This window comes from Perognathus longimembris, chromosome 23 (genome assembly GCF_023159225.1).
Source record: "Perognathus longimembris pacificus isolate PPM17 chromosome 23, ASM2315922v1, whole genome shotgun sequence".
Lineage (NCBI taxonomy): Eukaryota > Metazoa > Chordata > Mammalia > Rodentia > Heteromyidae > Perognathus > Perognathus longimembris.
The window spans coordinates 28364096-28477189 of record NC_063183.1 but is presented as its reverse complement, the minus strand read 5'-3'; the positions used below and the strand labels follow the sequence as shown (position 1 = coordinate 28477189).

The 113094-nt window shown below is 38.1% G+C and overlaps 2 protein-coding genes and 2 long non-coding RNA genes across 7 annotated transcripts; 3 read left to right on the top strand and 1 right to left on the bottom strand.

Moving 5' to 3' along the window:
- The first annotated feature begins 11171 nt into the window (after positions 1-11171).
- Positions 11172-19469, top strand: Ctxn2 (cortexin 2). The gene is made up of 2 exons (XM_048332991.1): positions 11172-11279; positions 19052-19469. Exon 2 carries the CDS (start codon positions 19109-19111, stop codon positions 19352-19354), a length of 246 nt encoding a protein of 81 aa, XP_048188948.1. The 5' UTR covers positions 11172-11279; positions 19052-19108; the 3' UTR covers positions 19355-19469.
- A 4502-nt stretch (positions 19470-23971) lies between these two features.
- Slc12a1 (solute carrier family 12 member 1) lies at positions 23972-106170 on the top strand. 4 transcript variants are annotated; one of them, XM_048332982.1, is made up of 27 exons: positions 23972-24107; positions 25271-25894; positions 38317-38448; positions 38591-38666; positions 45502-45552; positions 46781-46920; positions 47977-48087; positions 49940-50051; positions 52024-52151; positions 55789-55873; positions 58660-58811; positions 59958-60065; positions 60386-60509; positions 62630-62731; positions 65440-65595; positions 69437-69536; positions 70284-70395; positions 75355-75495; positions 77835-77941; positions 81276-81358; positions 89709-89852; positions 92857-92988; positions 93168-93279; positions 96348-96434; positions 101950-102085; positions 103653-103720; positions 104842-106170. In XM_048332982.1, the coding sequence occupies exons 2-27, from the start codon at positions 25475-25477 to the stop codon at positions 104975-104977; spliced, it is 3255 nt and encodes a 1084-aa protein (XP_048188939.1). In that variant the 5' UTR covers positions 23972-24107; positions 25271-25474; the 3' UTR covers positions 104978-106170. The 4 variants fall into 4 exon arrangements, with proteins under 4 accessions (XP_048188939.1, XP_048188936.1, XP_048188937.1 ...); XM_048332979.1 differs by having other exon boundaries at positions 45502-45597; XM_048332980.1 differs by lacking the exon at positions 45502-45552 and adding an exon at positions 44887-44982.
- LOC125341012 lies at positions 47852-48728 on the bottom strand. Its single transcript, XR_007208859.1, has 2 exons — positions 48226-48728; positions 47852-48153 (listed from the first exon to the last, which is right to left on the bottom strand). It is a non-coding gene; the product is annotated as an uncharacterized LOC125341012 (long non-coding RNA).
- On the top strand, positions 81365-86180 carry LOC125341014. Its single transcript, XR_007208860.1, has 3 exons — positions 81365-82027; positions 85608-85613; positions 86169-86180. It is a non-coding gene; the product is annotated as an uncharacterized LOC125341014 (long non-coding RNA).
- Positions 106171-113094: the final 6924 nt, after the last annotated feature.

Here is a 113094-nt window from a genome sequence, read left to right as displayed (position 1 = left end):
TGGGGGGGTGGAGGGGGGGATCCCCGCAGGCCGACGACGACGACGACCGCCCAGCCGCGTGCAGGGGAGCCCGCCGAGGTGAGGATGCTAACTAAGCCCAGTCAGCCCCGCGCTGGGCAAACGAGTGGTTCGTTCTTCCCACCCAACATGTCTTTGAAGAAGTCGTTCTTGAGAGAGGATCCAACTCAGCTTACATCAGTGATGGGCAGGACAAGAGGGAAGGGTTTTGTCGTTGTTGTTTGTTGTTGTTGTTTAATTCTCCTGGCAGCCGTGAATAGGGATAATCCACTTATTTACTTATTTCAGAAGAACTGCTTGTACCAGAGAGGCCAGTCATACACGTGTTGGCTTTGACTGTGGCTGCTTGAAAGTATATGTTCGGATTCAACTGTTATAACAAGACTTTGAAATATAGTAATAGACTCCCTTCCCTAAGTAAAATAATAATAATAATAATAATAATAATAATAAATTAAATAAATTAAACTCCATACATTCCTGGATCGAGTACTATAATTAGGTTTCACACGAAGACACGCTTTCATCTGAAAAAAAAAAATCCAGTGATCATCCCACGTGTTTCTTTTCATAAAGAGGCATATGTATGAGTTACTGTTTTGCAAAAAGTATTACACACTACAATAAGGTTGTAATTAGGAACAAATGATACATAACTTTCTCTGTTCCTGCCCTCTCCCATAAACTACTATAATATCTCTGTGTATCTCTGTCTCTCTGTCTCTCTGTCTCTCTCTCAGAGTATTTTAATAGTAATGATAGTAATGAGAATTCCTGGGAGAATACTGTTTGGGGTGCTGCCTACATAGTTCCATAAACACAACAGATGTTATTGTACTTGCAGAAAGTCCTTCTCAATCTTGAGACTTAAGTATTTGGAAGGACGCAGCATTTCAGCAGAGAAAAATAGAGGAGCTCTGCCACTTTCTGCCTGAAATTCATTGAGCAAATGACTTCTCAACTTCTCTCCACAACAAAGGAGGCTGACAATTCTTGTCTTGCTGGGTTAAGGTGAGAATTAAAATAAAGCACTTTAGCAAGGGCAAAGTGCTATATAGACTCTTACAAATTCCCTATCTCCTCAGGTTCCCACATGGTTTTAGTCAATGAGAACCCAGCACCAATTGAACATTTTCAAGATCTTTTGCATCAAATAGATAATGAATGCAAAAATGACTAGAACCTGTGTCTGAAGACAAGCCCTGCCAGGAGAAAACTCATAAGTATCTATCTGAATGCTATAATAAAGAGAATAGCAAAGCATAATTTAAAAATTATTCACACACATGGGAGACTAGCCCACATCCCACAGTGTGGCAATTAAAACACTTCACTAAAAGATTTAGCTTGATTACTGAGCTTTTGAGTATCTCCTTTAAATTTATGCCTAGGAAAAACACCTCATTTAGTAAACTTTAATCCTGTTCTTCATAAATACATAGGAGCAGACGTTAATTCCTATGCATGGGAGGGATTCATAGAAGAGCTAGATATGGAAAGATAGGAACAATTGGAACAAGGAAAATTGAAGAATTGGAGAAGCTGCTTTATACAGTGATTGTTCCTCTCTTGCTATTAATATTATATGTACCTTAGCTATAGAAGAAAAAAAAGAAAGGAGGGAAGGAGGGAGGGAAGAAAAATACCTATACAAATTCAGTTTCCATAGTTTCATTTTCTTCAACTGATTCTCTGGGTTGTATGTGTATGTGTACACACATGAACATTAAAATATTCTCAAGTAATGTTCCAGTGTTTCATTTTCCCACAGTTCCCACTGCATAATTGCTGTTCTTTGTAAGTGCACAAATATTAATTGTGGAACAACATCACATGACCACCAAGTTTTCTTTCTTACAAATTGAATGTGTATAAGTGTATAAGGGACAGAGCAAGAGAGAGGGAAGCACTGCCTGTATCTAGAAACTTCAAATCCGAATCCAAAATCTTTCCAGAGCAATACTATATGACTGATTTAGAATTTACGTTCACCTGCTGTTAACAGTGATTGGAAATAATAGTTGCTGTTACTAGTCACTGAGTCATGCCTAAACAAGATAGGCTTTACTCTCTTTAGTAAAAAGGAGTTGGGAGTCTACATCCCAGGGAAAATACCTCAGCCTCCCAGTCACAGACTCAGGATGCTGCTTCCTTAACTTTCACTATCCTAGCATGGCACTTGCCTACTTAAGGTTGCCCTGTGGTCCAAGATGGCTTCTCAAGACCCAATCATCTTATCTGCTTGGAAGGTCAGAACCTGGGCAAGAAAATCACAAGGTCTGTCCATGAGAGAAAGCACAAGCTTTCTATCCATAAATCTAGTTTAAATGCTTCCAGTGATGGAGCACACTGAGCTGTAGGGGAGGTTGGCAAGTAGTTTTGTAGCTGGTCTCCTCACTGCTAAAGGGGGTTCTGTTAGCAAAGGAGTAGAATGGATTGACAAATATGATGTGGTCATTGTTTCTCTCTGTCTTTAAGAATTACATGGCAAAGTCCAGCAAGATGAAGTAAAACAAAACTTGTAGTACACAATGTTTAAGTAGATTTCCTTGATTAACTGAATGAAATGGCTAGATTTGGAGGCCATTAAGTTTCTCGTCTTTAGAAAGGAAAATGTTCTTTTTTTTTAATCCCTAAATTATAGAACTGGGATATGGCTCAGTTGTAGAGGGCCTACCTATTAAATGTGAGGCCTTGGATTTCATCCTTAGTTCAACAGCAACAACAAAAGTATTAAACATGTATTTATAATCTTAACATATACCACAAAGATATACTTAAAATCCTAGTATAATTTCTTTTTCTCTAAGAATTTCATTCTATAATGGATCCCTCTCTTTTTCTCTCTCTTTTTGGCTATGTTCCATGCTATGGTGATACAAACACTACCTTTAAATGTTTTCCTGAAGACATCACTTACATTTGTTGTTTGTTCCTCAGCTTTGTGCTGTAGAAAACAGCACAACTTTCCTAGGTGACATGCATTCTTCCTGTTTCCCTGATTGACAATAAACACAACTTTGTTTAGATAGTAATGTGCCCAACTAAAATACTAGAGGTGACCACAGAACACAAGTCTATATACTGACTTGTAAAGTGTTTACTTTGGGGTGAGGTGGGGTGGGGCTTACTAGAGATTGCCCTCAGAAACACACTTGACAGGCCCAGGGATCTACCACTTCAGCAATACCCCAGTTCTGGAAGGTTATAATAGCTTCTTTGCCCCCTTTCATCCCTGTGAGGCTAAGGAATAGAGTGTGTGTCCTGAAACTGTGTCAACAAATATGAACAAGCATACAAGCTAAGGATGACAGAGCAGGAAGATAGGAAACGGAGACACTGCTGACCTGAACGAGCCAGTGTCAATCTCATCAACAAGCTTCATGTCCAGGGAGAAAAGAAACTCCCTATGTGCATTACTGTTGGATTCTTGCTACCTGGGGTGCATGGCAAGGATCCATTTTGCTCCATCACAGCTCTTTTTGAAATGAGACACACTACTTATCTGTCTAATTAGTGAGAGTCTGGTTTTACAGTAATATGGCTTTAAACAAATATGGTTTATTTTGTCATAATATATTGCAGAGGCATAGACTACAGTGGTTTCATGTCAATGTATTTCAAATCAGAACTGTTTAAATATATTTTTAAAATACAGGTATAGCTAATATATAAAAATACAGGTATAGGTAAGATATTAGCAAGCTTGATAATATTCATTGTCAAAATTATCTTTTCTTTTTTAGGGAGAAAGGGGACAGTGGGGCTTTACCACTTGAGCCATGGCCCTAGACTTTTGCTTTCGTTTTTTTTTCCAAATAGGGTCTCAAGATTTTTGCCAGCCTCAGACCACACTTCTCCCATTTCTTCTTCCTGCAAAAGTGGGATTACACGCACGAACATCCACGGCACGTCTTACTCATTAAGACAGGGTCTTAATGAGCTAACCTCGGCCCTGAGCTAACCTCGAACTGCAATCCTGTCTTCACCTGTCGGGTAGCTGGGATTATGGGAATAAGCCACCCACAGCCCGCCAGCCATAACTGTCCATCTCTCTCCCTCCTTCCCTTCCTCCTTCCTCCCCTTCCTTCCTTCCTTCCTTCCTTCCTTCCTTCCTTCCTTCCTTCCTCCTTTCCTTCCTTCTTCCTTCCTTCCTCCCTCTCTCTCTCTATCTCTTTTTCTTTCTCTCTCTCTTTCTTTCTTTCTTTTTGCCAGTCCTGGGGTTTGGACTCAGGGCCTGAGCACTGTTCCTGGCTTCTTTTTGCTCAAGGTCAGCACTCTACCACTTGAGCCACAGCATCACTTCGGGCTTTTTCTATATATGTGGTGCTGAGGAATCGAACCCAGGGCTTCATGTATGTGAGGCAAGCACTCTACCGCTAAGCCACATTCCCAGCCCCAGCCATGATTTTCATTTGTAACAATTTGAGCAGCTGGGGGGGGAAAATGGCTGAATTTTTATTCAGTCATTTAGATATTTCAAGGATTCATAAGATCTTCGAGATTTTATAATTCATAGGGTCAGAACAAAAGGCCTGCAATTATACATAGAGCTCAAAAGAATTGGGAAGGGCAAGAATCACAAGGAACCACTGGCAATGATCCCTGTGGCCTGCAGCAGCAAAGTAAGTTATGGGATTCCTGATGTCCAGAACTGCTACTAGAATATTCCATCTGCCATTTGTTGATACCCACAAAATTAACTGGTTAACAAATAACTTATTGTTCCTGTATTTCATCTTCCTATTACCGAATTTTTAATGACATATTTTATTGTTACTATAAAGGTAGTGTTCAGAGGGGTTACCATTTTGTAAGTCAAGTAATGGGTACACTTCATTCCTTTGTTCTTCTCCCAGTTTTTCCCTCCCCCTCTTACCAAGTTTTGCAACAATGTCCCACAGAGATACAATGGAAGTTTTAAAAAGTATCCTGGTCCCAATGGCTTGTTCCTCTAATCCTAGCTGCTCGAGAGGCTAAGATCTGAAAACTGTGGTGCAAAATCAGGCTGAGCAGCCAAGTTCACGAGGCAATGACCCTGAATTAACCATCAAAAAGCTAAAAGTGGAGCTGTGGCTCAACTAGTAGAGCACCAGATTTGAGCCAAACAGAAGCTAAGGAAAGGCATGCAGGCTCTGAACTCAAGCCCAAAACCAGCACAAAACAAAACAAAGCAAAAACTGGAAACAGAGTCTGAGAAGTGTCTCATAGGAGTATGAGATTCTAAGAATAGGGTTGAAGCATAGTGTCAATAGGTAAGTTAGCACTGTTTCTAAGCCATCTTGCAGTTTCTGAAATATCTGAGCCATTACAAAAAAAATTATAAACCTAATTAAAGTTCTAGCACAGTTTTTTTTTAAGTTCAATATATCTAGGGCTTCAAAAATGTGTTTCAGTTAAGGACAAACCATGGGGAAAATATAAAGACAAAATGCATTATGAAAACAAGGGCAGATGCCTAACACCAGTAAGAGTTGTGCAATATAAAATTTCAAGGCAGAACATATGGTCAAAATAACCCAGTATGAAAAAGGGGCAGTGAAAGGTCACTAAACAGAAGACTGCTTTCCTCCACAGCTTATTGCATTCAGCTGTATTTGTGAACTTAAAAGTTCAACTGCTTTTACTTAGTAGTCAAAACATTATTGTAAAGTTGGATGTGGGGCTGGGAAGGTGGCTTAGTGGTAGAGTGCTTGCCTACCATGCATGAAGCCCTGAGTTCAATTCCTCTGTATCACATAAACAGAAAAAGTGGTGCTGTGGCTCAAGTAGTAGTGTGCTAGCCTTGAGCAAAAGAAGCTCAGGGACAGTGCCCAGGCCCTGAGTTCAAACCCCAGGACTGGCAACAAGAAAAAAGTTGGGTGTGATAGTGCACACTTATAAATCTCAGCTACTCATGGGGTCTGGAAGTTGTTGGTATACCAGTACGTGCTGTGCAAAGTTAAAGAGACCGTATCTTTTCAACAAACCAAAGCAAAAAAGGATAGGGTTGTGGCTCAAGTGGTAGAGCTGTTGCCTACCAAGCACAAAGTCCTGAATTCAATCACCAGTACTGGACAGAAAGAAAGAAAAATCCAAACCAAAAACAAAAACAAAAGGCCATTAAAGTGCTAAGGAAAACCAAATATAAGGCAATTGATTGCCACATTCTATTGACATCCCCATTTGTCAATTATGTATTAGCTGTTTTATATTACAAAAGCATATGTTGAAGCAGGAACAAAAACACAAACAGACTTTCCCCCTGCTTCTTTAGCCAAGGAAAATAATTTAAGACCAATTTCTATGCATTATACTGTGGTTACAGCTCACAAATTTGTGGAAATTGTATTATCATACTCATTATATTCAACAGTAAATATAGTAGAGGGCTTAAAGTATACTTTAAATGAACCAATTTAAGCCTTATGGGCAGTCAACTTAAAACCAATTAAATTAGCCTTATTTAAATAGATCACTTCGAACATTTAGTGTATTTTCCTTTGCAGAAAACTTTACCAGCAAAACATAACCTCTTGTTTTCAATGGGACTCATCAAATAGGCCAGCATTAGATCATTATCCACACTGAAGTGTCATCTTGCTCAATTCACTTATGAGTCCACTCACTTAGATAATTTCTTCACTGTTGACAAAATCCAACACAGTCATTTTCTAATCAAATCTAATCATCCTATTACTGCACTCTCTAATCCTATTTGAGCACATTCAGCATTGGCTACTCTCTAGATATCTGGTGATGAAATGACCTAGAGGAAGAACTTTAAGGAAAGAAAAACCAAAAACAGGCTGATTTAAAACATACAGCACTTTAAACCACTCAATACTTGGTGGCAAAGCTAACAGATCCATTCATTTATGGCAGAAGCTTTTAAGTAAGTTTCTTGAATTACATTGGAATTTTCAAATCAACCTCTAGGAGGCATCTACGAATGCCTAAATTGTAAGCAAAATATTTACATGTATGTATCTTTGGAGTTGGTAACATGTATTTTTTCCTGCTGAAATTTCAAAATTATTGAACATAATTTACTCTTTCCAAATGAGATTAAAGTCACTTGCATTAAAACACACAAGAAACTAAACATTACACTACAATAGATAGGAATACATTTTATAACAAAAAGTTGATGTATCATCGGTAAAGCATCTACTTTCACCTAACACCAAAAAACAAGCATTAATTTTTTAAAATAGTTGTGACAAAAGTAATTTGTGTTTGCATTTAGCATATTATTTTGTTTTGCATTTGGAATGCATGTTATCTAATTGTGAGTCAATTGCAACATTCATATAAAAAGGCACAACTACATTGAGACATTTTAGCTCAGGAAGAACAATCACACTTTAGTCAGACAAGACACAGATTTCTCTGAAGATTACATAGGGACATCCTATTTATAACTTCAGATGATCCCAGTATACAAAACTTGAGAGCAAGAAGTCAACTGGAGCCAATGTCATACAAGCAAATTTTTCCTCCATAAACAATCCTAGACTAAAAGAAATACTTTCTTTCAGTTTGAGACACCCTCTCTCTTGAGTATATTCATTCAACTAGGGCTGACATACTTTCTTCTTCTGACAGTTAGCATGTCTTCCAACCAGGTAGATTAATCACCACTTTCCGTCTCTAACATAACAAAGAGTTCTTGTCCTACGAGAGATACTATTTAGGGTGCAGAAGGAGGAAAATTAGAAAAAGTGTTTGGAGAACAAGCTGATCCATAATCATTTAAATTTCTTTTGCCACTTCCACATTTTAACATACAGACATTAAAGTTTAGATCTCTAGTCTTCATTCTTGGCTAGGATATGTAAATTTCTATATGTGAAAATAAAATTTAACAATACCATATGAACGCACATAATAGCACTTTTATTATAAAATAAATTTTGTTTATTCTACTTCTGATGAGGACACTTACCTGGATAATTAATGCATTCTCATCTAAGGAAACCAAAATTTTAGCACCTAAAGCAATTGAAATGAACAAAAATATAAAAGACTTAAAATCCCACAAAAGTTTTTGGCTCTGACATCTCTGGTAACTAAAAGAAGTGAAAATGTAATCAAGTATTCAATTTTTCACTGCACATAAGAACAAAACCCAGGAACTTTCCTGGGTTGCTTTAGTAATGAAGAGGGGTGTGAGAGTTACATTCACAAGTGGGTATTGAAAGAAATAGTTTTGAGAGACTGTTTAATGACTCAGGTTTCCTTAGAAATCTTAATCAAAGAGATAGTAAGTGATTTGTTGAACAAAACTTTAATAACAAGTGCATAGTACACACTATAGATCTAGAAAGAATCACATAAGCTAGAAGTTGCTACTATAGAATATTTTTATGTAAACAAATGTCAAACATCACATAGGTAATTCTGCCTGGAGCGGTCTAAACACGTGTGCCCGCATATTTACCTTCCTAGTAACTTTTATTGCTCTAAAATAGATCATAAACTGTCTAGAACCATAGGCGAAAATATACCGCTTTAGAATCATATGTACATACTTCATGTCTTTTTTGAGAGCTAAGCAAGGACAAGCACAAGTGTTCTTGTGTTTTACCTTTTTTGCAACTCTTCATCAATTATTTGGCAACTGGAAAACCAAACGTACATATCATGTTAATGTCTTGATTTCTGTATCCTTATGACTTTGTAAAATTGGCCATGTTGTTTTACAATGTATTTCTTCAAGGGCAAAAAAACAAGCCTCAGTTATGCATCCAAGCATCTATCAGAGGAAGTGGAACATAATGGATTTCTTAATCCATTATGTTTTCCTTATTGAGCCACTTTGCTGACTTTTGAGAACATGACCACCTTTCATATAGACAAAGGGTCAAGGTCATGTCATGTCAGTTAGACACCAATGAACCTAATTTATAGTTAGAGCTTTCTTTGGCATCAGCTCAAAAGCATTAACTAGAAGCACTTCATCAAACAATATACATATGGATTTTTTTTAAAAGAAATATAGAAGTGATACAGAGAAGCCTTCAAAACCTACCTTTGCCTGTATGATGTCAGCCAGATGTGGTATGACAGATCAATGTCCATAGAAATTACCTATGAAACAAGAACCCTATCTCATTTTCTAAACTGGGTGAGAATTGGATCTGTAACATCTAGATTTAAAATTTTAATTTCTTGAGCACTTACCACGTGCCGTATTTAATGTCATAAAAAGTCAAATCAAACTACCCAACCATAATAAAAACTCAAGGAACAGGGTCCATATGTAAATAATACTCTGGTTCTGTTCCCTTGAGCTGAGCTACAAAGAAAATGGGTAGCTGCAGACCATAGTGGAAATCGAGTGGAGTCAACTGTATCATGGATCCAGACAATGTCAAAATCAAATAAATTGAATTTTCACAAATGGTTTGTTAATGTGATGCAAGCAACATGTTTACAAGAATAACTTCTGGACTGATTTGAGTAACTTTTTCTTGCAACAGTCTAGAAATATATGTGGATGGATGTCAACTTCTCTCTCTCACAGTAACTACCCTGCTAGAACACAGTCTCTTCTGCACTTTGATTGAGGAAATGTGGTCCTAAGATTAGCAACTTCAATACAATACAATACAGTACAATAAATTTCAAGAAGTGCTGCTTTGCCCAGAGTACTAAGAAAAGATATGGCCCTTAATTTCACTGAAGAGTCAACAAAGCTTATCACTAGAAGAAGATACATCTTCCCTTCTCTTCAGAAATGGGCAGTTAGGTCACCTAACTTTCAGTATATTTTAATAGTTTAAAATTTTTCCAGAACATTATAACATGATCAAATGTGAATTCCCATTATACCTCTTCCAGCATTTTGGTAAAACAATTATTGAAACCAATAAATACTCTAAAGAACCATGAGATTTGTCTCCACTCTATCATTAAACTTGGTCACACATTATGTGTTCTTTTTTCTTTTTTAACGTGAAAAATGTCCCCATTTTTTAATCTACATTTGTCTCAAACACAAATGATTCAACAGTTCACAGGGGAATCATTAAGCTTCTATACAGAGAATCTACAGGTGCTTGTAAATGGTGAGTTCTGGTTATGGATGGAAACATGATTCTGGATATCATAGAACTGAGTTTGAATAAACGACCCAGACCTGGGATATAGGGATGAGGAGACAGATTTCTGCTACTGATTGTGATGGTGGTTCGTTGGGGGAATTTTTATTTCTTCTTGCCTTGTTTCCACGTGGCTCGTCTGCGATCTCTCTATTCGACACTTTACAGAACCTACCCCTCCGCTGAGGAATTTTTTTTTTTTTTAACCAAGCATTCCTTGCTGTTATCTTGATGTCTTCTAAGGTATTGGGGAGCAAGGTCGCACCGCGCACCATTTCAGCACTGCGGACAGCGCCCGGGCGCTGACCGCGTTGGGGATGCGGTTGGGATGGTGTGGAAAAATCCCAAGGCTGTGCAAGGGAAAGGAAGAACTCCAAAGGAGGCCTTGGGTCTCCGGGGAGGGCATGGCTCCTCTCCCTCCCGCTCGCCCTCCATCTCACGAGGGGAGACTTAAGAAGGTCGCCTCCCCCTGCACAGTCCCCCTCCCCCAAAAAAAAATGCCCACCGCGGAGGAAAGCGGTGGTTCTCGCAGCCAATTCATTTACATCCTCGCTGCCCTAGGAAGAGAAGTGGGGGGGAGAAAACAAACAAACCAATGCCGCTGAACCCCGATCATGAACCTTCAGGGTGGGGTGGGAGTGGGAAAGGAGCCATCTGCTTCTCTTCTGGTTAGGAGAGAACTGAAGAAAAGATGGAGCCTGTTGCTGCTGCTGTCGGCAGTTCCCTCCCCACCCACCCCCCCTCCTCCTCGCCCACCTCCTCTCCCTTACACGCACGCAGTCGTCCTCACACCTACACCTGTGCACCAGTATTTACACCGTCATTGGGGAAGAAATCCGGGCACGCGCGCGTGCACACATACACAGACACACATTCACCCAGGTATTGGGCAGGAGTCTCTCTCCTCTCTCTGCCTGTCTCTCTGTGTCTCTGTCTGTCTCTGTCTCTGTCTGTCTGTCTGTCTCTCTCTCCTTTACACACGCAGGCTAGGGCAGAGCTTAACCCCGGGTCCTGCCTGCGGCTCCCCGCGGCGGGTGTGGCGGCGGGGGGGGGGGGGTGGTCCTGAAAACACGCCCTCTTACCCCGTAAACAGATCCGATCCGCGAGCACAGACACACCTGCCAACACGCGAGTCTCCGGGGCTGGATTTCATCTCCATGGCAACAAGCATGGAAGGTGAGACGGGCTGCCCGGGGAGTAACTTCCCCCCCCCACCCCACCACTACCCCCCGCCCCCCTTCCTTAGGCATTCGCTGACAAGGGCTGGCCGGCGGGTGCAGGGGAGAGAAGGTCCCGGTTCTCTAGGAGAGCCCGAGGGGGGGGGCGGTGAGGCTGGGCTGGGGTGGGGAGAGGCCTCCCGGGACTCAGACTCCAAACAGGGAGGGATTTCCCGAGGCTGGTGGCGGCTGTTGTCAAAACAACAACCAGCACAACAACCACACCGTGTTGTGTGTGTGTGGATGCAAATCGCCCAGTGCTTCTCCTCTTTCAGACCCAGTGGGACGTTTCCATCCTTCCTCCAGTTTCCTAAGTGGAAAAGGGAACGGGGAGACGAGCGAGGTCGAATCCTGACGATGGTCTAGGTTTCTTGGAGTGAGACATTTTGAGATTTTTTTTTTTTTTCAGGTCAGGTTTGGTTTTATTTCCCCCACCCCCACCCCACCCCACTCCGGTGCTTTTGGAAGGAATTGAGTGTCAGAGGAGCCATTCAAAGATTCTCTTTGAAAGAGACCGGTCTCAGGGGGAACTCGGAAGGGGTTCCAGGGTGGATTCTTGAAGATCCCAAGGCTTTTTGGTGTGTTTTTATTGGATCTCTAGGAAATTCTGATGAAGAAGACATCTGGGTTTGTAATGTAAGGTTTTCATTTGATCGCAACACGTTCCGTTCCTAACGATCAAGCTCTGTGCAGATGTGGTCTCAATCGTCCTCTTTACTTTTCATGAGATTGGTAGCCTTTCTGTCTGGGATGTGGATGTATAAGAGGGCTTATTATTATTATTATCATCATCATCATTATTTTAATTTGGGTTTTCTTGTATGTGTTATTTCATGAAGTTATGTATGTCATATCATTACTACTGAGATTCTTGTATCCAATAACCAGTACTAAAGTGCTTTGGCCTAGGACATTCTATTCTAATTGTCCTTCATTTGGATTTGCTGTTTGGAAAAGCATTACTCGATAAATAAACAAAAGGGGAAAACCTGTTGATTAAAATGAAGACAGGAAGTCTTTTCTTGATTTTAATGGGTACATTCTTTTTCCCCATTGCCTTCTGCAATTATGTATGGTTGAGTGAAAATTGAATAATTATGTTTCTACAAAGTGAAATTTTTAACCTCCTAATCAATAAATTTATTTCCCAGAAGAAATAAAACATCACCTGAAACATTGCTGTATATGAAAGGCTGTCAGTATAAAAATGCTTTGCTTGACTATTTACAATGGTAGGATTTGTATAACTGATCATAGATAGCGTTCCTTTGGTTTTTTGTTTGTTTGTTTGTTTTCAGTTACTGCTTGCTAACAACAAAGCAATTCCATGAAATGTGGGCTTTTTGCTATCTACAGGTATACTCTTGGCCCGATGCGATCACTCATCAGGCCTTACAAATCTCTGTGTTTGATGTTTGCCACGAAAGAAATGATGTACTTTCAACGCAGTTCTTCACTTCCAAAGAAGCTAGTTACTGCTCATGTCAGTATTTTATCACTTGCAATAATATTATAAAAATGCACTTACCGATTTCAATAAAAATGTGTGGAGACCCAGATATTAACTCAGTGTACTTTTGATAAGCTTTCTCATTTTTTTGTAGTGTACCATATTTAAAACAAATTTTCCTATTACTCAATTTTATATTCTATTCTATCTTTTTGCAAAGTTCATTTTCTCAACTACTTTCCTCAGTTAATCGTTTAGCTATTTTGTAATCTGCATTTCTCTTAAGTTTATTTCATCTTGTATTGCCCAGTCAACAGGATATTAAGATAATGTTTCCTTCCAGAGGTAAGCATCACAATATCTGTTACGCAGAACCTGATGATTGTGTGCTTTCTGAGATCTTCCAGCAACTAAAGAAAGTTGTCAAGTATTTTAGGTTTCCTACAAATTGTGAGGAAATCAGTGTTGTAAATGATGACTAGGGTTTTTTTGGCCAGTCCTGGGCCTTGGACTCAGGGCCTGAGCACTGTCCCTGGCTTCTTCCCGCTCAAGGCTAGCACTCTGCCACCTGAGCCACAGCGCCCCTTCTGGCCGTTTTCCATATATGTGGTGCTGGGGAATTGAACCAAGAGCTTCATGTGTAGGAGGCAAGCACTCTTGCCACTAGGCCATATTCCCAGCCCCTATGACTAGTTTTTGATAATACTACTATCGACAATATTCTATATCACATTGTAGTCCACAGTAGTAGAAAAACACAAAGCTGAAAATACAAGGAAATATAAGAACCTTTAGTTTGGAGACTTGAGAATAAATGAGTGAGACACATTGTTTATTTCACATCTTAAATAAAACAGAAAATGTAGGCAATTGTTTGAAAAGTCCAGGACCAGGAAATCAACTGTTACATATATGGCTTAACTACAAAGACTACTGGCTGAACATACTATTAGACAATTGCTGAAGATTTTGTTGGTTTGTTTTAATTATACAGGACCAGCCTGTGGCAATGGTCAGACTTTTTGAACTTATGAATGTTGCCTTAATTATTCTCCTTGAGAACAATTTTTATCTTTAGTGTTAAACAGAATTTGAAAGTGAATATAAAAATCTAAGGTGTTTTTTTTTCTCTTAAGCTATTAATAAAATTGCTTTTCCTTGACCATTTGTTTTGGTTAAAAACTAATTTTGAACTTCTTTAAGCCCCAGGTACATTTGCTTGGTTCCCCTATGGAAAACTGAATATAGGATCATGTCCTTCTTTTGAAAATGATTAAAAGTCTAGTGATCGAACCTATACCTTCAAACTCTGTAAATAAAATTTGTTTTTTTTTTATCAAATCCTCTTTACCATCTGACTTCATTTTCTCATTTTCCATTGTTCTTAAATCTTTCAGACACTCAACTAAAATTTTTTCATAATAGTGAAATAACGTTGAATGTCAAAATAAGGCCTACTTTTGCAGTGCTTAGATTTCATCATCACTGCTAGATTTGAGTCTGCCTTTGCCTCCTTCTAGAAACCCTAGCCTTCTTTGCTCCAGATGAATTTTCTACTACAGAATTATTAATAATTCTGGGCACTGTTTATATGAGTCCACTAGAAGATTGTATTTTCTCTTTCCAGGAGGAGCATGCATTAAGTGTTATTGCAAATTTCTTCCATCTTTAATCCTATCTGGTAAGAGCAAGCAGAGCCTTAACGGAATTAAGAATCATTCTAGAATAAGTCCAGCTTCCTAGAATACAACACTTTAAATATTTTTATGTATCTTTTGCCTTCTTTGGTGTTCCTTTTCCTAGGCAAACTCAATCATTTGTCCTCATAAATTTTGATCTGAAAATACTTCCGTGTATTGGGCTATCTCTAACCGGAATAGCTTCTTCTATATAAAGTTGGTTTCACAATGATAATATAAAGTATTTTCCCCACCTGGAATTTTATGCTAGACAAAATGGTCTTAATTAGTTTGTTTTAAATAGTCTACTAGACACCAACCCTGTATGAGACATGCTAGTCCTCGGCCTTGGACTCAGGGCCTGAGCACGGTCCCTGGCTTCTTTGTGCTCAATGCTAGCACTCTACCACTTGAGCTACAGTGCCACTTCTGGCTTTTTCTGTATATGTGGTGCTGGGGAATCCAAGCCCAGACTTATGCATGCTAGGCAAGCACTGTATTGCTAAGCCACATTCCTAGCCCCTGAGAACTACAAATGCTTAACATTCAAAACTAAACTTTTCATTGACTCTCTAAATCTATACTTTTCTCTTATTTGTTTGGTTAGTAAAAATATCTTTTTATTTTCTCCGGCTTAATGCAGTGTAGTCATCTTTAATATTTCTCTTTCCATGGCTTACTACATTACATCAGCTGCCAAATCTTATACCTTATATCATTATAAATACCTTTCAAACCCATAATGTCTCCCACATACTTACTGTTAGTCCCTTCTCAGATGACTCATTTTTTCCATGATGCTCTCTCTCTTTCCCTCAAATTTATGTCAACGGTAATCTCATCATCAATCAACCTTTGGGCAAACAAAGGTCAAACTCTTAACCTGATAGTACAGGTGTTTCATAATTTGGCTCACATGATTTTTAGAGTTCAAAGGTAGAGAAAATGGGTCTTCCCTAACAACGTTGTGAATTTGTTTTTCTTACTAGAAAATATGTAGACACAATATTATTTTGGCATTAGTCTATACAGAATACAGAGTCAAATTTTGTATGTAATTGCAGTGACTTTGCTTAGCTTAAGATTTCTCCTTTACCCTTATATCTTGAAATACATGGTTGTTACCCTTAGCAAAAAAGGAATATTGTGGGGCTGGAGCATGGCTCAAATTGTAGAGTACCTTCCTAGCAAATGTAAATCACTAAGGCCCACAACAAAGAAAGAAAAGGAAGGAAAGAGGGAGGGAGGGAGGAAGGGATGAAGGGAAGGAAAGAAGAAAGGAAGGGAAGAAGGAGACTATTTTACAATAATATACAACTATAGGAATAATAGTTTTATGTTTTATAAGAAAGAGTTTTAAAAGTGGCTTTATTCATTTGCTTAGTAAAAAAAAAAAAAAAGTTAAAATTCCCAGAATAATATGACTTACAGGGGCTGGGAATATGGCCTAGTGGCAAGAGTGCTTGCCTCTAATACAGGAAGCCCTGGGTTCGATTCCCCAGCACCACATATATAGAAAATGGCCAGAAGTGGTGCTATGGCTCAAGTGGTAGAGTGCTAGCCTTGAGCAAAAAGAAGCCCGGGACAGTGCTCAGACCCTGAGTCCAAGGCCGAGGACTGGCAAAAAAAAAAAAAAAGAAGACTTACAACTTTCTGCTATGTTTTAAAGACCTTTCAGAGATTACTATGAGAGAGCTGTCAGAGGTATGGGTTCAGACAAACACTTCAACTTTCAAAAGGAGAATTGTGAAAATAACATTAATCATGTGCAGTTACTCTATATTTAAAAGGTAATATATCCACATTTAACGAGGTTCTAAATCCTAGCTGTGTGACTTAAGCCTGTAATTCTAGCTGCTTAGGAGGTAGAGATCTGGGGATTGCAAATTCTTTTGTTGTTGTTGTTGGTTTATGTGATTTGTTGTTTGATAGGTCTTACTAAGAATCACAGAGTCTAGTGAATTCATGAGTGGCCAAGAGTTAACTTCATGAACCCCCCCAGAAGACCCTATGCTTCTGTCTAAATTATTATATTTTAAGAATATCTAAAAAATTTAGGTAATATAATAACTATATCCAGTTAAGGCTATTTATACATGGTGGCAAATTGACCTAGTGGAAAAATAAACTGTGGAATGAACTAGTGAAAATTACTAAAATTACCCTAGTGTTTTAATTTTTGTGACATAAATTATTACAATCTGGAATCCTCAGGAATCAGGTCTGAGACAGAGTTTAGTATGTCTGATGTTTACTAAAGAATGTCCTCAGATTGAATGCCTATAGAAGAGTGGAAAATTAAACAGGATTGAGCAAAAAGAAAATAAACTGTGATGTATACTCAATGACAGAATCAACTAATCCTCTGTGGAACTCTGCAGCTAGCATATTCCTTCAGTTAGATAACCATAGCTTCATATCATGTCAATCAGTTATTGAGTATTATCTTCCCTCGAAAGGGCCATGACTGAATGAGGTACTCCTCTGCAGTTGGGACAAACCATGAAAGGAGATGGCAGCTAAAAACTTTGCTAGCAACTCTCCAGATTCTGGGTAACCAGTCTGTCACTGAAGGGAATTTATGGATGTATACCATATATCCATCAATAAACAGTTAATGCTTCCTGGTACCCACATATTCCTTAAAATACCAAACGTTATAGCTAGCCTAGCAAGGTTTTATGTAGCAGAAATCAGTTCAAATTTGTCTAAATCAGTATCAGTCACATGAAAAATGTTTGGTCCTACATCTCCATATAGAAATCTTCTGTTTTTCAGTTTCGCCATCCAGCAAACAACAGTCCTGGGGCTTGAACTCTGGGCCTAGACACTGTCCATGGGCTCCTTTTGCTCAACGTTAGCGCTCTACCACTTGAGCCACAGTGCTGCTTCCAGCTTTTTTTGTGCTTAATTGGAGATAAGAATCTCATGGAATTTCCTGCCTGAGCTGGATTCGAACCTCGATCCTCAGATCTCAGCCACCTGAGTAGCTAGGATTATAGGTGTGAGCCATCAGTACTCGACCACAATAAGCTTTTACTGACAAAAACAAGTAGAGTTAGAAAAAGGGTTGTTTCAGTCACAAGATCATTAGATATTCAGCCATCTTTCCCATGGCTTGCAGGATAGAAAATTCAAGAACTTAATCTTTAGAAAGAACAACACATAAGTGATCCTAAAATTTTTTAGCATGTGCTAGCGTTCTGACACTAAATAAATACATAAAGTATGATATTTTTATTTATGCAAAGAAATTATTTAATAGAAAGAAATTCAACAGCATACTCTAGATGTGTTAGAGGGTGTCTGCCACTTTGGATTTGAAGGCAGAGTTTCTTTGTAATCCAAACTATTATAAAATACAACACTTTTTGGAATAATTGTTACTCTGCTGAATAATGTTTAAAGCTACAAAGCTACAGCCTTGTTCTGATTATGCCTTTACTCACTACCACTCATGTCTTCTGTCTTGTTTCCTGAAATTTCAATTAAAAAAAAATTCTCAATGGTTAGTCATTTAAAATAAACATTTTTAAAATTATCACAAGAGACAACAAAAATGAAAAAAATACCCAGTCCACCATTCTCAGTGATTGGATGAACAAACTATTTGGTGGCAATGTTCTCCAGAAGGGTGACTATACATTAATAATCTGATTTACTAAACTAGTTTTTTAATCTTTAATTAATGAGCTTATTAAGACTTCAAGGTTTTTATAAACTAAATTTTAAACATATTATTTTGTTGCAATTCAATGTAAACTTCCTAAACATGTTAGCTGTAGTTTTAGAATCTCAATATAGTAGGAATTTAGGGGTGGAAATCTGCATCTGAGGTGTAAAATGCATCTGAAGATGCATTCTCAGAGAAGCCAGAATGTTTAACTTGTATTTTATATTTTATATATATTATACTTAGAGAATTCTGAAAAGTAATGTAGAAGATAGGGAGGTAGCTAATGGCCCACAACTACTGCTTCTTGTCTGTTGTAAAACTGCTATGTATTAATGCAATTTTACAAATACAGTTTTTTTTTCTCTTTAGGAAAGTGGCAGTTAGTATGCAGAATGGCAGTAGAGAAGAAAATGCAAGTATAGAAGTATGAAAGCTTAAAAGGATGAAAAAATGAATAGATATTATACCTGGGTAAAAGAAATCAAAAAGTGTATCAGACAAAATGGCACTGGAGAGAGGACATGACGTAGACTTTAAACAGCCCAAATAGCTTATATGCGCTTATGGATGATATTATTTACATGTGCAGAAAAATTAAATTAAGAAACATGACAGTTCAGATCAAAGCAGCAGTGACAACTATCTAACAATGAACCAAAAGCTTTTATTTTATCTCCATGCCCACTTCCATACTTAATTTTACATCTAGAGCCATAGATTTATGTGCTGATAAAGGTAATTCTGTAATGACTGTGGTAGAAGTGGCATTTCCCCCGTTAATGGGATTCTGCTCCATCTCTGATGATGTTTTCAAATACTTTTCACGAGTCAAAGGGATTTGAAAAAATGCCAGGATTTCTTAAAAAAAAAATTCTACGCAATATCATGCAAGAGAAAGACTAAACTGAATCTACTTTTGTACCTAGGCCAAGAGTTGGTTCCAGCAGGAATTCTGAAGAGCCACAATGAAGTGCCAGTGAATAATGAGTAGCACCTACTGTGGGAATTCTTCAGCTAAGATGAGTGTCAATGAAGTCTCAGCGTTCTCGTTGACTCTGGAGCAAAAAACTGGGTTTGCCTTCGTTGGGATTTTGTGTATCTTCTTGGGACTTCTTATTATCAGATGCTTCAAAATTCTGCTAGACCCCTATAGTAGCATGCCTTCTTCGACATGGGAAGACGAAGTGGAAGAGTTTGATAAGGGGACATTTGAATATGCACTTGCGTGAGATTTCCAGGTTCATACTTTTTATGATGATGCCATTGAGACACATGGCAGATGCACTTGTAATTACCCTGACTGTGCAAGAGAGAGGTTCGTTTCATTTACTGCATTCAATAAACATCTGTGATTGATTTGTCCACCAGGCGGTGTAAATGATAAGATGTGGTTGGGATTTTTCATTTTCTTCGGTCCTACCCCTTCCCCCCTCCCCTCCCCCCTGCCTTGCCCCAAATCGAGGTCTCTACTGAATAGAGCATAAACCTAGCTGCAGCCACGTAAAGCCCCTCTATTCTTACCTGGAGCATCTGCCTCGGAGAACTGCACTCCTTCGTATGCTAATGAGCTAGATAAAGGCATCTTTCTTCCTCTCCTCTGCAGTGCCCATGTAGCCGCTCCATATTCCAGACTGAGGCTCCTAATGTAGCTGTAATGAACCAAGTCACAAACATGAGGGACCTTTAGTTCAAATAAAAACAGAATATGATTTCTTAAATAACAGCCATAGGTTAAAAGGTTCATAATTAAAAAAAAAAAAAACACCAAAAAGCACCACAACCCTATAATTGGGCATAGGTCCTAGAGGTTCTCAAAACTCACAAAGCTTTTCTAGTTCTTGTAGAATCTCTTGCAATAAAATCCTACCTTGCTTGGAGTCCAAACCAGATCTTCCTCCTATCCAACATTCCCTTCACCACCTCTTATAAGTAACATTTTAAACAGAGTAGCCAGCATGACCCTGCAGAAGGAACTCTCTAACAGAACAAGAAGTTCCGTCCACCACCGCTGGAGCTGAGCAATCTTCACCCAGTTGTCTAATCTCTGTGTTAACCAGAGGATTTTAAGCAACCCTTTCAAGTATGCTACCCTAGAAATGCTACAAATGTACTTTGAAACCTAAGGATGCGGATTTGAGATACCACCAGAAGCTTTTCAGGTCAGGACCCTACACTCAGAGATTTCAGTTTTAATGTAGACTTATCCAAGAACTAAAATTTAACTAAGGGCAAGCTATTTTTCATATCTGCAAATAAAGATAAGAACTCTTAACCTGGCTATCCTGCAAGAATATGGAAAAGACTAATATAATGTACACGAAAGCACTTTGAAAACTAAACTAAAATGTGCTATTTAAACATATCTAACTATCCTTACTTAGGATTTTCATTAGTAGTAACAATAAAAGATCTCTGTTCCTAAGAAACAGTGGCTAAGTATAAGCTATTTCACTTCTCCAGTCTCCAACCAAGTCCAACTAAGATGAACTAAATGGAAGAATATAGGAGATAAATAAATATAAAAGCATTTATGTCACTTGAGACTACAGATGGCAAAGCATGAGAAGAAGAAATCAAGTAACATCTACTGAAGCTGCACTAAATCAGGTGCCTTCTGTTTATTTGGTGTTTGTATCATCCTTTATTTTTGAGATTGTTTTCATTTTGTTTTTACCTAAATTTCCCCTTTTTTTGTGCCAGTACAGGGGCTTGAACTTGGGGTCTAGGTGCTGTCCCTAAGCTTTTCTACTCAAGTGTAGGGCTCTACTACTTCAGACACAGCTCCACTTCTGGCTTTTTTTTTTTTTTCCAGCACTAAGGACGGAACTCTGGGCCTTGTGCTTGCTAGGCAGGTGCTCTTCCACTGAGCTAAGTCCCCAGCCCCCACTTCTGGCTTTTTGTGGTTAACTGGAGATAAGAGTCTCACAAATTTTTCCTGTCTGGGCTGCCCTCCACCCTGAGATTCTCAGCTCTCAGCTTCCTGAGTAGCTAGGATTACAGGTAGGAGCCACCAATGTGGGGCATTTTTTTAATCTAAATTTTCCAAAGAAAAAAAACATAAGAAAGGAACTAAAACCTAGAGTTGTATATAATGGTATATGACTTGGGTCCTGGCAATCGTAGAGGTAGGAAGATTACTGTAGTATGAGGTCAGCCTGAGCAAAAGCAAGATATCCTCTCTGAAAGAAAAAAAAATGCTGAAAGCAAAAGGACTGAGGCTCAAATAGAACATGTGCCCAGCAAGCATGAGGCTCTGAGTTCAAATCCTAGTATACATAAATAAAAGCAAAGTCAGATTAAGGTCACAAAGCTAGGGAGTAATGTGTTTGGAACTGAACTTGGGCAGTCACATCTGCTGCAGTATCTAACGCCAACTTGGATACTTCTACATCTTATTAACATGGTTACGGCTCTAGTCTGGCACTGCAAAACCCTGATGTTTCATATCTCCTAGTAGATTTAGAATACAGATGTGTTTTAAATCTGTCTATGCCAGACTATTAGGCTTCTTCCTTGTGATCTGTGTTCCTGAAGTGGTCTCAAAGACATATGTCTAAGTTCTCTGTGTCCTATTTGTCGCCCAGGGTAAACCGTGCACCAAGACTTTCCACTTCAGTGACTAGAATTCAACACAGACATATCTTTATTTCAAAAAGAAGAAAGCCACCAAATAACAAGACAACTTGAGGAAATATAAGTAGTGTCTGAACATTCAACTCCCACAAACCTTTCAAATAACAACTTCACAGCGATGTCCTTCATGGTCCTGCTGAAGACAAAGCCTATTTAAGCAAGAGTCTTCATCTATCATCTATGATCTTTATTCAAATCCTGGCCCACTGTGTGCCTTTTATTTTTTGAATGTTTGTTATGTATTTTCAGAGCTAGACATTGTATAAATCCAAAAGCCTGGTTGTAATATGGATAGAACATGGAAATGTCACAAAATGCTAGCTGGAATAAACAGCAGTGTTATATATCCAGATCAACTCCAACTGCTCCTCTGTAAGAGCCTTGTCTAAGAGAGCAGGAGGAAAGATGAAGGGCCATACCTCTACCCAGTGGCTTCTGCTAGCTTTCTCACATCTCTGGAAAGCCTAAATCAGGCTCACCTTTCAAGGTTAGTATTATGGATGGTGTAATTTCATTCATATCCCCCAAACTATCTCCCATCTGCTCTGGAAGGTCTAAATCCCCTTAATAAAGAACAAAGACTTTCATTTCACAGTTAAGAGATAAAAGCCCCAGAATGAAAATGTCTGCTTGATGTAAGACCAAGACGGAAACTAATTCACACTACACCGTAGTCAGGCAGGCAGACAGCAAGGAAAAAGAAATTGACTGGTATTGAATGCACTCTGCACTCACAGCCTTTGGGAAAGGAAAGTGGTTAAAGAATAAACTCGCTCTAGAGAGAAAGCGGGGTTGTATGGTGTTCTTGAATAGCTTTAATCCTGGTCCAATGAATACAACTGTTTTAGGTCCCAGTTCCATTTTGGTTATCCCCCAGTCTTGATCTAAGTAACTCTAGCTCTTTTTAGCTGAATCTAAAATTCCTTTGCTTAAAGGACTTTTACATTGGAGTAAGAATTCTTTGTGGAACAGGCAAGTACCTTTGATTAGTGGCCTTTAAGGAAAGATAAGGATACAGGTATATCTTTGTAATTTTGCCTTTATTTCTGATAGAACCTCATGACACTAGTCTGACTGTGTATTGTAACATTTACCAAGAGTGTCTGAGTGATTTTATCTAATATCTCCAGGCCTCCTTCTATCATCCTTTCACTACTCACTAATTTACTTTTCCCCCCTATGTTAATATGCAGGGAACTACTAGATCTCTAGTGATTGATCTCAAAATCCCAGTCCTGATGCATTAAAATTCTGATTATCAATACTGCTAAAATAGCAAAAGCAGAGACTATGTACCAACTGGCATTGCTCTGAATCCTAACACAAATGAGCTCACAATAACTCTGCAAGGTCAGTACCATTATTACCCATATCTGCATTTGCAGAAAGAAAATTAAGGCATAGAGAGGTTAAGTAACTTACACAGAAGTCAAGCCTTCTAGAGTTTATATTCAACCACTGTAATGCACCACACCAAGCTATGCAGGCAACTGGAATCCCTCAGATAGTTTCTTATTTAGACGTAAGGAGGATATATTCAGTCATTATGATTGAAAAGCAATGATAGAAACTGCAGGGAGGAATTGTCTGTGCAGTCTCCATAATCATAACCTTACAGAATTGAGCAAAAACATCTCCACTAAGCTCAAAAACTAGGTTTGATTTTTTTTTTTTAATTTCCAGGTGGCGACAAACAGGCCATTAAGTATTGCCATTACGAAATGTACCCACAGTTTGATTTTTCTGCTTGAACCAGTTTTCCTAGGTAGAAATATTTTCAGCAAATCATTAGTTCTCCTTTCAGTTTGCTTACTTTCCATATAGAAAGGAGTCAAGGCAATATTTAAGATAAAATTGCCTCAGGCACCACTTTTCTAATTTTACAGTATTGAGACTATAGTTTATATTTTATAGTATTTTATAGTATTGAGACTTTTGGAGACTATACTTTGGTGCCTATACTCAACAGAGGGAGGTCACTAGAACTCATAAATAAGATGAGCATGAGACTCCATTTATCTAGTCCCAAACAACTGAAGCAATATTTTTGAATGATTGCTGTTGGGCAACCTAGTTCTCCTAATGAACTAAAGACACTTTATTTCCTGGCTAAAAAGATTAATGATTTACTACTAGTTACTAGTTGATGTGGTACTTAAGGTTCCCCGAAGGCTAATAACTGGGTGGGGCTTCCTGTACTATTTCAAGCCAATCACTGGAGTCATCTCTCTTAGGAAAGGTTCTAACCAATAAGAAGAAGCCTAAGGTTCTGGATTGAAAGCTGTGTCCCATATATGCCTGTGTAAAGCTGAAATAAGTTCCACTCTCTCAGAAGAAGGTCCCTGGGAGGTAAGTGAAGCACTTCTGGGGTGGGTAAAAAAAAAAAAAATCACCCTTAATATTATGTTATATAGCTAATTCTGAGGACAACACTATGAAGAGAAGTGAAATGCTCCAAAAAAGTAAAAAGCTAAGGGTATCATTTATAATTTTACCAGGAGAGGTAATTTGAGAATTAAAGTTGGGATTGCTTTTATTTGAAGAAATAGCTTTAATAATTGTATAAAAGTTTTTCATTGTACTTATCTCCTCTTAAATGAACTTTCTTTGAAAAAAATCAGATTTTATGATATCAACAAAGATATTACTCTATAGAAAATGTTTTGAGATGAGGTCATATTGTGGGACAGTGAAAATTATCATGAAGTCTTACTTACCTTGCAGTCTAATATAAACCTCTCAATTTTTAAAGAATATTTTTTAAAGGGAGTCAGTAGAGAATGATTTTATCTCAATATAGAATATGACTTTACTGAGGGTGGTAACTTATCCCCTTGTTCCAAATGCTCATATTTTTAAAAGTTTCCATACTAGTATTAATGAAAAACACAAATGTATAAGCAAAAGAAATATTTTGAATGTTAATGAAGTTTTAAGAAATTATAGAACTATCACTTTGATATATGTTTTAAATTCACATTCCAAATTCTATATATTTTTTTACTTGTCACATAGTTAAAAGTATTTCTGGAATAAATCACTTGAATATGTGCAGATTTTTATAACCTAGGAAAAAGTGCATTTTTAGTTTTCAATGTTCTTTTATCATATATATTCCTATCAATCATAAAATACTCTTTCAGCATTTAAGGCTGTCAATGAACTGTGTTTCAGGCTGGAAACTATCTCATCCAGTCCTATTGCTCTTGATTAGTTGAATTATATCTTTTCTAAAAGTCATACTGACTCCAACTACAAGAAATCCAAGCAAATATTACAAACACAGTAACATTTTAACAACACCATTGGAAATTCTGTTTGCTGAAGCAAATCCCTAGTTAGTTATTTTAGGATTTAATAGCTCAGGTGACTAGGTAATTTTTAGCAAAATGAATGTAAAATTATATGTCTTGTAAAAAAAATTTTAAAAAATCCAATTCCCTTGTATGCGAACCTTATTCAAATATAGTGTGCGGCCTCCAAAAAGTTTCATTTTTCTCTTTCAATCACAGCTTTGAAGATCATTCTGAAGATTATCTAGGAGACAATATATCAGGAATCTACTTATTGAGCTCAGCTAGAAAAGTCATGAGCACACTCATGTAACCACATTATTTGATTTGAAGTAGAAACATACAGATTTCTTGCTTTTTTTTTTTTTTTTTTTGCAACGACCATAAAGTAGATACTATAGCTCAAGAAATCCATTTTGGAAGATGTCACTGAACACCTCTTCCAATATATTTCTGGATTCAGTGCCCAGTAATACTAATCGCTTTCAAGTTAACATCATCAACGAGAGCCACGAGGGCAGCTCAGCTGTGAATGACAGCACCGACCCCCCACATTATGAAGAGACCTCTTTTGGGGATGAAACACAGAACAGATTGAGAATCAGCTTTAGACCCGGGAATCAGGAGTGCTATGATAATTTCCTCCAAAATGGAGAAACTGCCAAGACAGATGCCAGTTTTCATGCCTATGATTCACACACAAACACATACTACCTACAAACCTTTGGCCACAACACCATGGATGCTGTTCCTAAGATCGAGTACTACCGCAACACTGGCAGCGTCAGCGGGCCCAAGGTCAGCCGGCCCAGCCTGCTAGAGATCCATGAGCAACTTGCAAAGGTAAGCACGAAGGTCATGGGAAAATATCTGCTTTTGTTCAGCCCTCCAGGTCAATTCCTCCTCCTTAATAATACTCTGGAATGTGAAACAGTCAAATGAAGAGGTCTGTTCCAAACCATCCATCTTACTTATACAACTGTCCCTAGTCTTTAGGAAACAGAAAATGCTTCACAAATGTTTACTGACTTGAAACAGAGAAGTATAGAATTACCTCTGAAAGTTAGACAGTATGTTGTATATTATTTATAATTATAGTCATTCAATTCCCACCTGATTAAACATGTCAAACTGCTAGGCACTGGTGGCTCAGGCCTATAAGCCTAGCTGTGCAAGAGGCTGAGATCTGAGGATCAAGGTTCCAAGCCTGCCTGGGCAGAAAAGTATGTGAGACTCTTATTTGCAATTAACCACCAAAACCCCAAAAGTGCAGGCATGAATCAAATGGTAGCACACCAAACTTGAGTGAAAAAACTAAAGGACAGTGCCCAGGCCCTGAGTTCAAGCCCTACTACCAGCACAGAAAAACAAACCAAAAACAAAAATAAAAACACGTTAAACTGAATACTAAGATGGTTCTACCCTAGTTTTGATTTTTTTTTTTGGGTTTCTGTTGTTGTTGTTGGTCATGGGGCTTGAACTCAGGACCTAGACACTGTTCCCAAGTTCTTCTGCTCAAGGCTAGTGCTCTACCACTTGAGCCACAGCTGCACTTCTGGTTTTCTGGAGGTTAATTGGAGATGAGTCCCATAGATTTTCCTGCCCAGGCTGGCTTTGAACCTCAGTCCTCAGAACTCAACTTCCTGAATAGCTAGGTTTATAGGCATGAACCACCAGCGCCCTCCATATCAACTGTTAAAATAAAAGATCACCCTGCCTTTTGCAGTTAGTATTGTAGGTGCTAGCCGTTGTTGTGTATGGTAACTTCCATTATTTAAAGAAAGAACAAACATTTATAAGGTTTGGCATTTATTCATCTTGATAACTGCCTGACGTTCACAAACTCACCTACAGATATAACAATAACTAAATGTAAGAACAGAAACGGCAGAAATGGCTAAACTTTCCATTATTAAAGGAGCGTAGCCAAGGTTCTTAAATCTAGAAATATGAAGCAGAACTTGTTTCTAATCTTACAGCAGATCATCAGTAGATTTCTTCTCTATCTTGCTCTGAGATATGTTGATAGACTTGATCACTCCGCTTGCCTGTCAGATAGTTTACAATGAGCATAATTCTTTATGGAACACAGTTACTTTCTAAGAAGAACAGTTAGATGTCATATATTCAAATGTAGCATCCTTTTGCTCAAGCTTTGAGGAGGGGAGAAAAGAATCAAACAACTCATTTCATTCATTCAATATGTTATATTAAAAGATTACCCACTCCAGAGATCTAGGAATGTCACTCTCAAGAAAAGAGTAGAGTAGGGGCTGGGGATATGGCCTAGTGGCAAGAGTGCTTGCCTCATATACATGAAGCCCTGGGTTCAATTCCCCAGCACCACATATACAGAAAACAGCCAGAAGTGGCGCTGTGGCTCAAGTGGCGGAGTGCTAGCCTTGAGCAAAAAGAAGCCAGGGATGGTCCTCAGGCCCTGAGTCCAAGCCACAGGACTGGCCAAAAAAAAAAAAAAAAAAAAAAAAGGTAGAGCGTATCTCCTTTTGGTATCTGCTCATCATCTTGTTAGAGCAAACACATCTCCCTGGACTGCTCTGATCCTCTTCTTTGGGCTCTAGGACTTCCCAGAGAGGACCCCATACTCTTGAATCTGTTCTACAGAGTCCTGTCCTACAAAATCTTATTGGTCCTGTGTACCATGTCAGTAGCACTCTACTGGTTTCTTCATAGATATAATATTTAGATTTTATCTGGGAGATTTGATGATTTAGTCAAAATGAATTAACAATGTGGCTATTTCAGATAAAATAATAACCCCACTGGATTTTTCCCCCCATCCTAGGGCTTCAACTCAGGGCCTGCATGCTGTCCCTCTTTGTGTTCAAGGCTAGCACTCTACCACTTGAGCCAAAGCATCTCTTCCAACATTTTCTGAGTAGTTTATTGGAGATAAGTCTCATGGACTTTCCTGCCCTGGCTGGCTGGCTTCAAACTTCTAATAAATAAGACTGAGGCATCATTTTTTTTTTTTACCTTAATCAGAGGAAAGGGAAGGAGAATGACAGAAGAGAGAAAAAGAGTAACACAAAAGGAAAAGTGGGTTGAGCACAAAGTTTCCAAGGTGTGGAAGGGTCAGAAAGAGAACTTAGGGCATTATAAAAAAAAATTGAATTTATCATAAGAAGTAAAATGAACCAAAGTCCTCAAAAAAAAAAAAGAAAAAAGACTTGAAATTGTATTCTACCATACTCTACCACATTACATATATCTTAAAGCTACAACTTTCATTGAAATTGGTATCAAAACTTAAATGTTCTCCTTCACTTTGACAATAAAGAAGAAAAAAAAACCTTAAATATTCTCAATTTTTCCCTTTCCCAATTTCTAACAAAAGAAAATAAGGTTTTAACCCTCACTAAAAAGGAAATGGAGTAAACTTGAATTGTTATTAGGACACATATTCCAAAGAGAGAATGTGGCTTATTTATGTTTTCTAAAACCATGACTTATGTAAATCGTTAAATACAGAGGGGAAAATTTTGAAGGTCTATTTCTTTAGCAATCCATCTTGGTGGCCACATAGTAGGGATGTTATAGCTGCATTTGACAGATTTGATAAGTGGGATATCATATCATTTTTGAAGAGATAAAGTGAAGGTAAGGACATAACTTTGACTTAAGGCACTTTCCCCCCTCCTTAGATGGAAATGAAAGGCAAATTAAATACATTAAAAATAGCCTTACTTTACAGACCCTGGAATAATCATTTAGAAGAAAGTGTGGTATAAAGTAATTCTTTTTCTGAACTTGACCTCACTCACCTAAGATACTTCATCTTAATTAAACCACGTGGAAACAGCCATATAGTTAAAGTGGGCACATTCCTGTTGTCAAGATGGATTCCACTGTTGCTGAAGTTACATGGACCAGTCTGCCTTCATGTGTTTTCGACTTTGGGGTTGCTCTACCATGGCAGGCATGAATGGTCTGGAAGGCCTTACTCAATGCACTTCTTCTCTACATGTGATTTTGATTCAGCTACTTATCCTGTATTTCCCTTCAAATAAGACATGACAAGTGTCAGGGTGCTATACTGCCAGTCACCTCCTTGTCATTTTTTATGGTAGTTCCTCAGGTCACAACGAGTAATAACCACCATGTTATAATGCTTAGATACCTCACAGATCTTGTTTGCAAAACTATAAATAATAGTGTTCACTTAATTCATTTAAAAGCAGAAAGAAGCGTGTGCTGGTGGCTCATCTGAGGATCAAGGTTTGCAGCCAGCCTAGACAGGAAAGTACATGGGATTCTTTTCTCCAATTAACCACAAAAAGTTGGAAATGGAGCTGTGACTTAAGTGGTAGAGTACTAGCCTGGAGAAAAACGGCTTAGGGATAACTATCCCAGGACCACATAAACAAACAAACAAATAAATGCAGAAAGCAAGTGGCATAGTATAAGTTAGCCAGTATTTTCCATGCCAGTGACTATGATGTTTTTCAAAACCATATAGCAAAAGTACATTCATACTGACTGGCATAGTATATTTAGAAAGGAAGCCAGTGGGATTTTGTGAAAATCCTGGTTAAAATTTCCAAGTCAGAAAAAAAAATTATGTGACAACTGTTGTCCTAGTAGGTAAAATGAAAAATAGATTTGGAAGACATTATTTTAACTCTCTGCCTTAAGTGAAACCCTAGTGGTGATAGATATTGACAGAATTTGTAATCCCAGTGATTTGAGATTGCAGCTCAAGAAATCCTTTTCATTTTCTTTATAATAAAGAGTAAAATGCCTATACGGGTGGCTATGAATTATAGATTTCTGAAAACTCTAGCTAAATGGAGAGAAAAAATATCTTGGTCCTCCCTTGTTCAGCAATATTGTGTAATTTATATAATATGTACTTGTTTTACAAAATGCTTGTGAATATTAGGTTATATACATCTAAAGTAACACATTGATTACAATGGGTTGGAACTTAATAAGTGGCTATTGATGATGGTAACTTTATAGTTGCTTTTTGCTTAAAAAGTAAAATATACCCTAATGAAAAATATTTAATGTTCTTTGTGTAGCAATTTCTTTCCTTTCTCAATGTCATTTCCTCCTGGGAGCTCATGCTTTTAATCTGTGGGGAAAAGTGATTAATGCCCCATTATAAATCGTTTAGTAATAGCCAATGAAAAAAAGTAGTAGTTCTTTTAAAGGTATACATGAAAAACACTAAAAATCTTTCAATTTTCCTTCTCATACACCATTTTTTTCTGAATAATTATTTATTGTCAAAGTGATGTACAGAGGGGTTACAGTTTCATACGTAAGGCAGTGGGTACATTTTTTTTGTACAATTTGTTACCTCCTCCCTCATTTCCCCCATCCCCCCTCCCCCTTCCCCTCTCCCCCCATGGGTTGTTCAGTTGGTTTACACCAAATGGTTTTGTAAGTATTGCTTTTGGAGTTGTTTGCCTTTTTACCTTTGTCTCTCGATTATACACCATTTTTTTCTACATAAATTTTACCCTAAGTTATCAAAAACACAAGACAATTTATGTATGAGATACATGTTTACACATATGGTAAAATATGTTACGACTATAAACTATGGCGAGAAGTAATGATTTATAAACTTACCTTACAGCAACTTAATACAAGAAAAAATATACCCTCTTGGGGCTCAGAATGTGGCCTAGTGGTAAAAGTGCTTGCCTTATATACATGAAGCCCTGGGTTTGATTCCTCAGCACCACATATATAGAAAAAGCCGGAAATGGAGCTGTGGCTCAAGTGGCAGAGTGCTAGCCTGAGCAAAAAGAAGCCAGGGACAGTGCTCAGGCCCTGAGTTCAAGCCCCAGGACTGGCAAAAAAAACAAAACAAAACAAAAATATCCCCTCTCATTTTCATCATTTAAAATTTTTCTCATTATCACAAAGGGGTAGGAAATGTACCATCATAAGTTCTAAAAGTAATAGTGTCATATGTTTTTCATTCTGAAATGAACCTAAAGAATTATCTGATATTTCCCTGAGATTTGTTTTTAAGGACTCAGTAATGTCAGAGTGAGAGGTTTGAGAGGGTTAAGATTGCCCATATGTTGACAATTATTGAAACTGAGTGATAGGTATATAAGACATACATTATTTCCTCTATTTTTCCATAGATTTGAGTGTTTCAATGATGAAACAAAAAGATTAAACAATAAGAAGTTCATATGGGCCTACAGACTTACGGAATTATTTCTCAATGGCCATCTAAGAATTCTTTATCACACTGAGATTAAAGACTCAAAACTTGAGAGCATACATTAGTAATCGATATTATCTAGTTGGTGCTAAAAGCATAAATATACCTACTTTATTTTGATGATGGCATTACAAAAACATCTGTTATTTTTAAGGACTCAACCATGTTTTAAGGAAAATAATCTATCATCATCAGAAAATATTTACCAGGAATTTTCCTCTCAAAGTTTATGTGATTGAAACTTTTACTTGTTTATCAATACTAGAAGAGAAAAACATCTTTTATCAAATAGTCTTTGTTTAAGTGCATTTTTTTTTTTTGGTCAGTGGTGGGGCTTGAACTCTGGGCCTGGGCTCTGTCCCTGAGCTCTTCAACCCAAGGCTAGTGCTCTACCACTTTGAGCGGCAGTGCCACTCTGGTTTCCTGGTGGTTAATTGGAGATAAGAGTCTCATTGCTTTTCCTGCCAGGGCTGGCTTTGAACCATGATCCTCAGATCTCAGCCTCCTGAGTAGCTAGGATTACAGGCATGAGCCACCAGTGACTGGCTTAAGTGCATTTTTATTTTCTTCCTTGAACTCTTAATATAAAGGTAAAACTTGTGGTAAATAAATAATAATTCCCTGAAGCTACATAATTTAAAATGTATTTATGAAAGGTTATGGGTCATCATTTATGATAATAGAGTGTGAACAAGCCAATTAATTCAAAGTATGCAGAGAAAAAAACTGGTTTCAGGAAACAATAATGAAACTTGTAGTCTCTGAGACTTTGGTCTCGAGAACATGCACCACGGGTCTGAAAACCATGGGACATAGCTTATTGACATCAAATTCCAACAAACTCTCAATCCAAAGTTATGTCCTATCACTTGATGATGCACTGAGTTTATTATTGTTGTTCTTATTTACAAGGAGGCATTTTATAGAGTGAAAACCAGATTTGCTCTGCCTTCTCAGTACAGGAAGGTGGGCAACATAGAAAAATGATTTTGCCTTTGAGTAAACTTTGTGACTTAGTATCGTTGGCAATTTTCAAGAAAGGGCAAGTAGCTTTCTGGAGGTCATACGCTGAATTAATTGCACAGCAAAACTATATTGTGAACTGCATAATTTAAAACAGTCAGGATTTTTTGGCATCTCTATTACTCTAAACAATAGAAATGACATGCCTACTTGAAAATTGCTATCAGGACTATTAGACAAATAAAAGTATACATTCAAAGCCTCCCTCCACACACATACCATAAACAGACATAAAATTTTGAAACACTAGCAGGTTGCATGTACTTAAAGAAAGTTAAACATTCTGCATTGGTTTTATTTTTAAATAATTTCTGAAACAATTGTGTTACTAACTTCTGGAGGAAATGGTTTCTCCGCCATGTCCTCATGCATTTTTTTGTTTTTTGCTTTGTTGGGTTGGTTTTTTTTTTTGCATCATATTGTGAAATCCTAGTGATAAATTGAAAAACCATTAAACTGTGGCCAAGAAGGGTATCTATCAGGAAGAAATATTCATTTAAGGGGTAAATACCCTATTCATTCTTTATCCAACGTCATAGGATTTATTTTTTTAAACAGGCATTGGTATTCTCATTAATCCATATCTAAGGGACATAGTCATCATTTCATTGGAGAGCAGAGCAATTTCCTGAACCAAACATTCAAGTTTAGATCTTGTCAAAACCAAGAGTTTTATTCCCAAGACTGCCTTTGAACAAACAAACAAACAAACAAAAGGCAACTGATTAAGCTTGTGTCTCCTGGGACCCTCCAGTAATTCAGACAAAGGAAATTACTTTTTCCCTGAATGAGTAGCCACTGCTGATCTGGCTAAGGGAATCTTGATTATCTGTAATACTGATAATGTTTATAAAAAAGTTATCCTCAAATTATGTCAAATGAATGAGTCCCCTAACTAAGAATCTCTTCAACATTCATGGACATTTTAACACATTCTAAAATGCCCTGCCCTCACTGATAGTAAGTTTCAGTCATGAAAAGCAAACATTACATTTGACCTAGTTGCCCATGTATATAGAATCCAGTAAGAGGTGAAAATTGGGCTTAAAAAGTATTACTAGGTTGGGAATATGGCCTAGTGGTAGAGTGCTTACCTCGTATACATGAAGCCCTGGGTTCGATTCTTCAGCACCACATATATAGAAAAATCCAGAAGTGGCACTGTGGCTCAAGTGATAGAGTGCTAGCCTTGAGCAAAAAGAAGCCAAGGACAGTGCTCAGGCCCTGAGTCCAAGCCCAGGACTGGCAAAAAAAAAAAAAAGTATCCTCAAATGTATCTGAAACTGTCCAGTATGGCAGCCATCAACCACATGGCTAGAGAGTACTGGAAGTATGACTAGTCAAAGCTATCATGGGCTGTCATGGAAAATAAGCACCAGATTTTAGACTTAGTGAAAAAGCACGTGAAATAACTTACTAATACTATATCCTGAATGTATGTGTAAATGAAAATACTAAAATGAAAAAATCTAAAATACAACATTAAATTACACAGTGATTCAATTCCCTTCTACAAGATAACTTCACGACTAAAATATTTATATTTTAAATATTAGAAATAGGATTTTCTTTCCTTTTTTATTGTAGAAGTACTGGGGTTTGAACTCAGGGTCTCTAGCTCAGTTGGGTGGCACTCTACCACTTGAACTATGCTGCTAGCCCTGCTTTTTGATGGTTATTTTGGAGACGGGAATCACACACTTCTCTGCCTAAGCTAGCGTCAAACCATAATCCTACAGATCTCAGCCTCTTGAGTAGTTAGCATTATAGGCATGAGCCACCAGCACCTGGTTATACATTTTCATACTTAAATTTTATATTATATTTATTACATAATATATCTTATATATGTGTTTCAGGGTTCATGCCTAAACCCAAGTTATTTCATCATTTTTTTAAAGTCCTTCAAATGTAGCTACCTGGGACTGGCCACATTGTTCAGTGGGAGAGTGTATGCATCACACGCTCCAAACCCTGGGTTTCATCTCCAGCATCCACACAAAATTAAAATATAAATAAAAAGTAGCTACTAGAAGATTTAGAATTACATACCTGACTTGTATGCGCAGCTGGTATGGCTGACCAGGTTTCATCTTGTCGGGTCAGCTTCAATTTTTTGAATTTTGTTTCAAAACCACCACACTTTATATTGGTATGAACATAGGAATTCAGCTTCCCACTATCTGTGTAAACAAGTACGGTAACTGCTTAGGACTAAGATATAACTTAGGTGATACAAAACTAAATTTTGACTTTAATTACAATGTTCTCTCTTGCTCAATTGTCTTTCTCTAATTATGTCAGAAAACACTAAGATGAACTGACTTTAGATTCATTTCATTTCATTTATGAGAAATGGATAAGAAACTAAGACACGTGCTCCTAAGTGGTAGAGATCAGGGACCTTTAAGTCCACTTTATGAATTCACCATTGTTCACCAATGGTGTTACGTGGCAAGCCCTTGGTTGATTTGAAGAACGCCAGCCCACAACATAGCCATATAGTGAATATCATATAGTGACTCTTAATCTATTGTTTTACGTTAGTTATCCAAAAATAACATTTATTATCATGAACAAAGTTTCATGGAGAAATAAACGAAATCTGTGCTTACATAAAGGAAAATAGCATGATGAAAGACAGAGACAGAATGTTCAATCCATGATGGCTCACACCTATAATCCTAGCTACTTACGAGGATAAGATCTGAGTATTGCAGTTCAAAGCCAGCCCAGGCAGAAAAGTCAATGAGACTCTTATCTCCAATGAACCACCAGAAAACCAGAAGTGGCACTGTGGCTCTAAGTGGTAGAGCACTAGCCATGAGCAAAAGAAGCTCAGCAACAGTGCCCAGGCCCTGAGTTCAAGCCTCTCAACTGAAGAAAAAATTTAAACAGTTCGCTTGAATTCAACTGCTCAAATTAAAGACAGTTCACAGAGGATATGCTAACGGCACCCCACAGCCCAAAGATACAGGAGTTCTTAACTATGTAAGAAAATTAAGCTTCTTAGAAGAAATACTGTTTCTTAGCAGTCTCCTTTCAGAGTGGAACCAAAGAGTGCTTGTCTATATCTTAGCTAGTGATATCAGAACAAATCATTTCAAGCTTAAACCCATTTAGACCACCTAAATAAGATAAAGTCACTCTATAATAATGGTAATTAATAGCTGAATTGAAAGGACTTTTCCAAAGGTTTCAAAATCCTTTTTGGAAAAGATTGCTTTCAAGGAGCTCCATGTGATGTAGTTTCCTGAGTAAGGAATCAGGTAGGTGCCAGAATGGCTAAATTAAGTAGGTGTATCAGAAATGATTTAGTCGGGGGCTGGGGATATAGCCTAGTGGCAAGAGTGCCTGCCTCGGATACACGAGGCCCTAGGTTCGATTCCCCAGCACCACATATGCAGAAAACGGCCAGAAGCGGCGCTGTGGCTCAAGTGGCAGAGTGCTAGCCTTGAGCGGGAAGAAGCCAGGGACAGTGCTCAGGCCCTGAGTCCAAGGCCCAGGACTGGCCAAAAAAAAAAAAAAAAAAAAAAAAGAAATGATTTAGTCGTATTCAGAAGAGAAATAAGAGGTTATAAGCTATTCTTAATTTGAAGAAAAAGAGATACCTTCTCCCACATTGACTCAAAGATTGGCATTTTAAGATCTTTTTTTCCCAAAATTAAGCCACGGGGAAGAAAACTGTTAAGTATTTAAATCCTAATTTATACTACCTAAACCGTAATTTATACTACTTATATTTTTGTATTTCTACTCAGAAAATTCTTCTGGAAGTTATGAGAGGTCTGGTAGTTATGAGACATCCAGACAATGCTAGCACATTAGCAATTCCCAGGAAGGGAGCTACGGAATCCATTAGAAGGATCCCTAAAGCGTTCTTGTGGTCATATAATACCTTTAAACTCTTGTGTAATACTCTGAACTTTTTTTGTGTGTGTATAAAGAAACTATTCCTCTGTATATATGTTTCATTGATTCTGCTTAAAAACCCTCTCAGGTGAGCAGAGAAGTTCAGTTGTTTAGTTTTATTTTCATTTGTTTTATCTAAAGACAGGGATTCCTTATGTAGCTAAGTTTGGCTTACAAGTGTGCTCCACCATGTTCAGCTGAGAAGCTTTGCCATGATTATTTTTTTTCAATTTTTATTATCTTTAAGTAGTTGGACAAAGGAATTGCCATTCAACAAAGCCATTTATGAAGACAATGCATCTTGATGTCACCCCTTTCCTCATTTTCACCCATCCCTCCCAACCCACTCACTCCTTCCTTTACTTTATTTTTTATTTTTAATATTTTAGTGTTATTATAAAGGTGATGCATAAAGGGGTTACAGTTACATAAGTCAGGTAAGGCGTACATTTCTTTTTTGGACAATGTCACCCCTTCCTTTGCTATCTACCAGTTTTCCCCCTCCCATCCCCACCCACAAGTTATACAGTTCACTTTCTTTTTTTTTTTTTTTTTTTTTTTTTTTTTTTTTGGCCAGTCCTGGGCCTTGGACTCAGGGCCTGAGCACTGTCCCTGGCTTCTTCCCGCTCAAGGCTAGCACTCTGCCACTTGAGCCACAGCGCCGCTTCTGGCCGTTTTCTGTATATGTGGTGCTGGGGAATCGAACCTAGGGCCTCGTGTATCCGAGGCAGGCACTCTTGCCACTAGGCTATATCCCCAGCCCATACAGTTCACTTTCAATGTGTCCAGTTCCTTCCCTTCCTTTTCTTAATTTTGTAGGATATACATTGAATTTGTTACCGCATTCTCCCCTCCTACTTCTCTTCATTCATCTACCCCTTCTTCCTGACACCACCTCACCACTTCCAAGTACACGTTTCCTGGTATTTATTTTGTTGAGCTAGTTATTTGCCTAAGGAATTATATCATTTGAGTTCTCTCTTAAATCTACCATATTTCAACTCATACATTTATGTACACCTGCATATCACACAAGGTATTTATTTATAAACCAATTCCAGCTTCCACATGAGAAAACATGCAATCTTTGTCTGACTTATCTTTGGGCCTGACTTATTTCACTTAACATAATTTTTTTTCAGGTCCTTCCATTTCTTTGCAAATGATGCAATATAAGTCTAATAAATGAGTAAAATTCCATTTGGGGGATCAATTTGTCCACTGATGGGACTCTGAGCTGATTCCACACCTTAGCTGTAGTCAATAGTACTGCTTTAACATGGGTGTGGTGGTGGCTTTACTGAATCCTGGTTTGTGATATTTTAGACCAATGCTTAGGGGTGGAATTGCTGGATCACAGGGTAGTTGTATGCTGTCTTTTGAAGAACCTACACACTGCTTTCCATAGGGTTTGAAAAAGTTTACATTCCTACCAACAGTGTATTGTTTTAAGTGAATAAAATAAAGCACAGGAAAGAATTGCAGATACTCTGCATTATGAAGAACGTTATTTTTCTTTTCTACTTAGCATGTCCTGTAAAAGATACTTACTTTTACTGGCCCTTCCTTCTCTGCATCTCTTCTTTCTTCTGTTATTTTTGTGCTTAAATGTTTTTCTCATTCTGATCACTGTTACTAAAGTACATACTTTCATTAGTAAAATAACAGCCCAAGTTCCACTCAGCATCCCTGAAGCCTTACCCGTGCTTGAAAGTCACTCATCAGAACTCATCAGAACTCATCAGAAACTCAAGGGAAAGAGAGAAAGGAGGAGGGAGGGAGGGAGAGAGGAAGTGAGGGAAGGAGGAAGAAAGGAAAGAAGGAAGGAAGGAAGGAAAGGAGGGAGGGAGGGAGGGAGGGAGAGAGGGAGGGAGGGAGGGAGGGAGGGAGGGAGGGAGGGAGGGAGGGAGGGAGGGAGGAAAGAAAGAAAGGGAGGAAGAAGGAAAGGAGAAAGGAAAGAAGGGAGGAAGAAAGGGAATCTTCTGCTCAGAAAGCTTACTTACTAACAGGAGCAGAATATGTTTTGTCTGGAGCTTTGTATCACCTGCTTGGATTTGCCCTTAAAAGCTGTATGGAACCATTTGTTAACGATCTACTGTTTTTGCTATCTATGGAAATGCAGAATGTGACAGTGGCTCCTGGTTCAGCCGATAGGGTTGCCAATGGTGATGGGATGCCTGGAGAAGAGCAAGCTGAGACCAAAGAGGAAGATACTTCTGGTGTTGTGAAGTTTGGATGGGTGAAAGGTGTGCTGGTGAGAAAACTTCTACATTTATGAATGAAGTCTATCCATTTAATGACCTCTTGGATTGGGTTAAGTAGGCCTGGACACTAGAGTTACAAAGGCAATGGGGATTTGTCCCATGATCAGTTTTCAATGCCTCTTTGACCCGCAGGTAAGATGCATGCTGAATATCTGGGGAGTCATGCTTTTCATTCGCCTCTCCTGGATTGTTGGAGAAGCTGGAATTGGTAAGCATTTTTCCTCTTCTAAATAATTTTTTATGTAAATTATAAACTCAATAAGCAACTTGGTTTTGCCATTAATGCTGCAGGTGAGATGAAGGTCATAGAACTAATTTACACTTGAGCTCCCTTTATTTGCCTCTTTGACAATATTTGTCAGAGAGGAGAGGTGAGAAGTTAACTCCTGGGAGGCTGGAATTTTCCAGGTTGCCAAATGACAACCAATTATATCTTTCTATATTTTGATAAAGTTTAAAGCATAGCAGTATAGCAAAGCACATTTGTTTTACACAATAATAGGCATATTGAGGGATATGTTGATATGTGCTACAGAATATCCCTATTCTGATAACTGGCAAAATTTCACTAAACAAACCAACTTGTGGGAAAACTGGAAAAAAGAGGACCTACTAAAAATGCTGAAATGCTGAGCATTTTCCAATGAAAATAACTGTTTCACTTTCAAGTACCAGTAGTCAGAAAACAATGGTTAATAAAACATTTCCCAGACTTAAACTTACAGACAAAATGATTAAATAATGTAGGCAACCTATGTACTTTTCTCTAGATGGAAAAATGGAAAATATCAATATTACTCTAAGTGATTGTTTTTGTTTTTGGCCAGTCCTGGGGCTTGAACTCAGGGCCTGGGCACCATCCCTGAGCTTCTTTTGCTTAAGGCTAGCATTCTACCACTTGAGCCACAGCACCACTTCTGCCTTTTTCCTGTGTATGTGGTACTGAGGAATCGAACCCAGGGCTTCATGCATGCTAGGCAAGCACTCTACCTCTAAGCCACATTCCTAGCCCTAAGTGGTTGTTTTTAAATGTTAAAATATTATTTTTAGGTGGCTCACATGTATAATCCTAGCTACTCAGGAGGCTGAGATCTGAGGATCACAGTTCAAAGCTGGCCCAGGAAGGAAAGTCCGTGTGACTCTTATCTCCAATGAACCATCAAGTGGCGCTGTGTCTCAAAGTGGTAGAGCACTAGCTTTGAGAGAAAAAGCTCAGGGACAGTGCCCAGGACCCCAAGCCCCAGGACCAAAAAAGAAAAGAAAAGAAGTCAAAATTTCCCTGTTTCTAACTTCATGTGATAAAAGTGATGTTCTGTTTTATATACACAAAATACATTGTGGACTCACTTTTGAAGGGTGACTTATAAATCACTAGTCTCAGGAACATAGAAGTTCAGGTGTGTTTCAGAATCTATTCCAGAAGGTTTTCAATGAGTGTTTAGAAAGTCATCGTGATTATTTATTGACTTCACTCTTCGAAATGCATTCAGAACCAGGAGAAGACTAACTTGAAGAAGAAAGGGCTAAGCTACAAACTCAAACTGTTCCCATAGTTTTTCCACGTTTCATGTTTGGCAACTGTGGTGTTCCTGACAAAGGGCTGCTTGCTGGTTTTATGATGCATACCAAATGAGGGTGTAGAGCCTGCAGGGTCCAAAATAAGTATATGCTCTACCATGGAAAATCTGCATCTTAATATTGCCAAAGTCTTGCTCCAGGGTTTCATGCAAAATTAGGTTTTTAAGGGCAGTTTAGTAACTTATTGAGATCATCAAGAAACATTACTTCATTTGGAGGTGTGAGAGTAGCCAAGGGCAAGAGTAATTCTTATTCAATACCCATATGTTTGGCAATAATGTGACCTTTAATCAGGTCTTATATTACTCTTCACAGTCAACCCAGTTTCGTTTATTACAAAATTATAAAATATGAAGACTCCTATCTTCTGCTAAATGACTTAATATACTTTCAGACATTTATGTTGTTTTAGTAAAAAACAATCATTTTCTTAAGTAGTTAAAATCACAATTAGAAGTGAATAGAGTTCTACCTAATGAGTTTTCTTTTGAATTGATATTTGTAGCTTTCTTTCCTTCCTTTACTTCTCTATCTTTTCAGAAAATACATTTTGGTGAGTACTAGACATTTCTGATCTTTGCTACAAACCGAAAGCTAAATGGGTTAAGTCACCATTAGGTTCCATTTCAGTTTCTTGTGTTGGGAAAGGAAAAAAAAGAAATCCAAGTACTTTCTTCTTGATATGGAAATTTTTGGAGAAGAAACTTGTATACATTTTTCAAGCCCAAACCCTGGGAATAAAGCCAGAATAAATCTGGAACCAGTAATAACAGTAGCTACAGCCCTTGGGTAACCATTCTAAAGCTGTAAGATTTGGCTGCCTTATAATAATGGTAGAATGCTCATAATGCTGTCTAGTTATTCTCTGTTTGGGGGCTAAGATGGATACAAATAAACTTAAGCATTAGGCAGGGAAGATGGATGTGAAATGCAAGTATGACCTGAACAAAGTCACTTATACTCTATGATTTTCACTTCTCAGCTAAAAATTAGGGAGGTAGGTTAATGCATTCCAATTCTTTGAAGATAAAGCTGAAGAACCTTGCTGAAAAGTGAAAAACTAGAACTGGTTCGGGTTTTTCTTGTTTTTCATGTTTGGCAGACGTAAGTCGAAATAGCTGCAGGTAGTTTAAGAGAATTCATTAAAAACAATCTGAGAAATTAGAATTAAAAAAAAAAACTGTAGAAACCAGGTGCCAGTGACTTGTGCCTGTAATCCTAGCTACTCAGGAGGCTGAGATATAAGGATCACAGTTCAAAGGCAGCCTGGCAGTAAAGTCTGGGACTCTCATCTTCAATTAACCACCAGAAAACCAGAAGTAGCCCTGTGGCTCAAAGGGGTAGAGCTCTAGACTTGGGTGAAAAAGCTCAGGGTCAGTGCATAAAGTCCTGAGTTCAAGCCTCATGACCAAAACCAAACAACAATAAAAAGAATTTTAAAAAATCTTTCAGAATCCTAGGACTCGCTCTTAAACATGTCACTCTGTTGCTTGGGCATTTTAGTAAGTACCTAGCCGGTGCCTGTGGTTGAAGGACATTTTGGGAATGCAATGAAAGAAAGGTTTTCTCTAAGCTGTACTTTATCCTGGGACAGATGGATGGGTAGGTAGATAGATAGATCCATCGATCTCTCCCAGGGAGTGTAAGAATGACTTGACATTGCTGGAATGAAAGGTGCATGCCAACATCCCAGCTTCTTTTTTCAAGGTGGAGGTTCGAGAATGTTTTTGTCAGGGTTGGCCTGCAACTATTATCCTCCTGATCTCTGCCTCTTGAGTTGATAGGATTACCTTCTGATGGAGAGAAAAAAGAGCAGTCCCACATTGTTGAATAGCATAAAACATTATTCCTGAGAGTTCAAATGGAATTCTAAATCTATACACATATGTGTATATGTATAATTATGTATGTATATATACTAAATATAAATATATATGTATGTCTGAATTAAGGATTATTGGGAAAGTAATGGGAGGAAAATAATAAAGTTAATGACAAGTAATAAAAAAATGTACAGTTTCTTAGGTCTGGTGTGAAGACAATGATAGTGGCACAAGAAACTGGGGTCACATAGCTGTTTATAAGTAATACTGACATAGGATCCCTGAAGTATGTTCAAAGCATTTGGTGCAAGTTAGTTGTAAGACTGGATAGCAGCAGCCAAAGCAGTTTGGTCCAAGTTTGCAGTTTGTGACCTATAGGCAGCCCCTTCCCACTTTCCTTGCTTTTTTTTTTTTTTTTTTTTGCAGGGGGGGGCTGGGAGGCGGTCCTAGGCCTTGAACTCTTGGCCTGGATACTGTCCCTAAACTCCTTTTGCTCAGGGCTAACACTCTACCACTTGAACTACAGCACCACTTCCAGCTTTTTCTGTGATTAATTGGAAATAAGGAGTCTCACAGACTTTCCTGCCTGAGCTGGCTTCAGATTGAGAGCCTTAGATCTCAGCCACCTGAGTAGCTAGGACTATAGGTGTAAGCCACCGGTGCCAGGCTCCCAATTTACTTTAACTTTCTAAATAACACAGCAATGCCAGAGAAGCAAGGTATAGCTGGGAGCATCAGAAGAGCCAGACAGACTAGTACATTGTTCCCATGTATGCCCTTGACCTCTTTCCACTTCCCCTTCTATTGGGGTATGGCTTAGAGAGGACATGGTCAAAACTACCTTTGTGGCCATTTGCAAGATAAGAAAGCCTGCCAACAGCAATCTACCTTATGTATGGGAGGATACCAAACAGCACAGGCCAGAACATTCTGGATGAAGTCAAGGTGAGTTTGGTGGCTGTGACTGTACAGCCTTCTGTGTCAAATCTGGGTCCTCTCCTATTGGAGAAAATAGTAGAGGGGAGGAAAAACTCTCTACCCATCTTAGGTTCATTGCTGAGGGCCCTATAAATTAAACTGTCACATCCGACTAGCAAGAGAAAAAAAAAGGCAGAAGTATGCTAACAGGTATTTCACACATACACATGGGAGTACTCAACAATAGGTGATTGAAGGTGGTTACAACATGAGCTTGTATTGTATCTTAACAAAAGAATAATAACACTACACAAAAGTGCCAAGACAAAGAAAAAGTACCTTGAGTTTTAGAGTGACAAATTGTGGGAAGCAACATAAATGGGAGAGCTGGAAGATAAATGCCTAGTGAGTAAGGTTCGTGTAGATTTCTGTGGGGCAGTTCTGCCAGCTACTCAGGGTCTACACGAGTACCTGGCATGAGCTTTTGTCTTTCCTGATAATGAAAAGTGGACTGAGGATAGTTAGCAATGTAGTTTCTTTATTTTGGCAAGTAGGAAAGGATAGAAAGTTTCTTTAATGTCTGCTTCCTTTCACTTATCTTCAGTTCAAAATAAGCCTCGTGCCCAAGTTATATGCTGGCATATTCTATCAGCCTTTATGATCTTCCTGGCTATGTGACTCTTAAAAATAAAAGCAGTCAGACCTTCCTCTGATTTCTGGCCTCTACTACTTTCTCCCTCTCATTATAACCATTAACCTTCTGAACCATAAGACCCTTGAGGGCAGCTTGTTTCATTTTATTCGTTCCTTGTGTTTCTCACGCTGCCTACCACATGGCTAGATGTATAGAGGGCTTTTTAATAAGCAACAGCTTTTACAACTATTGTTGTTATGATGAAAAAGTAGTAACATTAATTATGTACTGCATTCTATGCACTATGGCAGTGACTTCACACAGACATTATTTCTAACTTAATTGCCATTTTGGGCTCTGAGAATAAATAACTTGTCAGAGGTCACACAGTCAATAAGTCAATGTAGTTCAATTTGATTCTTTCTAATTTACCCATCTGTCTGAACAATTTTCCATATCGTCTGTAAAGTTCCAATCCTACACAACCAAAAGTACATAAAAAGGAAATTACCTGGCAGGGTGCATACTTAACCTCCAGTTATATTAACAGCGTGAGGTCGTACAGGACAATTATGATGTTTATAGGTGTCTAGAACTTAATGGATGATGGGATGCCCACTACATTTTGACCAGTCTTAGTGACTTAGTTGTATGCAACAAAGCATTGCACGTTTTAGTTCCTGAGCATTTACTGCACAATGATTTCCTGGCCTACTTATCAAACTCAAATGTGATCCTTCATTGATTCCCCTGGACTTGCTAGATTTTATGTATATGACCCAAAGGATTGTTCCACCATTTAATTGCCTTTATTTTTCCTCTCTCAACTGAGGTCTTGGTGTGATTATCATCGGCTTAGCCGTGACAGTGACTGGTATCACTGGTTTATCCACCTCTGCTATTGCCACAAATGGATATGTCAGAGGAGGTAATTAAACTTGTGACCCACAACATCATTTGTAAGGTAAAAGCAACACAGGCTCAAATAGCTTACTACTGACCTTTCTGGAGTGTTTTCAAAGGTAATACAAGTTGGTTCCTTTTTTTCTTTTTCATCCCCCATCTCCACCCCAAACGAAGGGATGCAAGAAAAATGGAGAAGGATTTAACCTTTGTCAAATCCTCAACTTTCTCATTTGGGTTCTCCTCAAGCAAGAGAGAAGGTCAAATGCCATGTTTTCTCTTTTCACAGCCAAGGTAGTTTCTCTCCCAGGACGCCAGCACAAGTCAACTTTTCCTTTTCAGGGCTACATTTTAGATTATGTTTACTTTTGGAAACCATCCTTCATCATAATGAGTGGCTCTGACTTGATCTTTATGCCAGGCACACAAGTTGCTCCCCAGCACAAAGAAACCCCACTGGGGCCCCAGGCATGGATATGGACACGGAGATAAAAGGCAGTATATGCTGCAGCAGTAGGGAACCCAAGGAAGAAAAGTAAAACGCATTATCTTCTGTCTTTCATTGCTAACAGGTCTTGGAGTTCTCATAATTCTTCTTTCCACCATGGTAACTTCTATTACTGGGTTGTCAACTTCTGCAATAGCAACGAACGGGTTTGTTCGTGGAGGTAAAAATATCTAAAGCTATCTCATAGCCTCATCACTTCCTACGGGTAGGCAAAAAACTTTTTATATACTTATTTTCGATGGGCACGAGGAAGTAACCTGATGTTGTTGAAGCCCGCCTGTCTTGAGGAACTGGATGCACAAAGAATATAAGGTAGGGTCAGGATAGTTCAGGTCTCCTGTGGTCAGCCCTGGCCTCTTTCTAACAGACTTCTCTGGCACATTGCAGGTGGTGATTTCCAGATGTGCAAGTTTTTGGATAATTTTTTTTTCTTTTTTCAGACCAGTCTACACAATTCTCCCTGGTGTTTCTTAGAAAATGACTCCTGAACATGGCTTCAAATGTAAAGTTGAGTACATTTCAGGTGCTTCCAAGACTGACATGGAATCAGGTGGTTTGAGCATTTCAGGTTTTTGTGAGGAGAGTGACCTTCAGAGATGAGATTCAGACTGCTGCTTCTAAAGTCCTGGTAACTTCTCTCAGTTCTGGAGCCAAACACCTTTCTTGGGGCATTTTGCAGGTCTTGGAGTCATCATCATTGGCTTGAGCGTAGTCGTGACAACACTCACAGGTATTTCTATGTCTGCAATTTGCACAAATGGAGTTGTAAGAGGAGGTAAGACAATTAATTTACTTATGAATACAAGCTTTGGTCACAATATACTATCTAGAGTTGATTTAATATTGAGTGAAAATTTTATGTTGCTAATGAATCCCCAAAGTTCAAACAAAACAAAACAAAAATTCCAAAAAAAACTTAAATAGCAAGGTAAAATTCTGCTCAACTGAAATTAGATGTCCAGAAAAGACTTCTTTGTTCTATTTTCTGTGATGAATCATGCTTGCTTGGCTGTGGAAATAGTAACATAGTAAATTTTACCAAAAATGATTTGTCTTTGTGAACTAGAGGGATAGTTTAAGTGGTTCAATGCCTTCCGAGAGAGCATGAGGGCCTGAGTTCAACCCCCAGTACCATAAAAAAAATTGTCTTTAAAAAAATATCACTGAAGTGGGCTGGGAATATGGCCTAGTGGCAAGAATGCTTGCCTCATATACATGAAGCCCAGGGTTTGGTTCCCCAGCACCACATATATAGAAAATGGCCAGGAGTGGCACTGTGGCTCAAGTGGCAGAGTGCTAGCCTTGAGCAAAGAGAAGCCAGGGACAGTGCTCAGGCCCTGAGTCCAAGGCCCAGGACTGGCCAAAAAACAAAAAATAAAAAACACTGAAAGCCAGGCACTGGTGGCTCGTACCTATAATTCTAGCTACTCAGGAGCCTGAGATCTGAGCATCCCCCAGTTCAAAGCCAGCCCGGGCAGAAAAGTCCTTGAGACTTTTATCTTCACTAAACTACCAAAAAAATCTAAAAGTGGAGCTATTACTCAAGTGGTAGAGCACTGACCTTGAACAAAAGAAGTCCAGGAGCAGTGCCTAAACTTTGAGTTCAAGCCCCAGGCCTGGCACTGGTGCACACACACACACACACACACACACACACACACACACACAAATCATTGGAATATTCAAATAGCTTTGTCATTATTTGTAGCATGTTATTTTATATTTCAATTTCAATAAATTAGATTTGCTTAAGTCAGGGTACTTCTACTGAAAATAAAGAGTAGAGTATACAAAAGAGCTGTTGTTCACTATGATGATGCAGGATTCATAAAATTATAATTTGTGATTTTTATTCAAATAATTATTGCTTAGAGTACTGAGGACATTGAAAATCACTCAATCATATTACCTAATTTCCTTAGCTCCTTTGCATAAAGAATGTCTATTTCTTGTTTCAGGTGGAGCCTACTATCTTATTTCCAGAAGCTTAGGGCCAGAGTTTGGAGGGTCAATAGGCTTGATCTTTGCTTTTGCCAATGCAGTGGCTGTTGCTATGTATGTGGTGGGATTTGCTGAGACGGTGGTTGATCTTCTTCAGGTAATTAAACTTTTCTTTATACAGCTAGGCGATAGCTCAATACAGTTTGCTTTTTCAGAGCACTAGGGGACATTGTGCAAAATGAGAGGGAAAGAGTTGTCACATGGGAAGGAGTCCTGGAGGTGGCAACAGAAGATGTGGCTTTGGGTTCTGTCTCTCACCTGACCCTTTGGAAACTTGAGACCAGTTCTTTGAAGTCATTAGAAACTTGTTTTCTAGTTGTATAATATGGGATAATACCAGTCTGTGTGTTTCATAAAAGTTTGGGACAGATTAGATGAAAGAATATATATGAAAGACTGTAGGAAATATAAAACACCAGATAGATAATGGATATTGTTTTCAAGTATTCATACTTCTATTGTGCCTACAGATTTCCCCAAAGAGAAATAACTTAAAACGTGCAAGTGACTCACTATAGAAAAGTAGACATTTCCTAGTTATGTGCTTCACCTAAAATGGTGTCTGCACAAGTACATTAACTAGTTGGTATATGAACTATGTCCTAAACTTCCTTTCATGCTAATGATAGCATTCACTGAATTCAATTGCTATAAGTCCCTGTATGTGAAAACTCGATGAATAAGTGAGCATATTAAGTACTTCTTAAGGCATGTTGTCTTTAAGAACTGTGTTACCAGGTTTATATAGTCTGTTCTTAAATTGAACAGAACATATTTGCAAATACACACATTGTAAACATTCGCTTTTATTCCTCTAGGGTTCCCCTTGACACATTAAAATAACTAGTCCTTTTGAAACAAAACACAATGCTGTGTATGTATACGCTTAGTGCTACAAGAACTTCAAAAGCTGTAACTGGAACAAATCTGTAAAATATCTAGCTCGCTAACCTTGGCTTTCAAAGGCCTATTTTCCTAGGGAAAAAAGTACTAGGTTCTTTATTCTCAAATGTATGAGCATTTCATTATTTATTATCTTTCATGGCCCCAAGCAATTGTGTATAATACCTTTTCTTCCTGTTAAATGTGAGACTAACACTCCTTTGTAGAGAGTTATATCTCTAATCATTGTCATGATTTTTTTTCCCTCCAGGAGAGTGACTCAATGATGGTGGACCAAACCAATGATATTCGAATCATAGGTTCCATTACTGTGGTGATTCTTTTAGGAATTTCAGTAGCTGGAATGGAATGGGAAGCAAAGGTGAAGTTTTCAAGATGATGTTACCAACAGCTACTAGTCAGGTTCTGAATAAATTGAAAGAAGAGACTTTTTTTTAAGTTTTTATTATAAAACTGATGCACAGAGAGGTTACAGTTTCATATGTTAGGCATTGGATACATTTAAAGGACTATTCAAAAGGGAATTGCTGTTATTGCTGGTTGTGGTGAAAGGAGCAAATTATCTGTAGGTGGACTATCAGGCCTACAAACCACCAAGTCCCATCTTGACTCACAAATCAGGTGTCACATGATAGGTGGAGCCTGTGTTTTGTCCTATGGAAGCTGTCATTAGAGCAGCACAGTCATCCAGGGTACTGCTGTCTTTGGGCAGAGGCCTTTTATGAGGTAGGACATGCTAGAGGCCATGTCTCCATTACCTGCCCTGGTACCATCTTTCAAGTTGTCACCACCTGTGAATGCAGAAGCCACTGAGAAATGACAAGTATGTTGGAAGAAGGTGATAGAAACCGAATAACTTCACCAGGAAACTTAATAGCATCACAGGCTTTGGAACCAGAACATGTCTGGATTTGACTAGTAGTAAAACTGACAGAATATTATTGAATGATAAGGAATGTGTCTTTTGAAACTCTACACAGTGATCATACGCAGTGGGAGTGAAAATGGTTCTCCATGCCTGGAGAGGTGGTAACAAATTCTCATGTCATCTTTACGCATGGGACAATGGCTGAATTCTCTCACCAGTCTAAAACATTAGGAAAACTTCCTCTGTGGCATTTATTTGTGGGTTATGCATTCAAACATCAAACAAAAATTAAGTACCTATCACATGTCCTAACACTAGACATTTGTTGTGACCAAAATATGCACAATCCCTACCCTAGATAGATGAGTGACGAACAGGTAGAAAAATAGATATAAAATGGTAAACTGTGAAAAGCACTATGAAAGAAATGGACGTTGAGACTGAAAACAACAGAGGACGTCGAGATGTAGCCTGATAGTAGGGCTCACTAGTCTAGCATGTACATGGCTCTGGGTTTGATCCCATTAGAAAGGAAGAGGGAGAAAATAAGGAAATGAAGGATGGACGAAAAGAAGTAGGAAGGAAAAGAAAGGAAGGAAGAGAGGGAAGAAAGGAGGGAGGGAGGATGGAAGAAAGAAAGGAAGGAAAGAATGAAGGAAGGAAGAAGGCAGGCAGGCTGGCTGGCTTGTTTCCTTATCTTTAAAATGGACATAATAACATAACCTACTTCATCAGGCTGTTGGTGATATTAACCTGAAAGAATACAGGTAAATTCAAGACTGCATCTATTATATTGTTGTGTAGGGGATATTATTGTTAGGGGACATTATCTGATATTATTTATATCTAATGATCAGAAAATCCCTCTCTGAGGAGGCAATGAGAGTTACAGGATGAAAAGAAAGAAATTGCTACACAAAGGGTTGGTTGAGGTAAGACCCAGGTAGAGTTAACAATGGTTGTTAAATCCAAGTAACTCTACAACTTAAAATGTAGTAGAAGGAAGATTAGTTGACTAGTTGACGTCACATACTGCTCACATGAACACTCTGACATCCAGTCTCCTGGGTATCACAGGATCCTAAAAGCTAATCTGTGCTCTGATCTTTCCTCGGTTAAGATGAGGAAGACCCAATACACTTGTAGCATACACATCTACGCAGAATAAAGCTCATTAGTATGTCATTCCACAAGGAGACACCTCTTACCTAGTTTGGAGAACAAGGTCTTGAACGGAATAATCAGGTAGTCTCTCTCTCTCTATAGTGAACATATAACTCTTAAAATCAGGCAAAAAGTTTTTCAATAAAATGTAATTTTGTCTCCTTTCACTTTGCCATTCCAGGCTCAAGTGATTCTTCTGGTCATTCTTCTCATTGCTATTGCAAACTTCTTCATCGGGACTGTCATTCCATCCAACAATGAGAAGAAATCTAGAGGCTTCTTCAATTACCAAGGTACATGTGGCGAATTAGATGTTTATCAGCACTGGGCTCCTCACGGCTGTTCTCATTGCCACCTACCTCTGTCACATCAAATCCAGTCATCAGAACCTCGGTGTGGTCCAGGGAAAAACCTGCAGTTCTATTCAGGAGAGCCAGGAAAGGGTCTCAACTCTAACACTCATCAGCTGGACAGGTCATCTAACATGTTTGTGATTTTCCTGGTAACGTATATATGACAATTTTCCTGAGGAAATTATGAGAAGTAAATAAGATTGAAGATGGAACTGTTCTGTATACCTTAAAATGCTGGACAGGTTAAACTGAAGTAATAAGAAGTATGTGCTGGGGAAAAGCACACAGCTTGAACAATTTGTTCAACTATGCAAGCACTAAAATCAAATAGCTATTTGTGTTTTTCTGGCAGACTTTTTGACACTTAACTTGCTGTGGTGTTGTCTACTTAAGCATCAATGTTAGGTTTTCAAGAATAAAAGAGTAGGGGCTGGGAATATAGACTAGTGGCAAGAGTGTTTGTCTCGTATACATGATGCCCTGGGTTCGATTCCCCAGCACCGCATATACAGAAAAAGCCAGAAGTGGTGCTGTGGCTCAAGTGGTAGAGTGCTAGCCTTGAGGAAACAGAAGCCAGGGACAGTGCTCCTGCCCTGAGTCTAAGGCCCAGGAATGGCCAAAAAAAAAAAAAAAAGAATAAAAGAGTTTAGGACTTCTATTTGTCTACACAAATCCTGTGATGACATTACAAGGTGTGGAATTTGACTTATCTCTTAGTCGACTTCATCTCCCACTCTTTCCTGCCTTTCTATTCTAGTTTACTCAGACTCCACTGCAGAGGTTTTGTATTTTTTATTTCATTATTTATTTAGTTGTCACTGTTTGATAGCTATCCTAACCACATACCCTTTGCAAAATCATGTCACTACTTTCTTTTACTCTGATTTCATTTGTTTTGTGAAGATTGTCTTGGTTGCTTTGGATGTTAACATCCTTTTTCTTTATAGCCCTTTCTCTCTTCTCCTTTATTTTTCTGATGATCTAAACTTTCTTTATGTGTGCCAAATTCTTTTGTTCCCAGTCTTTCTTCCTTGCCTTTTCTTTTCTGATTTTCTTCTAGGTTGTGTCCTTTTCGCTGAAGTAATTTGGTGCCTAAGTAATTTAGTGATAACCAATTACTGAGCATGAATACCATTCTGTGAACAAAATCCCTGAGAGTTTGGCATAAGAATTTAAGATTCAGGGGCTGGGGATATGGCCTAGTGGCAAGAGTGCTTGCCTCATATACATGAGGCCCTGGGTTCAATTCCCCAGCACCACATATACAGAAAATGGCCAGAAGTGGCGCTGTGGCTCAAGTGGCAGAGTGCTAGCCTTGAGCAAAAAAGAAGCCAGGGACAGTGCACAGACCCTGAGTCCAAGGCCCAGGACTGGCCAAAAAAAAAACAAAAAACAAAAAACGAATTTAAGATTCAAATTTGGGGAACAAGTAAGTAACAAAGCAATTAGAAAATAAATAGAAAAATGTTAGAGTAGCCCAACCCAAATATTCTCCTACAATTTTTAAAAAGCATATTAAAGTGTTGTTTTCAGTGTTTATGCATGACCAAATATATTTGCTAGAGATATGTGTCTGTGTGAATATGTATGGTATATTTAGAGATATGCTAACATAATCATGTAAGAATTCTTCATCTTTTGATCTCTTTTAGATTCTAAAAAGGCAGCTTGAGTCTCTGTTGATACAAAAATTAATGATTTTTTTCTGAGGTGTCCTAGAGATTTACAACCTCATGAAATGTTTTTTGATTCTTGGAAAGATATGACTTAAAGTTCATCAGTTGTACACTGTCAGCTTCAAGTTCATTCCAGTTTGAATCTAGGGATACATTTACATTTGGAACTTAAGTATTTAATCTTTAACTCTGTGACAGAAGTCTACATGATGATTTTCTTGTAACTTATGTTGCAGCATCAATATTTGCAGAAAACTTTGGGCCAAGCTTCACAAAGGGTGAAGGCTTCTTCTCGGTCTTTGCCATTTTTTTCCCAGCAGCTACTGGGATTCTTGCTGGTGCCAATATCTCGGGAGATTTGGAGGTAGGATATTTCCCCTGCTTTGCAGTCCTGGGAGGTAGTGGTGCAATTGATGGGCAGCATAAGAAGTTGCAGAGATTGGATGCAGCCATATTTCCCTACAGATTCAAAACTATAAGATTTCTGAATTATTTCCTGGTTACTTATAAGTTCTCTCTTTGAATACCAAGTTTGGATTCCTATTTCAGCTAGTTCTTATTCAGTGATATCAGAAGGAGAGAGCAGATTGGCAGTATCTCATTTTCCCAACAAACTGACTATCAGGAGCATCCTTTCTCTTTGAACATCATAAGAACATAAACATTGGAGAAAAGAAACAATAAACCAACATCATCGCTTAGTGTTCCATTCATATTATTCTGTATTACATACCATCAAAATAATTGTATTAGTAATGACATTGATATGAATGTTTAATGAAAGACAACTGTAAGATAGAAGTTGTCAAAAATAAGATAGAAGTTTATTTTTCTAGGGCATAAAAATTTGAGCTCAAAGACATTCCAACAAAATAAGAACGGTCTGATTCAAAAGGCACCAATAACTTCTATCTATTTCACTGTTACCTTAGGTTTACCACAATCTACAAGGTGCAAGGTAAATAATCATTTAAGAGATCACATTCCAGTCTTTAGGAAGAAGGATAAGAAAGTAGATGGCAAGCAATTTCTGTATGTATCACTTCTGCTGACATTTATTAAAATTCAGACCTGTTAACTTTCCTAGTTGCACAAGAGCCTGAGAAATATAGTCTCTATCTTGGTAGCCATGTGTTCAGAAAAAAATTTAGAGGGTTCTAGTATTAAAAGGATGAAAATGAGCTTAGCATGGTGGGTCATGGCTAATTATGCCAGCTACTTGAGAAGCAAAAATCAGGAGGATTTTAGTTTGAGTCTAGCCTGTGCAAAAAGTTAGTGAAATCCCATCTAAACAACTAAGTTGGGAAAAGTTGATGTTTATATGATTCCAGCTACACAGAAGCATTTCTGCCCTGGTTAAAAAAAACAACAACACAGATCTTATGTAAAAGAAATACCTGAAGAATAAAAAGGGCTTGGGTTTGGCTCAAGTGACAGTATGCCTGCCTAGTAAGCATGTGGTCCTGAGTTCAAGCACTAGTACAATGGAAGGAAGGAAGGCAGGGAGTGAGGAAGGTAGGAAGGACGGAAAGAAGGAAAGAAGGAAGGAGAGAAGGAGGAAGGGAGGGAGGAAAGGAAGGGAGGAAAGAAAGAAGAGAGGGAGGAAGAGAAGAATGGAAGGAGGAAATATTAGATGACAATAAGCAGTCTGTTGAAGAACACACAGATTTTAGCTCACACAAAATTTATCATCAACTTCAGAAGTACTTTCAGTAGTTATTAGGAATTATGTATAAATGAAAAGCAAAAAAAAAGCCCAAGGGGTTAGAGAAATAAAAAAATATGGACCAAATGAATGTTCAGTTAGCCAAGGATAATTTCCTCAAGAAAGTAACATTTGAACCTGAACTTAAAGCAAATGCTGGATGGTGACCCTTAGCAAGGAAACACAAGGCAGAAAGACAAGAATAACTGGCAAGAGGAATCACAACAGTGCAGGGTTCCTTTCACATTAACTGGAAAAAAAAGTGAGACTGGATAACCTAGAGGACATGAAGAAACAGCGTTTGGAGAAGCCTGTGCAAGGGGGACCAGAATATAACTCCATGAAAATGAGACTTTCCCTTTGGTTTTATTTATTGCTATCCTCAGAGCTACCCAGGCTTTCATAAATGCTTATTGAGAAGATGAACATTTAGATTTGCTGTATTAGTGACCACAATGCTGTGATAAATCCTTGGGCAGAGATAATGGCAGAAAAAAAAAAGATATTTTCTGAAGCTCATAAAAGGCAAAAAAATAAAACTTCTATGAAATGATTCAAGTAGTATTACTGCCTAATGAAATTTAGTAGTGGATGTAGAACTTCTGGTTTTCAGCAAGTGGAAAAGTATCAGAGGTCACTGATTTAAATTTCTGCAAACTGTTGGCACATTGTTAAGTTGAAGAATATTGTGCTTTCCTTCGACTCCTCAAGAACAAGTTTGCATCAGATGCTTAGTCATCAGTTCAGCTTGCTACAGTGCCTGTATTAAAGTCATGGAGGGGAAAGATACTAAAATAGTCAACTGTTGTTAGTCAGGAGAAGTAATGGAAAGTCTTTCACTATGATTCACAGTAAGAAAACATTATAAATCACAACAAGAACACCTTTAAAAATTTCTCCCCACTTGCTTCACTGTTGTAACCAATGTTTTCTGATATTGATACTGGTTGCAAATCAATTGAATTGATTTCACTGGCATGGCAGATGAGGAAAAGGAAGCTCAGACTTGGACACTGAAGATGGACAGAAGGACATTTGAGTACAGATGTCTAGTGGGCATCTATATTGATGGGTCTGGAGCTATGGGAAAAAGGGAAGCCAAGACTGAGAGCCATAGCATGGATACAGTCACTGAAATAGGTACAAGAAGGAGGAGAGAAGAGGTCCAGGGCCGTACTCAGAAAAACACAACATCCAAATTAACATTAGAAAGAGAGTCTATTAGGGGAGGTGGAATGAGAGGTTCTCTTGGCTAAGTTATGATTTCCACCTATCAGAATGAATCTACTTTCACCATATGACCTTACTGATGGACTAGATCTGAATATTTAAGGTTGTTCTTTTTTTTTTAAAAAAAAAAAAAGAACTAAAACTTTGTTAGACTGTATTGATTGCTTATTTGTATTGATGAGTCTCATGTCCTCCAGTGCAGAGACTAATGCCTACTGGTATTTTACTTCCCTCAATTCAATATTTATTGACTCTTTCTGTATGCCAGGTATCATTCTATATAAGCAATAGATGCATTAAAATCTCTATTTAATAATCCCTGTTAAGTTGAATTGAATATAATTCAATATGCTGCTTGGAAATTGATTTATTATGACTTAGTCCCCTCAATAGGATATAAAATGGCAAATTAAGTATGATGTGAGCTCAACTCAGTGAAAGTATATAGATTTATAAGCAAGAGAAAGGCCCATTTTCTGAGCTTAAAGTTTCCTCTTTCTTTATGCTTGCTTATGGAAATTGAACATCTCCATTGCAATCATTCCTAAACTAGATTCCAAATTAATGTGGAGGATTTAGTATATAATCCTTTTTTGCTCAGTCAGAATGACTTTTTAAGGCAAGTGTAGGCTCAGTATAAAACAGATAGAGAGAAAGAGAGACAGAGACAGAGAGAGACAGAGACAGAGACAGACAGAGACAGAGGGAGACAGAGTATCAACATGCCAAATATGTTTGTATATTTCCCTTTGATACATCTACATGAAATTCACAGGAGATATAGGGAGGGAAGAGGCCTTGGTAAGTGAACTATCGTACTTTTCTATAAAATCAGCCTCCTGGACAGTAATCTCTTCTGTTAGGTACAAAGTTTTACTGATCTCATTATTCACTCTAAACAAACCCAAAAAAGAACTCAAGCTCACAAATTTCCCATTTGTTTTATAGTTTCCTTAGAATTTGCCTTAGAAAGAACAGCCTGACATTCTGAAAATACAGAAATACTCTGGGAAATCTATGTTCATTGTTTTGCTCTGATCTTTCCTCCATATTATTTGTTTCAAAGGATCCCCAAGATGCCATCCCCAGAGGAACCATGCTGGCCATTTTCATCACCACTGTTGCCTACATTGGGGTTGCTATTTGTGTGGGTAAGTTGTGTGTATCTGACATCAGAATTACAAGGAGATTAGTCATTCTTCGCATCTAGTGGACTTTCAATGAAACATAACAAAAAAGAAAGTTGATTATCCTAAGGCAGCAACTTTAATTCCTTCCTTGATTCCTCAATAGTAATGGTTAGCATATTTGGAGGGTTTCAATGCAGTTACACTGTCCTGAAGGCATTGATAAGCCAGTGCTACTTGAGCCCAAAGAGCATTCCATTTTGCCACACTAGATGATTCCACTGCTAAGAAAGTAATTATTACATCCAGAATCTACCACCCTTCTCCTAATAACACAGTGGAGCGGGCTGGGAATATGGCCTAGTGGCAAGAGTGCTTGCCTCCTACACATGAGGCTCTCAGTTCGATTCCCCAGCACCACATATATGGAAAACAGCCAGAAGGGGCGCTGTGGCTCAGGTGGCAGAGTGCTAGCCTTGAGTGGGAAGAAGCCAGGGACAGTGCTCAGGCCCTGAGTCCAAGGCCCAGGACTGGCCAAAAAAACAAAAACAAAACAAACAAACAACAAAAAAAAAAACCACAGTGGAGCGAAGAAGCAAACTATCGAAGCAAACCAAAATAATGGCATTAGAAAAATTCTGAAAGATGAGAAGTTTGCCCTGATGTCCTTACTATGGGAATGTCATTCTGATCAAATGAGAACAAAACCCAGCCAGTGGAAATGTAAAAAGCTAGCCACCACATTGCTCAATGAACAGAAAATGTGTGTATTTTCCTGCTCTTGTTGAGGCTGACTTTGTTTCCACCTGCTGCTGCCTACAGCCACTTCTCCTCTTTCTGCTTATGTAACAGAAGAAAAAGGAGAAATATAGCTTCCCAACATGCATAAAAATAACACTTTTCTGTGCACAATAAGAAATCCAGACTCTGCCTGTCCAACTATGGAAAGCTGCTGACCATTGTACCAAAGGATATATCTCAATAGTCCTCTGCTTACTGTCAGGGAAACTAGGAAAGTACAGATATCTTAAATTGTTTTCTGAAGAAAGAAAATAAAAGCAAAGATTGAAAGCATTTTGATTCTTGCCTATCTCACTGCCTCTTATTTGAGGAAAGTAGACAAAAGTTATTAAATGTTTTGTTGTGGAATTTCCAAGTTTAGTTATGACATTTTTTCTCATGCTTTAGGATATCAACCCCATTTTTAAATGACACTGAAGCTACATAAACTTAAATTTCCCAAGTGTTTTTTTTTCTTTTTCAGACACAGAAAATGTAAGGAAATGATTTAAAAAAATTATAGACCTCATTTCAGAGATTTTTCTAGTTTTTGTACCCCAGGGGTAGAAAAAAAAACTACATTTCTATACTTCTCCCATGGCAGGAGAAAACCAGTCATGAAGTCAATAACCTTTCATTAGTACAAATAATGGCTAAGGGCCCAACTTCATGGGAAATTGGAGCGATCTATAATGCAGAAGTTAAAATACATGACTCAGAATAGCCAAGTTGACATAAAGGAACAATGCAAAGGGGTAAAACTAGAATGGGTAGTTTTACTTGGTAATCAACAGCCATAATTTCAAGTGTGTAAGGGTGATTTTTTATCACAGAACTGATTATTGTAAGTGACTCTTCCTACTCAAATGTTCTATGATTTAAGTCTTTCCTGAATTGATAGAATGTGAATTCTGTGGCTAAAATGGAAGGTTCCATTAGTTTCTGTCCCTGGGATCTATCTTGAAGTTATGAGTTAGGAATGAGAAACCACCCTGACAGAGTCTGAAAAGCAAACTGAACTTTGTTCATTGGAATTTAGTTTATAGAGAATTTATTCTTCATGTAGGCTTTTTAAAAAGCCAATGTATATTTTACCTGTATATTCATATTTTTTAATAACTTATCAACTATGCAATAACAGAGATGACAGTAAAAAAATTCTTGCATCAAGACAAACATATATCGAGTCTTTAAAATGTTCATAATTCTATTTCTGATAACGTATCCTAGAGAAATATTTTGAAAAATGAGACTTTCGTCTCCATTTAGCCACCAGGAAACTAGGAGTGGAGCTATGGCTCAAAATAGTAGAGCAGTAGCTAGCCTTGAGCAAAATGGCTCAGGGATAGAGCTCAGTCCCTGAGTTCAGGCCCCACAACTGACAAAAAATAAAGCTACACTAAAATGTGACCACTAATATAAACTTTCAAATAGGAAGTCTTAAAATTTCCTCAAAATATTACCTTTATTATGTAAACATATAGAAAGCAGAATTACAACTATTAAAATATTATGCAATGACTTCATTGAGAGCAAAGGTTCTATAACCTTAATTATTATAAGTGTACAATGTCCTCCCCTGATTATTTTTACAGATAAGGAAATGAGTTTTCATATTTGAAAACATTCAGAGAGTAGCACTAACTCAGAAATATGAACCGAATATGCACTATGGACAGAATACAACCACATGTATTTTAAGAGCTCAAAAAGGAAGCGAGATTCTCAGCTCCCAAGTCCTTTATAGGAAGTAGCCCTTGTGGGTTAGAACCACCCAAGTCAGTCAAGATGGCAACCTATTAGAACCAGGGCCCTCCCAGGATTTAAAGGATGGGAGCATCCTGCTACCCCATCTCAGTAAAAATGGACAGCGAGCACAAGGTAAGAATAGACCTATGCAGACTCAAAATAATCTTGAGGTTCCTCAAGATTAAACATCAAGATCAAACATCAAAGGTATGTTTTCAGAAGAAAACACTAAAGGAGCAAAATTCTTGTAAAGAAATGACAAGCCATGGCTTTTTCCACAGCGGCCTGTGTGGTCCGAGATGCTACCGGGAGCATGAATGACACTATTGTTTCTGGGATGAACTGCAATGGATCTGCAGCCTGTGGGTTAGGCTATGACTTCTCAAGATGTCAATATGAACGATGTCAGTATGGGCTGATGAACAACTTCCAGGTATACAATACTCCACACCCTCACCCCCTCCGCCCAAAACGAAAAAGCTTCCTTTTCTTGTTTTCATTTTTTAGGTAATTAAGTATAATAAGACCTCAGAATCTGCAACGGGTAATTACTGATCGATGTGAATTGAACAAAGAATAATTTGTATGGGAGGGAAAGGAAGCAGGCAGGCATTGTGTGGTATCAGTTCTTGTGGTTGCATTTACTGTGGTGAGAAGAAAATAGGTAGTGATAAGAGGGAGCACCACCGGGCCCTCTGTGCTTCCAATTAATTTGGACAGATTTCGTGGTGGGAAGCAGAAGCTTAGATTAGTTAGCATTTAGGGTGCATCTCCTACTTGGACGTTAGCTTAGGGAAAAAAAAACTGTGAAGTAGCCCGTGGAGGGCCTGAAAAACCAGAGCAAGGGAGAACCTGTGACTGGAAGAGAAGAAAGAAAATGACAGGGGGAAAACAAAGAAGTTGGAAAAATGTACTACTTGCAACATATTAATTTTTGTGATTGGTGAAGAGAGAGGGAAGTAGATGTGTTGTGAAATCTTCACTCATTTGTTTTAACAACCAACACGGAGAAATTAACTCAGCTGAAGTCATTATTCCAAAATATGACTAAAATTGATAGAATCTATCAGGTCTCAGGCCTAAAATTATGTTTAATGAGCACAGGGAAAGCAAAGGTTTGAAAAGCTTCTGTGTGCAGGAAGAAGTAAAGCTAATGCCTTTTTGAAGACTGGTAAACAGCTGAGCGCTTCCCCAAATCCCATTAAAATATCACTTTTTGCTGTATAGAATTTCCCACCACCAAATATGAACACAAAGAAAATGGGGGAAATGTTGTCAAAATCTTGGAAACTATTTCATTCTTTACTCTCTTTTTTCCCAATATCTTCTAAACATATGTGATGAATATTTGGTATTTTGCAAGTAACCTAAAAGGCGATGTCCATTTTGAAAAAGAATAAATACTAAGATCTTGAGAATGAAGCTGGATGAAAGAAATCTCTTTGGCAGCAATTAGTTTATAAAAGACTCTACATCACAGGAAGTAGAGAGGAAAGCATTTGCATTAAGATTTGGGTGTTGTTGTTGTTGTTGTTTAAACTGTTGGATGAGTCTCCTAACCTGAATTTCTCTCCTGAAGGTCATGAGCATGGTGTCAGGGTTTGGGCCTCTCATCACTGCTGGAATCTTTTCTGCAACGCTTTCCTCTGCCCTGGCCTCCCTGGTCAGTGCACCCAAAGTATTCCAGGTAATTCAGGCACAAGAGCCTGTGCTTTTCTCGACTGCTATTTCCCTTGCATGGAAATCAAGTGGAAATACTCATTCTCACCCACAATCACTCCTCATCATTTTCTGCAATGGTTAATGTTTGCATCTGGCTCAAGTGTTATGTCTGCCACATAGTCAAGATCGATTCAAATAATATAAAGAATGATAAACTGCAGTGTTAACTTGTGCCTTGTATTGTGTATCATTTAATCTTTCCCCAAATCTTCTTGTTTGAATCACCTAGAGAAAATGACAGTGCATAAATATAAATGACAAATGTCCCCTCTTCTTTTCTATTAGGCTCTGTGCAAGGACAACATCTTCAAAGGACTGCAGTTCTTTGCAAAGGGATATGGGAAAAACAACGAACCCCTGAGAGGATATTTTCTCACTTTTTTGATAGCCATGGCGTTTATTCTCATTGGTTTGTAGTTTTCTTGTTCTTACTGAAAGCCAAAGAATTCTGATTACTCAGGCTTTTCCTTTCAGTTTGAGAAATTACCTGCTTCATGTTTAAGATTTCATTTGGGAATAGCGGAATCTGTCTAAGAAGGAAATGACAAATCCTTGTGCAAAGAGGTCCTTTGAGGAACTTAAGGGAGACTCTGGACTTTATCCTTGGAATCTGAATGTTGAAAATCTATCCAGCCAAATACAACGGAATACATGTTATCCCAGTGCAGTTTTCCACACTGCTATGACAGTGGACTGAGCTAGCACAACTGAAAGGCCTATGCCAATGTAGTTCATTGACTATCTATTCAAAATCACTAATATTTGTGAAAGTGCAGATTTTTCTGCCCTAAATCCAGTTACTCAGTCAGAATCTATGATAACAGCAATCTGTATTATATAAGCTCCTCGAACAGACTTGGAGACTTTAGTATTTGATAATCATTTACCTACATTACCATCTTGACTTCCTTTCCTCAGGCAATGTAGGAACACCTACATAAACTTGGAAAGGGACACTCGTCAACTATACCCGGCATATTCCTTTCTCTTCCCTAAGGTTCTAACTTTGCTGGTGAGCACATCAGAAGAAAAGAGCAAAAAGGATGGGAACTATGTCTAGCTCAGAGCTTTCCTCATTATATGAGGCCACCATTCTTTAAGCCACCCAAAGGAAGTGACTCTAATTCATGAAACTTCATAAGATCCCCTGAAAGCAGGGGCTATAGAACTCTGCATGTTTGTCAGGTTTTGAAGAATTTAAATAAAAAGTGATTATATAGAGAGATGTTTCAATTATATAGTTTAACCTTTAGAACCTCAAATTATTGTTCTCTACTGCATTTAAATGATCACAGAGCCAAGGTCTTTAAAAGTTTTGTATAAATTAAGCAATAACCTTTAAAATTGTTCTTTCAGAACAACATGGATTAGCTCCATGTACAAGCTTTATGGCAGTAGGTTTGGGTTGTTTTTTTTTTTGCCTGTTCCCTTATTAGTTTTTGTGGCATAGAATCAGACCCACTTGCCACCTATGATCGCGTCATTAAGACGGATAAATATCTGATATCTCTATTTTAACTTATATTGAACAGTGTTTACCACCTAAAGCTGGGCACCCAGGGGCTCATGCCTGTAATATTAGCTACTCAGGAGGCTGAGATCTGAAGATCGCAGTTCAAAGCCAACCAGGGCAGAAAAGTCCATGAGACTCTTATCTCCAATTAGCCACCATAAAACTGGAAGTGGCGCTGTGGCTCAAGTGGTAGAGTGCTAGCCTTGGGCTGAAGAGCTCAGGGACAATGGCCCAGGTCCAGACTTCAAGCCCCATGATCAAAAAATAAAATAAAAACAAATCCACCTAGGATTAAATAATACTAGATATTTAGTCATTGAGGTCAAAATACATTGGGAAAGCCTTAAGAGGCAGAAGTAAAGATGGGGAAAAGTATGAAGAGTAACTGAAGTCTTGAAAGTCAGAGCGACTATACTGGGAATATCTGGTGGACCACTATTTAGTCTGTCAACATGAAAAGCCTCTTGGTTGCATATATAGCAGAAAACATTTAATCCGGGGTATGTTAAGATAGGTGTGAAGGAGGTATATATCTATAGTATCTATGTGGGTGCTATGGTTTAAAGTCATTCAAAAGTAGCTACTCTTCATCTCTTCTTTGCATCCATTGGCTAATAGTTTCTTCTGCCTTTCCACCATTAGACTTGACACTATCCACCCTTAGAAAGTTCTCCACCATGAGGATTTTAGAAAAGATATTTAACACTCTTTTAAATCCCACGGTATTCTCAGTCCTCAAAACCTCCGCCCACTCCCCCATGAATTTTATTTTTTGTAGGTAGACATCCTGATTGTCTTTTTTCTGATTGGGAGGGTTATCCTGAGTCTTACTTTATGGAAACTCTAGCTAAAAGCATATATGTAGCTCCAAAGAAAAATCACTACCTTCTTAAACTTTGACAGATGCTAGCTGTGTTTTCAATTTCCAAATAAAGTCAAGCTCCTAGGCTATAACAGCTGTTCAGCCCCTGATCTCATCACTCAAATGTACATGTTCAATTCTGCTTCTATTACAGCGGAACTGAACGTCATTGCTCCCATCATCTCCAACTTTTTCCTGGCCTCATATGCACTTATTAATTTCTCCTGCTTCCACGCTTCTTATGCCAAATCTCCAGGTAAGATGACATTTCAAAAACTAAAATAACCCTAAGCAAACAGTTAGTTTGTCTCAATAAAGAGAAATAAGTCAGTGAAAAGTGTTCAATTTGTATTGATATGTTTTCCTATATCCTAGTGGGCAGTGTAACCCACTTTATTTTGGTGAGTTGGGAGATGACTTCTGAAATAGAAAAAGAATCATTTGAGCAATGGCCTTTTTGACCAACCGGAAAGTCAATTTTCTCCTGTGGCAATAAATTATTCATTGCAAGAGAAACCACATTTATTTCAGCAGTAGAAAAACACCACTATTTATTTCCAGGGTGAAAGTGACCACAGACGTGGAATAAATGTATATATTTGAGACTTCCTTACTATCCATTTGTTTCCTGCCCATGGTGCAGAAGAGAAGGATGAGTAGTTCCCATAATTACCTGCTGAGTGCAGGCAGTGCAGATTCACGTTGATGCCGTGGGTATCTGCACTTTTGGGTTTGTGGTTTCAAGTTGTTCAAAACTTCACAGCAACTACTTTCCCCTGTATAGTCACTTATCATCTCCTCTTTGTTTCCACTGGCCGATAGAGTTCCTTTTGCCTTTCCTCCAAAATAGACTTGACATTATCCATCCTTCTAAAGTCCTTCACCAAAAGGATATTTTTATTTATTTATTTATTTATTTATTTATTTATTTTTGCCAGTCTTGGGCTTTGGACTCAGGGCCTGAGCACTGTCCCTGGCTTCTTTTTGCTCAAGGCTAGCACTCTGCCACTTGAGCCACAGTGCCACTTCTGGTCATTTTCTATATATGTGGTGCTGGGAAATCGAACCCAGGGCTTCATGTATACCAGGTAAGCACTCTTGCCACTAGGCCATATTCCCATTCCCACCAAAAGGATTTTTATTTTTATTTTTTTTGGCCAGTCCTGTGCCTTGGACTCAGGGCCTAAGCACTGTCCCTGGCTTCCTTTTGCTCAAGGCTAGCACTCTACCACTTGAGCCACAGCGCCATTTCTGGCCATTTTCTGTATATGTAGTGCTGGGGAATCGAACCCAGGGCTTCATGTATACGAGGCGAGCACTCTTGCCACTAGGCCATATCCCCAGCCCACCCAAAAGGATTTTTATCAAAACTTGTACATACTTTTTTTTAGAGCCTACTGCCATCCCATCTCTCCGTAGATGATTCCCCCAAGGCTCCTAGGTTACAAAAGAAAACTGGAGAGTTTTCGGTTTAGTTTTGTTATATCCTTTTAACACAAATATGTGACTTCATATCACGTATTGCCAACTTACGCAGGTTAGCAGAAGCAAGAGTAAAAAGGAGAAATGGAAAGAAATAGAAAAAATATAAAAAGAGCTATATGGAAACAAAAACCCAGGAAATGACTTTTCTGGGCCTTCCCCACCTTTCTCTCCTTGCCACATATACTCACAGTCACACTCAGAGAGAGAAAGCCCCACTCACCCAAGAATGAGCCTTTCTAATGATGTTCTTGAAGTGCTAGTTCCATCTTGTGGTCATATAGGAAATTGCTCCGGAAGACCTAAGGCTCTGCTTTGCTTTAGCAACTCCAAATTTAAAACAACCTTCAGGAACCACAGACCAACTATGTCCTCCAAATCAGAGTTTCCCATTCTGATCCATATTGTCTCTTAGCTTTTTTCATTTCAGAGAACTAATAGGACATGGAAACCTCCTTTGTTTATAGGAACTGGGAGAAGTATTCTCATTAGAAAATGCATGACATACTGTTGCCCTGAGTTTAAGAAGTCATTGCTAGAAATTTTTCTTCCTTTTCTCATAAATGGACATGCACTGTCTTCTTGGGGTGATGAGAGACCTTTTAGGAAGTCAGGAGTATTAACTCCATGGTTACTCAGTCTTCCCCATAAGCAAAAAGCTCATTGAACCAACCTTTTTTCTTTTTTTCTTTTTTTTTGTTTTGGCCAGTCCTGGGGCTTGGACTCAGGGCCTGAGCACTGTCCCTGGCTTCTTTTTGCTCAAGGCTAGCACTCTGCCACTTGAGCCACAGCGCCACTTCTGGCCATTTTCTGTATATGTGGTGCTGGGGAATCGAACCCAGGGCCTTATGTATATGAGGCAGGCACTCTTGCCACTAGGCCATATCCCCAGCCCCCCAACCTTTTTTCTTGGATGACCAAAAAGTTCCTTCTCCTCAAGTGTTATATCAATACTCCTTCTAGAACTCCTACCTCCTTTAATAAACTCCTGATGGCACAAACTGGGAGATGCTTAAGGTTTAGTAGTTTGTGAAGGCAATTATGGTATGGAGGGGTTTATGATTATACATTTTCCAGATGTTGAATGTTTTTTATACTTACCAGCTTCCAAGAGAGTGTAACCACCACTTTCGTAGACCAGAGATCCAAGTTCATAGAAAACAGCTAGCAAACAAGCTGAAGTTTTTTTAATTTTCGGGGTTAGAGGTGTGGCTCAGTTGGTACAGTGAGAGCCAATAAATGAAAGTGTCAGGTACCAAGTTAGAGTCCTGGTGTCTCTCTCTCTCTCTCTCTCTCTCTCTCTCTCTCTCTCTCTCTCTCTCTCTCTCACACACACACACACACACACACACACACACATCTAATTTTTTTTATGGCAGGTAGGAAAAAAACAACCATGTTACCTGCATTCCTATAACACACCATAGTATGATCGCAGTTGTGTGGAAACTTTTCTCTGCATATTTTCTTCTTTGCTTTCAGGATGGAGACCTGCATATGGAATTTACAATATGTGGGTATCTCTTTTTGGAGCTATTTTGTGCTGTGCAGTCATGTTTGTTATCAACTGGTGGGCAGCTGTCATCACTTATGTCATTGAGTTATCCCTCTATATCTATGTGACTTATAAGAAGCCAGGTAAGGCAAGAAAAAAAATCCTAGGATGGGGTTTCCAAATTTCTCTATCTGTTCATCAAATGTTTAACAAGCAACTTCCCAAGAAACTTCTGTTAGGTTTGTCATATGTATGGTAGACAGTAGTGATATAACAAGAACAACAATAATTAAACTTGCTGAGCACCTATTATATGACATATGTTCATCTAATCTTCATAGTAATGTTATACACTAGTCTCACTTTACGGATGAAGAAAATGGGTTTCAAAGACTTGACCATTTGCCAAAGTAACAGTCCGGATGTGATGGGGCTGACATTCTTATCAGAGTTAAGTGATAAATTATAACAAATCCTACAAGCTTTTCCTGATCATTCCTTTTTCTAATGTCTATAGACATTACAGACTCAACATTGAGCAATTAATTATAATATAATACGGCAAGTACCACAAGAGCAATATGAGCAAACTGCTGAGAAAGGAAGATAGCATGGGAAACCTTGCTGAGGGTTGTCTTAAGAAAACTTTCTTGGTTCATGGATTGTCTTGCAGGGTCAAGCATCCTATAGGAAATTAATAAATATGTACTGGATGAACAAAGAGGCTAAACTTAAAAGAAGCAATTAATAAGGTACCAGGATATGGTGAATGGGGCAGAGTCAGGGAATAGATTCTAGGCAGAGGAAAAACACAAGTAAAGGACAAATACAAGTGTGTGACATGTTTAGGATCCCACACAGCTTTAATACACATGAATACTTGAGTGCTAAGAAGAAGAAACACAAGGGTACACCTTGAAAGGTAAGTTAAGGCCAATTAAATGAGAAACTTCACCATTTGATAAAAGAATCTGGACCTATGAAAACGAAGACGATCCCTTAGGATGGAGAAACATAAGATGTTTAGAGCCCAAGCAAAGACTGGATTCAAGTGGGGAGACACCAGGCAGCAGGTGCAGTGTTGAGAAATCAAAGCCCTCATTGAACTACCTCCTCTTCCCTTACCTGCTGGCAAGGCAGGGATAGTAGCCACCACTTTGGAGGCTTTTCTTTTTTCTTTATTATTTTACACATTGATGGGGAGGGGGCTTTTAATGAGGAACTTTCCAAATTGCATGTCAATTACACAACTGTGGATTGTAAAAACATGTGCTTCAGATTTGTGAATCAAGTGCTGTTATAATCCTAATGTGCTTACACCTTTGATTTCACTGTAAAAATCTTACCATATGTAAGGAAAGCATGACACATCTTTTAATGTGGAAAAAGCTCAGCCCTTTTTTTTATGTAGTCTGTAAGTTTTGACAAACTTATATAGCCCATTACCTACCACTGAATCATAATGTACCATTCTCAAAGGTTTCTTTACAATTCTATGGAGTCAATCGCTCTCTGCCCCCAAATAGCTCCTAGAAACTGTTTTTCTAATGTCTGAACCTATAGCTTTGTCTTTCTGAGAATATCTTATAAATATCGCCATATAGTATATAGTTTTATGTATGCCATTTTTTACTTAGTTCAATGCTTCTAGATGTATCCATGTTGTTGCATGCGTGAGTAGTTTTTTTATATTGTTGAGTAAGAGTCTATTATAACAACTGTGTAAAAAAAAATTCTATTGTTATTGGATAGTTGGTTGATACCTGCACTTTTTACAGTCCAGGGTAACTACATGTAAAGCTGCTATCGATATTCATACTTGGAACTTTATATGGACCTATGTGGACTCTTGGGTAAAGATCTAAAAGTCAGATTCTGTTTACATACTAAGTGTATACATAGTTTTATAGGAAACTACCAAGTTGGTTTCCATGGTAACATTTTTTGTAATCATTTTTGTTCCCATTCCTGCCAACAATGAGTGAATCTCCTCATTGCTCTACATCTTTATCAGCATGTAATAGTGTTGTTGATTTTTTTTTTTTTTTTGCGGCCCTGGGGCTTGAACTCAGGACCTGGGTGCTGCCCCAGAACTTCTTTTACTCAAGGCTAGCACTCTACCACGTGAGCCACAGCACCACTTCTTGGCTTTTTTGGTATTTTATTGGAGGTAAGAGTCTTGCAGTCTTACCTACCTGGGCTGGCTTGAAAATTTGATCCTCAGATCAGATCAGATCAGATCAGATCTTAGCCTCTTGAGTAGCTAGGATTACAGATGTGAGCCACCAGTGCCTAGTATCAGTTGTTTTCTTAAGAAGATATCATCGATGCAGAGTACTGCTCACTGTGATTTAATTTATTTTTTTTTCATTGACTAATGATAGTGAATATCTTATATGCATTTCATACATTTTCTTTAGCTGTCTGGTTAAATCTTTCAGTCACTTTTTAAAGTTGTTTTCTTCTTCAATATTCATTATATATCCTGGAGGCAGATCCTTTCACAGTATATGTTTTGGAAACATTTTCTCTGTCCCTGTGGCTTATACTTTGTTTTGAAAACAGAAATCCTTAATTGTTATGAAATCAAATTTATTTTTGCTTTATTTATTTTAGGGCTTGGCATTTTGTAAATGATGTAAGATATCTTACCTTAACCTAAGGTCACAAACTTCCATAAGTTTTAACACATTCTTAATGACAGTAAAGCCTATTATCTACTCGACGTTAATTTTTATATATTGTGATAGGTGGGTTCAAGATTCATTTTTTTTTTTTTTTTTTTTTTTTTGGCCAGTCCTGGGCCTTGGACTCCGGGCCTGAGCACTGTCCCTGGCTTCTTCCCGCTCAAGGCTAGCACTCTACCACTTGAGCCACAGCGCCGCTTCTGGCCGTTTTCTGTATATGTGGTGCTGGGGAATCGAACCTAGGGCCTCGTGTATCCGAGGCAGGCACTCTTGCCACTAGGCTATATCCCCAGCCCTCAAGATTCATTTTTAACAGATAAATGTTCAATTGACCAGTACAGGTTTATCACTACAAAAGAATGAATACTATAAGGTATACATAGTGCCTGGAGCCTAGCCAATACTTAATATCAATCTTTTTATCTGCCATTAATTAACTGGTGTCACTTTTTGAGTAGGGAAAACAGACTCTGCTCATCATTTCATGTGGGTCTGCACCCTCCTATCAGGGACCATCCCTCGTACAGCTTAAAAAGAATCTCGTTAATTCTTCAATCCATTAAAAAAAAAAACAAAAAACAAAAAAAACAGGGCTCAATGATGACACAGATGGTAGACCTAATCTAAAAAAACAAAATAAACAGAACATTTGAGAATGTGACTCAGGTGGCAGAACTCTTGCTTAGCATATCAAAGGCCCTGGGTTCAATCTCTAGTATGGCATATATACAAGACTAACCATAAAGGTAAGGGTGGTGGGGATGGTAGCATTGATCTCCCTTGTGATGAAATTATGCTCTGAAAGTTCGAACTGAAATTTTGCAAGAGAACTTTCACTCTCTTCATGGATCTAAAAGAAATCCTAAGTTATTCAGTTTTACTATTCCATACAGAAAGATGACTATACACTGTCCATGAGCACAGAAATCCCTTTTTTTTTTTTGCTTTGAATTCAAGAATTTATGAAAATCCTTTCAACTTTGCCTACATCACCCCTATCTCCCAGCCATTCGTACTAAGCAAGTTTTCTGGGACTGCAGCTTTGCAGTCTGCTGTTTAGCTGGAAAGAAGTCTCACTTCTAAGGATTCACATACTATTCAAGGAAGGATGCAATGCTCTTTCTAGGAAATACAATGCTATATCTTACCTAATTTGGGCACTCATCATTGCTTTTCATAGCCAAGGAACATTATAGAAGGGATTGTCTTGTTTTGTTTTGTTTTTTAAGAAAAAGCATTTATGGTGTACATAGGAAAGGTCAATGTTATTTGTGCCAATTTCCTCCTTCATCTACAGATGTGAACTGGGGTTCCTCCACACAGGCCCTCTCCTATGTGAGTGCTTTAGACAATGCTCTAGAACTGACCATGGTGGAAGACCACGTGAAAAATTTCAGGTAATGCTGGCTTTTCAGGCCTCCTGGCATTCTCCATTAGCAGTGGCTTTCCTCTATAGAAGACAAATACATTGGTTATGAGTTTTTACAGGGATATTCCCCAAAAACCAACAGTTTCACAACAGCACTTCTTTCCATTAAATGCTTCTTTCCTTCCACACTGAGCAAGGCCCACCCAGAAACAGCCTCTCACAGTGTCAGGGGGTACCTCCCATGCATCAAGATACAGGAAGTAGTCTAAATAACCTGATTTCTAGAGAGATGTTCCCAAATCCCCATCATGGATATTGTCTCCATTCTGCTTAATGCTTTATGGCTTACCTAATTCCCCACCAGAAGTAGTGTTTGTCACTCTTTATTAAGTGATAGCTCATTTTGAATAATATTTCACTAAACAAGCTTGCAAGAAGATAAAGAAATAAAGTTCAGAAATACTGGTTGGAGAGGGGCAGGTTGTGTTGAGATTTGGGGTAAGATGTCCAGAGGAAAAAGACAGAGGGTGCCCCCCCCCCAAGACTACCTTTGTCCTGTCATGTGTTCACTGTGCTAGTTAAAGTAAGAATTCAAAGATGGAAGGATGGATTGTATAGACAGGATGAATCAAGATTTCGGGTGGGAAACTCAAAATGAGAGAGGTGGTCTCATTTAGCCAAGATTTCTATGCCTGCCATTTCCATGAGTGAGAGGTTCTGGGCTCACAGACTTCTTGGGATGGCCGATTCTCACATGGTCTTTTCTTCCTTTCAGGCCCCAGTGTATTGTCTTAACAGGGGGACCCATGACAAGACCTGCCCTCTTGGATATAACGCACGCCTTCACCAAGAACAGCGGCCTCTGCATCTGCTGTGAAGTCTTTGTGGTAAGAGCCGTTCATCCAAGCAAAGTCCGTTTTCCTCTATGCTCACCCTGGGCTATTTTAGGCAAGCAGACAAGACAGATGCAGTAATAGGAAAATAGTCTCCTCTCTCTTGATTCCTAGAGCAAGGACTAGCAAGAGCCCATGACCCTGAATTTAAATGGGTAGATCATATGTATTTCTGATTTCACAGGAGACCACCTAAAAGTGATAAATACTTCCAAAGGATGGCCTGAGTCAAGAAATAAATTGAATGAAAGCATTTGGGGTGATAACTGTCCACAGAAATTTAAAAGACTAGGATGAGCCCGATAGAGCACTGTTATACAGATTCACCAATGAGGAGAAAATCAAACATAAATGCCTGAATAAACAGCTGAGTAAATTCCCTTTTGATAAAGAAGTTTATGATAGACTAATAATAACGTGCTGGTGGTTTCTCTAGGGAAAGTATTCAAATTCAAAGTAGGTGATAAAATTTAAGTCCTAATTATTGATCGATTTCTCAAGTGGAAGGAAGCATTAAAATTAAGGTAAAAATAATTCTAAATACTCCACAAATGATCCTAACCCTACTTGTATTCCTATAACTCTGTCTCTCCCATGCTGCCTCTCTTTCTCACACATATATAACTTAAAATTTCCATCAATCAAAAAAATCTTCATCAACTAATGTATCTTTATACTTACCTATTCTGCAAAGCATCTTCCTACAGTTTTTCTTTTCTTTTTCTGCTACTCACTTCAAAACAATTTTTTATTTCATCCACACAAGAGCCTACGGGGTAAAAAAAGCAAAGAGGTTTTTTTTCTCAATTTTACTGATTAGAGACAGAGAAATTCAGGAAAATTAAATAATCATACTGGATCACATGACATGCGAGTGGCCGAGTCAGGATTTAGGTGTAGACCACCTAAGTGTGCTCTGCCTTACACCATGACGAGAGAGCCTCAGCAGATTGGTATTCTTGGGAATGCTGTTACAATCAGGTGTCACTACTTCAATTTCCAATGTCTGCCAAGAAATGGGCTATCAGGAAGCAGTGTGACCCAAGGGCCAGCCAGTTCTGCAGAGACACAGAGGGCTAATTTACTACATGCTGCTGTGAGCGGAACCTGAGCATCTTTTCACACTTGATGATATTCTAAATGCTATATGAATCACATTGGTCATATTGTATTTCTTCTCAGTGCTTATATGACAGTAACTCAAATATCACTAAATGCAATTATCCAGCAAGGGGTGGAGAGAATCCTACTGTGTATCTAAGATTGACCGATTAAGTAACGACCAGCTGTGACTCCAGAGGAATTTCTAAAAGCTTATCAAAACCCCTCATCTCATATTATCAACTTTGGTGCCCTGGATTAGTGGATTTCATTTTGGCCAATATGATATAGAAGCAGTGTGGGTGTTTTTCTTCTCTAGCAATTCAGAGAAAACTTAGTTTAGCCGGCAATAAAAAATCCTCAGGAATGGAAAAATGAACTGGCAGTATAAAAAGTCATATATTGGCAAAGGAGGAAAGGTCTTACAAAGAGGTAATAAATATTGCTTTTAATTAACTCTTTGTTGCATTAACTATAATAAAAAATTAAGATACTAAAATATAATTTCCTTTGAGGCAAGAACCTAAGTCTGTGTGACCCTGATTGTTTGACATATATGTCACATTACATTATACCTTACTGTTCCAATCTCTCTAATGGAGGGTCCAGGAGTCTTGCTCCCATTTTCTAATAGTCTCTTGGGGACAGAAAACAGTAATGTATCAGTTAAATGACTTTCTAGTGAGTTACTTCCTCAACCAAACATTGAGCAGAATGTTAAAATAAAAATCGGAGCTAGGTGCCAGTGGTTCACATCTGTACTCCTCTGTTGAAAACTCTTTGCAGTTCTTTCCTATGTGCTGTGATGCATGCTCTTAGCTCTGCCCTTCATTCATGGTGAGGCAGTTCATTAAACAAATGTTAATAATCCCACACTACTGAGGAGGTTGAGGTCCAGGGGATCGTAGTCAGGCTAGGAAGAGAAGTCTAGGAGATCCTTCTCCAAAATAACCAGCAAAAAGCTGGTCTGTAGTTGTAGCTCCAGTGGTAGAGCACCAGCCCAATGAGCACAAAGACCCGAGTTTAAACACCATACTGCCAAAAAATAAAATAAAATAAGATAAAAGTTGGAAAGAATATCACCTGGCTCAGATTCTCTTATTGGATCTTATTGCAAACTCCTTTGCAAACTCTTTTTCATAATATTTATTAATTTGAAATAATATCATATCAACTTCTCCAGACTAATTAGAAATTGTTTTACCTACTTCTGAATCATTGTCATCGTATATACAAAAAAATCTGTTTCTTTGTTCAAATCTTGAACTGATTTCTACAGTCATAGTTTGAAATTCTGACTAAAGCTCTATCATCTATTAATTGGGTGGTAAAGTCCTTTTTGTGATTATGACATATATGAATGTTGAATAATTGCATTGCAAGACACCTTTTCTCTTTGTTAGTTTGCTTTATCCTCAATACATTTGCATTGCATCCTTGTTTCTCATTAATAAGTGTGCTACAAGGGTATTATGCTCCCTTTTAGCAAAAAGAGACTTTGCATGAAATATTTTTATGACTTCTCAGTACGGCAAGCTTAGTCATTAAAATAAATCTCTCTGTCACAATTAATATTTAATCTGGATTTCTGTAATATGAATAGACATCTGCTAGACTGTATTTATTTAAATAAATGCCATTTTCCTCTGGGGTTCATAGTCACTGTGGTATGACTCAATATACTAATGATCCAATCATCATTTTAGCCATTGTTTTTTTCTTTATTTAATGGCTATTGTTGTCATTTAACTTACTTCAGTAAAATGCTTCTCCATTCCTGAGCAGTAGGTGCATCCAGAATGCCTACCGATAGATTGATAGCTCAAAATACTGTACATTGATAGTCTGGAAACCGGAACTAAATTTGATGCAAAATAATATATCTTTCTTTAGTCCAGGTCTTCCTGTCTAATCAACTTCTTTCCCATTTCTCTAACTTTGCTATCTTCATTGAAGATTCTTTTTAATTTTAATGTAAGTCAACAAAAATGATTCAGAAACTGGCAGGCCTTAGAAAGCATATTGGAAAATCACAATATATTAAAAAAAAAACTTGATCTAATTTAAACAAAATATAAAACAGATGTAACCCCAAGCTCATCTAGTGTTGTGTAAACAGAAATATAGTAGGCATCACATGTGGGAGTTAAAACCTTCTCATGGCCAGTTAAAAAAGGTAAAAAGAAATAGGTAATGCTATTTTAATAATTTATTTACCTCAACCACCTAAAATATTATTTTATTCAATCAACATGGAAATATTAATGAGATACTTTACATTGTTTTTACACTGAGGCTTCAAAATACATTATGGGTTTTATATTGCCACTATCTCTCAATCTGGATGAGCCCCATTTCAAATGCCAGGCTATCATACCAGGCAGTAACAACCAAAATAATTACACAGCATACATAAAAGAAGTCAGGGGCTGAGAATGTGGCCTAGTAGTGGAGTGCTTGCCTAGCATGCATGAAGCCCTGGGTTCGATTCCTCATTACCACACAAACAGAAAAAGCTGGAAGTAGCGCTGTGGCTCAAGTGCTAGAGTGCTAGCCTTGAGCAAAAGAAACTCAGGGACAGTGCCCAGGCCCTGAGTCCAAGCCCCAGGACTGGCAAATAAATAAATAAAGGAAGGTAGGTTTGTGACACACCAAAGCTACCCACTAGTTAATGACAAAGCCAGATTCAAACCCAACTCCCTGATTTTGTGTCCTCTCAGCTCCAATATAGAACACACATGGTAGGAGAATTAGGAAGAGGGCTTTAATGAGATGGTGAGCACTCATTCAAATAAGAAAAATCAATGTCAGAGACTCTTTTCTAAGACATAGTACTGAGCAACATATTATTACTCCTTAATGCAACTATGCAGGAAAGAGTTTATTTCCATTTTTAGAATAAAACTTCAAAGTTCAGAGATGATCAAAACCTCCAAAATGGCCAATTTTAGACTAATTCTGCCTGACTGCAAAGCCTAGACTCCTTTTCACACATCCCAATGTCCTTTCTCTCCCTATTAAAGATTCTCTGAGACTGTCTAATAACCAGCAGCATCTATGTAAGCGGGGAGCCTGGCAGAAGTGCAGAATCTTGAGTGCACTACAGACTCACAGACCACATTTTGTCAAGATCCTAAATGAAATGCAAATTTTAGTTAAAAACTAGTTTGAAATTATAAAATGCCCATCACAGCACCTGCCTTCTTTTCGCTTAGTCATTTCTACTCTTTTTAAGTGATAGCTATGTGAATTTATGTTCCCACCAAATTCATAGAGTGAGAAGAAATGTTGATTTGAGTGGTAGTGTATCAATACTACACAGGGAAAAGTGACACAAGGGCCTTCTTACAACACAAAAGAGCAATGCATCCGCCTAATAGAATTGTCAAGATGTGCAAGGCATGGCAAGATTTGCAGCTCATGTGTTCCGGCTCCCAGGAGCTCTGTCCATTTCTGGAAATTGGGCTCCAGTGGAGATTTCTTTGGTGTTCTTAAATGTAGCTCTTATGATTGAGCCAAAGGTTGATTGTATACTTATCCTGAGCCTCCTCAATCACATTTTCAGTTCTTTTCTTGTGTGCCACCATGCCCTCAGCTTTTCCCTTCATTCACTGTGAGGCAGTTCATTAAACAAGTGTTAATAAGCCTGGGCATGTGGGTTGAAAAGTGAGTAATGAGAACGGCACAGGTCCTCTCCTAAACAGTGTGAACCTGTTTAGGAAGGTGTTTTGCCTTCTTCCCCATCTCCTAAGTCAATAGGGCATTGCTGGCTATTTCTGTCTTTTAGAAAACAACAGCAAGTGTGATGTATAACAGCAAGCCTTCTAACTGATTTTTCATTGCATTGTACAGGGACCGCGCAAGCTGTGTGTTAAGGAGATGAACAGTGGTATGGCTAAAAAACAGGCTTGGCTTATAAAGAACAAAATCAAGGCTTTCTATGCTGCAGTGGCAGCAGACTGCTTCAGAGATGGAGTCCGAAGTCTCCTTCAGGTAAGGCTGGCCTCGAGGGAGTGACCCCAGGAGCAAAGGGTAATTAGCACCCCATGTTTATGAAGCTCCTGAAACCAATTGCTGTGGGTAGGCAGCTAAACATCAGACCAGTGCCCACGGTGGAGGAATTCATTTTGAATTCCTGAGAAGAGGCAAGGCTAGAACAAAAGGAGGGAGGCTCTATTACAGTGAACTAGGAAGGATACTTTGGAAACAGAAAATGAGGTTGCCTTTGGCCACCAGCGTACATTCTGTTCCCACACTTATTGAAATGCAAATTTGTTCTACTGGTTGATGACATTCAGAATCCTATTAAAACTTCAAACTATTTTTGTAATCTTATACTTCATACAGCAACACAAGTCAGACATTCTTTTACTTTCTTTCTTTTGCAAATGGTGTGAGGGCAGCTGCTAGACGCAGCTGAATAAATGCATGGGGATCGGGGCATAAAACCTCCCATCCTCCTGAATTATTTCCAGAATGTTGAATAAAATGTAGTAATCCCTATAGCTTAACATTAAAGCCCACAGTTCTCCATCTTTCTTATCCTTTAGTCTTTCTTCATTTTTCCCCTTCTTTACTTCTTCTATAATAATTACATAAATTTTTTCTTGGTTCCCATCTCTGTAATTTAGCTGCCAGAAAACCTTTAATGAGAGACTCAGAATTGTGAAATTTAGGCTTCTAAGTTTTTTTGCGCTAATATAGCTGAAAGCCCTAGTTCCATGTATAACAAATGGTGCGTTTGGCTTCCAGAGTCACCGTGCTTAGAAGTGTCAGAATTAAGGGCTGTATCCAGAAAACTTATAGCTATGGACAGAAAAAAAAATATATATATATTGCTTAAGATGTAGTATTTTGGTATTAAGATTGTCTGATGTATTTCTGAGTCTAATACATCTGAAGAATACTTACCTGAAAAGTATCTGTGCAAATAGAAAACCCACTTCTGAAATTATTATTAACCACAACAAACTGCTTTCTGTCTCTATTAATTTCCTAAATCATGGAACTAGATGTTATTGCACAATGCTGATTTTTCTTTTAGTAGTAAGTTTCTTTTCAGTAGCTGTTGGTTAAATGTTTTGGGAAAAGTTACACATTAACATAGAATTACCACAGGAGATTTATAAAATAAAACCAGTTTTATGTAAGACTGGAGAAACAGATATGAGATAGAAGGGGCAGGGAGACAATCAACATGGGTATGGAAAGAAATCTTATATTGGTTGAGAATGGTCAAAAAAATTGACCATGTATAAATTCATGTGAATTGCTTCAAATAGAAGTGTAAACCAGATATGTCAGGCAAATGGGCAGGACAGAGTGACATTAAAGCTAAGCATTGCCAATTATTGAATTTTGGATAGAGGCTTCTTTCTATCTAAGAAGTTATACTACAGGTGTCATATCCTCAAACTCTAGAAATGGAGAAGACAATGTCTTTACTTCTGCATGCCTACCAAGGGCCAGAGGAGTGCTGTAAAGAGGTGCTGGGCTACCTGTGCATTCTTAGAGCGATACTCTTCCAAATATGTGGGAGGCAAAGCTTATTTTAGGGACCCTCCATCACTGACCATTTCCTTCTATGTGTGACTCTACTCTCCTTTGCATTTTATACGTTTGTAGTATATTACAAATACCTGTGTATCGTGTCTGGTTCACCTTATTCTCAGCAACTCCACACCAATGTATAGGCTTCACTAATCTCTCACAGTGCCTAACATATCACTTTGCAATTAATAGATGCTTGATCATATTGCCAAATTAAATTTGATTAGCTGGAATTTGATAGCCTGTCAGCTAACTTCTGATATGGAAGATAACCACTAATGATACTGTTGTGCGGGAAGATTAGGTTTTAGAAACATAATTCAGTCATTCTGCAATAAATACTATGAGAGATCTCAGTGATGCTTGTATATAAGTATTTCCCAAACATGGATTTTATTACTTGATGACATTATGGACATAACAGGTAGAAATGAGCTTCAAGCCACTAAGTTATAACATGCATGCTAACAGTTAAGCCAACCCTTACTTGATTTTAAATTATTGAACCATTTTAATGAGTGTGTCAGAAGAAATGCAAATGACGGCTAATTTAGAAAAGCTACATTTCTGTCATCTAAAATCCATTTATGGCTGAGATGATTTAGAACTAATCTCTCTATTTTATGCTTGGGTATGAGCATGAAGGACATGCACTAAAATGTGATCTCATCTTCAGAATCTTCAGAACATTACTTCAGTAGTCTTTGGACATTATTTTTCATTTGCTATAGTAGTTTCCCAGTATGGTAAGCATTGCCTGTGTGTTTATGTCCTTCTTTTAGGCCTCAGGCTTAGGAAGAATGAAGCCAAACACTCTAGTGATTGGATATAAAAAAAACTGGAGGAAAGCTCCCTTGACCGAGATTGAGAACTACGTGGGAATCATACAGTAAGTGATGGCTTCCATGACAAATTCTTGTTTGTAATGCACTAACCAGGGCAGTACATAACTGTAAGGCCGGACTAAATTGCCTCTGAATTCTTTAGCAAAATGAAAAAAAAATACAATAGAAGTGGAGGGCCTTTGAATATCAGGAAAACATGGCAGGGGTAACAGGGTCAAAGAAAAATGAAAATGTCTAGAGTCACAACTTTAAAGTATATTTACAAGTGTAAAAGCAAAGGACAACCAGAAAAGGAGGGACATTTTTTCTTTCAAAACACCCAGAATTTTGGGTTGGCTGCTATGTCCAGTTTAATGTGTTTACCGTCTCAAAGCACAGGAAGATCCTTACACCAGAACTTCTGCTAGTGTAGCAGCACTGGTTTATGCACAAATGTGAATTTTAGATGGTATGTGGCATTTAACAGCTAGGCATTTGAAAGGCTTTGGGGAAGAAATAAGAATGGTAGATCTTAAAGGACCAGCAAGCACCACACTAACATCCTTAACATGAACTAACCTACTTTAATTCTCTGAGAAGCCCTTAAAATAAGCATTAATCTTGTTCCCACTTTACAAATGGAGACATGCTGGAAAATGAATAGCGTAAGTAACAGAGATAGGATTCCAACCCAGGACTATACAAATTCAAAATTTCACATGACCCCAGTGCTATGCTGCCTTGTTCAAAAGTAGTTATAGACCTATATATTACCTAGCTTGGTTTATTCTTTTGAATAGGAGATGATAAATTCCCTACTTTCAGAGAGATACATTCTAGAAAACTTTTTTCTATGCTTGAAAACAATCAGACAAGAAGGGCAATCTTAGCTAAGCCTAATAACTATCTTTTGTGTCAACAAAATCAGGCAAGACTTACTGAATCTGGATTTCACAGCTCAGCACAGCATAGCACAAACAGAGTATTCCCCGAGAGTTCACATTACACCGGGAGGGGATGGCATCCAATGAGCATCGCATTCATCATTATTTTAGGCAGACTGAAGAAGTTCATGAAAAAGAAGTTCACTTATTTGTCTTTTTCATATGAAATGCATTATTTACTCAGCATAGAAGAGCTGGTCTCTGTGATCGCCATCTTGCTCCTGATGGTGCTCTGTATTCCAGAGGCTCAGAGAGGAAACCAGGAAATCAGGATCAGTGTCTTCTGGGGCTCAGCAAACAGCATTTTGATATATTTACAATAGCAATCAGTTGCTAACCAGACATAGAAGTGAAATGTATCTTCTCCCTCCGTTCTTCAGACGCTTCCATAAAATTTCTTCTCACCCTGGGGAGCAAAAGAAGGGAGGGACAAAAATAAGGAGACAGTAGAAAATGTATGAATCTTCAAAGAATTCATTATTTGATATACAATTACTTAGGCCCTTCTTCTGGCCTCCTTCTTCTTGCCATCCCAAACATTCTAGAAATTCAAAGGGATCAAAATAATTGAACCCAGAAATAATGAACCAAGGAGGCCTCTGGCTTTTACAAGTTAGTTATTGCGTTTCCTGGTAATAAAGTTCAATGTTAATTAAAGTGGCTCAAATTTGTACTAGTATAAAACTTAGCGGGGCTAGTAAAGTTAAATGACTTTACTACTGTAGCAATAGATAAAAAGAGGAAAATCCCACATCCATATTGCATTTTCCTTTCTGATTTTTTTAATTCCTTAAAGTAAAATACAGTGTTAACACAATACTAGTATATACAGGAGGGTAATATTCTTTGAATAAAAGATTGTAAATGTCTATGATACTCTTACATAGAATCTGTTTCAATGCCTGTCCTAACAAAATTCCTCAACTTAATGGCTTAAAACAATACACCTTTATCTTGTTGTTCTATGTATATCTAATGTATGTCTCATTTTACCAAAATCAAGACATGAGTCTCAGGAGACCCTAGAGCAAATCCCTTTACCCTTCTATATTCTAGGGATGATCTACGTGTAAGAACAGCTCCTGGTCCCTTTCCTTAATCCTCAAAGCCGGCAATAGCAGGTCCAGTCCTTCTCACAACACATTCCTCTGACCTCCTCTTCTGCTTCCTAATTTCACTTGCAAGTACCCTTGTGACTACAGTTAGCCCACCCAGGCAATCAAAGATCATCTCCCTATTCCAACTCCTTAACCTAATAATGTACACAAAGTTCCTTTTGCCAGGTGAAGATATGTATTCTCCAATTCCAGAGATTTAAAATGATCTCAGAGATGTATTCTCCTAGCTAACAAGAAATTCAAACCATTTTTATGGAACACATTATCTATATTTTATAATCAAAGTCAATTAGAAACAAGATTTAATCATGCATGTTTACTTTGTGACAAATTGTGCTAGAATGGATCTACTTTGTTAAAGATCATTTATCAAATTTTGAATGGATATTTATATTACACTGAAATTATCTGACAGTTCAGGTTGTTTTTGGTTATTAGAAAGTTATTTGCATATACAGTAGGGAAACACAAACTACATTGTTCTGGAGGAAAGTCATCTACTGATAACAGGTTCTGGGTTTCAACTAAAGAATATTTAGCAAGGAAATCTCAGGAGAGAATGTTTATAGATGACTCAAATAATTAATTGGCTTGCTTCCATATTTACAAACAGAGGAACCATACATTATGAGACTAAGAGGAAATAAAGAACCATTAGTTCTACTCTAGATGATCTAATTTCATTGGGTTGGATATAGAAAAGGCACAAGAGGTATTTTTTTAACTACTCAGGGTTGCCATGAAAAAAAAAGCATTTCTCCATATGGTCTGTTGAGATCTAGTTAATGGTAAAACTTCCCCCAGATGGACTGGAGACATTTGTAAACATGAATTTGATGACAGAAATGTAAAAAAGGCAAGGCACAGTGGTGCACACCTATAATCCTAGAACTACAGCAATAAAGTCAAGCAGTGTTCTGGGCCAATATGGAATAGAACACAGTGAGACCCTATTTCAGAAAATAAAATAATATGTGAGTATGTGTGGGGGAGAGGGGTTGCAGCATGTAAATGCTGTGTTCTAAATATATTATTGATGGTTTTGGATCACTCTATAAAACATTTAATTATTTTTAAAGTGTATAATAGGCTGCTATGAAAAATTTGAGTTGGCAGTATTGAATAACTTGGCTATGGAGTAAATGACTTGTCTCTATTCAAAATATAGCTTCGAAAGGGATAAAATGAGAATAAGCAGCATCAGTTCTTGTCTGTATTCTGAAGACTTTTAGTAGTTTTATGGTTTCAAGATTGTAGAAGCAAGTTTTTGTACTATCGCAAATCTTAAGGATTAAAGGAATTCTTTTAAAACACTAAGACCCTTGCTTCCCTTTCAGTGATGCATTTGATTTTGAGATTGGCGTGGTCATAGTCAGAATCAGCCAAGGGTTTGACATTTCCCAAGTCCTTCAAGTACAAGGTATGTACTTCCTTTATTCAATCAACAAGTATTGAGCACCTACAATATGGCTGACTTTGTTTGGGGGAAGAGAGTGAGTGGTAGAACAGTATCCAGAATAGGCAAAATTCCTTGACGGAGAAGCTAAACTTCTAATACTGACCAATGGTGTGTATACACTTCCCTACTGCTAACACAAGTGGGTTTTGCTTGCTAACCAGAAATGTAGACTGATTCAGGTAGTCAGCAATTATTTCTCTAATCACAAAACCACAAAGCCAGCTTCAACGAAAGCAAACACCTTTGGTATAATAACCTGCCAAATTAATTTCTGCAGAGAATGAAGATTAATTCTTTCCCCCAGAAAACATGTATTTTGCTTTTAAGAGTCTTTGAACTGGTTTGTAGCTAATGTGGAAATCAGCCTGAATGTATCTTGCTGTGAATCACCAATCTATGGCAAGGGCAGAAACACTAATTCAGATTAGTGACTCGCTGTTTTTGTTTTTTCTTCCTCTATATAGAATTTGGTATTCTTGTTTAGTCTGTGCATTTAAGCATGTGCTTTTTGGTGTAGGAAATAAGTATCATATCTGAAGAGTTAGTAAAAATGTTAGGGCAGGATGTGATCCACCTTTTTAGCCAAACTTCACAATAGAGTCCATTGATGTCATGAGACTAAAGCAAAGGGTAGCTATGATGCAACAGGCAGAGTGTAGCTGAAAATACTGGGTGGAATGAAATAAATAAGCTTGGTCTGTACTTTCAAGAGACTCACAGCCTAGTAAGTACCATATAGACACATTACTAGTGCATCACACATATGAATAAGGTATTATGCAAATAATATCTTAACCAGCCACCATCACCTGAGGACATGGTAACAAGGCAGCCCCTTCAAGCCAAGGACAATGGCCTCAGAATAGTCATCTCTGTTGAGACCTTGACCTTAGAATTTTTATCTCCAGAAATCTAAGAATTTTCTCTTGCTTAAAATTACCCATCCATCCATGTTTTTTTAATGGTAGCTTTAACAAACAAGTATAGGATACATCAGTTGAAACCATGACACTAAGCAATATAGCCCTCTAAAATGGGTTGTAACTGAGAGCACCAAGGCACAGAGAAAGGACCCAAAAGAGGAGCAGGGAAAGAGGATCCAGATTGGCCAAGGAACCAGGAAACTGGCATTATGGCAGCCATGGGAGCAAAGAACTCAGAATTGAAAGAATAATCATCATCAATACAGTAGAAAACCCCAGCCAGGTCATGAATGAAATGTAAATGATATGACGCAGATGATCTTGGTGAGAGCAACTCCTCTAGAACAATACTGTGGGAATCCAGATTGCAGTGCTTTGAGGAGAGACTTTGAGATGAGTAGGCAGAGAAAATGGACATGGCTGATCATCTTGAGAAGTAAGAAATAAAGAGGGACAAGACTGAGTGACAAGTCATGGAAGATCTGTAGATCTTAAAATGGGAGACCTGGGCATGTTCCCACACTAAGGAGTGGAAGAGATAAAGAGAGGGGGAAAGAAAGGGACAGCCATGGAAAAGGATGTGAAAGCAACAGGAAATCCAGAGAAGGGCTTGGACATTCGAGTTAACCTGAAATAAAAGAAAATCACTTGTTCTTTCGACTTGGATCAAAGAAGGTGAAGGTTGATGTTGAAACACACATAGAGAATAGATGGAAATTAAAGATCATACACAATGTTCTAGTCTTCATTCTCTTTGTAACCAGAGGAATAGTATACTTCAAAAAAAGCAAAAGAGTCTTTGGTGCTGAGAATAAACTAAGTGTTTTTGTTTTTTCTTAAGTCAGGGTGAGGAATGGGAGAGATCAGAAAGTCAAACATTTCAACACACAAAAACAAAATCCTAGCTCTGGTGTCTTTTTCTCCAGCAGCACTGAGTCTTTAAAGAGATAGTGGCATTGAGTTATAGCTGGATAGGTTCAGCAAAAAAGGAGGAATCTGGAAGGCATTTGTAAGTCTTGTTCTGTGATGGATTGAGTCTGTTTGCTGTTTTGTGATTGTATGGTAGCAAAAGAGAATATCAGATTAAGTGAACTCTCCGACATAACCAATTTAGCAGGTTTTAGGCAAGGAAAATGAAGAAGAAAAGGGAACAGGCCAAGTGTTTGTATAAAATAGAAATGCTATCTAATTATGTATATGCTATGACTATAAGGATCATTCAAAAATAAATGTACACTATGCAAAAGTATAGCCTACAGGTTTATCTTTAGGTGCCTTCAGCTTCAAATTTCATGCCCCTTCCCTCTTATATGTGTCTTCTGTGTTTAGATCAGGTACACTGATTTCCACTTAGTTATCGTGAATAATTTATAAGCATTTGGGTAGCTATCGTAGCAACAGTAACTAACACATTTGAGCATTTATGTCCCATGCTCACATATGATATTTATCATCCCAACTACTCTGTGAGTATTGTCATAACCCCCATTTTACAGCTCACCTATTACAAGTGATTTTTTTACCCAGGATTTGGAAGGCTGTTTGTTGAATAGTAGAGCTAAGATTCAAACTTTTGTCTGTTTGAAGCTACTATTCTACCTTTTAAAAAGGAGAAGCAGGAAAGGATATGTCTTACATTTTTAGAGGCCTTGGTGAAACATAAGATATGGGACAAAGCTGTTTCCATGTATTTAAAAAAAAAACAACAGAAAAACCTACCCAATGTAGAAGCTGTCCATCTTGTAATTGTTACAGGCAATTACAAGAACCTACTTATCAAGAGACCTGTTCTGGCTATGTGTAGTGATACATGCCTGTAATTGTAATCTAATCACTCAGGTAGGAAGATCAAGAGACAGAGGCCAGCGAGGGTGTACATAACAAGATCCTGTTAAGAGAGACAGAGACAGAGATAGCGAGAGAGCTGTCTTCTTGCTATCTCCCTGGATTTCACTTCAATTATTTTTTTTCCAGCTTTGTGCTATAATGTATCATCATCTGAAAAATGAGAATGAAAAGCATAATTTGTATTAGATTATGCATTTGCTTTACATATTGTGTTTTTCCTCAAACTGAATGATGTGCTGCAGCTGAAAATATTGCTCCAACCCCTCACTGTTCCAGCCACCAAAATGTACCATCAATTTATTTCTATAAAGCAATCTAGCCACCAAATTCCATGATATTTCTTAAAGTATCCTGGCAGTGAGCTGCAGCCCCTTTTAATTTCCCAAGGGACGTCTCCTATTTGAATCAACTTTGATGTCTGAAATATTTCTGCTTCTTAGGGATTAAAAAAAAAGAAAAATACAGTCGGATACTAATAAAATAATTATAAATATCCACTATCTGGGGTAAATTAAAAAAAAAGAAACAGCATTACACAAATATACAAAGAACATGTGGGAAAAACAACAGCATAACAGTAGAAATTAACTTTATGTCATAGTCCTGTGCATTATTTTGAAGTTTATGCAATTTATGACACTAACCTAATATTAGATTTGAATTGGAAGAAATAAGCTTGTGTTTCATTATATTATACTGTAGTATTGGGCTTAATAAGAGCCTGATAAATCTTAAGTTATTGCATTATACTGTGTTAATGATTATCATCATAGCTTTTCCAACTCAGGCACTACAGTGTCATCATAGATCATAATTTAAAGGAAATGCAATTCAAAGTGCCTATATACTGTAGTTAATAAAGCAGTGAATAGAAATCAGCTTTATAGGTAGTTTGCCAGCTAATGACAATTATTTCTATATTGTCTCACAGGCTTATATGAGAACAACTCTTTACATAAGTAAGATCGATGCTCATCGCATTCAAACATGTTCACTGTTGATGTTCACTGATGACTGGAAGTTTCTTTTCATAAATTAATTTATAGATCTATAACCCAAAAAATTCCTATCATTTACTTCCCAGGGGGGGTTTTAGCAGGTTTTCTAGATACAAAAAAGGATCACAACTGTGCTGGTAGGAAATAAAGGGTTGAAACATGATTCTCAATAGATTGTGGTCAAGTATTCTGCACGATCTATGGTCATCTCAGCGCATGGTGATATTGCTGTGTCTAATTGAGTGGCTTAGCAAAATAAAGGCAGATGGCAGTACAGTAAATAATTACTTGATTGGAAAGGTAAACACTGCAGGACAGCTTCTGCCTTCAACTTAACTAGCCTTTACCTGGGGGTTGGCATATTGATTCATAGGAGCATTTATGGCTTTGAGTTGACTGACCAAGGAATGAATCATCATTTAATAATTAAGAAAGAAAAAGGATGCTGTAAAAATAGGAGGGGATGTGATTTCCCCAGGAGGCTTCCCTACTCTCCCTTATGCTGTCAGATATCTGACTGTTCTCTATCCTTAAGATTCAAAGCAGATGGCGATGTGTAGACTTACTCCTGCCTATTTCTAAAAGATGTCTTTTTAAAGAATAGAAAAGAAAAAGACTGATGCTAGGGACATATGAAGCAATTTTGACAACTAAATTGAATTCCACAAAGAGAGTGACTACAATTTGGTTACCAAACAATCAATTTATAAGGCATTTGAACATATGTAACAACTGTTGAAAGCACTCTGGGCATCTACATGATGATATGGTACAGGAGACACTCCTTGTTCTCACCAGAAGAATTTCATGGGATATTGGTGAGAAACCCACTCTCACTGTGACAGTCCAAATATGTCAGCCTTTTCTTCTACCACTATGACCTCAGGGATTCTCTTCAAATCTTGAAAAGAGAGAGGAGCAGGAGGATCTTGTAGTGAAGGTATATTACAAATAAAAAGGGTAAAGAGGGATGAACACTAGAATTGGGATCAGTAGACTAAGGTTAGTAGCTGTGTGACCTTGAACTCTCCAAACCTGTTTCCTTTTCAGCAAAATGGGGGCTAATTCCAGCTCTGCAAAATCACTGTATCAGAATCAAATGAGGGGCTGGGGAATATGGCCTAGGGGCAAGAGTGCTTGCCCCATATACATGAGTCCCTGGGTTCAATTCCCCAGCACCACATATATAGAAAATGGCCAGAAGTGGCGCTGTGACTCAAGTGGCAGAGTGCTAGCCTTGAACAAAAAAAAAAAGAAGCCAGGGACAGTGCTCAGGCCCTAAGTCCAAGTCCCATAACTGGCCAAAAGAAAAAAAAGAATCAAATGAGATACTAATGTAGAAAGGGCTCTTATAATTTCTGAATATTAAAAGGGAAATAGGGATTATGGTGGTGATGGTTGCAATAAATAATCTTCGTTACCACCTTGATAGATTTATATCTATCCATTCCTACTCCCTTGGCTCACTCCCCTGTGATTAAAGATATATTTTTGCCAGTCAGTTGGCCAATGTTCATGCTAAAAGAAACTTTTGACTATCCATGAAAACAGGGATGTGCAGTACTACAGATATCTAAGTCAGAAGAAGAAAGCATCAAAACATCACTTCTGCTTAGCAACTGAAATGTAAAAAAGAGGAAGGTACACAGAAGGAGGCCTTAGATCACCAACAAAGTGAATAAGAATTAACTCTAATAAGAACTTGAAGAACTACTTTGCAAGTGGGATTCACACCATTGTATGGATCTGAATATCCATGAGAGTAACACAAGAAGCTTTTAGTCTTTAGAATAGATTCTACCTGTTAGCCTCTGGCTCTATGATATTTGAGGGTATTGCCAATCTGAAGCATGCAAACAAAATTTGATTTTGTATCTTGGGCATAGATTTTTTGCAGTTTGCCCTGCCTTGGATGGGCTGTGGCTATACCTTCAAGTAAACTGTTGGTTGAGTTCCCAGTTTGCTCAGCCAGCTGACTCCTTTACAAAAGAGAATTTATCTTTTTTGTTTTCTCTGTCCAACCTAGAGGACAAAGAACATGGCAATTAGTGGTTAATCACAGTGTGTGCTGGAGCCTGCCACAAGAAGAAGAAAGAGACAAACCCCTTCCCCAGGGCAGACTTTACAGTGGCTCTCCCCTACTCCCAAGAAGCTCTCAAATAACTGCCTTCAAGAGGACTGCAAAGAGGGAACATGAACAGACAGACAGACACAGACACACACACACAAACACAGAGAGAGAGAGAGAGAGAGAGAGAGAGAGAAATGGCCCCCTGCAAAGACCCAAAAGGCTGGATAATAGCTACAGTGCTGCCCCCCAGAGCAATGACACAATCTGAAGCAGAAACATTATTCTATCTCTCTATCTACCTACCTACCTATACCTATCTACACAGATCTTTAGGGTCCCCAGTTTTAAATGACACATTTGAGGGACCATCATTTAGGAGAATTAGCTGGCATCACATCCTGTGACTGTATTTCAATTCATCTCATGATGGAGAGATAAAGGCTAATGAAACCACTATAATAATTAGCCACAAGAAAGTCTTTGTGGTGGGAAGCATACAGGATTGGCAGTCAAGCAACCCTCTTTGTATTTAAGCCCTGTAATTTGCTAGGTGATAAAGGTTCTGACACATTACTGAGCCTTGGTTTCTTTACTTGTGAAATGACAATAGTGTCTCTAAATTGTTTGGAAGGAATTCAAATACAGCACAGTCCCTGGTACCCAAAGAGTGTGCAATACAAATACTCAAAATACTGAGTATAGAATGTAGTCATTGCTCTGTTCTCCAAAGGGCTCTAAAGCATTAGTTAAAAACAAACAAATGAAAATTTTGCAAGGCTAGAAAGAGAGAGTTGCGATTTTCCATTTTACAGGCAGGAAATCTGAGGCATAGAAAGAGTAGAGGACTTGCCTAATGTCGCATAAAGCCAGCTGCAGAGCTATAATGAGCCTTGGCTCCCACTGAAATGCAGCTTGTCTTCACCTTTCAACATCAGGGATAAGCAACTCCTGTCAGAGCTTTAATACTATCAGTCTAATTTTCCAGATTTTCTATAGCTGCTGATCTTGAGAACCTTTGAGGCTTTGGGGAAATCACATGGGCGATTTGACCTTAAATCTCATGCCACTGGCGAAAGATTAATTGCTAAGGCCTGGAAAGGGGCCAGACAATTCTGTGTAGCTGAATAACAGCATCGTCTAGGGATGTGTCTGTCCTGACAGATTTAGTTAGTACATAATTGATAAATCGAGAGTTTGTATAGCTACGCTTCACAGATAGATAGATAAGGCAACAGGCTCCCAGGGCTGACATTTACAGAAGTCCTACCAGTGTTTTGTAACACTGAACCTAGATCCTCTACACTTTCCCTTGGAGTACTGCTCATTTTCCAAGACTCTTTCCTCAGCAGGCAATAAGATGAAGAGATCTGACAAAAGTGCCACCTTGCCTAGTAAAAGAAGGCTCCTCAGTTTAGCAACTGCTACAGGACTGTTTTCAAAACCCTTATTTGCCCTGACACCAGGCAGGTTGAGGTCAAAAAAGAATGTGAGATATTACATAGCAGGTTGGAGGTTCTGGGGGGGTCTGCATGTATGTGTGTGTCTCATCACAATCAGAATCCAGAAGAGATACAGAGCAGCCAGATTAAATCAAAGCTGTGATAATGGTCCTAATCCTTGGGCAAGCAATGTTGTACATCTTGAGTCTTGACAGCCTTCTTTTTTTTTCTCAAGGCTAGCACTCTGCCACTTGGGCCACAGCGCCACTTCTGGCTCTTTTCTATATATGCGGTGCTGGGGAATTGATCCCAGGGCTTCATGTATATGAGGCGAGCGCTCTTGCCACTAGGCCATATTCCCAGCCCTCATGACAGCCTTCTTAGCAATTTAAACTCTGACATCACACAGAAACCTCAGGTTCTATTTCTTTGACTTTGATCATTTATTACACAAAGCTTTTTTTGCTGAATAGAAGCACTCTGTAATGATTTAGTTTTTCACTACAATTTGCATCCAGAGCTCACAGAAATTTATTGTAAGATCTGGTTATCTTTCTTTAATTTTCACTGACATCTAGGATCTACCAGTGGACTCCAATCTTGTCACTTACGCTTGTAAACATTTATCCCAGTAACTTAGATGAGTAAGTCACTAGTTTATAGTGTACAAGGCATCGTGCACAGTGGAGGGGTTTGTTGGTTTTAGGACAGTAGTAAATAAAGTGGGCACCAAGTGGAGGGGTTTGTTGGTTTTAGGACAGTAGTAAATAAAGTGGGCACCAAGTAGCCTCTTTCCTTCACTAATAAAAACCCAGTGATTTTGTGCATTATAACACTTGGAGCCATTTTACTATGTTTGTTCTTACTTTCTAAATACAATTTACTAAAGTACATTATTTTTTATCATTTGGGAAAAATCATGTTATACATAATTTTATTGTATACACATCACTTTAAATACTAAGTTTGTGAGGCTGTTCCTAGACACTTGTTCATCTGAGTTAAGGTACTGGTTTTATCTTCTTTCACCAGATGAATTAGAGAAATTGGAACAAGAGAGACTGGCATTGGAAGCCACCATCAAAGACAATGAATGTGCAGAAGGAAGTGGAGGCATCCGAGGTTTGTTTAAAAAAGCTGGCAAGCTAAACATTACTAAGCCAGCTCCTAAAAAGGGTAAGTACTTTAAAAAATTTACAAGCAAGACTTCAAGATGCACCATTATTTGATCATCTCTATGGAATCTGGCATTTAAGACACTGGGGGAACTGAGTCTAGAGAGGAACTGAAAACCTTACTTCAAGAATTATGGGCACATGTGTTATTTATCGGCTTCATTAAGCGGTATACAGAGGACCTAGTAGAACCCTAACTTCAGAAAAGACATCTTTATTGCAAACTTGAATGCTTGGCTTAGAACTCCATTGATGGGGTGGAAATGTGGCTTAGTGGTAGTGTGCTTGCCTCGCATTTATGAAGCCCTGAGTTCCATTCCTCACTATCACATAAACAGAAAAAGTTGGAAGTGGTGCTGTGGTTCAAGGGATAGAGTGCTAGCCTTGAACAAAAGAAGCTCAGGGACAGTGCTCAGGCCCTGGGTTCAAGCCCCAGGACTGGCAAAAAAAAAACAGAGAGAGAGAGAGAGAGAGACTAGTAGAACCCTAATTTCAGAAAAGACATCTTTATTACAAACCAGAATGCTTGGCTTAGAACTCCATTGATGGGGCTGGGAATGTGGCTTTGTGGCAGAGTACTTGCCTAGCATGCATGAAGCCCTGGGTTCAATTCCTCAGCACCACATAAACAGAAAAGGCCAGAAGTGGCGCTGTGTCTCTGCTAGCCTTGAGCAAAAAGAAGCCAGGGACAGTGCTCAGGTTCTGAGTCCAAGCCCCAGGACTAGAAAAAAAAAAATAAAAAATAACTCCATTGATGCTATTATTACCTGTAGATTTTGGCTGAATGGTAGAGTCATCTCAGAATGTCTGTTCCCATGTCTCAGGAACAGAGGACCAAGGTACAGGGGAGTTAGTTATAAGTTTTATAAGTAGGTACATAGTTCAAATGTTGGTTTTCAAAAATTGCCTCATTTCCAAAACACTTTAGGCAGGACTGTGTTTAATGAGACCCACAGTGACCTCTGCTGGTAAAAATATTAATATGCATTTCTTCACATTAAAAAAAAAACAAGTTCTGAAATGAAAATGCCATTTTTCTGAGAGGGTCTCCAAACAGCAGGATCCAAGTTGAAACTTGGAATCCTTCAGGTCTAGTTGACAATATATAATCCTTCTAAGAGGCCAAATCCTACCCTGTAAATGGTTTACTTATTTTTGCTTCTCTTCCTATGATATACAACGCAGGGGATGAAATTTTACCTGTCACATAATTGTGTATACTTATAGACGATGATGGGAAATGCAAATAATCATCTCACTTAAAATGCTAGAGGCCTCCTCATGTTTGACATTCCCTTCTTTGGGATGAGAGAGTTTACTGTTTACTACCAACTTTAAAATGACATGTTCCTTGAGAATAATGTCTTTAAATCTGAAGTTTGAAGGTACATCAGGACTTTCAGGATGCAAAAATTAGTAACAAGATCCTTTTGAAGGGCTATACTGTCTCCTTTCCATGTATTTGGTGTATTTGGACATCATATGTGCTGTGTTATGTGACACTGTCTGGAAAAGCGGTAGGAAATTCAGAAGTCATAGGTCCATATTGTCCCTTTCTAACTGGGAGGAAGCAGCATTGTTGTCTTCCTTAATGAAAGGACTTGTTATTAATTCAGGAAGCCTGTTTCTATATCACAACACTTGTTTTTGCAAAAACAAAACAAAAAGCCAGAAATGTCCTCTTGTGAAAGTCAACATGTCTTCTCATCTAGAAAAATAAGATAATAATGTCATCCATTGCTGTGAATACCTAAAAGTTCAAACATAGCTCTAACATGAACATATTCACTCTCCTGGGCTTTATTTAGGTGGGTGACAACTCTTTTGAACTCTAGATCAAACCTGAGTCTGACTCCAGGCACAAAAAAATGACTCCTCCAGATGCTTGCATTTGCATGAAAGTGAGGGCAGAGTTTGGTCCATGACACAAATAAGTTTACTTTGTCCCTCACCAGTCTCAGGGATATAGAAACAATGTAAGATAATTGCTTCAAAACTGACAAGCCCCAAACAAGGAAACAGAATGAGACAGAACAAAGCAGCTTCAGAACCGCCTAGATCAGAGAAGGAGCTGTGGAGAGGCTGTCACTTCTATGCTAAGCATTACACTGACACCACCTCTTTGAAATGGAGTCATGAAGTCATATAGCTTTCAAAGGCAAGGAAACTGAGAAATAATTTTATACAGGAAGCAAAGGAACTTCTACTGACAGAAACAAGGGTACTGCTTACAAGCTGGTTTCCTAGTACACATTTCACCATTTTCTTGTTGGAGTGAAAATTATATTCAAACTTTTATGGCTTTTAGATGCAGTTTTATTATTCAACCACAGATATTGTTCATCTCCATGTTTCTTTCCCTTCTACATCTCATATGTGAACATTCAAGTAGCTGCTGTGACTTTATCTCAGTTTCACAAGACTCCTTGAAAGAAAAACACCACAATGATCCAGACCAACTGTGGGAACAAATTGAGAGTTCAAGGCACACCATGGCTCCTGGCAAACTAAACCTCAGACCTTATACCAGTTAACCGGGCTCAAATGAATAAATTCCCCCAATGAAAGAATATTCCCTTGCTTATCTCTAGAAAACCCAACCACCACAATGTTTTACTTTCTAGTAAATCTGAAATACTATTTAGGTGACTTATATCTGAATTTTAGGAAGATAGTTTGGGTCCTGTATTGAATTATTTCGCATGGTTATACGCCTAAATAATAATTCTGCTCTAAGGTAAGAATATGAAGAATTATGAAAATATCTCACTGCTTTATAATGAGACCTATAATCATAAAACCTCTACTTATTTAGCTACCCAAAGTGATCTATATTACTGTGAGATATGATCTTTACCTCCACTTTTTGGAGAATGGAGTTTGCTACTAAACTAGTTATAAAAACCAGGAAATCCTGACTTTTCTCTATTATCACCGATTGGAAAGTTACTTTATGTATGTCCTCAAAAGACAAATAGATAAATCAATTTTCTCTTTCATTTCAGACAGCAGCATTAACAGCATCCAGTCTATGCATGTTGGGGAGTTCAACCAGAAACTGGTAGAAGCCAGTGCTCAATTTAAAAGGAAACAAGGAAAAGGCACAATCGATGTTTGGTGGCTGTTTGATGATGGAGGTAAAAACGTCCACAGTAATTCACTAGGGAACAGAATTCCAGCTGAATGGGAAGGCATATGAAAATGGCACCAGTTAAAGACTAACACTTCTGATTTTAGTGTTCTAAATTATTTGACTATGACTTATAAACATAAATGCTTACTCACTCTTCCTATTATAATTTATTCTTTATTTTAGGGTTAACACTCCTTATACCCTATATCTTGACTCTCAGAAAAAAATGGAAAGACTGCAAACTAAGAATCTATGTTGGAGGGAAGATCAATCGCATTGAGGAAGAAAAAATTGCGTAAGTAGTTTACCTCTCTCTCATGTGATTGGTCATTTCAGATGTTTGTCACGTGAATGTTTTGTTTGTGTGTTTGCTTTGCCAGTCCTGGGGCTTGAACTCTGTGCTTGGGCACTGAAGGTGAGCTTCTTTTGCTCAAGGCTAGCACTCTACCACTTGAGCCATACACCTCTACTCGTGGCTTTTTGTGGTTATAGATAACAGTCTTGCAAACTTTCCTGCCCCAGCTAACTTTGAACCATGATCCTCAGATCTCAGCCTCCTAAGTAGCTAGGACTACAGGCATTGGCCACCAGTACCTGGTTACTTTAATGTTTTTTTTAAATTTTTATTGTTAAGGTGATGTACAGAGGGGGTTTACGTACGTTAGGTAATGAGTACATTTCTTTTTGACAGTGTAACCTCTTTTCTCATTTTCTCCCAGCTTTCCCCTCCTAACCCCCACAAGTTTCATAGTTCATTTTTAACACAGTGAGTATCACTACTACATTTGCTCATCCTTTGTCCAACCATTTCTGTGCTCCCCCTCATACTCCCCTAAATAGATAAACTTACATACAAGACACTTTAATGTTTTAAGACTTAATTTTGAGGGCTTTTAAACATCTTTCATGCACAACAGATTTCAAGACAAAAATCACCATGACAGGCCTTATATTTACCTGGTTTTCTGGCCAATAAATTATATTATTGGTTTTCTGGCCAATAAATTATTTCTGGCCATTACTTCTGACCAATAAAATTATTCTAATAATTGTTTTCAAGTCTTCTTATCCCCTGCTGCAATGCTTTTAAAAAGGAATTTAAGAGTGTCATTATCTTAGGTAATAGTTATGTTGCTCTGACTGGTAAATGTATACAAAAAAGGAAGGCCCTAAAGGGATCCACGTGCAGGTGTTTCTCCTGGGAGAGCTCCAATGCACTGATTCATGGCAGTCAGTGTTCCTAGCACAGCATGCAGAGAAGAACTACACAGACAGCCTACACCTGGGTCCAGCCCCAGCCCTGTTGCCAGGTTTAAATGGATATCGAGAACCCTCCCAATTTGAAAAGGTGAAAGTCCCATAGGGAACCTTTTGTGTATTTTACATGGTTACGCCTTTAAGAGCTGGCATGTAGGGTGAGAATAAGGAATATGCCAAGAACATGGTCCCTCATCTACACTAAAGTCCTCAGCCCCATGGCTTCCAGAAACTACAAAATAATGGCAAGACTTTTATTTAGTAGTTCTCCTTTAGTATTTAGTACTGTTCTCCTTTTCAAGAGGAATTATAATATACATATATAGTCATATGTTAATAAGTATACAAATACATTCTGCAAATACACCTGCGAGGCAGGTGCTTTACCACTAAACAATGCCCCAATCTTACTTCCCGCCCAGTCATACTCCTGAACCGTGATTTACCTATTTGGGGCTTACTGTTCTGGCTGGGATGACTGATCGCCATGCGATCACAGAGACTTAAGGACTTTACTGTTCAGGTTGGCCTACAATAATGATCCTCCCAAGCTCAGCCTCCCACAAAGACAGAATGACAGATGAATGTCACCATACTTAGCTAGGAGTTGAAAAGGTGTCTTGAGAACTTTTCTGTATGGGCTCATCTCAAACCATGATCCTCCCATTTTCAGCCTCCCACATAAACTAGCTTACAGGCATGAGTCACTGGTGCTCAGCTAATTAATACTTCTTAAAGCTTCCAGGACCATATGGAGACAGCTGATAAACTTTAGGATAGATAAGATGATAGTATGACATCAATGTAAATTTTTTACTTTCAAAAAGACTTCTCCTTGAGTTGTTCAGTAGATTTGCACTAAACAGTTTTGCAAGTAAAAAAAAAAAAAGACTTCTCTTTGTATAAATGAATGCTCTTGTTCTTGCAAAGTATCGCACTGTAATATTTAGGAATAATGGGACCTGGTATCTGAATATTACTTTAAAATAACAGATATGTATATACGTAAACAGGCAGGTACATTGATAGACAGACAGGTAAAAAAAAGAAAAGTACAGAGAATGAAAATTACATAGGGAGAAATGTAAATAACTGATGAATCTAGGAGTTGTAAAAATACAACATCTGTGTAGTTTTGAAATTATATCAAAATTACTCATTTTTAGGAAAAGACTCCAATATGTAAATCACACAATATATGATAGCATAATATATAATAACTATAAAAGGTATCAGTAAATATGAAGACTTGTCTCTTTTTTGCCAGTCCTGGGCTTGAACTCAGGGCCTGAGCACTGTCCCTGGCTTCTTTTTGCTCAAGGCTAGCACTCTACCACTTGAGCGACAATGCCACTTCCAGCATTTTCTATATATGTGGTGCTGAGGAATCAAACCCAGGGCTTCATGTATACAAGGCGAGCACTCTTGCCACTAGGCCACATTCCCAGCCTGAAGACTTGTCTTTCACATAAGGGAATGTATTCTCTTCCCTGAAGGATGAGTGAAAAATTGTTTGCTATTTCTAGTGTCTGTAAATACAGGAGTTTCTTTTTGCCAGTCCTGAGCCTTGGACTCAGGGCCTGAGCACTGTCCCTGGCTTCTTTTTGCTCAAGGCTAGCACTCTGCCACTTGAGCCACAGCGCCACTTCTGGCCTTTTCTATATATGTGGTGCTAAGGAATCGAACCCAGGGCTTCATGTATACGAGGCAAGCACTCTTGCCACTAGGTCATATTCCCAGCCCCTGGAGTTTCTTTTTTTATTCATTTATTTGTTTGTTTGTCCATTTATTTCTGGAGACAGGGTTTAGCTACATAGACTAGGCTAGCCTTGAACATTCTGCCTCAGCAGGAGTGCTGGAATTACTCTACTCATGTGTACCTCCACATCTGGCCACAGGAGTTTCTTTATGACTTCATTGGAATAGCTTGATCCTTGCTTAAAGCATCCAACAAGTGTTGTAATGAAAATAAAAACCAAAAAGCCTCTCCCTGAAAACTAAACTAAGTCATGATTGCTTTTGATATCTTAACTCAAACACACACATAAAAAGCCTTTGATTGAAAATAGGTATAGTTGCAATGATGAAATGTTTTTCTATTTTCAGAATGGCTTCCCTTCTGAGCAAATTTAGGATAAAATTTGCAGACATCCATATCATTGGAGATATCAACATTAAGCCAAACAAAGAGAGGTAAGAATCACTTAACAAAATGCATTGATTACTCGTGGTACTTTCACTCTCTTTTGTTGATTATCAAGAGGGTAAAAATGTTAAGCGTTTACTCAAGTGACTTCTCAATAGGATATATAAAGGAAGGCCTTCAAATAATCACAACATCGAACTACGAAGTACATCCTAATGGAAAGAAAAGCTTTCCTAATGAAGGTAAAAATAGGGAAAACTGTTGCAGCACAGGCTGCTTTGCATTTTAGAATTGTCCCTTCCTGTTTTTGATCTCTAAATTGGCAAGAATGAGCACAAGGTCAGATTATTGTGACCAGAGCAATCAGGAAGCGGGGCATCCTAGATAGAGGAAGGGCTCTGATAAGAGAGGATGTTTGTACATCGAGCAGATTGGCACAATGTGGCAGTTCCAGTTCTTCAGGGCCATTTTAGCCTTTAAGCAGCAGGGCTCAATAATAAGAGCCTATAAAATTTGAAGGGGGCCTCTAAAATCATGAGGCCTGCAAAAGAAATAATATGTTGACTCCAAAAGGAGAAAAACAAAGTAACGATATTGAAATAATTAATGTCTTCAAAACGTGACATCATGGGGCTGGGGATATGGCCTAGTGGCAAGAGTGCCTGCCTCGTATACATGAGGCCCTGGGTTCAATTCCCCAGCACCACATATACAGAAAACGGCCAGAAGTAGCACTGTGGCTCAAGTGGCAGAGTGCTAGCTTTGAGCAAAAAGAAGCCAGGGACAGTGCTCAGGCCCTGAGTTCAAGCCCCAGGACTGGCCAAAAAAAAAAACAAATGTGACATCATTTTAACTCTTCTTAATTGTAAAATGTATCAACTCTACTATTGTCTTAGTCATTAACAAAATACCACAGACTGGGCTGCTTGAGCAACAGATACTTCTCACAGTTCTGGAGGCTGTAAAATGTAAGATCAAGATGCTAGTTGGTTCAGTATCTGTTGAGGGGTCCTCTTTCGGGCTTACAAAAGGCTACCTCATCTCTATTGGCTTTACATGATGGAAAGAGAATTCTAATCTGTGTCCAATTCTACCACAGGGGTCCTACCCTCATAATTTGTCCTAAACATAGGGCCTCGCCCTCGACTATCATCACATTGGGGGGTCAGGCTTCAATACGTAAATCTTAGTGGAACACATCCAGTCCATAACAACACTATTTGAGATTCCAAAATTACAGGAGATTGTTTGGAATGATAGAGCCAATTATAAATTAAATGACCTATGTATAATTGTAGCTTAACAATCATGTGTTCAATTGCTTATAGTCCAATGTCATTTATTGTTGCATATAGATGCAATTTAATACACTTGATTTAAAGTGGAATGAGACCTTCAAGAGACATAAAGGTTTCAGAATAGTTTGGGTCTTACTATCCTCTTAGGCCTCTTCATTGGTCTTTTACCACTATTTTCTTCTTCCCTGGCTATTCATGATGAACTGTAATTCCACATTACTCTCTTCTTTTAATTTATTATCAGTATGAACTTGGTAACTAATTTTTTTAAATCCATATTTATGATATGTTCTAATTGAACAGATAAATTACATATTCTTTGAGGGTTTTCAGGGTTCCTCCAATGCTATGGACGAGTTAAAATGACTTTACAAAACATCTACACTGTGATAAGAAACTAAACTTGACAAAGTTAACCTGGTCATACTATATATTATTTCCTTACATTATACATACCTCTAATGACTTACATTCTTATATTTCTACAGTTACAACTATTTAAGAAAAATAATAATGTAATAATATATAATAATTCTCCTTTGTAAGTGGAGCTACCATTCTGACAAGAACTAGCTTGTCACACAATGAGTTCTGGTAAACTTTTGCTTTTCATTGTGATAAAGCAGGTTCATCTTAACTCTCCCAATGGTGAAAATGCATTATCTTTCACAATACAGCAAACTCTTAATAGTTCCTTAGCAAGTAGCATTTACTGACAAGCCAGTGCTTCCAGAGCTGTCCGATAGGGCTTTTTTTCTGTTGCCTAGAGTGTAGTCACTATGTCCTCTACTGATCTAGGGTTTTCTCTAATCTATGGCTTAATGCTGGACACAAATCTGCCACCTATTTCTTCTAGCCAAATTTTTCCTACTGTATAGTATCTCTGCCACAGGTTGTGGGGAAGATCTGGGGGATGGGGGAATCATCCTTATGGATATAAAAGAACTCTTGCAGCTAATGTACCTGGTTTAAGTAAAAGAAGCCATTCCCCAGAAGGAGGTGTGCTGAAAAAGGCATCCTCCTCTCTTCATACTCATGCCACAACTGGTATATTTAAAACAGTCACATGTCTGATGTCAGCAATGACTCTTGGAATACTTGAAAGTTATCCTATTTTAGAACAACGCGTAATCACTTCCTACCCCTTATATATGGCCCTTGGTAGCAAATTTGACATTAAATTTGCATTCATTTAAATAAGGCAACTCTTCTGGATAGATACACTGAAGAGAAAGAGATCTCTTTTCCTAGGATGATAATCCCTGGGCTTAGACTTTGAGGATAGAATACTGGCCCAGCTTCAGGCTTTGTTGGCTGCATCTATTCACACTTATCTATTCACCCTCATCTATTCACACTCATCTATTCACTTCTCATGTATTCACACTCCACAACCATCTCCTCAGCACTAAGCTTTCTTGGTCACAAAGTGATACACGATGTGAAAAATAATTTGCCGTTGATTTCCCTGTTGGAGGCTAATGTTCAATGCTCTTAAATTGCCTTTAGTAAATCTTTCAACTATCCAGGAAATGTCAGTAACTCTTGACAGAAGTATAGAAACATTATCTATAAATATGGTAGGGCAAGGGTGAAAAGGATTATAAAAGCAAAATTAATGAGAAAATAATTGACCCACAAGAAGCTGAAACACTCTTGTGGTTAAATTCCATTTTTATTGTGTAGACTGAATTAAAAATCATGAGGCCAAAAAGACAACAATCTTTATATGCAAATCAAAGATAAACTAGAACCAATTAACTAGATAATTTAAAGACCCTACAGTAGTCAGGAAAACAACTACAATGTATTACTTTGAGAGGAAATTTTATAAGAACCATGAAGAATTTTTAAGTTAAACTTGGTTACAAGGAAAAAGATAAAAAGTGTTAATTCTTGTTTATATTTAATAGCATGTGCTGCTTAGTTTAGAGTCCATTAAAAAGTACTTCGAGAAAAAAAATCAGATTTAATGAGAACTAAAATATAAATCTGGGGCTAGCTTAGGATCATCTAGCTAGGATTCAGGAATGAGTCCTCTAGAATGAGGAAATCAAAGATGAATATAGATGAGGAAGAGTAAGAATTCAAATGACAAGAATGAGTAAAGACAGTCCTATTATAACTTACTGTATCACTTGGCACATTACAGTTACAAGTAAAACAAATCCTCATAGTAAGTTTAATGATAACATTTATTGTCACAAATATAGTTTGGTTTTCAGGTTACTCTTCATAGAGACAGTAAATTTTGTAATGAAGGAACTTTGTTTTATTCTATTCTACCTTATAATATAAAGTCATCAATCAAAGTTGATTTGGCTTGTAAAGCAAGATAACTCCCAACAGCATCCAGGATGGCATATGTACTCATGCATGTTTAGTAGGAGGGGAAGTATGCCTTTTTTTCCCCTCAGACATTGAATTCAAGTCCTGGGTGCTATTCAGGATTCACTGATCTAAGCAACTGAGAAATTCATGGTATTCATTCAGCACAGATAGATAGCACTGGGTACTTTCCAGTTCAAGTCTACCTGAGTTGCCCATCTTGGCTAATAACTCTGTCAGAAGATATATAACAGTACTAGGGTTGTTTGATGTTGTAGTCAGAGTTGTTTCCACCCGTACTACAATGAGAAAAGTATAACATGAATGCTGCTGAAAGAAATACAAACTTCTACTCCACCTTCTATTTCTTAGGAAGGTATTTTTTTTTGTCTTGTTTTCTAGCCAGGAACAATCTAGCATGAGGTGCAAAAGGACTCTCACCTTGACAAAAATAAGTACAAGTAGAGCTTAAATTCTGTTTTAGAGCCTCTCTATTCTTACCTCAATCTCAAGGCTGTTATGCAGTGACTAGCACCCTTTTTTGAGGCACCACCTTGTATCAGAGCACTGTCACCTAGCTCCAAATAGCAATTGTCACTCTCCTATAGGAAAATCTAGGACAAAGGAAGAGTTGGAGAAAAAAAAAAACAAGAAAAAGAAAAACAGGTTCTCAGGCTAGACCTCTGTATAGTGCTGACCACTACACAGCTCTACAGCAAATGAAAGTGTTGCATGGCTGAAAGATAATAGGGCACCGCAGGCCTATTCCTTTCTTGTCTCCATCTACCTTTCTACCTTTCTAAGTCAATACAAAGGAAACCTACTGCATTAACTGTCTCTTCAGTCCCTTAACAAAGGCTCACTGGCAAGCACAATTTTACTCCTTTGTAATCTCTGCACTTTTATCTACAAATCCTAAATCAAGCCAACTGATGAGATAATTAAGCTCATCACTTCATATTTTAATTTCTTAACAGCATATGGAGTCTAATTATCATTCATTGTAAAGTTACTAAATTGTAAGTAAGCTACATTATATAAAACCAAAGAAAATTATTCATGCTTGAGATCATCTTGAAACAGTATACTGAAGACAACTCCTACCATGAATTATAAGCTTTACTTTGCACTATTGTTTTAAAAATAAATCTTATGAGATTCTTATATAAGACAAGAATGAGCCTTTTTTTTCCTGCAATTTAAAAAGTGTTATATAGCTCTTTGACGCTACTTTTAGATTTCCCCTCAATGATTTATTTTTAAATGTTCTAAAATGGCCTTGGATTTTAGGCATTAAAACATTATTGATTTTTGTTCTTAACATGCGCCTGAATAATAGTCATTTGGAAATATCTGACAGCAACATCAAACATCAGGGCAAGGATGCAGTAGCCATCCAAATCGTTTTAGAGACAACGCACTTGTTGGAACCCTTGCTCACCTCCTCCCGGGACACAGCCTCTTGGCATAAGTGTGCATTACGAGGCGGATCAAAGTGGGGGCAGCCCCACCCACATCCCCAGGAGACCAGACCTTCCAAAGTCATGGATGAACATCTCCCAAAAGAATCATGCAAGCAGATGGAAACGGTGTGGGGCTAAAATGTCTATATTATAACTGTGTTTTAGACTATATGATGCAAACAACACAGAATAATCACTACCTATGTCTTTGTTTATTAATACTGAAGACCTAATACCTCAATAGGCTGACAAGGCCATACCATATGAAGTCTTTTCCTTGGGTAGGGAAGGAGTGCTGTACCCATGGTTTTACTCACAGTAGTTCCTGGCCAAAAAAAAAAAAGGATTCTTAAAAGATTTGCATGACACTCAGCTCTGATTCCACAGCCAGCAGAGCCAGTCATTCCAAGGCTATCTATGAAATAATGAGTTCGTTTCCCACTGTGAGGCCTCCTTTACAATTCCAATTTCAGCTGGAAAGTCTTTGAAGAGATGATTGAACCCTATCGGCTCCATGAAAGCTGCAAGGATTTAACCACTGCTGAGAAATTAAAAAGGGAAACTCCATGGAAAATCACAGATGCCGAACTGGAAACAGTCAAGGAAAAGGTAACCAGTTGTCTTCCTTAATATTTACTTTGCTATCACATTAGCTGCAAAAAAATTGATTTAAAGATCAAGAACTAATGTTATCTATTCTCAAATTGCATTATCAAAGATCTGGGCTTTTTAAGGTTTCGGGAGCTTTTCCATTGCATACTGATAGAGTGATTCAAAAAAATCTGCTTTTTAAAACTGTTTCCTAGAAAGTTACTTTTAAAGTTAACAAAACAGGTTATTGTTACATTTTGTGAAGTCTTCTTTTAAACTTTACTTTACTAGCTTAAAATAATTTAAGTCATTATGTGTGCAATGTAGAGAAAGGTAGAGTGACCCACAATTTAACATAATAGCAACAGCAACAAAAAGTAACTTGATGAAGATAGCTGTGAAAAACTAACAACAGTATCTGAAGAAATTTAAGATGTGTTTGGAACAATGAGTGGGAAGTTGTAAGATGAATAGAAACCGATGAGCTTTCTGAGAGTCTAGCAGGAGCTGGGCTTGGTGGTTAATTCCTATAATCCTAGTACTCCAGGGGCTGAGGCAGGATGGTGAATATAAGGGCAGCATGAGCTACTAAGCAAGATCTTGTCAAATGAAATTGATGACAGTGTAGATAGATAAGAAAGGGGTTGGGATTGAGAATTAAAGGAACCGACATCTAGCTTAGTCATTTAGGGAAAGGGACCACAAGAACTTCTAAACTATAAAATCTGAATAAGCTACATTAGGAAGTAAGCTTGGAAAAATTGGAGAACTACTGAAATTCTTTCATATTTAGTGAGAACAATACTTAAGTAACAAATTCTACATGTAATAAACTGCCCAGTTTTAACAAAAGCATATCATAAAGAAAATTAAACATCTGAGCATCGGTTTCTGGACTAGTGAAATATAAAATTACATATTACTCTAGTCATTACAAAATAATTTTCAAGTGATTTTACTCGTGGCTTATTTGAGACCAGCCTTATATGGCTAAAAAAAAAAAAAATTATAAGATGGTGGTTCACACCTGTAATCCTAGCTACTTAGGAAGCTGAGATCTGAGGATAATAGTTTGAAGCCAGCAGGGCAAGAAAGTCGGTGAGACTTTTATCTCCAATTAAATCACAGGAAAAAAAACCGTAAGTGGCATTGTGGCTCAAGTGGTAGAGTCCTAGCCTTAAGCAAAACAAGCTCAGGAAAAGTGCCTTGGCCAAGTTCAAGCTTCAGGACTGACAAAAAAAAAAAAGTAGTAGTATTTATTTATTTATTTATTTTTATTTTTCACTCCTGTTGACATATAATCAAATGCTTAAAGGAAAACAGAGTATATCATAATATCTCTTCTTAGGATATCAAAATGGTATCATGATTCAATCAATATTCTTTTAACTTTCAGTTATTGCTATCCAGTTTGTTAAAATATCTCAAGAAGTATTAAAACCATTTTATTTTTTTAATTATACCCTAATTACTTTTTAATAATTATTTTCACGTTTTTCTGCTTGCCCATGATTTGAGATAAAATGAATTTTCATTCACAACTGTGGTAGAACTACATTCAACAAAATCTAAACCTTGTCCACAGAGTTATCGTCAAGTCCGACTGAATGAACTCCTACAGGAGCACTCAAGAGCTGCCAACCTCATTGTGCTGTAAGTTTTATTGTGGACAGCTAGGAATGGTAGGAGGAAATTTAGTGTGGATGGGTTTATCAACTTAAAAGCTCAGGACTCTTCATTGGGAAAGCTGAAAAAGAAAACTTTGACAGTATGGGATTGTAGTCAGTGAAGGAAGATGGGGCCCTGACACTTAGGGCTTTAGAGGGCCGGTACAGACTTTGTCTCAAGCATAACTCACTCACAGGGCCAAGAGCCCATGTCCAGCTAGAAACTAGGCTACTAGAACTCCTGGACCATATACCAGGAACCTGAGACGGTGGAATTCCTTACCAACAGTTCCAAGACATCTTCACTGCATCTGTGTTCCTGAGCAGGGACGCGTCCTGGAAGGACTCATGGTCCTCCTGGCCTGCAGTGTGGGAAGGAGCCACCACACTTACATTTTATACTTTGGTCCCACAAATATTATGAGTGCACCTACTGAAAACATCGTGTATTAATTAAGACTGGTAGTGAAGGCTGAGTGTGGTGGTTTACCCCCTATAATCCCAGCACACAGGAGACTGAGGCAGGAGGATCACAAGGTCATGGTCAGTTAGGGGATACATTCATTATGAGACTATCCCAAAACAAAGCAAAGCAGAAGAAAAACAACAAAAAGACTGGTAGCTAAAATTGAAAGAGCAACTGTTTCCTATTTAGATCATGAACCGAGTCCTGATCATTACTTTTAGGCAGTTCAGGAGTAAGGTCCTCCTCCTGAACTGTGGGAGGGGTTCTAACAGTTGGTTCTCAGGTTTCTCCATCACCATAAGAGCTTTAAGTTACTGGGGAAAGATATCATTTCCTCTAAAGGGGAAGTTTGGATAGAGGTTGTTTAATAGTATCTATTTAAAGAAACGTTAGAATTAACATTTTTAAAAATTTTGTCTTTACAATGTCTGAGCCTAATTTTCTGACATAGATATTTGTGTTATCTGAGTAGTGCACCAATTTGATATCAGTATTCAAAATAACTTCTATGTTCTCATTTTGCATGTGTGTGATAAAAGTTTCAGGCCACTGGTAATTAAATAGTTCAGAAATGCTAATGATGTTATTGCCTGCTGTAATTTTCATTTTGGTTTTTAATTTTTCTTCTATGCTATCATTAGGAGCCTTCCAGTGGCAAGAAAAGGATCCATATCGGACTTGTTGTACCTGGCTTGGTTGGAAATACTCACAAGGAACCTCCCTCCTGTCTTACTGGTTAGAGGAAACCACAAAAATGTTCTGACATTTTACTCTTAAGATATGAAAGATGAGACTGTATTTTAACATATGAATAATTAAGAAGCATGTCTCATTACTTTGTGCTGTATATCTGATTTATGAATATGCAAACCTCTGCAGACTAGTCTACCAGAGTCTACATAAATTCTGTCTTTTTAAAAAATTATTATTAGATAATGAGGATGTTTGTTTTTCTCCCATCAGCTTAAGGAAGCATCAAAAACAATGCTACTTAGTTCTAGGGGAAAAAACAACATTTTTGTCACTGCTGTTGATAAAAAAAGAAATTAATCAAATCCAAGCAGACTTATGCTCATAATAAATACCAAGCCAAGCTCCTCTAGGCAAACTTAATCTTTTGTTTCTAATGGTGTTTGCTGCTAGGCCAGGGTGTAGGCCTTAGCCTCACAGCAGGTTCTGAATAAATGCTTATTGACAGTCTCATACAGTGACCAAGGGTAGCTATCAAAGGAAAAAACCAACTGGGTAGGAGGCATGATTCTGCTTGGCCTCCCGAGAGGCTTATGCCTACAAAGAAGATTTAAAAATCAATAACTGGAAACTTTAAGAAGGACTTGAGTCTACACAAAATGTTTAAAGCAGTTACCCAAAGAAGGTTTATTTAATGTAACAGATAATATGCTTACAGTGATCTGAGTGATTGCTGATAACATAGAGCTTGAATTTGCTGCTGACTCAAAAGTATATTAACTAGGTGAGACAGCAACATGTATTCCAATTAAATTTTCTATTCTTAGCATTACAAACACCAGTTTTCATCCATGCTCAACATTTTGAGATTGCTTTCATGGTATTACAGTTCATATTTTTTCCTTCTAATTAAATGAATACTACAGATGAAATAAAAATAAATGTCTAATCAAAAACTAAGTACCACAAATTTTCAAACCACTATTAAATAATTAAGAAATATATTCTGAATCACATATCATATATTTAGTTACTTTCTACAGATATTTCTGTGAACTTAAAAGAATAATTATGATGCAGACTGGAGAAACTTGCAAAATTTGGAGTGTATAGGTTATGATTTTTTTCTTTTTGTAAGTATATCTGTAATACTTAATCATGTTGACAAATCAACAAAATTGTTTTTCTGATGAATGGCTTGATTTATTTTCTGCCATACTCTGATTGTTTTGAGAAAGTAGATGGGAAAAATCAACATGAAATAAAAGCAGTAAAATTCATATTCGTTGGCCTGGGTCATGTTCTTGTTTTCACTTTTCTGCCACTTAATTTGCAATGTTGAATCATATGTGAGCCTCAACTTTTCTGTCAGTGGCCATGCCAATAGATTGGTTAAGGCTGGGACTCAAGATTAGGTTTGTAAACCCAGCTCTTGCAAGGATGACTAGAGGAAAACAGTGGCAGTGTTAAGCAAAGAATAAGCAGCTGGAGATCTCTATTCCAAATCTAGAACATATTCCTGAATTTGGTCCCAGCTAACCTTCTTCTGCCCTTATATAGTTGAAATCTGAAAGACTAGAAGCCAGTAAGCAACAACCAGCATCTTTTGGGTCTGACACTTCTTACCTGAGAGGGTTTCTGGGAACTGTAGGGAAAAATATATATATTCTGCAGCAGGGAACTCTGCTTCTAGTATCTTCAGTTTGGGTTCCTCTAGAAACAAACTCTGAGATAAAGATTATCCAAGTGCAGTGTGTTCCAGGGATCCATGCCTGTGGGAAAGGGAGAGAAGAAGGGTTGAGGGAGAGAAATGGTAGCCTCACAGGTAGCTCTGGAGCTAGGATGTCCCTTCAAAAGAGTCCAAGAAAGAGAGTCCCAGGCCTTTATGTTTCTGCATTGAACAGTCTTTCTTGTCTGGGCTATCTGGGAAGGGGTATGTCCTTGAGTTGGGCAGCCCTGTGTTACTGAAGCTATCCCTGGAACATCTGTGAGCTGAGGCCTGTCTGTTAATAGTATTCCTAAATTTAAGGGCAAACAAGGTTGGAGAGGGACATCACTGTCTTCCAAAGGGGCCATATAATCACGGTAAAAAACAAAAACAAATACTCAGACTAGCCTGATTTCAAATCTTGATCCTCATTCATTAGTTGTGTGATTTTAAAATAATTATTTAATTTTCTAAGGGGTAAATAGCAAGAGGGTGACTGAAGCGACGTCCTTTGGAGTCCAGGTTAAGGGCTAGAGATTTTTAGGTTAAGAGCACTTATATTTAGAACAGATTAGAGTAGAAGAACATTTAAAAGATAGTTTGTAGTAAGAAAGCAGAAGATTTTTTATAACTTTTTGTGTTCCTGCATTATTTAATGCTTCACCCAACTCAATTAACCCAACTAACCATCATCTTCATGTTTACACTCCCATTTCGGAGCAAGAAGACTGTTCTACGATGTCCATTGGTGTTCAACCTTCTCTGTTCCTTCACTTTCTGCTACTTCCTCATGAACATCTCTCCTCTTCCTCACACTGACTTTTCAAAACCTGCATCATCCTCTTAGCTGATGATCTTGACCCCATTCCTAAAGACATAAACACATCATTCCTAAAGACATTCCTAAAGACATAAACACATAAAAGTTTCTTTACATAAAAGGACCCCATGATGAGAGCATTGTATTATGAATTCTTCACTTAATAATTTTAGAAAGCATTCAAATGAAGCTTTAAAAAGAGAATATAGATTCTGGATGATTGTTGTTGCCATGCTAAATCTGAATTTCTAGGAGTAGGATGTAGGCACTCAGGTATTCTGCAAATCCCCAAGCTTTTAGATGCACTGCTCTAACCAGTTGCTCCTACTCCTGTAAGACAACTTTCATAATACGTTAGTGTCTCTTGGAGTTATGTTTCTAACTTAGATCTCTCCTAAGACTCAAATCTATGGATGTAATACTAATTTTCTCAGTGTCTCTTTCTGGATTTCCTGCAGACCTACACTCTAAATACAGGATGTCCAGACATCTATAAAATACAGACATGTAATGGAGTAAGGCATCCCTTTCTCCATCACCTAGTGGATCTTTAGAAATGACCAAAAATGTATTTAAAAAAATTTATATCAAAGCAGGAAACTAAGCAAGGATGCCATTTACATAATACCATTTGGGAAATTAAAACAAGCTGTAGTTTATACAGGAAGAGGAGATTGACCAGAGCTACCAAAGATCTGCTTATTGCCTCTAAGGAAGAAAACGAATCTTAGAAAATAATTGCAGAAGACTCTGGAAAAGGGAAGTGGGAATCCCTTTTATTAGAGACTAGAGGATTCAGAAGCAGTTTCAATGACAGGAAGCCTAATGTGTTTGGTGAGCACTCATAGCAGGTATGGGTGCTACAGGAGGTAGTTTCATGGATGCCCTTGGTAGGAGCACCAAGAAAAACACAACAGAAACACCACTGTGTAACAGGTAAAGATAATCCAAAAGATAAAAGCCAAAAGTGAATTCCGACTATTTAAAAAAAAAGAAAGAAAGAACATGTTGGTTCAATTGTAATCTTAATTAGGAAGAGGTAAAATCAAGAGGATCATGATTTGAAGCCAGCCCAAGCAGCCAAGTTCATGAGATACCTATCTTACCCCAGGGCTTTGATGGAATTTGCCTGTCATCTCAATCTACATGGGAGGCTAAAATAGGAGATTCCATCTCCACAGAAGGAAGCTAGACACGAGTAGAAAGCTTGAGTTCAAAATATGCATTCAAAGTTTAGTGCCAATCAAATAAATAAAAGAAATACAGAAAATTATACAATAATAAAATTCAAAGATGTAAAAAAATAATAATAATTGGGGCTCTAGGGTGGTGGCACATACCTATATAATCGAGCACGTGGGAGGCTGAGGTAGGAAATTCATGAATTCTAGGCCACCCTAGGCTACAGAGAGAGAGAAGGCCTCAAGAAAACAAGACCAGAAACAGAGACAAAAAAGGAGCATATAAAAGTACTAAAGAATCCCTTAAAGCACTAAATACTTTATTCTTATTAATACTTTTGAAATTTGATGAAAAAAATAAAATTCTATCTGCAAGCATCATATTCAAAATTAAATATGAAAAAGACTACAGGCCCACAACTGGAAATGGGAAATAGGCTGAAAGCAAAAGAATAACTAAAAACACAAAACATTTGAACCAAAAGGATATACTCAGCAATATTCATTTCAAAGCTTAAGACTAAAAGCACTAGAGTATCACTTTATATTTATAAAATACAGATAGCCACAATGGAGCTATAACAATAATAGAGCTTTATATAAACAAATGATATAGTACTGACATAAATAACACAAGAATTGTTAGAAATAAAAAGGGAATCACAAAAAGCCAATTTTCTTAGCAAACAGCTTACTTATATCACCATCTATGACAGATCAAAGACAAGAAAAAAATCAAGCCATATTTTAAAATGGATTTAGTAGGTAAATGGTACTCATCCATGGAAAACACATCATCTTTTAGAAATCTATAGGATGTTTATGAAAACAAATTGCATGTTTTATAATGAAGGAAAACTCAGTAAATTCCAAAATGTATTAATAGTAAAATCACATTTTTACCACAATATGGTACAATGGACTATAATTTACAAATATATAAACAACAATATAAAAAAAACAAACCTTACTCAATGAGGAAATAAAATTCTGCTAAACAACTTGGGTCAAACAACAACAACAAAAAACAGATGTTATAGTTTCAGACTAATAGAAATCACATTGAGAATTTCACATAGGAAAACACGCTGATGAAAACATGTCTTCAGAGGTAAACTTATAAATATGTTTATCAATCAAAAAGAAAATGAAAGTTAATGTTCAACTTAGGAATGGGGAGACTGTACAAAGGAAGGAAGGAAAACATGAAGAAACTGAGGAAGAAAAGCAGAATGGGACAATGAAGAGCTCAAGCAATAGGGCCAGAAAAACAGAAGCTGAACATGTTTCCCCAGGTGCTACTTGGGGGGGACCACTGACTCATCACACTTGAGTCTTGTGTAGACCCAAAAGGAAACCATTACACAGGGTATTGGAGGTAAAGGGGGTCAGAAGCATACAGGCTAGCTAAGAATCCTGTCTACTACAAATGCTGATATTTGTGGAGGGCTTATGTCAGCTATGCGGGGAATCAGATAAGCGACAAGTGGCCCATGAAGTATCTAGATAAAAGTTCCATTGTCCATGCACAGTAGATCATGCCTATTTCTTGGGAACAGGAAATCTACAACTGTAAGACTACAGGGATCCCTTAGTACTGAAATGAGGCTCTCATTCAGAGATTTGCACAGTTATTATATCAGGGTTTTCATAAATGTGGTGGTCACAACTCTGCATGCCTTCTTAGAACTTGAGGACATCAGGAAAAAGGGTCTTTTTGTGGCATATAAAGTTCTAAGTACAGGACTGGGAATGTGGCTTAATGGTTGAGTGCTTTGCCTAGCAAGCATGAAGCCCTGGGTTCAATTCCTCATTACCACATAAACAACAACAACAAAAAGCTGGAAGTGGTACTGTGGCTCAAACGGTAGAGTGCTAGACTTGAGCAAAAGAAGCTCATGGACAGAAGCCCAGGCCCTGAGTTCAAGCCCCAGGACTGGAAAAAAAAAAAAAGTTCAAAGTGCACAAATAGTACTTTTTTTTTATCCGTACTTATGAATATTAGAAAAAATACAGTTTGTCATGCTTATCAAAATCTTCTAATGGGCTTTCCATTTCAGTCAGTGGAAAATTCACTACCCTTCCAAATGTTTATAAGTAACTAAGTTGCACCCAGTAACCACTGTGATCTCATCTCCTAAAAACAAACATGTCCTCTATCTCTCTTGAGACCACATAGGCTTTCTCAGGTAAGATGGCACCTTGGGATCTTAGAATTCTGTGCCTTCTACCTGGAATGCCCTTCCCAAGATACCACTTCCTTTGACTTTCAGAAAAACGAAGATAACATATTCTTACAGAGGCCTTCCTCATCCATTTTCTCAAAAATCACTAGCCTCCATTCCACATCTCCCATTTTACTCTCCACATGAAAATTCAGCACTGTTTATCCTTTTTTATCTCAAGCTTATTTTCTAACTATTCTGTTTCCGGTTAACTCCACCAAAAGTTTAGACTAGTGCCTGGAATATGGAACACATCCGACGAATATTCCCTGAAAGGATAAATGAATATGGGGCTCTGAGGGGAATGGAAATTATATAGCCTTTAGGGGTCCAGTCTGACTCTCACAAGGAGCCTCATTTCACCCCACTCACATCCATCTGCACACACACACACACACACACACACACACACACACACACACACACACCCCAGCCATGCCTCACACTCCACATACTCAGTGCTCTGTAGGTCTTTGCACAATCTGGTCCTACTACCTAGATTTTCTCCCTCCCTCCCTCCCTCTCTTTTCTGTCACTTTTTTTTTTTTTTAAGTACTATGGTTATAACTCAGGGCCTTCACTTGAGGCACACTCAACAGCTGAGCCACTCTAACAGCCTTTTATGTATTGGTTATTTTTTAAGATAGGTTATTGATTTATGTCCAGGCCAGCCTGGACTCTGATCCTCCTATTTGTGCTCCCCTACATTGCTGGGATGACAGACTTAACACCTCCAATCATTGGCAGAGATGGAGACTTGTGACCATTTTGGGGGGAAGAAAAGCTCGGCCTTGAACTGTGATTCCATGAGTTCTGCCTTCCAAGTAGCTAGGAGTACAAGCTTGTTCACTATGTTCAGCCTGTATCACTGTTTTGCTTTATTTTTCTACCAATGAGACAATTACTGAAGCATTTCTCATGAATTCGCTGGACATACCAGTTCTTTTATTGACTTAGCTGGACAAAAGAGTGGCAAACTTCACAAAGATACATAGCTTTAAGCTCTTACAATATAAGGTATCTACCTCTCTTTCCTGAAAACATAAGAAAAGCCCTATGTACTGAAAACCCATTATAACTAAAAAATGTCTTCAATCTTTTGTGCTCTATGCAATGATTGATAGCCAAGTGACTTAGATAAGAATTGCTGAACACTTTTGTTCATGATACTAAGATTTGTGCATCATGCCCTTTTTTAGTTATCTGAAACAAGGTCAAACTGAGACCTGGAGACAAAAAGGATTTATTATTGGTGATGAGAAAACCTTAGATTTTGAACTTATAATCAGTGGAAGTAGGAACTTGGGATAGAGGTCTTGGTAGGAGATGATGCTGGTGCCGGAATGTGGGATACCAACTAGATATGTTTAGATACAAAATCAATAGACTGGATGAACCAGATTAAGAATTATAACAGTAAAGAGCACCATGAAGATAACTTAAAAAAAAGTGGATGAATAAATTTATAAAGGCGAGGACAAAATTTAGGAAATCAAAACCATAAGGAAGAGTACAGTATCCAGAAGCACATTAAAATAAGTACTGTTTCATCAGTATAGTGTTGCTTCTCTCATCAGATCTAAGTGGAAATTGGGAAGAAGTCGTTCCCAGACCCTAGGTAAGGATGGAGGGAGACTGAAAGCTCAATGACATCTGGCCTTACCCTTCTCAGCCCCCTGTTGGGGCTTTTCCACTGTCCAAACCCACATGGAAGCCTAAAGACATGGGAGATTATTGGTGAGATCCTGAAAAGGACAGTCTCCCTAGACAGGTGTAGAGGCACAGGGAGCCTGCAGGGAAATGGAAAGGTATGTAGTAGAAATGGTGCCATTACTTCAATTTATTAAAAGAAAAGGTGGAGACTCAATGTGTCTAGTTAATTTTCTCACTGTTCAATCTCACCTAGTCCATCCCTATTAGCAGAAAAACAATGGCTGCTCACATTCCTGACTTCTTTGAACATTTACAACTGTTTTTTGTTTTGTTTTGCTTAAGAGAAACCAGAGAAGCAATTAAAACACTTAGGAAGACTAATGAAACTACTTTCAGGGTAAAATTTCTTTTGACAAGTAAGATTTGAGGAAATGTTGCTGTATGAAAAGTTGATGATACCCACTTTGGACTGGGGAAAAAAAAAAAGACTGTGAGCTAGTACAATGAGATTGTCTCTGAGGAGCAGCACACTGAATCACAATCAACTGAAACCACAGCAAGCCTAATTTATACCTCTTCCTGCATGGATACCCTTATTTTACCAGTTTTCATTTCAT

Coding starts and splice junctions, on each gene's coding strand:
- Ctxn2 (XM_048332991.1), top strand. CDS start 19,109: ATGAGTAGCACCTACTGTGGGAATTCTTCAGCTAAGATGAGTGTCAAT.
- Slc12a1 (XM_048332979.1), top strand. CDS start 25,475: ATGTCACTGAACACCTCTTCCAATATATTTCTGGATTCAGTGCCCAGT. Junction 70,396..75,354: donor TCTGCTGTGAAGTCTTTGTG/GTAAGAGCCGTT, acceptor TGCATTGTACAG/GGACCGCGCAAGCTGTGTGT. Junction 75,496..77,834: donor GAGTCCGAAGTCTCCTTCAG/GTAAGGCTGGCC, acceptor TCCTTCTTTTAG/GCCTCAGGCTTAGGAAGAAT.